This window comes from Prunus avium, chromosome 7 (assembly GCF_965620075.1).
Source record: "Prunus avium chromosome 7, drPruAviu1.hap1.1, whole genome shotgun sequence".
NCBI classification, from domain to species: Eukaryota; Viridiplantae; Streptophyta; class Magnoliopsida; order Rosales; family Rosaceae; genus Prunus; species Prunus avium.
Genome location: NC_142290.1, coordinates 35134903 through 35261704, shown reverse-complemented (window position 1 = coordinate 35261704; position 126802 = coordinate 35134903). Strand labels below are relative to the sequence as shown.

Genomic DNA, 126802 nt, shown 5'->3' with positions numbered 1-126802 from the left:
TCATGTATGAAATGTTCAAAAGCTACCTGGATCATGAGGCCTAGGCCTTAGCACTAGGTGACTAACCTATTTTCTAATTATTCTTGTACCAGCTTAGCTATAAAATTGATGCCATTGACTTGTTACGGGGATAAGGTAAGGTGTTTTTTTTTGTTTTTTTTGTTTTTTGTTTTTCAATAAAAAAAAATGATACCGATAGTCTAAATTACTTTAAATTAATCAAATTTACAGGTATAAGGGTCCTAAGATAGTTGATATTCATGCTTCATTTTCATTCACCAACTGGAAATAGCTCATGTATCAAATCTTCAAGAGCTAGATCATGAGGCCTTAGCACTAGGACTTCAATTACAAGGGATTAGGCAAGATTAGCTCCTCAGTATTGGTTATCGGATGCACAAACATTCACCACCCTCGAAGAGGGGACCAACACATTTCGGGAGCCCTCCGCCCATCCCCTTGATCATAATTTTATTAACAAGAAACATAAAGAAATACAAGAACAACAGGGGGACCAAACCAAAACATTGCAAAAAAGAAAGGCACAACAACTTGCTGACCTAAGAGACCAAAACTTTGAAAGAGTAAACAAAAAGAGACTAAGTAAAACGGTGATTAGGCATGCCCAACCAGTCTCGATGACAGAAAGACAAAATAAAAGAAGGTGCAGTGTGCCACCATGTAAAATCAAAGCCTAAAGCATCGTGATTTGCCAAAGCGTCAGCTGAATGATTACCCTCATGAAAGATATGAGAAATCTTAAAGGACATGCATTGGAGACGATGCAAACAATTCTGCCAAGGGACCAAATGAGGAGAGTGAAAGAATTGAGTAACTACAACAAATCAGTTTCAATCCAAATATTATGCCAAGCAGCCAAGCAAGCTCAGTGACCTTAATTACAGCTAAAACTTTAGCATGAGCTGCACTATGGGCATCTAAATTGGAGCAAAATGCCCCAAGAACACGGCGTTGATAATCTCGAAACACACCACCACTACCTGCTTTACTAGAGTCACTTTTGCGAGCACCATCATTATTAATTTTGACATAACCAAAAGAAGGAAATGTCACATAATCTCAATAATTTTGGGAATGGGGCTGGGGGGTGACAGCGCACCCCAAAGGAACGAATAGTACACAAATCATGCACCTTATTTGATCACCAGAGAAGTAGGCACGCACATGATTAATAATGGTAGACAAGAAACTGTAGCACCAGGACTTCATTGTCTCTTTCCATAATTGGTCATATGTGTGGGGCATTTGGCGAGTTTTTCAATCACTCACTCATCTCCCCCAATAATCTATCATGATCTTTGGTTGTCTGTTTGATTTGCTGGGACATCAGCTGTGGTGGTTTTACCTCTGTGCGAGTACCATCAATTGTCTTTCGGCTGCCTGTTCATTTTCTGGATACCTAATTGATATGTGGCAACATATGATAAAGTTTGATCACAAAATCTAAGCATTGGTAATGATTTATATTATAGAATAAATCATGTTGTGTTGATCCGACACTGTATAGTTATTGTCAACACACACACCTTACATGTCGATATTTTTCATAATTTAGTCACCTAGAATTCCAAAAGATCACCACATTAGGTTGCATTGCATGGTTCTCTTTCCTTTTTTTTTTTTTTTTTTTTTTTTTTGAAACGAAACGATTATATTGATTGGGTAAATGACTTAGTACAGAGAATCTTCCACCAAAGCATCAGTAATGATCACAGGAGGTTCCCATGACCACGTGGAAGCTGAGGTCAGTGTTAAAGATAGTTGTGCTAGTCTAAAGGCCACTTTGTTGGCCATTCTAGAGATATGCGTAAAGGAACTGTTAGGCAAAAGCGCAAGGATCGCTTTGCAGTCCTCCACCAAAGCACCAATTGAGGAAGTATCCGCCGTTGTGCGACTCAACGATTGGACAAACTCCAGAGCATCACACTCCATCTGCAAGTGATTAAAGTTCCTATCACTAGCAAATTGTAAAGCCTCCCTAAAGGCAAGGGCCTCAGCATGTGCCGGTGATGAAACCCAGGGGAAAAAACAAGCTTTTGCAGCAACAAAAACTCCATCCTCATTCCTCGCCACTAAGCCACCACCACCAGACCCATTATGGGCTCTAAAGGTACCTTTCACGTTGATCTTGATGACCCCAACAGGAGGTTTTTGCCACTTTGCATGAATCCCAAATGAAACTTTGGTAGGGGGTTGGTGCAGCCTCTGAAAGTCATCGAGTAGCCGCATAGTCCCTTCCACCAGCTCACCCTGGCTTCTCCGCTTACCCTGCCAAACCACGTTATTCCTTTCATTCCAGACAGCCCAAGCCAACATCAAGGCCATTGCCGTTACTTGTGGCTTCCAGCTCAGAAGGATATGCTCAACCCAACCCTTGAGATCGGTCATTGGGGTAAGCTGGAAGTCCAGCTGGAGAGGGCAGTTCTTCCACATCACTGAAGAATAAGAGCAGTTAAACAGGATGTGGCTTAAGGATTCCACCTGAGCCCCACACAAAGGGCAGCCACCGAGGTCCACCATGATTCCTTTCTGGTTCAACCGTTCCCGCGTTGGAAGGGCATTTAGGATAACACGCCATATGAAAACCCTCACTTTAGGAGGCACATTCACCCGCCACAGCTTGTTCCAAGCCCTGCTTGACACCCCATAAAAGGATCCACCACTTGAAGACCCTTCACCCCCATTACTGCATAACAATTGGCGGGCAACCTCATAGCCACTACGGACATTAAAAACCCCTTTCTTGTCGTAGTGCCAGATTAACCTGTCAGGAGGAGAACGGGAACTTAGGGGTATACGGGTTATACAGTCAACCTCAAGTTGCGAAAACCAACTATGAAGAGAGTCAATCTTCCACTGAGCAGATACCGGGTCAATAAGGTCCCTCACTCTGGTAAGTTCCCTCCATTCCGCAATAGGGGAAAATACCTTAAAAGTCAGTGGGAGTGGAAGCCACCGGTCCCCCCACACCTTAACGGTTGCCCCATTACCAATCTGCCACCTGGAGCCCCGTTCAATGATGACACGGGCGTCACAAAGACTTTTCCAGACAAAGGAAGGAGAGTGCCCCACCTTAGCATCCATGAGGGAGGAATTCTTGTGATAGCGAGCTTTGAAAATCTTGGCCATAAGAGAGTCAGGGTGATGTAAGATTCTCCAGACTTGCTTGGCCAGGAGGGCTTGATTAAAAGCGTATAGGCTGCGGAACCCCATGCCTCCTTCACGCTTGGGCCTGCATAAGCGGTCCCAACTAGTCCAATGAATCTTTCTTTTATCTCCCTGAACGTTCCACCAATAACGGGCCATTATCTGTTGAATTTCAACGCAGAGAGTTTTGGGGATCTGGAAACAGCTCATTGTGTAGATGGGCACAGCTTGAGCGATCACCTTTAACAAAACTTCTCTGCCCGCGAAGCTGAGTGATTTATCCTTCCATCCCTGGATTTTTTTCCAAATCCGATCCTTAATAGTGCTGAAGCAAATAGTTCGAGATCTTCCTACAGAGGTAGGTAGACCCAAGTAATTGTGGTGCTTCTCAACCCACTGCACACCAAGGACACGAGCCAGCTCATGTTGGGTGCCCAAGTCAACATTGGCACTAAAAGAGACAGCACTTTTTTCCAGATTAATGATTTGTCCAGAGGCCTTCTCATAAGCCTGAAAGATGGCTCGAAGCTGCAGACACTCATGGTGGGTGGCCCTCGTAAATAAGAAACTGTCATCTGCAAAGAAAAGGTGGCTAACAGATGGGGCCCCCCTACATATGGCCACCCCATGAAGCAGATTCATCTGCTCAGCTTTCAGCAGTAAACCTGAGAAAACCTCAGCACAAAGCAAAAATAAGTATGGGGATAGGGGGTCACCTTGGCGAAGGCCACGCTGAGGCACAACAAAACCCATGGGATTGCCATTAATCATGAAAGAATATGAAACAGTGGTCACACACTTCATAATCAGAAGAACCCACCGAGGGTCAAAGCCCATTCGAAGCATAACGTCCCGCAGGAAACCCCACTCCACCCTGTCATACGCTTTACTCATGTCCAGTTTCAAAGCTTGGGTCCCGAGCTTTCCCGTGTGCTTTCTTTTCATGAAGTGAAGGGTCTCAAAGGCCACAATTGAATTATCAGAAATTGTTCTGCCTGGGACAAAGGCACTCTGATTACTCCCAATTACCTCGTTCAGGATTGGCTTAAGGCGATTGGCCAACACTTTTGCACAGATCTTGTAAAGAACATTACATAAGCTAATTGGGCGAAGCTGTGTCATATTCTTTGGCTCCTTAACCTTGGGAATTAGGGCCACATGAGTAAAATTAAAATTATCCACCAGCCTGCTAGATCTTAGAAACTCCAAAACCGAGCTCACGACATCAGCACGAACAACGTCCCAATACTTTTGATAGAAAAAGGCTGACATCCCATCGGGTCCGGGGGCTTTAGAGGGGTGCATCTGAAATACAGCAGATTTTATTTCCTCCGCTGTAAACTCCTTGAGGAGAGTCTGATTCATGTCAGAGGTTACGCGTTCTGCCACCACGTCAATAATCGCAACATAATCCTTGTTCCCAGAAGATGTGAACAGATTTTTGAAGTAATTAACCGCCGTGCCTGCTATCCCCTTCTCCGATGTCTGCCATCTGCCGTCAGAATCAAAAATCCCATGGATGCGGTTTTTCCGCTTGCGATGTGACGCATGCTGGTGGAAGAACTTAGAGTTACTGTCCCCGTCCCTCAACCAGATAGCCCGAGAGCGCTGTCTCCAATAAGTCTCATTTTGGGCTAACAGGGTATCAAGTTGAGAGGTAAGTTGCACCCTTTCACTGACCACTTGCCTTGAGGGCGGAGCATCCAAAAGAGTGTCTAACTGGGCACGGGTCTTTTGGATTTCAAAAGGAATCTGACCAAAAAGGCGGCCACTCCACTTGAGAAGATTCACCCGTGTCGCTTTAATTTTCTCCATAGTTGAGTTCGGCGTCAACCTCCCTCGCACAGAGTCCCAACTTCTTTTAATGACTTCAGCACACCCTTCGTGAAGGGCCCAGGCTTCCTCAAACCTAAACCGCTTCTTCCGTTTTGTGTATCTAATCCAGTTTTCACGAACCATGAGGCGAATAGGAAGGTGGTCAGATTTGGAAGGATTTAAATGAATCACTTGAGAGCCCTGAAAGCGCTCGCACCAATCACCGGTGGCCAGCGCCCTGTCCAGCCTAACTTTAATTTCCTCAGGATTGTTACGCCACCAAGTGTACTTAGGTCCGCTAAAGCCCAAGTCTCTAAGGCCGCAGGTGTCGACAGCATTCCTGAAATTCCTCATCTGCCATTCATTCCTCGTCGCGCCACCAGATTTTTCATGGGCTGCCAAAATTTCATTGAAGTCTCCTATGCACACCCAAGGGAGAGGATTAGAGGAGCTTAACAAGCTCAGAAGCTCCCAGGACTTGTATCTTTCAGAGGTGACTGGGTGACCATAAAAGCCAGTCAACCGCCACTTGCCATGAACACCAATAACTGTCACAGAAACATCAATGTGGTGGGGGCTGAAAGAGTTAGCGGAAATGTCCACTTCTTCAGTCCACATCAAACATAACCCACCCGAAGCACCCACACTACTAACCACAATGCTTTGTCTGAATCCCAAATTAGATCGGACCTTTTCCATTATACAAAAATCCATGACCGCTTAAAAATCCAATCCAATATGAGATTTACATGTATGGCTGTTGGGCACTCAATGAGCCTGTTTTTTTGCTTGCATGAGGTTAAGGTTTTGTTTGCTTAGAGCATCCACAGTGGGGGGTGTATATTAAATATACACCCCGAGTCACCGGAATGGTCTCCAATGGTGAGATGTAAATGGATGTAAATATACATCACCACCATGGGGATGTAAAATAAAATGTATATTTACATCCATTTTTACATCTCTTGCAGGTGGGACCCACCCGAGAAAAGAGAAGAAAAATGAAGAAAAGTCAACATAAAAGGCTGGGACCCACGGCTACACCCTCGAATTTACACCTCCCACTGGAGCAAAAAACATATTTACACCCCCCGGAGGTGTAAAAGGGATGTAAAAGTGACTTTACACCCCCGAATTTACACCCCCACTGTGGATGCTCTTACATGAACCCTTTATTTATTTATTTTTGGATCAAATTTTGCACGAGATTATTGTGTGAATAAAAAACAAAGGGACGGTGATGTAGGGACCACACAGCACATAAAGGTCTTGGGAGGATAATATATATATTTTTTAATACTGATGATGATCTCTTCAATTACTCGAATCATTCGTGTCTCACCAAATCAAACAAAAAAGGTTAAGAAATATCATAACCCACTTAGCTCCTTCAACTATAAATTACCTGCAATATCAGTCAACACTGCACTTCTCAACCTTCACACAATGGAGGCTTCTTCTTCTTTGGCTGTTTTAGCCCTTGCATTGCTAGCCGCTCTGGCCCTTCTCTCCAAAATTCTATTAGCCAAACGCCCAAAACTTCCACCAGGTCCAAAACCATGGCCTATAATTGGCAACCTCAATCTCCTTGGTCCTCTGCCTCATCAATCCCTTCACAAATTGTCCCAAACTTACGGACCAGTAATGCAGCTTAAGTTTGGCTCCTACCCAGTTGTTGTTGCCTCATCTCCAGAAATGACAAAACAATTTTTAAAGACACATGATCACATCTTTGCCTCTAGGCCTCAAACTGCTGCAGGCAAGTACCTCACTTATGACTACCACAATGTCACCTGGGCACCTTATGGTCCATATTGGCGTCAAGGCCGCAAAATTTTTCTCACGGAGCTGTTTAGCTCCAAAAGACTAGAGTCTTTTCAATACATTCGGGTTGAGGAAAATCGCGCTTTTGCTTCGCGACTCTATGCCTTGTCGGGGAAGGCAGTTGTGCTCAAAGAGCATGTGTCACGCCTAAATCTTAGCATTATGAGCAGAATTGTGTTGGGGAAGGAGTATTTTAGCTCAACCGAATTCGAGAGTTCGATAATGTCACTCAAAGAATTTCAGGACATGTTAGATGAGTTGTTCTTGCTTCAAGGGGTATCCAATATAGGGGATTGGATACCATGGCTTGATTTTTTGGACTTGCAAGGTTATGCAAAGCGAATGAAGGCCGTAGAGAAAAAAATGGACCGGTTTTATGAGTTTGTGCTCCATGAACACAAGGCCAGGAAGGAAGGAGTGAAGGAGTTTGTGGCAAAGGACATGGTGGATTTACTATTGCAGCTGGTTGATGATCCTAATGATCTTGAAGTTAAGCTCACCTATGACAGTATCAAGGCATTCACTCAGGTATATGCTTCCAAAATCATGTTCACTTATTAAATTTCGTAAGATTACTGCAATGTTCTCTTGCCATACTGTCAATTTGGTCCGCACGTTATGCAGTATGGCAAGAGAACATTTCTATATAAAACTTATGTAGATCTAAAAACACATCATAAAGCTTTACACAAAATTGTTCATGTGGCTTATTAATTTTGTTCATCCAAATTAAAATCAGGACTTGATAGCTGGAGGCACTGATACCTCTGCTTCCCTTTTGGAATGGGCAATGTCTGAGCTCATAAAACAACCAAACCTGATCGAAAAGGCAACAGAAGAGCTTGACAGAGTGATTGGGAAGGAGAGGTGGGTAGAAGAGAAAGACCTCGAAAACCTTCCTTATATAGATGCAATTATGAAAGAGACCATGAGGAAGCACCCTGTGGTTGTAATGCTAGCACCACATCTAGCTCTTGAAGATTGCAATGTGGCAGGTTATGATGTTTGTAAAGGGACTCTAGTGTTTGTGAACACATGGAGCATGGGAAGAGACCCCACACTGTGGGATGCACCAGATGAGTTTAGGCCTGAGAGGTTCTTAGGGAAGGCAATTGATGTGAAGGGACAGAGTTTTGAGATCTTGCCATTTGGTTCAGGAAGGAGGATGTGCCCTGGTTATAGTCTTGGACTGAAAATGATAGGGTCTTGTTTGGCTAACATGTTACATGGGTTTAACTGGAAACTGCCTGAAAATGTGAAAGTTGAAGATTTGGGCATGGAGGAGGTTTATGGATTGGTCACACCTCGGAAGTTCCCACTTGTTGCGGTCACAGAACCTCGGCTGCCAATCAATCTTTATTAACTATATTTGAATCTGCAGGTTGCACCCAAGGTCCTATGTTCAAATCCCTCCTATGTTCAAATCCCTCCTCATCAACATATCGCCAGTATCAACAATAGAAAATAAAAAATAAAAAAACTCTGTAAATCGTGCCAGCTTTAAATTTCCTTTTAGTTCCATCTATGTAGTCTGCCAATATATATTTTGATCAAGTAGGGAGGCTTAGTTTTCACAAAAAAATAACTTCTACTCAATAAGTTGTAATTCGTTTTTATCAAAGAGGGACTGAAATCTGAATTGGGACGTAAGTGTGGCACATGTGACAAGTTCCATGATCTCTTCCACCCACCCATCTACCCAATCATCCTGTGGAGCTCCATAATGTGCTGTGGTTTATTTCATTTGTTCAGCCATTCTTCTGTGCTCATTGCTCCACTCACTGTTAACTTAAGTCTCCATGGCTCCGGCTATGTGGCGTAAATCGTGAATCATCTGAAAATATGCAGCATTGACATCTAGGGCAAATTTGCAACATGAAACAACCTTGATCCTCTCTGTTGTTGGAGAGCCAGACAGACATTCAGGTGGAACAAAAACTCATCAAAATGCATCAAAAATCACTGATGTCGACTTGTTATTGTTGGAATTGAGGAGGTGTGTGATGTGTGTTGCTCTGATACCATGTTAGTTTGAGGGGGTGTGATGTGTGTGTTACGATACCACTTGTTGGTTTGTAGGGGAAACAAAGTGATTTTATTAGATTGGAGGAGAATAGTAAATAGGTGAGTGTAGGCTAATCGGCCTTCTTCTTAGCTTATTTTGGCTTATTGGCCACCACACTTGATTTAGAATAGTTTGGGCTATTTGGCCCTACACTTAGATTGGTGAGCTTATTGGCTCTCAACATAGCTTCCTTTGGGTAGCTCTTGGCTCCCTTATAGTTTGGGAGTTTGCTTCTTTACTCCCACATGGATTGGGAGTTGATTGGTTCACTCCACATTTCATTGTGGTTGCATGCCTATTTATAGGCATTCTTTGCCTACATCACCAAGTATGTAGCTTTTACTAGAAACTTCTATATTTTACAATATTTATTTTTGTGGCTATTGTTTAGCCATGATGCAACACGATGTTCTTCTTCTAGAAAGTTCTTCAAACTTCAATTGCTTTTTGTTCCACCTCCTTATTCTTTTCTCCACAACTCTAGATTCTTCCACCAACTTGATCTCTTTACTCCATAAATGTGTGGCTTTCTCTAGATAATTCTCCAATAGTTTAGGCTTATCTCAAAGCTTCTAGATTTTTCCACACATTTCTTTAGCACAAATGTGCATTAATTTCAACAGTTATAAGGTAAGGGTCTAAAAATAATTGATATTCATGCTTTCTCTTCTTCATTCCCCAAATGGAAATATCTCAAGCAAAGCAGCCAACCATCCCACCATGAATTCAAGAGCTAGAGACCATAATGGCAGCATGTGTGGTATGGGGCATCTGTCGGAGTAACTTTAAGTGTGATTGACAAGACAATGCTGCATTTCTATGCCTATTCTCAGAACTGAAACGAGATTAATGTTAGAATGTGTTGGAATTTATAGGAGGTGAAGGGTTTAGGACAATAGACAATAGTTGAAACAAAATGATTTTACTCCAGCCACAGTGTGTGGCTTTCTCTAGATAATTCTCCAAGGTTCACATTGGTTTTGCCGACATGTAAGCTTCTCCAATAGTTTAGGCTCTTCCACCAAGTTAGTCATATTAATGATTCTTCTAGAACCTTTTGGATCTTTTTGTCACAAATGGGCATTAGTATTTTCAACAGAGTAAAACACAAATGAATGGTGATTGATGATGATATTCACTAACTTAACTCAAGTCATTCCTGTATCACTAAATCAAATTTAAAACAAAGGTTAAGAAATATCATAGCCCACATACCTACTTGAACTATAAATTACCTGCAATATCAGTGAAGGCCGCACTTCTCAACCTATACACAATGGAGGCTTCTTCTATGAATAATTGCAACATGCGTGGGGTGGGGCATCTGTACATAGGTACTAATTAACTTCCCTACTTTTCACACTTTGAGTAAAGATAGAAATATCATAGCCGACCCGACGACATACCTAGCTACTTCTTCAACTATAAATTACCTGCAATATCCTTAACCTTCATACACAACAATGTCAATGGAGGAGGCTTCTTCTTTTTCTTTGGCTGTTTTAAGTTTTTTGAACCCTTGCACTGCTTGTTGCTCTGGCCCTTCTCTCCAAAATTCTCTTTCCCCTACCCCAGAAGCTAAAACTTCCACCAGGTCCCAAACCATGGCCTATAATAGGCAACCTGAACCTCGTTGGTCCTCTGCCTCATCAATCCGCTCACAAGTTGTCCCAAACTTATGGACCAATAATGCAGGTTAAGCTTGGCTCCTGCCCAGTTGTAGTTGCCTCATCTCCAGAAATGGCAAAGCAATTTTTAAAGACGCATGATCGCATCTTTGCCTCTAGGCCTCAAACTGCAGCAGGCAAGTACCTCAATTATGGCCACCTCAATGTCACTTATGCACCTTATGGTCCATATTGGCGTCAAGGCCGCAAAATTTTCATCTCTGAGCTCTTTAGCTCAAAAAGTCTAGAGTCTTTTCGATACATCCGGGTTGAGGAAAATCTCGCTTTTATTTCGCGACTCTATGCCATGTCAGGGAAGGCAGTTGTGCTCAAACAGCATCTGTCACGCCTAACTCTTAGCGTTATGTGCAGAATTGTGTTGGGTAAGGACCATTTTAGCTTGACCAAATCCAAGAGTTCGATAATATCACTCAAAGAATTTCAGGACATGATAGATGAGTTGCTCTTGCTTGATGCGGTAGCCAATATAGGGGATTGGATACCGTGGCTAGATGTTTTTGACTTGCAAGGCTATGTAAAGCGAATGAAGGCCTTACAGAAAAAGTTGGACCGGTTTTATGAGTTTGTGCTCAATGAACACAAGGCCAGGAAGGAAGGAGTGGAGGAGTTTGTGGCAAAGGACACGGTGGATTTACTATTGCAGCTGGTTGATGATCCTAACGATCTTGAAGTTAAGCTCACCTATGACACTGTCAAGGCATTCACTCAGGACTTGATAATTGGAGGCTCTGATAGCTCTGCTACCACTTTGGAATGGGCAATGTCTGAACTCATAAAACAACCAAACCTCATCGAAAAGGCCACTGAAGAGCTCGATAGAGTGATTGGAAGAGAGAGATGGGTAGAAGAGGAAGACCTCGAAAACCTTCCTTATATAGATGCTATTATGAAAGAGGCAATGAGGAAGCACCCTGTGGTTGTATTGCTACCACATTTAGCTCTTGAGGATTGCAATGTGGCAGGTTATGATGTTTGTAAAGGAACTCTAGTGCTTGTGAACACATGGAGCATGGGGAGAGATCCTACGCTGTGGGATGCACCAGATGAGTTTAGGCCTGAGAGATTCTTAGGGAATAATGCAATTGATGTGAAAGGACAGAGTTTTGAACTGCTTCCATTTGGTTCAGGAAGGAGGATGTGCCCTGGTTATGGTCATGCACTGAAAATGGTAAGGTCTTGTTTGGCTAACATGTTACATGGGTTCACCTGGAAACTGCCTGGAAATGTGAAAACAGAAGATTTGGGCATGGAGGAATCTTATGGATTGGTCACACATCGGAAGTTCCCACTTGTTGTAGTCACAGAACCTCGGCTGCCAATTCGTCTTTACTAATTATATGTGAACTTGATAATGTGCCAGCTTTAAGTTTCTTTTTTGTTCCATCAAGTAGGGAGGCTTAGTTTTAACAAAAAGAATAGAACTAGGCCTTCTCAATAAGATTGTAATTCGTTTTTATCAGTAAGAGCATCCGCAATGGACTCCTTAAACCACCTCCTTAGACAAATTTTAGGGAGGAATTGTAAAAATGCAACTCCAACCATGCTCCCTATCCACCTCCTAAAATAGAGAGTCCTCTAAGAGCTCCTAAATCTGAGGAGAGAGAAATGACTCTTAGTGGCTCTCTATAATTTAATGCTGCCTTATTTAATGAGTATTTCAAACCTTTATTTAATGCTAACTATTTTTTTTATTTTTTAATAGAGATGGACCAATCAAAAAAGAGTTATAGCATTTATTACTCTCCAAATTAGGGAGTATGGTTGGAGTTGAAATTTTTTAGAGAACTCCTAAAATAGCTTTCTTATATTTTTAGCTAAATTTTAGCTAAGAAATAGAGAGCATCATTGCGGATGCTCTAAGGGACTGAGATATAAAGAAATTGAAGGGGAAAACAAATGTAACATGGAACAGAGGTTGCATTACTTGTGAGCTTTGTAAGCTTCAATAGCATCGAATCATCCGATTCACCATTTAACCAATTTGCATAAATTGGCACTAGCATTATGGGTACTAGCAGTTATGTCCTTGTCCATTTTCATCATTGTAACATTGTGTAGGGCTCCATAATGAGCTGTGGTTTGTTTAATTTGTTCAGGCATCGTACTCTTACTGTCAAGTCTCCATGACTCCACTCCAGCTATGTGGATTTAATCGTGATGTAGAACGAGCATTAATGGCCGGAAGCTGGTTGATTAGTCCAACAGCCCACATACACCACACATGTCAATAAGTCTCCCTAATCTCGAAACATATAGTTCATATTTCCGGATGAGATTAATCTAACTCACTCTAGGAGAAGAGGCATAATGCAGAGTGCAGAGACAGGGCAATCAACAAAGCACTGCAACTTACCATCACAAACATTCATACACAGTTTTATTGAGTAGGTAGGACTAGTCCTATTTTTATAGAGAAGGTTCATAATACATATCCGGGCACTCACTAAATAGATGAAAAAGGGAAAGAAAAAAAAAAAGCAAGCAGGGAAACCATCAGATTCAATATCACTAGTAAAGATGGATTTGTAGCCGAGGTTCAACTACGGCAACAAGTGGGAACTTCCGAGGTGTTAACAATCCATAAACTTCCTCCATGCCCAAATCTTCTTTTCTCACATTCTCAGACAATTTCCAATTGAACCCAAGCAACATGTTGGCCAAGCAAGACCTTATCACTTTCAGTCCAAGACTATAACCAGGGCACATCCTCCTTCCTGAGCCAAATGGAAAGAACTCAAAACTCTGTCCCTTCACATCAATTGCCTTCCCTAAGAACCTCTCAGGCCTAAGCTCATCTGGTGCATCCCACAGTGTGGGGTCTCTCCCCATGCCATTGACAAATTAAGTTGAGTAAAAATAATGCTGTATTGTAGTGTGCATGATTAGAAAGTGCCCGCCAAATGTATTTGCTCTGAGGAGGTAAACAACTGCTCGAGCTCCCTGATGAAGGCCTGTAATTAGATAGAAGCTTGTTTGAAAAATGGGTTATTCGCAGCAATGGTCCCTCAACTATACCCGTAGTTACACTTTGGTCCATCAATTCAATTATTAGTTGCCGGGGTCACTCAACTCTGTGTTTCGTTGCACCAGCAGTCCTTCCGTCAAGTCTGGTAAATTTTCTGTCAAAAGTGAGGGTAAATTCGGAAATTCATCCACAAGAATCAAATAATAAATAACCAAAAACTACCCACCTTATAATCATTTATCAAATACTATCTATAAATACTGTCTTATTGCCTAATGAACACTTTTTATCACTTTTTTCTTTTCTCTCTCAACTCTCTCTTCGCTCTCTCTCTCAGCTCCCTCTTCGCTCTCTCTCTCTCAGCTCTCAAAGTTTCTTTTCTCTTTTGTTTCTTGCAAATCAATCTCAAGCACTCAATCAAAAAGGTTTGTTTACCCTTTCTTGGAATGAACTTGGTTAATTGATGATTGTTTCATGCCTCGTAATTGATGATTCTCTATGTCTGGTTTTGGGTCTTTTGATTTCCACCTAAATTCCCATTTCAATCCCTTCATTTCTTTTTTATTTTGGGCCTTTCTTTTGTGATTTGTTCTTCTGTTGGGACTATAAGAAGCGGAAGAGCAAGAGCTCTTCTTGGGTCTTTTCTGCAGAACCTGGTGGCTTGGCTATTAAGATTGCATCTGGAGGTCGACAATGAAGTTGAGCTTTGTGGGTTTCGCCATTGTTCTACACCAATGGGTTTGGATCTGTGCTTGTTGAGATGGAATCTGACGGTGGAGAATTTGTCAGGTGTCGGGAGTGAAACAAACCCCCAAATTGAAAACTGCAGAATGAGCACAACACGAAAACTGCAGACTAGCCCTTGAACGACTGAGCTGGGTCTGAAGGCTTGGAGGCGGCTAAGGTGGGGGAGATTGGAGGTTACAATGGCAGGGTTGGAGGCTGCTAAGGTGAAGAAGGCTAACTGAAAAGTCAGATTTGCCCCTCACGAATCTATGAGATTCTCACATATGCTTGCCACGTCATCATTTTAAACGGAAAAAACTAACAGACTTGACGGAAGGACTACTGGTGCAACGGAACACAGAGTTGAGTGACCCCCGCAACTAATAATTGAATTGATGGACCAAAGTGTAACTACGGGTATAGTTGAGGGACCATTGCTGCGAATAACCCTTGAAAAATAAATAAAAAGGCATCTAAAAGCAGATACATGTTGCTATTTGAATTTTGCTAATATATTTGTTTCTGGTTTATTTGCCTTCCTGCTTTGAATGTTTTATTTGAGTTAAATAAAATATATATATTTAAATAGTATAGCCGGGAGGCTATACGTCTTAAAAAATATATATTTAAAGCCTATAGCCGATCGGCTATACTCCTTAAATTAAAAAATATATTTAAAGCTTAGAGCCGCGCAGCTATACGCCTGAAATTAAAAAATAGGATTATTCGCAGCAATGGTCCCTCAACTATACCTCAAGTTACACTTCGATCACTCAACTCAAATATTAGTTGCAGAGGTCACTCAATTAGGTGTTTTGTTGCACCGTTAGTCCTACCGTCAAGTATCTCTAACAATAGAGACTAATGGTGCAACACAACACTTAATTGAGGGACCAAAATATAACTCTGAGTATAGTTGAGAGATCATTGCTACAAATAATCTTAACTGAAAAGTCATGTTCGCACCACTTCGCAAAACCCAAGGGAGGTGTCGTATAGCAGTGTAGCTCGGAAGTCCGAGTGTCGTATCCACAGAGAGCAGTGTAAAGAAAATAACAGAGATGAAAAAGAACAAGTGTGATTGAGAGGTTGATTTATGCAAGATTTGATTTAGAGAAAATTTAATTGATTAAAACACTAAGGCATTGGGTTTCCACTTTTAACATAAGCATGCAACTCTTAATAATTTGATCCACAAAATATTTTCCTTTGTAGTTGTTCAAAATAATTAAAGCCCTTTTTAATTTCCTTTAGAAGTATTCTAAACATAACTTGTACCATTGGCAACAAACTATCAAAAAATAATCTTCATCAAAATTCTATTAATCTTTAGTAATTCTCTTCTCTTTTAAAAGCATGAAAGTTTTTACTACACAATGGGAAAAACATGATTGAACCCATGAAATAGATTATCAAACATTCATCAATTAATTAAAAAGAAAACTACAAATTCCATTTGAACAAAAACTACAAATTCACATTAAAGCTTAAGTTTGGATCAAACTAATAAAAATTACACACTTATATTAAAAGCTTTCCCCCTAGCCTTAGCTAGGGAGTTAGTTCCCCATAAAATAAAACTAAAAACAGAAATTAAAACTTAGAAAGATGGAGGGAAGAGAGAAAGCTCAAGAGTTGTGGAGCTTGGTGTGGTTTGAAGGCTTGTAGAGCTTCCTATTTATAGCCTTAAATCTCAACAACTAGGGAAATATTAAAATCTAAAATTCTCATCTCATTCAATGCACAACCGTAACCCTCATCTTAATATTTCTTCTTTTCTTCAATTGTTGCTCCACTTCTACTTGCTTTTGTTATTCAATCCTTTCTTTTGGTTAAGTGTTGCACCTCTTATCATCATCCTTCATTTCATTTGCTTAACTCACAATTTTAATAGTTCATGATTCCACATCTTCAAGCCACCATCTTGTTTGTTGCTTCATCCACTCCATGCATGAATTGAATATGTCTTCCACTTGCCATCAAACCAATTGCCAATTTGCTTCCTTTATTTATTTCATAGTGTTGATGACTCCATTCTCCAAATTTTTCATCTTTTTGTTTCATTGGTTGTTGCATCTATTTGCCTACTAGCATCCAATGATCTTCTTCAACCTTAAGATGAAATCATCATCAATTATGTAATGGGTATGTAAGCAAGTGTAAAAGTGAAAAACAAACCTAATTAACTAAAATTGTAAGAAAATCAATTACTAACAAATATATTTAGGTATAATAAATGTGATAGTTTATGTGCTCATCAAGTCACATTTGCCCATCAATAATCTAAGAGATGCTTGCCACGTCATCATTTTAAACAGAAAAAGTAACAGACTTGACAATAGGACTAACGGTGCAATAAAACACATAATTGAGTGACCTCTGCAACTAATATTTGAGTTGAGTGACCAAAGTGTAACTTGGGGTATAATTGATGGATCATTGCTGCGAATAACCCTAAAAAATATATATTTAAACCGTAGAGCCGTTCAGCTGCACTCCTTAAATAAAAATATATATTGAAAGCGAATAGCCGCACGGCCATACTTCTTAAATAAAAAAATATATTGAAGAAGTATAGCCGAGCGGCCGTACCCCTTAAATAAAAATATGTATTGAAAGAGTATAGCCGCTCGGTCGTACGCTTTAAATTGAAGAATATATTTAAGGAGTATAGCCGCGCGGCTATACTCCTTAACCAAAAAAATATACTTGAAAAGTATATCCGCTCGGCTATACGCTGTATATGTAGCCAATTCTTAAGTTAAATACTTATTGGAGCCCTCCTCTGTTACTGCTCAACAGCCTCAATTCCTTTGGTAACTACTAATTGCAATCAAATTTCTCTCTTTTTGCCTTGTTTTGGTATGGTTTTGAATTTTTGATCGTGTTGTTGACTAAGTGTTTGATTAATTGTATACTTGCAGTCTATATACCACCAGCACCAATGAATTTGTTGAAGAGGTGGTTGTATCACAAACTGCTACACGAGAGAGAAGGGCTTCTATTCTATAGAGCATGCAGAGAATTGGATAGGGATATCAAGATTTAAAAGAAGATGTTTGTGTTGCAAGTGGATTAGGAATTGCTAGGAGCAGCTATCAAGGAAAATTGGAGATTGTAGTACAAACTGCTCAGGGTCATCTTTGTTCTTTAAATTTTTGGAATCCTGTACTTAAAAAGTGAGATTAGATGGGTTGAAAAGGGTGTGTTTTTATGGGTTCTGGGAGGAAAATCACAAACTGCTTCATGACTGGTGACATCAATGAATTGGGCCTCAACTCAACTGCTGGGGATAGATCAGATCCTACTGCTTATGCGGAACTATGATAAACATGTTTTATTATATTCACTCGTTCACCAAAACTGAAAAGATTCACTCTCCCTTCTTATGTTAATGGGCTGTCCTTTCTACTTTAGGTACATTCACATGTTGATATCTACAATTTCAGTGATAATACATGGGGAGGAAGATTTCATATGCCAAAAGAAATGGCACATTCACATCTAGGAATGGTTTTAACTCAAAACAAATCGTATAATTTTTCTTCTGTAGTTCAAGGGTAGATTGAATGGTTTTAACTCAGTAATTTTCAGGTTCGCACCAGCAACTCAACTTTGGAGAGGTAGACTTCATGGAATGGGTGGTAGCAAGGAGAATCAATATACACCTGGAGTAGATCATTGGCGTCTTGCTGTGAAAGATGGAAAAGCATTAGAAAAGGAATGGAGGACTGAAATGCCTATTCCCACGGGTGGACCTCATAGGTGTCTGTCCACTGTCTTATTCTTGCTGTGTTTATGGAACTATACGGACAGAGTATCATAAATTTTCTTTTGGCTATCTAACTGATATGTGACAACCTGCATGATTTCCACACTTTGACATATATGATAAAAATTATCACACCAGATCTATCATTGGCAATCATCTTAGACTGTAAAACGAGCATTGAAGGCCGGAAGCTGGTTGATTAGTCCAACAGCGCACAGACACCACACATGTCAATAAGTCTCCCTAATCTCGAAACATATAGTTCATATTTCCGGATGAGATTAATCTAACTCATTCTAGGAGAAGAGGCATAATGCAGAGTGCAGAGACAGGGCAATCAACAAAGCACTGCAACTTACCATCACAAACATTTCTACACAGTTTTATTGAGTAGGTAGGACTAGTCCTATTTTCATAGAGAAGGTTCATAATACATATCCGGACACTCACTAAATAGATGAAAAAAATAATAATAATAAAGCAGGGACACCAGCAGATTCAAATATAATTAGTAAAGGTGGATTGGTAGCCGAGGTTCGACTATTGCAAGAAGTGGGAACTTCCGAGGTGTTAGCAATCCATAAACCTCCTCCATGTCCAAATCTTCTGTTTTCATATTCTCAGGCAATTTCCAATTGAACCCATGTAACATGTTGGCCAAGCAAGACCTTATCACTTTCAGTCCAAGACTATAACCAGGGCACATCCTCCTTCCTGAGCCAAATGGCAAGAACTCAAAACTCTGTCCCTTCAGATCAATTGCCTTCCCTAAGAACCTCTCAGGCCTAAACTCATTTGGTGCATCCCACAGTGTAGGGTCTCTCCCCATGCTCCACGTGTTCACAAACACTAGAGTTCCTTTGCAAATATCATAGCCTGCCACATTGCAATCTTCAAGAGCTAGATGTGGTGGTAGCATTGCCACTACAGGGTGCTTCCTCATGGTCTCTTTCATAATTGCATCTATATAAGGAAGGTTTTTGAGGTCTTTCTCTTCTACCCATCTCTCTCTCCCAATCACTGTGTCAAGCTCCTGTGTTGCCTTTTCGATGAGGTTTGGTTGTTTTACGAGTTCAGACATTGCCCACTCCAAAGTGGTTGCAGAAGTATCAGTGCCTCCTGCTACTGAGTCCTGGTTTTAATTTGAATGAACAAAGTGAATCATTTATGTTTATATCTTTAAATTGTGGCTTTTTACAGAAGTTCTCATATATCTAAGGATGCAAATGTTATAATGCTAATGTTTGCCCAAAGAGCATTACCCTGATGTTTGGAAATTAAATAAGAAATAATTTAAGAAGCTACCTGAGTGATTGCCTTGACACAGTCATAAGTGAGCTTAACTTCAAGATCATTAGGGTCATCAACCAGCCGCAACAGTAAATCCACCATGTCCTCTGACGCAAATTCCTCCACTCCTTCCTTCTTTGTCTTGTGTTCATCGAGCACGAACTCATAAAACCGGTCCAATTTTTTCGTTAAGGCCTTCATTCGCTTTACATACCCTTGCAAGTCTAAAAAATTAAGCCATGGTATCCAATCCCCTATGTTGAATACCCCGCTAAGCAAGAACAACTCATCCAATGTGTCCTGAAATTCTTTGAGTGACATTACCGAACTCTCAAATTTGGACACGCCAAAATACTCCTTACCAAACACAATTCTGCTCATAATACTAAGAGTTAGGCGTGACAGATGCTCTTTAAGCATGATTTGCTTGCCTGACAAGCCATAGAGTCGAGACACAAAAGCGTGACTTTCCTCAACCCGAATGTACTCGAAAGACTCCAGTCTTCTTGGGCTAAATAGCTCAGAGAGGAAGATTTTGCGGGCTTGACGCCAATATGGACCATAAGGTGCCCAAGTGACATTGAGGTGATCATAAGTGAGGTACTTGCCTGCTGTAGTTTGGGGTCTAGAGGCAAATATGTGATCATGTATCTTTAAAAACAGTTTTGCCATTTCTGGAGATGAGGCAATTACAACTGGGTAGGAGCCAAAATTGAGCTGCATTATTGGTCCATAAGTTTGGGACAATTTGTGAAAGGATTGATGAGGCAGAGGACCAATGAGGTTGAGGTTGCCAATTATAGGCCATGGTTTAGGACCTGGTGGATATTTCAGTTTGTGGAGTTGGGGGAAGAAATTTTTTGAGACAAGGGCTAGAGCAGCCAGGCATGCCAGGGTTAAAACAGCCCAAGAGAAAGCCTCCATTAATATGTGATTTGTGGCTGTAGTGGTGAAAAGTTGACTGACCTGCAGGTAATTTATAGTCCAATTAAGTAAGTGGTTTGATATTTCTTAATCATTTTTTCCAGTCTTAATAATATCATTATGTTGTTTAATTAGTGTCTACAGTGGAACCACTTGGGTTAAATTAGTGGAGATCAACATCAGCTTTGAAAAATCCCTACTCTTAGATCCTCCCAAAATCTTTGCAGGCATTCTTGTTCCTCTTATGTGCTGACACTTCACCATCCATTTCTACTTTTGGGTTCTGGTGAAATCATATGCATATGTATTTTATGCACGCATTAATCTCGTTATAAATGGGTTTTCCATGGCTTAACTTTAATGTGAACAATAATATTTAGATAATCTTTGGACCAAAAAAATATTGGATAATGAAGCCTTTTTGGCCTTGGGGTAGCTGTTTATTTGTTTAATAGTAGGTTAAGGGCCAGGATTAAACAAAATTAAACCTTCAATGCTAACAAGAAAAGAAAAATAAAATTATGTTTGTGGAATTTCAATTTGTTTAGGGTTAAAATGTTTGGAAAAATAAATCACAAAGTTATAAAATAAAAAAAATTATGTCAAGACAAAATTAACCACACAAAAGAAAAATCATTAATTCTTGAACAATTTAAGAAAGTTGCGGCAATACATGAGCAGTTGTATTTTGAATGGGGGAAATTTGGGTGTCGCCCTACTAAGTCACTAATCCATTTTCTATTTTGATTATTCTTTCTAAATGATAGGGAAGTATACAGAGAGTGTACAGAGAATGGCTGCCTAACTGATAGGGAAGTATACAGAGAGTGTCATAAATTTTCTTTTGGCTACCTAACTGATATGTGACAACCTGCCTAACTGATAAAAATTGTCACACCAGATCTGGCATTGCCAATCATCTTAGACTCAAAAACGTACATTGTAGGGCGGAAGCTAGTTGATCACGCACCCATGCACACCACATATGTCGATACCACTCCTTAATCTCGGTACATAAAGTTCATAATTCTGGATGAAATTAATCTAGCTCATTCTAAGGGAAGAGGCATAATGCAGAGTGCAGAGACTACACAATCAACAAAGCAGTCCAACTTACCATAACAAACATTCGTACAGAGTTTTATTCAGTATGACTAGTTCTATTTTACTGAGAATTGGATCATAATATATATTGGGAGACACTAAATAGATGAAAAAAAAAGAAAAAAAAAATTTAAGCAGGGACACCAGCAGATTCAAATATAATTAGTAAAGATGGATTGGTAGCCGAGGTTCGACTATTGCAAGAAGTGGGAACTTCCGAGGTGTTAGCAATCCATAAACCTCATCCATGTCCAAATCTTCTGTTTTCATATTCTCAGGCAATTTCCAATTGAACCCATGTAACATGTTGGCCAAGCAAGACCTTATCACTTTCAGTCCAAGACTATAACCAGGGCACATCCTCCTTCCTGAGCCAAATGGCAAGAACTCAAAACTCTGTCCCCTCACATCAATTGCCTTCCCTAAGAACCTCTCAGGCCTAAACTCATCCGGTGCATCCCACAGCGTGGGATCTCTCCCCATGCTCCATGTGTTCACAAACACTATAGTTCCTTTGCAAATATCATAGCCTGCCACATTGCAATCTTCAAGAGCTAGACGTGGTGGTAGCATTGCCACTATAGGGTGCTTCCTCATGGTCTCTTTCATAATTGCATCTATATAAGGAAGGTTTTCGAGGTCTTTCTCTTCCACCCATCTCTCCTTCCCAATCACTCTGTCAAGCTCTTCTGTTGCCTTTTTTATGAGGTTTGGTTGTTTTACGAGTTCAGACATTGTCCACTCCAAAGTGTGTGCAGACGTATCAGCGCCTCCAGTTATCAAGTCCTGGTTTTAATTTGAATGAACAAAATGAATCAATTATGTTTATATCTTTATGCTGTGTCTTTTACATATCTTATTAGGAGAAAATTGTTGTTTTAACGGACTACTGTGTGGTCCATTTGTATATATTCACAGTCCGACAACAAAAGTTTAGCCAAAGAACATTACCCTAATCGTCGGAAATTTAATAAGAAATAAGAAAATAAATAATTAATAAATTTAAGAAGCACATACCTGAGTGAGAGCCTTGAAACTGTCATAAGTGAGCTTAACTTCAAGATCATTAGGGTCATCAGCCAGCCGCAACAGTAAATCCACCACGTCCTCTGCCACAAATTTCTCCACTCCTTCCTTCCTTGCCTTGTGTTCATCGAGCACAAACTCATAAAAGCGGTCCAATTTTTTCGTTAAGGCCTTCATTCGCTTTACATACCCTTGCAAGTCCAAAAAATTAAGCCAGGGTATCCAATCCCCTATGTTGAATACCCCGCTAAGCAAGAACAACTCATCTGATGTGTCCTGAAATTCTTTGAGTGACATTATCGAACTCTCAAATTTGAACATGCCAAAATACTCCTTCCCGAACACAATTCTGCTCATAATGCTAAGAGTAAGGCGTGACAGATGCTCTTTGAGCACAACTGCCTTCCCTGACAAGGCATAGAGTCGCGAAATAAAAGCACGATTTTCCTCAACCCGAATGTATTGAAAAGACTCTAGTTTTTTCGAGCTAAACAGCTCCATCAGAAAAAATTTGCGGGCTTGACGCCAATATGGACCATAAGGTGCCCAAGTGACATTGAGGTAGCCATAAGTGAGGTACTTGCCTACTGCAGTTTGAGGCCTAGAGGCAAAGATGTGATCATGTGTCTTTAAAAATTGTTTTGCCATTTCTGGAGATGAGGCAATTACAACTGGGTAGGAGCCAAATTTGAGCTGCATTATTGGTTGGTCCATAAGTTTGGGACAATTTGTGAAAGGATTGTTGAGGCAGAGGACCAATGAGGTTGAGGTTGCCAATTATAGGCCATGGTTTGGGGCCTGGTGGAAGGTTTGGGCGTTTGGGAAAGAGAATTTTGGAGAGAAGGGCCAGAGCAGCGAACAGTGCAAGGGTTAAAACAGTCCAAGAAAAAGCCTCCATTAATATGTGAGTTGTGGCTATAATGGTGACTGATCTTGCAGGTAATTTATAGTTGAAGCTAGCAAGTAGGTTGTTTGATATTTCTTAATTATTTTCCAGTCTTAATGATATCAATATGTTGTTGAATTAGTGTCTACAGAAGAATCTCGTTATAAATGGGTTCTGGCGAAACCATATGCATGTGTATTTACACATTAATCTCGTTATAAATGTTTTTCTTTATAAAAGGAAATGCCCCAACAGTGAGAAACTGTTGCTTTACTCACCGATTAGGAAGGTTAAAATTGGCTCAAATTTGAAAAATCATACGAAAATCTCGAAAAACTATTGTATGCTATTACTTATATGTTGTTATCCTTTATGAAATAGCTCGTCTATGTCTATTTGGTCATTAAATCTTGTGAAATTCAACATGAAGCTAGTGTAATCTAAGCTTGAATCCTCAATATCTGATTCCAATTCAATTTTTTTTTCCAGAGTTTTCAGATTTTGGAACTTTCAGATGTCGGAATTGATTTGGACTCTACAAAACTGTAAATTTTCGAATCAAATCAAAATTTCCAATCCAACTTGTATCCTTATCACCGATACACCAAATCCCGAACGCCACTACTTAAAAAAGGAAGCTTCCGAACGAATAAAAGTGCCCAACATGCGTCCACACCAAAAAAAAGGGCCTGACGAATAAAAGGGCTTGTTCATATCATCTGTACAATAATACTTAGATAATCTTTGGACCCCAAAAAAAAAAAGGATGATCAAGGCTTTTGGGCCTTTGGTTAGCTGTTTATTTGTTTAGTAGTAGGTTAAGGGCCGTTTATACAAGCCCTTTGTCCGCAAAATACGGGCTGACTTGTAAGAGAGTTTTTATTCTTGATCAAAACCAAAGACCGATAGGGATAGGGTTCGAACTTGATACATATTTTAACATTGAGAAGAAAAATACTACTGAATCAAGAGTTAATTGGTTAAATTCTTTGAATTTTTTTATATAAATAATGTAGTCGTCGAAAATTATTGTTTTATTTTCCGAGTTTTTGCTTAGTGATTGCCGAATTAATTTAATATATGAGGTCAACATAGGTGAGTATAGATTTATGTGCCAACCCAGATTCAACAACCCTATCAGATGTTAATATACTAATGCACTCTGATATTGCCTATTGTTGACTTCAAAAATCTGAGTAAAAAAAAACAGATGCAACATCGAAGAGAGGTTGCAACTTGCATCACTAGTGTTTCCTAAAGCTTCAATAGCATCAAAATTCAATCAATCTGCATTGGCAATAACAAAATAACGCTAATTTCAACAATAGTAGCATGTGCTAATCTCCATCTTAATGTTAATTTCTCCATAAAACTATTTCAACTTTTCTTTGTTCACTCCAATACTTAAATCATTAAGCTCTTAAGTTTTATTATTGTGTAAAATGACAAAAAAGGTCATCCAACTTAATACTTAACCTTAGTACATCTATACACACACCCGACCACTTGGAAGAAGTCAAATTCAATTTGAGTTTCCTAGGCGGCTAGTATGACAGTTATCCTCACACCCATAGATTGAATCTAACTCTTATATTTCCCTTCCCTTGAAAAAAATAAAAAAGTCAATTTGAGTTACTTCTATGAATTGGCTTAGATATCTTGAAGAGTATGTGAAAGACTAAAGTCAAGATGACCACATGCAAAAGGGTGATTGCTGATACAAAATTAAAAGCTTTGGTGACTATGAAGTGTGATTGCTGAAAATAAAACCAAAACCTCTTTCGAATTTTAATAATAAATAAAATAAAACCAAAACATCTAATACAACTTAATAATAAAAATAAAATAATGATGTTACACATTTGACAACAGTGTTTTTATCTCTACTAGGTGTGGGGTGTGGGGTGTGGGGTGTGAGGTGTGGGGTTGATGAGTTTTTTTTTTGTTTTTCTGCTAGGTGTGTATTTAAAGGTAGTTTGGGAAGATAGTGGGGTTTTCGTAGAAATTGTGAAAATTTGAATTAGAAGTTGGGTGAACAAAGAGAAGTATGAGGTTTAAATAGAAAAATTCAACGGAAATGCCCCAACAATTAGAAATTGTTGCTTCACTCACTAATTAGGGTTGATTTTCGGACGGATCAGATTGGAATTAGGGTAATCCAATTCCATTCCAAAAAATTTGGAATGAAAATTCTTTTCCAATTCCATTCCAAAAAAATTCGGAATTTCAACATCCATTCCAATTCGAAAAACTCAGAATTTTCAGAAACTTTTGGAAATTACATATTTTGGAATATTTTTGGAAATTTTCGGAAAATCATTGAAATTTTTAAACATGTCTAAAGATTTGAAAGGTTAAAATTGGCTCAAATTTGAAAAATCATACGAAAATCTCGAAAAACTATTGTATGCTATCACTTATATGTTGTTATCCTTTATGAAATAGCTCATCTATGTCTATTTGGTCATTAAGTCATATGAAATTCAACATGAAACTAGTGTAATTTAAGCTTGAATCCTCAATATATTTCGGAATCTTGAAATACATTCCAATTCCAATTCAGTTTTTTTTCGGAATTTTCAGATTTTGGAACTTTTGAATATTGGAATTGATTTGGACTCGCCAAAATCGTTAATTTTCGGATCAAAATCAAAATTTCCAATCCAACTTGTACCCTTATCACCGATACACCAAATCTCGAACGCCACTACTTAAAAAAGGTGTATTTTAAGCTTCCGAACGAATAAAAGTGCCTAACAAGCGTCCACACCACAGTTCATATCATCTGTACAATAATATTTAGATAATCTTTGGACAAAAAAAAAAAAGAGGATAATCAAGGCTTTTGGGCCTTTGGTTAGCTGTTTATTTGTTTAGCAATGGGTTAAGGGCCATTTTGTACAAGCCCTTTGTCCGCAAAACACGGGCTGACTTGTAAGGGAGTTTTTGTTCTTAATCAAAACCGAAGACCGATAGGGATAGGGTTCGAAACTTGATACATATTTTAACATTGAGAAGAAAAATACTACTTAATCAAGAGTTAATTGGTTAAATTCTTTGAATTTTAGGGCTCATTTGGGAGCGCTTATGGAAGGGTTAAAAGCACTTTTTGACAACCGAAAGTGCTTCTAATGACGTTTGACATAAAAGTTTAGAAGTGCTTGTGGACCATAGAAGCGCTTTCTGGGGAAGCACCTGCCATGTGCTTCTTTAAAAAGCACTCCTAAGTACTTTTCCAGGAAGCACTTTGATTTTTTATGAAATTTTCAACAACTTTGTAATAAAAACGCTTTTGTTAGAAGTGCTTATGAGCAGAAGTGCTTCCTAAAGAAGCAGTCCCAGACGAGCCCTTATTTTTATAAATAATGTAGTCGTCGAATATTATTGTTCTGTTTTTCGAGTTTTTGCTTAGTGATTGCCGAATTAACTTAATATATGAGGTCAACATAAGTGAGTATAGATTCAAGAGCGGACCTAAGCTTAGGCTGGAGTGGCACTCCAGCCTAGGGGAAGATTTATAAAGTATTGAACATTGTTTAAATTTTATAAGCTTTATTCCTACTCTAATAAATATTAGCCCACTCCTAAAGCATATAGGAAATAATAACATCAATCCAAACCTATATAAATTTGATTTAAAAGAAGAATTCACGCTATGACTACCAACTTGAGCTATTCTAATCGTACTGATATTGGGCTACACTAACAGAGAGTAAACATCAAAAATTTTCTTCTAGCCACCAAAAACGCCATAATTGAACCTTGAGAGCCTAGAGGAAATAGCTCTCCCCTCTAAAAAATTGTACCAACCTATCTTCAGTGGGTTCTTCAATTTTGGTAAGTATTCATTTATATATATATATATATATATATATATTCAATTTCCAATTTTAATTGTTGTTGTTAAGTTTTTATGATTTAGGGTTAGGGTGAAAACTTTTGGAGACTGTTGATATATATTTTATTTTTGCAACTTGAATTATTAATTAGCATATATGATTTTTGAAGTTGGACAATGTGTTTGATTTGGTATTTATTTATATTTTGTACTTCTTTATGTTATATTTGCTTGTAATGTGGCCATGTTTGATTTATAAAATTTTATTTACATTTTTGTTTTCAAAAGAAAAAAAAAGGCTTATAATATATCTTCTCTATAAAAAATAAAAATAAAAAGGGTAATGCTAGAGAGACCATCTCTTTTGTACCACAATTGTATACCATCTGATGTGGAAGATGATGTGGCATGCCAAATCATTTAATATAGTTACAATATATTTTAATATTTATTCTCCCCTAATTACAACACAATTACTGATAGGAGTCTTTCTATCTTCACTCTCTCTTCTTCCTTCTCCCTACACTGTCTTCTCCACAACAATTTTATGATTGCCGGATTTTTCATGGGTGTTAAACACAGTATCAACCCCTTTCCTTATGTTGGCTGCCATTTTTTGTTCTTTGTCTCTTATGGCCTGCAACTAGTGGTCAATTTCGCAGCAAAAAAAAAAAAAAAATAGTCACTAAAATGTGGTGGAAAAAGCAACTAATATGATAAAAACTTTATATCTTCATGGACTCCCTCAAAAATCTAACTATATTGTTCTTGTAAATCTGAAATAATATAATATTTAGAATCAAAACCCAACTACCTTTCCTTGTTGAAGTCTTTAAAAAAAGGGATCATGATGGGTTTTCAAAGTTATTAACCTATCCAAACAAGAAAAACATGGCGGGGAATTTTTCGGGAAGGTGAGTTGTTGTGGGCACTGGCAGACCTATTAAAACGTAAGGAGGTGCAGCTGCACTTAAGTTTATATAATCCATTTACTTAAAATGTCTGTGTCCTTTTACTTTTATTTATTTTTATATTACTCCATTTACTTAAGTTTACAATGTAAATGAGGAAGTACCCCCCATTTGGATTCAAATAAAAATACTAGAAAATCAAATTCCCACCAAATCAAAATATGAAAAATCGGTTTTAGTGCAAAATACGATTTAGGCTAAAAATAATGGCTCATTAAGTCAATATATACTTCATAATAAAATTCCATAAAATCAAGTTTTCTTATTTGATGTGTAAGGAATAAAAGCCGCCAAAAATTATCTTGAGAAAATGATTATTTCGAAAAACCATTTTTCATACTTAGTCAATATTTTTACATAAAACAATTTTTCATGTATGATGTGAATGAATAAAGGGACCTAAGGTCAATCTAGGTAAAAAGCTTTAGATGTTCAACCTAGGTAAAAAGCTTTAGATGTTCAATCCACAAAGAGTTTTTAGCCTTTCAAAATTGCACCTCTGCCAAAAAATTCATGGATCCGCAGGTGGTTGTGGGTTATCTTTTTCCATCTCATTTTTAGACTTATGGGATCGGTGCATTAATTAGGGGAGAATGAAAATTTAAAATATATGTAATTGTATTAAATGATTTAGCCTACCTCTATAAAAATTCTTGGTCCGTCATTATTAGGGGTGGGCATCTAAAAACGAAATACCGAAACCGTACCATACCGATTTCATACCGTTTCATTCGGTACCGATCAATATTCGGTACCGTACCGTACCGTACCAATAGAGTATGGTATGGTAGCGGTATCAAGTATTTGGTACCGATCAATACCGTACCGTACCGTACCGAATACTATTCAGATATATAATTTTCTATTGAATATGTTGATGGATATTGCATATGTTGATTAGGATTTGGTTGATTTGGATATTGAATATGTTGATTAGGATTTGGTTGATTTGGATATTGAATATGTTGATGGATATTGAATATGTTGATTAGGATTTGGATATTGATAATTGAATATGTTGAATCTTTGAATTTGTAACTTAGGCATCACTTATTTTGGTAAATGAATATGTTGAATATTGAATTGGTTCATTTTTTAGTTGTCATTTTTGTACCGAAATGGTACCGATACCGACACGGTACGGTATGGTACGGTACCAATTTTGACAAACGATAATCTCATACCGTACCATACCGATTTAAATTTCCGGTATCGGTAGCGGTACGGGCTCAATACCGTACCGTGCCCACCCCTAGTCATTATATAGATTTATGTGCCAACCCGGATTCAACAACCCTATCAGATGTTAATATACTAATGCACTCTGATATTGCCTATTGTTGACATCAAAAATCTAAGTAAAGAAAAACAGATGCAACATCGAAGAGAGATTGCAACTTGCATCACTAGTGTTTCCTAAAGCTTCAATAGCATCAAAATTCAATCAATCTGCATTGGCAATAACGAAATAACGCTAATTTCAACAATAGGCATGTGCTAATCTCCATCTTAATGTCAATTTCTCCATAAAACTATTTCAACTTTGCTTAAATGGATGCATGGGATGGGATGTTTATAAAATTGCATGCATGTTCCACGGGTACCCAACTTTTCAGAATAAAATACACATATCCAGATTGGGTCAAGAAGTTTTTTTTTATTGTACAGAGAAAGCAAAAAAGAAAAGAAAAAAAAAACTCTAGCAAGAACATTGCAGATTCACATCTGATATGATCAATAGAGATGGATTGGGAGCCGAGGCTCCATAACTGCAACAAGAGGGTACTTCCTTGGTGTTGACAATCCAGCAACTTCCTCCATGCTCAAATCTTCTGGTTTCATATTCTCAGGCAATTTCCAATTAAACCCATGTAACATGTTAGCCAAGCTGCACCTAATCATTTTGAGTCCAAGGCCATAACCAGGGCACATCCTCCTTCCTGAGCCAAATGGCAGCAGCTCAAAACTCTGACCCTTCACATCAATTGCCTTCCCTAAGAACCTCTCGGGGTTGAACTCTTCTGGTGCATCCCATAGTGAAGGGTCTCTCCCTATGCTCCATGTGTTTATGAACACTCTAGCTCCTTTACAAATATCATAACCTTCCACTTTGCAATCTTCAAGAGCTAGATGTGGTGCAAGCATTGCAACCACAGGGTGCTTCCTCATTGTCTCTTTCATAATTGCATCTATATAAGGAAGGTTTTCGAGGTCTTTCTCTTCCACCCATCTCTCTCTCCCAATTACTCTGTCAAGCTCTTCGGTTGCCTTTTCGATGAGGTGTGGTTGTCTTATGAGTTCACACATTGCCCACTCCAAATTGGTAGCAGAGGTATCTGTGCCCCCTGCTATTAAATCCTGTTTTTCAATCAAGAAAATGGGACAAAATGTGTTTCATATGATCATGTTTCTTTTACCACAAGCTATTTTCCTCACGCAAAAAGATAAGTAAAGCAAATAAACTGAATTTTTTTGGATAATACCTGAGTGAATCCCTTGACACTGTCACGGTTGAGCTTAACTTCAAGATCAGGATCATCAACCAGCTGCAACAGTAAGTCCACCATGTCTTTTGGCACAAAATTTGTCTCTTCTTTCCTCCTTGCCTTGTGTTCATCCAATATATAATCATGGAAGAGATCAAATTTTTTATTTAAGGCCTTCATTTGCTTTACGTATCCTTGTAAGTCGAAAAATTTAAGCCATGGTATCCAATCCCCAATATTTAACACCCCACTGAGACACACCAACTCATCTAACATGTCCTGAAATTCTCTAAGTGTCATTGTGGAAGTCACAAACTGAGACTCACTAAAATACTCCTTACCTAACACAATCCTGCTCACAGTGCTTAGAGTTAGCCTTGAGATATGCTCTTTAAGCGTGACTGGCTTACCTGACAAGGCATAGAATCGCGATGTAAAAGCTCGAATTTCCTCGACACGAATGTACTCAAAAGACTCTAGTCTTTTTGAGCTAAATAGCTCGGACATGAAAATTTTTCTCCCTTGACGCCAATATGGACCAAAAGGTGCCCAAGTGATGTTTCTGTAGTTGTAAGTGAGGTACTTTCCTGCTGCAGTTTGAGGTCTAGAGGCAAAGACATGATCATGCGTCTTCAGAAACTGTTTTGCCATTTCTGCTGATGAGGCAATTACCACTGGATAGGAGCCAAACTTAAGCTGCATTAAGGGTCCATAAGTTTGGGATAATTTGTGAAGGCATTGATGTGGGAGAGGTCCCATGAGGTTAAGGTTGCCAAGTATAGGCCATGGTTTTGGACCTGGTGGAGCTTTTGGTTTGTGGCTTTGGGAAAATATAATTTTTGATAGGAAGGCCAGAGTAGCGAGACATGCCAGGGTTAAAACAACCAAAGAAGAAGCAGCCTCCATTGATGTGGGTTGTGTAATGGTGAGAATTTGAGGTGATCTTGCATGTATTTATAATGCATGTATGTACATGATGATATACTTGCTGACCATTTTTAGTCTTGATATTATTCTCGTGGGAATTTTATATATCTCAACTTTAACTCACTATAAATGAAGTACACCTTAAGTTAAAGGGGTGAGCAAAACTATTTCCATATAAATGAGGTGGAGTTTAAGTGAGCATGTAGCTATGAGCAAATTGTAGGTATGGTATATGCATAGAATTTCACTATTATTTTATTTAGGGAGATAATACCCAATATATTGTCCATAGTTTTTCCCAAAAAAGAATATATTACCAATTTACCAAATATCGACAAAATAACAACTAAATTAATATAAATTCAGTATTTAATTAAAAGGACATGTTAGAAAGACCACATTTTATATAGAGATATTTAGTCAAATACCCATTCTTAGCACTAAAACTATAAATAAACCCTACACCATTTAATTTCTATAAACAAACCCAAAAAAAACCCAAAAAATGACAATTGGCCCTATTGAATTTAATTTTGATTATTAAATTACTATGATGTCCTATTGAGTATTTTGGGCTTGTTTATATGTTTTGGGGTTGGGTTTGTTTTGAGAAATCAATGGCAGTTTTGTAATTTAAAAGAAGTTAAAAGTCTTTTTGTTATGTTATAAATGGGTTTTGGGTGTGTTTTTAAAGTCCATTTCATATAGGGTATTTTTATAATTTGAGCTCCTATATTTGGTATATTAGTGAATCTCCCTTTTATATACCACATTGTGTATCACCTCTGTAATAGAGGTGGAACGCACCAATACAATGGGTCTCACCTCTATTAAAGCGTTGTGCACAAGATTGATCTCATTTTTCTTAATTAAATACTATGTGGAAGGTGAGTCTAATTAAATACTACGTGGAAGGTGTGGCAGCAAACCCAATCTCGAGGTAATCAAATGGTGGTTTTAAAAATAGAAAATCACGTTCTAATAAATAGGTTCCTTCGCTGTGCGTGCAGACTCACAGGTATATGATCCAAAGTAGTGTAGTGCTTTAGTTAGGACAAAAAAAAGTGCAGTGGTTATTAGCATAGATTTATGGGCCATCCAAAATATTTGGCTGCAAATCATGTTATTATGTTAAGGAGGGTCCTCCCTTTCGGGTGACACAATCCATTTCTAATTTGTTTTTCATATGTTAATTATCTCCTGCTGCTAATTAAACATGTGTTTCAAAAACAAGTCATGTTCTTAAACTGGGAATTTGTATGATAACACATCCTTGTACAGAAGCAAACTGGGGACCACTACTAGTACGAGAAATCCTTTTCGTTGTTTTTGTTTGCTTTCTCTGTTTAGGAAGAGTGTCCTGATTAATTAGCTTTAAAATAAGAATGTAGTGGTTAACAATCATATTCATGCTTTTTTTTTCTTTTTATCAAGAAGAAGATTCGAATCGTAGAACTCTTCTATTATTGGGAATAGAAATACCACTTAGACTAATAGCTAGATGGTTAGCATATCATTCTATTAGGGAATCCCCTACATCAAAGGAGATCGCTTCATCAACAACACAATCTGCTCCATCAACCACACAATCGGCTCCTCCGTATGAAAGTCAACTATGATATATGCTAAGCTGTCTTTACTGTTCTATTTGATTAGGATTGATTTAGTCATTCAAGTCTTATTGTATTTACCTTATTAGGATTGTATTCAAACTGTATATAATCATAGACATGTACCTGTAAACAAATCAACGAAATATACCAATTAATCTCAGCTCTTATACACGCTACTCTAGCAACAAAGATTTGTAAGAAATAAAAAGAAAATGCCAACATAGAACACAAGTTGCAGAGCATTAGACTAGTGGTTGCCAATATCATTCACGTTTTACCGACTTTCTTTTTCTTAACAAACAAAAGCTAGCACACAAGCACAACAATGCAGATCACACACACAAACAAAAGCACAGAGAGAGAGAGAGAGAGAGAGAGAAAGAGAGAGAGAGAGAGGAAACGTGATGGCAGCGAAAGTGCAAAACCATCTGGGTTTTCATGGGCTCCGCATCAATAATTTGACAGTGGTTGGAGGAACAGGTTAACTTGGCAGACGGAGACGCTAGTCAGATGATCAGAGCCAAGTGCTTTTTTGGGTTTTGGCATCTTTAATTTGGAGTATCATAGAACATAGATAATAATTAAGATAGAAAATGGGCAAATGGATTCAAAATATTATATAGAACACTAGTTGTAGAGCAGTAGAGTAGTGGAAGTGGTTGCCAATATCATTCACGTTTTACCAACTTTCTTTTTCTTAACAAACAAAAGCTAGCACACAGCAGAATACAGATCACACAAAAACAAAAGATTAAGGCTTGAAAGAGACAATATGTAACTATTTCTGATATTAAGAATCTCCCTTGGATGAAGTCAAAAAGATTGTTTCAATCACAAAGTACAAATATGGATAATATTACAGATTCACATACTTAGCAAAGACGTCTCCCAAGTCTTGAAAGGACATTATACATGGTGTTATTTCTTAAGGTTTTGAAAGAGACAACATCACAAATTCACATATAATTAATAAAGATGGGTTGGGAGCCGAGGCTCCATGACTGCAACAAGCGGAAACTTTCGAGGTGTTGTCAATCCAAAAACTTCCTCCATGCTCAAATCTTCAGTTTTCATATTCTCAGGCAATTTCCAGTTAAACCCTTGTAACAAGTTAGCCAAGCTAGACGTTATCATTTTAAGTCCAAGGCTATAACCAGGGCACATCCTCCTTCCTGAGCCAAATGGAAGCAGTTCAAAACTCTGCCCCTTCACATCAATGGCCTTCCCTAAGAACCTCTCAGGACTAAACTCATCTGGTGCATCCCATAGTGAAGGGTCTCTCCCATGCTCCATGTGTTTATGAACACTCTAGTTCCTTTGCAAAATATCATAACCTCCCACATTGCAATCTTCAAGAGCTAGATGTGGAGCTAGCTTACAGCAACTGGGTGCTTCCTCATTGTCTCTTTCATAATTGCATCTACATAAGGAAGTTGTTCAAGGTCTCTCTCTTCTGATAGAAATCTGGAAAATATAGAGAGAACAAGTGGAAAATAGGGAGAATGAGAACTTCCCGTAGGTTTTTCTTCGTTTTGCTTTGTATTACTTACAACACATTTATAATTACAAACTAAGAGACAAGCATCCCTAAAACAATCCCTAAAACATGGAGACAAGGTTTCCCTAAAACAAGGAGACAAAAACTTGTGTTTCACAAGATGACAAATAGCTAGTCACAAGCTAAACATGGAAAACATGTTTCATGGAACAAGAAAACATAGCTTTACAGCTAACATCTTCTACCTATCTGTTTCTCCCAATTACTCTGTCAAGCTCTTCGGTTGCCTTTTCGATGAGGTGTGGTTGCTTTAAGAGCTCAGACATTGCCCATTCCAGTGGTAGCAGAGGTATCAGTGCCTCCAGCTATTAAATTCTGATTTGAAAAATGGAATAGTTTAGATTATAAGGGTATGAAACAATATGTGAAGAAGAAAAAAATTTCGTAAACAAATTTGATGATTGTAGGGGCGCTCTGTTACATGTGCTATACGTACCTGGGTGAATCCCTTGACACTGTCACAATCAAGCTTAACTTCAATTTCAGAATCTCCAGACAGCTGCAACAGTAAGTCCACCATGACCTTTGGAACAAAACCCTTCACTCCCTCCTTCTTTGCCTTGTGCTCATCAGGCACATGATCATGAAACTGGTCGAATTTTTTCATTAAGGCCTTCATTCGCTTTACATACCCTAGCAAGTCCAAAAACTGAACCCATGGGATCCAAGCCCCTGTGTTAAAAACGCCATTTAGCAGGAACAACTCATCTAACATCTCCTGAAATTCTTCTAGTGTCACTATCGAACTCTCAAATTCGGACACTCTAAAATATTTTTTACCCAACACAACTCTACTTATAATGCTAAGAGTTAGGCGTGACAGACTCTTTGAGCATAGTTGGCTTGCCTGAAAAGGCACAGAGCCGTGAGAGAAAGGTGCGACTTTCCTTAACGCAAATGTACTCATAAGAGTCTAGCATCTTTGGGCTGAACAGATGGGAGAGGCAAATTTTGCGGCCTTGGCGCCAATATGGACAATGAGGTGCCCAAATGAGATTGCTGTAGTTATAAGCGGTGTATTTACCAGCTGCAGTTGGGGGTCTAGATGCAAAGATGTAATCATGTGTCCTTGAAAATTGCTTTGCCTTTTCTGCAGATGAGGCAATCACAACTGGATAGGAGCCAAACTTAAGCTGCATTATTGGTCCATAAATTTGGGACAACTTATGAAGGGATTGATGAGGCATAGGTCCAATGAGGTTGCGGTTGCCAATTATAGGCCATGGTTTGGGACCTGGTGGAAGTTTTAGTTTATTGCTTTGCAGAAAGAAAAGTTTTGAGACAAGGGCAAGCGTAACTAGCCATGCCAGCATTGAAACAGCCCAAGAATAAGCCTCCATTGATCTGTGGATTGTGGCTGTAATAGTGAGATTTTGAGGTTGTCTTGCTGCTTTTTGTAGTTGAAACTTGAAAGCAGATTTAGTTCTCTGATAACCATTTATTCTTAATAATCCTCTTCTTTATCTTGGTAGCCACAGGTCCATCGGTTGTGTCCAATTTTTGTGCGGTTCTCATAACTCTTGTTAAGGAATGTAGGGTTTCTGGTCTAGGCCAATACCTGATAGCTGGTCTTGTTGTTTTGTTAGACATGTGGTTCTTCTTAAATGCCTTCAAACTTGAGCAGGGATCATTGCACATGGCAGTCACCTCAAGCAAAGGAAGTTTTCGTAAGTGTGGATCCAGAGCTAATAATTAATATCTTGCTGCAGTTGATAATTTATCATGTTCTTCAGCTCATCAAACTCCTAATTTCAAAAGGTTTTTTTAATGCACCTCATGAGATTGTTCATGATCCCAACTTCTGTGAATGTTAATTGCATGCAGATTGGGCTCAAGAATTTGTCTTTTTGTATTCTGAAAACAATGGCACTCAAAAGTAAAACCATACTCATGAAAGAACACAAGACTTGAAACAGACATTAAGAATCTGACTTGGATGAAGAAAAGAAGATATTGTTTCATTCACAAAGTGTAAAATCAGAAAGGGATTATTGATTACATTGAGGCACATTATTATTTAATGGCCGACAGTCTAAGGCTTGCAAGGACATTACAGATTCACATGTAATTAATAAAGATGGGCAGGGAGCCGAGGCTCCACAACTGCAACAAGTGGGAACTTCCGAGGTGTAGCCAATCCGAAAACTTCCTCCATGGTCAAATCTTCTGGTTTCATATTGCCTGGTAATTTCCAATTAAATCCATGTAACAAGTTAGCCAAACTAGACCTTATCATTTTCAGTCCAAGGCTATAACCAGGGCACATCCTCCTTCCTGAGCCAAATGGCAGGAGCTCAAAGTTTTGTCCCTTCACATCAATTGACTTCCCTAAGAACCTATCAGGGTTGAACTCATCTGGTGCATTCCATTGTGAATGATCTCTCCCCATGCTCCATGTGTTTATGAACACTGTAGTTCCTTTGCAAATATCATAACCTCCCACATTGCAATCTTCAAGAGCTAGATGTGGAGCTAGCATTACAGCAACTGGGTGCTTCCTCATTGTCTCTTTCATAATTGCATCTATGTAAGGAAGTTGTGGGATGTCTTTCTCTTCTACCCACCTCCCTCTCCCGATCACTCTGTCGAGCTCTTCGGTTGCCTTTTCGATGAGGTGTGGTTGTTTCATGAGCTCAGACATTGCCCACTCCACAGTGGTTGCAGAGGTATCAGTTCCTCCTGCTATTAAATCCTGATACAAATGGAACAGTTCACATTGAGGTTTAGAGTGGGACCAAATTTAAATAAGATTTTAAATATATAAAAAATCATCACGTCATGTGATGAATAAAATTTGGTAAATAAATTTGGTGATTGTACATATAAAACATACATACCTGAGTGAATCCCTTGACACTGTCATAATTGAGCTTAACTTCAATATCAGGATCTTCAGCTAGCTGCAACAGTAAGTCCACCATGTCCTTTGGCACAAAATCTTTAACGCCTTCCTTCTTTGCCCTGTGTTCATCAAACACATGATCATGAAACCGGTCGAATTTTTTCTTTAAGGCCTTCATTCGTTTTACAAACCCTTGCAAGTCAAAAAACTGAACCCATGGGATCCAATCCCCTACGTTCAAAACCCCATTAAGCAAGAACAACTCATCTAACATCTCTTGAAATTCTTCTAGTGTCACTATTGAACTCTCAGATTCGGACACGCTAAAATACTTCTTACCCAACACAATTCTACTTATAATGGTAAGAGTTAGGCGTGACAGATGCTCTTTGAGCAGGGTTGGCTTGCCTGACATGGCACAGAGCCGCGAGAGAAAGGCGCGAGTTTCCTCAACACGAATGTATTCGACAGAGTCTAGTATCTTTGAGCTAAACAGATGGGAGAGGTAAATTTTGCGGCCTTGGCGCCAGTATGGACCATAAGGTGCCCAAGTGAGATTGCTGTAGTTATAAGTTGTGTACTTACCAGCTGCAGTTTGGGGTCTAGAGGCAAAGATGTGATCATGTGTCCTCAAAAATTGTCTTGCCATTTCTGCAGATGAGGCAATCACAACTGGATAGGAGCCAAACTTGAGCTGCATTATTGGTCCATAAATTTGGGACAATTTGTGAAGGGATTGATGAGGCAGAGGACCAATGAGGTTGAGGTTGCCAATTATAGGCCATGGTTTGGGGCCTGGTGGAAATTTTAGCTTCTGGGATTGGGGGAAGAAATTTTTTGAGACAAGGGCCAGAGTAGCTACCAACGCCAGGGTCAAAATAGCATAAGAAATAGCCTCCATTATGGGGATTGTTGTTGTGGTTTATTGGTGAGGAATTTAGATGGGACTTGGAGGTATTTATAGTACTTGAAGACTTGAAGCATGTAGATGCTAATGATATTTCTTAACCATTTTAAATTAATTTTAATATTCCCATTTTGTTTTGTGTGTAGATGGATCACTTGGATTAGATTAGAGATTTAACAACAAAAAAATGTAATCTTTGAGAATCTAACTACACAGATTGCAGATTGCATGTGCCCAACTGTGCACTTCATCTTCCACTCATGTTTTTTTTATTCATGTATTGATCTCCGTGTCTGTCAAGATTGGAATAATAATAAAACTCATTAGTCGATAAAAAATGTGTTTAGCACTAATCTTGTGTTTGTTTAGCACTAAGCTTAGGGCTTTTTCAGTTGCTTGCCCAACAATATTTCAGGAGGTTATTAAAATAAAAAAAAACCCTTTAGAAATCCGAGTCAAATTTTTTTCAATGGGAATTGATTTATCATCTTTTCAAACAATAATACACGTCACATGTTCATCACTTTTACCATTTCCTTTTATGTCTGCCTATCAATTTCAACATAGCTACCTACATGTTCCCTACACGTTTTATATTTACCCATAAAACGTGCACTAACACTGGTCAATGATCTCTAAGACGACGAAAAATATATGACTTGGCCATCCTGTCAATCTTATCAACTGTTTGGTCAACGATCACGTGTGAAACTACCCTATTTTATTACTCGGCATTCAATGGACCTTTCTTTTCTCTTTTTACATAGGTGCTAGATTAATGTCATCTAAATCATTTTTTCTCTCTTTATGCCCAAAAGGTTAAGGTATTCTTTAAGATCGTTCGTCATTTTTTTTGGGAACTTTTCTAGGAGGATAATATACTAAATTTACACACACTGTACAAATGCTAGGACTCGAATTCAAGACCTTGCTTAAGAGAACAATTGCTCCAAACTACTACATTAGTGGGACCTTTGCAAAATCTTTCGTCTTTGTTGTTCATATGACATTCGTTAATTTATGTGTCAGAGATTTGGCTTTCATGTAAACACAAAATGGGCCGATTGAATGCTACATCAAAGAAACAAAGGTTAACTTGGCAGAGTCATTCTATAATGAGGGCCTTATATATGGCTCTTAGGCGAGGTCCTATATCTTAATTGTTGGATCAAGTTAATCAATTTTATCCAACGGTTAACCAATTTGATTCAACGATTAAGAGATAGAATCTCGCCTAAGGACCATATATAAGGCTCTCATTATAGAATTCTTGTAACTTGGCATTTAGACGGACAAAGTTACCAATAGTGTAATAATTTGTAAATTTTTAAGGATATGCATGGTCTGAAAATGCTATTTCTTGAAAGCCCATGTATCCCAAGGACTGAAGAGCTTAGTGTGAAACGCTGGTGACTTCGTGGAAGCAGAGCCCATGTCCATTATATACACAGTACAAGACCAAAAGTGTCCAACCATGCAAGCCCAATACAGAAGCAAATTAAAACTCTCCTCCTCGGCCATGCAATTTTGCGTTCTTGGATTAGCCGAAGCCAGGCAGAACTCACGCGCTTCTTAATTTCCTAGAAGCTGCTAGGATTTTGCTCAGAAACCACCTAAATGTTATATAAACTCATAGCTTTTAAACTCACACGACAACACAAATGGAAACTCATAGCTTTTCAACTCATCCTTCTTCATTCCTCAAACATTCAGAGAATAAAAAACGCTCTCCTTCCTCTCTTTTGTATATTTTTTACCAAATCTTTCAAAATTTGAAGTTTTGGGTTTCTTTTTCTTTTAAGACTAATTTGTTTTCATTAATATTGAGATATTATTAGTAGTTTTGTGGGGGGAGGGGGGGAGGAAATGACGAGGGACAAAAGCATAGACATAGCCATGAAGCCACATAAACGTCAACGACGGAGACGCAAGGAAAAGGAAGGTAGTGATGGTGGCCGTCGCCGCGGCAAAGGCAACGGCTGCTACCGTCTTATGATTGGCTTTCTTAATCACTTCCTTGTTGTCCTCTTGTTGCTGTTTCTTCTTTACGTTTGGCAGCTGATTTTTGGCGATCAGTAACAGTAACAATTCATCACGAGGTAGGTGAATAATCGACGCTGACACTCCATGCGAAGGATATATTATGCACCTTATTAGCCGTTTGATGAGATTAGTAAGCAAGCAAATGTTTTGTTTATCAACGGCTGAGATTTCGAAATCAATTGGCGTAGTGGGCGGATGGAGCTCCACGCAATTGATTTTTATAGCAATGTTTCGTTAATTTTAGCATAAAATATTGTGTATTTTTGTTCTTTCTTTCATTTTTGGGATCTTTGTTTATCATAGGAAAAGAAAATTGTATATGTTTGATCAAAATTAGCAACTTTTGTTTTGGTGAGTCAAACAAATTATAACACCAAAGACAAAGTTGAATTCAGTCTGAATGCGTCCGGCATGAGACTTGTAATTGAAAGCATCATTTCAAATTCGTATACAGTAGTCAATGCAATTGAACTGGTCTAAGTCACACTTGAATATGACTTGTAGACTTAAGTATTTGGTCATGTGACCATCGTGCATGAAAAATCATTTGCATCATAATTGGTATAATCTCTCATCTTGTAAAAGTAACATTTATATATGGAGAAAAAGTTCCTCATATTTGAAATGGCAGATTGACAATATCTCAAACTAAGCACGTACGTATTGTAATATGAAAAAATTCAAATACATAATGGTGTGTGATTGATTTATGATGCCGGCATTAACAGACATCTCAGGTAGAGAAAAGTTGTTCTCTCTTTCTTTCTTTTTTTGGGGTTATGGAAGTGATAGAAAGATGAAGATTCCTTTTGCTTTCAGCAAGTTTGTTTTGGGCTACAATAACACAATATTTGGGCTATAACATATGAATACCACTAGGCCTGGAGTGTTCTTGCAACCTGAAGAGTAACCCAGCTTACCATGGGCTACAAACGACAGGACCCAAAACCCCATTGCTTTTAGCCTGACCCACTTCCCACTTTCCCTTTTTTCCATAGCAAAGCAGCTTCAGACTATTCTATTTTATTTTAATTAATAACACAAACCAAGAGAGTCTAGCCTAATAAAAAAGGGTCATGATTTGCTGACAAGTAGTCTCAAATTCAAACCCCCTTTCACCTTGGTAGTGTGTAGTAACTATCGTATCGTTTGTATTAAAAAGTAAACACACAATGAACTCTCAATCGTATCAAAAACTAAACGTCACTAAAACGAACGAGTGTCTTCCCTTTTGATGCGGAAAACTTTGGTTAAAGTATAACAGGCAATATAAACAAAGTAACATCACTTGTAACCAAATGCTATTCACAATCGCTCAAAAGCGATTGTCAAAGGACTTGCTATACACGTGTACACGTTCTCATGCCTTCCCAAAAAAAAATGATTTTTTCTCTTTCTTCTCTCGGTTGCCTCCCTCTCTCTCTCCCTTTCTGTTTTTAATTAGTTTTTCTCTCTCTCTCTCTCCCTCTTTTTTCTCTCCGCTTGTCTCCATCTCTTTTTCCATCGCTCTCCCTCTTCTTCTCTCTGTTGCCTCCCTCCTCCTGCTTCTTCTATTCTCTCTCTCCCTCTCTTCTTCTCTCCGCCTGTCTCCATCTCCCTTCTTTCTTTTTTTTCCATCGCTCTCCCTCTCTTCTCTCCTCCTCCTGCTTCTTCTACTTCTTATTTTCTTTTTCCCCTCCGTCTTCTTCTCCGTGTCTGTCTCCATCGATGGGTTGTAAAAACCCAAACTTTTTGTAACACAAAAACAAAAACCCCAAGCTTTAAAAACCCAAACTTCTTCCTCTCTGTGTCTGTCTTCCCCCAAATCACAGTTCTCTCCCTCAGATTTCTTAACTTTCTTCTCCTTTTTTGTGTTCATTTGATGGGTAATGATTAAATCAACAGGAGAGAAACGCAGCAATTGTGGGAATCAGAAACACAAAAACTCAAGGAGAGAAACCCAGAAATTTGCAGCGTCATAGAGAAAAGGAGAGAAACACAGAAATTTTTTTGGAGAAACGAAGGGAAAAAACAAGACTAATAGGAAGAAGGAGAGAGAAAAGGAAGACTATAATTTTTTTGTGTTTAGTTGTTGTCTGGGCTTAGCCCCCGTTTGTTAAGAAGTAGAAGAAGCAGGAGGAGGGAGGCAACAGAGAGAAGAAGAGGGAGAGCGATGGAAAAAGAGATGGAGACAGGCGGAGAGAAAAAAGAGGGAGAGAGAGAGAGAAAAACTAATTAAAAACATAAAGGGAGAGAGAGAGAGGGAGGCAACCGAGAGAAGAAAGAGAAAAAATCTTTTTTTTTTTGGGAAGGCATGAGAACGTGTACACGCGTATAGCAAGTCCTTTGAAAATCGCTTTTGAGCGATTGTGAATAGCATTCCTCAAATGTGAAACTTCTTACCTTAAAGTCCCTAGATTATTCAGAATAAAGAAAAAAAACTCTGTTCCCTTCCCCAACAAATATCAACAGGGATTTTCTTAGGAGCTCAGATACAAAAATATTGTATAAATCAGCTGAAAAGCATATCAGAATTTCAGAAATACTTTGACAGCAGCTTTCAACAACCAATGCTGTTGTTGCAAGTAACTTATATGGATTGGAGATAGAAGAGCAGAAGAAACAGAGCATCTCTGCATGTGCAAACTCTCACAAGCTGCCAAGAAGAAACAGGAAGGGAACTTTCTGATTTCTACACACACTTTTATACAAGGCAGGCACACCTCATTGGTTCACACACCCTTTAAGAAGGCACACCTACAGAGGGATATGATTATGCTTCTTCTTCTTTTTTAATGATAATGAACCCCATGAACTTCTTAGTGAGAATCTTTCTTTTTCATCACCCAGTCTCAGTTATTTGTTGCACCAAAATTAGGGCAAGGGAACTTCAAAAAATTTGTTCAAGCATGAGATTGGAAATTATTATAAAAGTTGAGCTTCAGATTTTGCAATCTAAACTGCATTTGGAATTTTCCATCATGCACACTTCTAGTAGTGGAACTGGACCTCATTGTGCTAGCTAGGTGGTTGAACTATTTTGTCACTTAATAAAACTTCCACAGGCTTGTAGACTGGGGCAACATCTATGCGCTTTAGCTATTTTGTCACTTAATAAAACTTCCACGGGCTTGTAGACTGGGGCAACATCTAAATGATTCGCGCAATGAGTTTGAAGTAGCTAAGTAGTTAAGAGTATTTATCCATGCACTCTAAATCTTAAATTTAATTCCCTTCTCTCGAGATCGCTTGTTTAAAAAAGAAATATGTTTGCATTTTTCATTCATATAATGGCAGCCTTTGTTCCCTACTTTAGATATTTAAAGTTCCACTTTAAATTAAAAACATGTTGGGTTGGGACCTTTTAATTGTTGTCCTGGCACTAGGCATGGTAGACCCTCTTCCAAAAAAAACCCATAAATTCAGGTACCAAAAGAAGCACTATAAAGAAGTGGGGAAAAGTTCTAGCTCCACACAAAAGTGTGATGGGATGAACCTCTGTTATCCAATGTTGCTCTCTGCCACAGAGCAATTAGAGAGCAAAACAGAGTGACAGTAGAGCTGTGGGGGCAACTTCTCCCCACTGAAAAATGAAAACTACATTGGCCTAACAAGCATGCGACTTGCCCTATTTAGTGGCTCAAGTTTGTGTGTGTGCTGATGTGAGAAACCAACCAGAATTAGAAAGGTTGAGAGTAGAGAGAGGCCCACAGGCAGCTAGCTGCACATCATGGATCACAAGCCCTTATGATCTGTTTCCCATATTTTGACAATTAAATGGATATATCAAAGAAAGTGGCTTTGTGGCTCCATCCCCTTCGAATTATACCAGCTTCCAATTGTTGCAGAATGTAAAAAGTCTCACATTAGAACCTTGCTAATTGCTTAATTCCCCTTATTAATAGCACCGAGGTGTTTTATGATATAAATTCCACATTTACTGAGCTTTGTAGGATCGTTGTTCCATCTCTCTGAAACCTTAACACCTTGAATTGCTATTGAAGCACCACAAGGCTAGGCCATAGCTTCAGCTAGTCCCAATGTAGCTTGATGGCTTTAGATCCCGCTTGCACACAGTATCCAATTTGGTCTCTTGCAATGAGGCCAAACGCATCTTATCTTGTCCAACTCTGTAACTCTGTTCACTTTGATCCAGTTTAGACCATTTACTTGGCTTTCGCAGCATTCAACATTTGCTGCAATGGATATGAATTTCAGGTTATCTTGTGCTTTTCAAGGAGATAATATGGTTGGTGGTATGCTTTTGTAAATTCTGGGGTACTTGATTATTCAACTCAACTATAAGTGTCACCCCAATTATTATGGACCTCACCTAAGAATAATGCCAATGCCCACTACTCATCATGTCTCCCTCTTTACGTGTTTCTTCTTTAACTTAGAGTTAAGTTTCGAGGCTCATAGCCGAAAGAGATAAAATTATGGCATTCATTCCTTAGAATTATCAAAAGGGTCGCATAAATTAGGTGGGGTAAGTAAACTAGGCACATGCATATGATAGTGAAGTAAAATAAGAGGTGATGTTGAAGTTGTTTTCTTGGACTCAAAGGAGCCGAAAAGAGGAAAATGAAATGAAAAGAGAATGAGAGAGATGAATGGCGTAAAGCCCGTGGATAATATGGTAATTGGAAATGCAAAGAAAGAGTGCAAAGCGTGCATAATTTTGTGCACTTTTTTCATCACACACAGAGAGAGAAAGCGTTGGCTCGATTAGCGCCACCATCTGCGGTTTTCTTTGGTGGGGCGCCCACATTTCAGATCGTGTGTACACTCTCATGTGCTAAAGAATAATTGAGCTCTGCATTTTGGCCTTTTCTTTTTTCTTTATTTACAGGTGGATTTTAATTTCCCTATTTCACCTATTTATTTATACATGAATTTGTAAAGAAATTGAAGTTTATTAGCTCATTGGGTAAAAAAACTAACTTTTATTGGAGACATTAATCATACTTAGAAGTGGATTATTGAACAACTTTAATCAAGTGTTAATCATACTTGTAGCCTAAAACTACATCTTATTAACAAAAGAAAAAACCAACTTAATCTATCATTATCAAACTACATTAATATTAAATAAAATCGTATTTTCTTACCATGCGATGTGATGCGGCAATTGATATGTCTACTCATAATTCAGTTTCTTTTTCTTTTTGACAAAATGCTCCTCATTCTTAAGCATAGGATAAATGGGTAATAATGGAGCTCATTATATTATCCAACTGAGAAACATAAACGGTTACTTGCATATGAGGTTTTGTGTTTGAAATTCTCATTGTTCAATATCCGGTTATAAATAAAATTAAAGTAAAATGAAGTGATCCCACTGGCCATGATTTGCGCGTGAGGGAAGGGGAAGCTTGCCTTTGAATGAAGTACACGCACGCTACCTGCCACGTTTTAGAAAGAGAGGGGTTTTTATTTTTATTTTTTTCCGGGGGGTCGTAGAAGTAAACAAATATTTATAATTAATAAAAAGAAAGAAAGAGAGATCCAGGCACTTTTGCAGTTATGTAAACAATCCAATTGGATATTGGAAAGTGGAAATGGCAGGAATGCCATTCCCTTCCCGGTCAAAAGAAGAGCTCAGAAAAGTTGGACTTGACCGTAAAAAATAGCCGTTATATGACCGTACGTTACCAATCCAATTCCCCAGTTTAAAAAAAGACAAAATTATACCGCGTAATTTGCATGACCCAAAAATTAAAAACAATTAAAAATAAATAAATTTGCATGCCATAAAGAAATATTTCGTTTTTTTCTTCTCCATCTCAAGTTTAACAAACAAATAAATGCCCTTTGTCTTGTGGTTTGTTTACGGATTGGCCACCGCAACGAAAATGAGTTATGACTCATCCATGGGTTTACTCCATATTAAGCAACCTATGGAGAAAACAAAAATCTGTTTTGTTTTAATCGATCATGTTGAAAAATCTTGCTCAATCCCAACATCATTTAAATAAAAATATCATATCATGACTCGATTGTTGTAATTTTTTTGTTTTGTGGAAATTTATTGTTTTGGAATTTGGATCCAAATAACATTTTCCTATTAGATAATTCGTATAACCTTAATGTATACTAAAAATTAACTAACAAACATGGATAATAAAAGTAAGGGGTTTGTAGCTCTTATGCATCCAAGGTCTTGTGTTCGATTCCTCCTCTTCAATATCGTCTGTATAAAAAAAAATGTATAATACAAAAATTTAAATAAGACTCCTACTTTTCATTGCATGAAAGTTTTGGATTTTATAAGTAAATTCGTATACATATGTTTTGCATGTGAATTTTTTCATTTGTGATTTTGTGGAAACTTATCTTGCACTCCAAGACGTTTAGATCTTCATGTAATCTTAAGATTCTTGTGTATCTAGTAGTATATGAAAAAATCTATATATTTTCAATACCGTTGATTACTTGAGATGTGCTCATAAATTGCACTGGGTATCACCCTATGTACCCAACATTATGTATGACATGTTGATTTAGAATAGATCACATAGTTGTAATTGGGAATACAATTATAAACATTACAAACATTTTTTTGCACTAATTTACTAACCTTCTCGACATTCATAAGATGAAGAGAAGACAAAGGTATCACCACCAAAGTTGTTTAGGATGGGAAGGACACAAATTAAAATTGAACTTAATTTGGCGGTGCTTGAGTGCTGGCCCCTTCGAGACGTGCCTCCAGCTGTGTAGTGTCTCGACTCCATGTGTTTGATGAAGACAAATTAACCCTACTGCCTGCAAATCAAACCTACTCCAACAAAAACAATTTGTTGCATTCACGAAAAGAGGTTAAACTATATATGCCCGTGACTGCTCAAAGAATACAGAGAATAAAATCTCTCCAGTCTTATTCTCGATTTACGGCAGATTACGTGATAAGTCATCATACTAGTCGAATTATGTCGAACAAATGCATCAAAAATTATAATGTAGATTAATTAAGTGGAAAACATAATAATTAATCAGTCAAGACGTTCTCGTTACAAAATACACCGTCTTCCCGTCTTTCTTTTTCTTATTAGAAACACACGTAAATCAAGTAAATATCTAATTGTTAATCGAATACTATAAAGAAGTTGCATATGCATGCAGATGGATTTCAAACTGGAAACACTGTATTTCAACGCAAAATTAATAAACAATAATCATGGAGTCTCCAGCTTTCTTCCACGATACTAATCCTAATTAATTATTAAACTAAAAATATTAAATACAATTACAAGAAAAGAAAAGAAAAAGAAAATTGTAAATACAGGTACAACTGATGAAGAAGAAAGTGGCATTGGGGTAATAAAAGCAAAATAAATGTCGCATTCGATATTTCCACTTGCTTATAAACCCGACATGAGTCTCTTTCTTCTTCTACCTTCTATCCCCCCTTTCTGACAGTCGCAGCTACAGAGCGACTGTACTCTCTCACTCTCTCATCTTCCACATTTGGATATACGCAGCTCCAAAGCTTAGCCATGGCCGCCGAGGCCCAGTTCTGGTTTGCTGCTCTACTTCTTCTTCTGCCATGTCTATCTGCCATGGCCAAGCAGACTTACATTGTGCAGATGAACCACCATTCCAAGCCATCCTCCTACGCCACCCACCATGACTGGTACTCTGCCCACCTCCAATCTCTCTCCTCCACCGAAGATTCTCTTCTCTACACCTACACCACCGCCTACCACGGCTTCGCTGCCTCCTTAGACTCCGAACAAGCCGAGTTGCTCCGCCAATCCGACTCGGTGCTCGGGGTCTACGAAGACACTCTCTACACTCTCCACACCACTCGGACCCCCGAGTTTCTGGGTCTCGAGATGGAATCGGGGCTCTGGGCCGGTCACTCGACCCAGGACCTCAACCAGGCCTCCAATGACGTCATCGTCGGAGTTCTCGACACCGGCGTCTGGCCCGAGTCAAAGAGCTTCGACGACGCAGGAATGCCCGAGATCCCTACCCGGTGGCGCGGCCAGTGCGAATCAGGCTCCGATTTCGCCACGTCCCTCTGCAACAAGAAGCTGATCGGAGCTCGGAGCTTCTCAAAAGGCTTTCACATGGCCTCCGGCGGAAGCTTCATGAGAAAATCGAAGGAAGCCGAGTCGCCTCGAGATCGAGACGGCCATGGGACCCACACCAGCAGCACCGCCGCCGGGTCCCACGTGGCCAACGCCAGCCTCCTCGGCTATGCGACCGGGACGGCGCGTGGGATGGCGCCTCACGCGAGGGTCGCCGCGTACAAGGTCTGCTGGAGCACCGGATGTTTCGGGTCGGACATTCTGGCGGGCATGGATCGGGCCATCGTGGACGGCGTCGACGTGTTGTCGCTCTCTTTGGGCGGTGGGTCCTCTCCGTACTACCGCGACACGATCGCGATTGGCGCGTTCACGGCTATGGAGAGGGGCATTTTTGTCTCTTGTTCTGCCGGGAACAGTGGGCCCAGTAAGGCCTCGTTGGCGAACACTGCCCCGTGGATCATGACCGTTGGAGCCGGGACCTTGGACCGGGATTTCCCGGCTTACGCTTTGCTCGGTAACAAAAAACGTTTCACTGGCGTGTCGCTGTACAGCGGGACCGGGATGGGAAATAAACCGGTTCAGTTGGTGTACAACAAGGGGTCCAACAGCTCAAGTAACTTGTGCTTGCCCGGTTCGCTGGAACCGGAGCACGTACGTGGGAAAGTGGTGGTGTGCGATCGCGGCATCAACGCACGTGTGGAGAAAGGTGGTGTTGTACGTGCCGCGGGTGGGATTGGGATGATACTCGCCAACACGGCCGCCAGCGGTGAGGAATTGGTGGCTGACAGTCACTTGTTACCGGCTGTGGCCGTCGGGATGAGAGTCGGTGATCTAATTAGGGAATACGTCCAGCACGATTCGAATCCAACGGCTCTGATTAGCTTTGGCGGGACCGTGTTGAATGTACGGCCGTCTCCGGTAGTGGCGGCGTTTAGTTCAAGGGGCCCCAATCTGGTGACTCCCCAGATCTTGAAGCCGGATGTGATTGGTCCAGGTGTCAACATCTTGGCGGGATGGTCAGAGTCGATCGGGCCCACTGGGCTTGAAGAGGACACTCGGAAGAGCCAGTTCAACATCATGTCAGGTAACGGCTAGTTTGTAAACCTTGATTAATGCAAATCGTTGATGATGTTGACTACTGGGACGTTGACCTCAAGCTGTGTGATTTGTTTGTAGGTACATCAATGTCATGTCCACACATTAGTGGGCTTGCAGCATTGCTCAAAGCAGCCCATCCGGATTGGAGCCCAAGTGCAATCAAATCTGCACTGATGACCACAGCCTATACCCAAGACAACACCAAGTCCCCTCTCAAGGACGCCGCGGATGGTTCACTTTCGAACCCGTGGGCTCACGGCTCCGGCCATGTCGAACCTCAGAAGGCACTGTCGCCGGGTCTCGTATACGACATATCCACCGACGACTACGTTGCGTTTTTGTGCTCCTTGGAATACACTCTTGAACATGTGCAAGCCATTGTCAAGAAGCCAAACGTTACATGCTCTAGAAAATATTCAGACCCTGGCCAACTCAACTACCCTTCATTTTCGGTGGTGTTCGGGAACAAACGGGTTGTGAGATACAGCCGTGAGTTGACTAATGTAGGGGCTGCCGGGTCCATATACAGAGTGGCTGTGACTGGACCTCCAATGGTGAGGATTGCGGTGAAGCCCACAAGGCTTGTGTTCAAGAATGTAGGAGAGAAGCAGAAGTACACAGTCACGTTTGTGGCTAATAAAGGTGCAGACAAGACAGCAAGGTCAGAATTTGGTTCAATTGTGTGGCAAAACCCACAGCACCAAGTGAAGAGCCCAATCGCCTTTGCATGGACGCAGTTGATAGATTGAGTATGGCTTTGTTTTTCTGGGCTTTCTGTTGTTAGGCCTTGAGCAAGTTGGGCCCGAAAGAAGCACAGGTGAAAATTGAAGATCAACCAAGAGTTGGGAGTGTTTGTGTTTATTTGGTTATTGCCTTTGAGGAAGGCAGTTCAAAGGGCAACAGCAAATTCGTTTGGCTAGAAAAAACTAATGTAATAGAGTGAATGACATACCAATGTTTATAGGTATGCCCTTTTTTTTTATGACATACCCACATGTTAATTGCATAGTGGAGTTTGCTTACAATTGGATTGCCCATTTTATATTTTCTTTTTCGAAAATAGTTATTAGCACTCCAAAACAGTCATCATCGTGCTAAAAACAGGAAACAAAAGCTCCCATGAATCCATCTTAACCATTTCGACTGGATCAGAGGAATGGCTCGAGTCACCGAGAAGTGTTTTGTCAAGACCAATTGAATGAACCCAATTCTTTTGATCTTATATTATGAAAATTGTATGTGATGCATTGTATATTATGTCAACTTTAGCTTGTTGAAAGTTTGCCTTCTAAAATCGTTACAGGTATTTAAGGGGTTGCAGATGATAAACCACCAACCCATTCCCAACATGAAACTTACTCATATAAAAAGAACACTTATTCAACAGGGAACCAAGAATGCAGAGGCCAATACTATAAAACTTACTTCATAGCTCACATAATTTTTTTTAGAGCCCTCACTATCGGCAAAATTAAGACTAGTTCAATTGAAAAACCATGTTGAGGAACAAAGCTTCCATAAACGTCAAGCATCAATACTACAAACATATACTGCAGGGGTTACAACAACAGGATATTCTACAACAGCAGCAAGGCCGTAACTTTGGACATTTAGGACAAGAGCATTTCCATTTGAAACAATTGCTACAAGAGCAATCAGGACATGAACACGACGGAAAAATGCAACAATTTTTGCTGCAGGAAATATTTTTGCAGCAGCTGGACCGGGGACATGAGCAGCTGGACCGGAGACATGAGCAGCCAGACTGGGGACATGAGCAGCCACACCGCCACTTTGGAAGTGGACAGCAGCAGGCACACGGATTACAGTTACACTGACCGCAGTCACAGCAGCGTGGCATTTCTAGGTGAAGAGAGCACCGATTGCAGCAGCAACAGCAAATCCATGAACAGCTAAAACAGGGCATTCGGCTGTAAGACAAAACATACTTATGTCATATTCAGAAGTTTATGCATTTTAACTAACTGGTTAGAAAAAGCCTGATTTCTTTTGAGTTCATGCTTCTGAACAAATTAATCTTTTCACCAGTGCTAGTTGAATATGAAGGTAGATTAATGTTTATATAGTAGCAAAACAAAAAACTAAATGTATGTGTCCCCCCGTTCACTGTTAATTCTATCAATCACAAGAAGGTTAGGGTCTGATGGACTCTGGATCTCAAATGTTAGAAGTCTTTCCAATACTAAAGGAAAAATGTTCAGTGCACCGCATTCTTATGATTTCCAAACCAACAGGAGTTAATTCACTAGTGATTTGTAACCACAACCAATTTGACAGTTTCTAGGAAATAAATGTTCTTAATTTCAATGTTTCTATAATGTTTCCACTGTTTTTCTTATTGCAGTATCTGTCAAGTATAAATTTAATTTTTCTCAGTAAGGAGGAGAGAACAAAATTACAGCATGAAAAACTCACAAACTAAAATAATTCTACGAAAAGAAAAAGAAAAAGAAAATGGTACCAAAGCCATTTCCAGAAGCGACATGACCGGCGTTTCTTTCGGTTCCTGCTTGAAAGAGAAAGAAAATCAAATGACCATAATGCTTATAAGACACTCTAAACCAAAAATTTGGTGACATTGTTCTTACGTAGGTATTAATGGATCTGGGTTTGCAGCCACAAAATCAGCAACCCTGTAAAATGATCATATTCAATCTATTACCAGTTCACATATACTTAAACTCCTGGGAACCACAAAAAGAAATAGAAAAACTAACATACTCTTTGCAGCATCTTGAAGAAGGTTGAAGGCGTTCAACAGATTTAAGTTCCTCCTGCACAGAAAAGGATAAAATTATTGAAATTATTACCCAAAGACCATACCTACCTAACCTATCCGTCAAAAAACTTTCTTGTTTCCATTATTTGACATGTTAAAGACAAACGGGGCATCGAATGAAGTCAATGGAAAACCTGCCAAACAGCTTTTGAGAGTACAAATTGACAGAAGTACAGAATAGCCACCTATGATGAAACCAGAACACAATAATGTGCTTGCCTATATTCTAATAATTCAATATCACTAATTCAAGTTGATCAACTGGTCTCTGCATTAGAAGATTATGCAGAACCGGTAGGAATAGTTCACCGAGTTGATCCCCCACGCCGGCTTGCGGCGAGACAGTGGGGTTTCCGGTGCTGAACAAAGTTAACTACAGTCAAAACAAACCTGTAATCTAAAACTAACTGAAACTATCCAACCACGGAGACAGAGGAGTACCATTCATTGGATCAACCTATAAGATTCCTAGCAAGACACCATCAAGTCATTGAGAGGGTCTAAAACTTCCCAGTTAATTCATTCATAAAACGGAACAAGATTGAAATGGTTTATAGTAAATCAGGATCACTCTCCACCAAGATAATTTTAAAAAATAAAATTATATCTTTAACTTTAAGCTAAGTGTTAAACCAACATATTGTCTAGCTTTATGAACACACGCTTTAGGGGAGATTTTCTTAGTCCTGGTTATAGTTCGCAGAAATGAAAGTACTTTTTCACTTTTCACATAATTAAGCTAATGAAATTAATAAAAAAGTTAACCTTTCCAGTTCCAGCTTCAGAAAAAGAAACCCTTTTAAATCCAAGCAAGATTTTTTTTTATATCTATACTGGACAAGCCATATACAGCATGAACTTCTTTAGCTTGTTTTCACATCAGTACAAATTTGGTTAGTTGTCAAGAAACCATAGAAAAGACAGAAAAGACTTGAAATCTTAGAATTACCATCTTTACCCAAATGATAATGACATTCCAAATTTGAATGTTTCAACTCAAAGAACTCACATCAATTAACTAACAAGTAGTAAATCTAGCGCATTTACCCAAAAAAAAAAGGAAAAAAAGAAAAAAGGGTGCAACTATACAAGCCAAGTAAAATTTAAACTCACCTCAAGAAAACCAATCTCCCTCTCAAGCATCTGAACCCTGGCTGTTTCTCTGCGCTTCCCATACAAATCTGGATACTGTGGAGGCGACTTTGGGCACGGTGGTGGCAGTGAAGGCACTGATGCAGAACAACCAGAGGGAGCTGCCATTGCTAACCAAAACCCAGTTGTTGGATCACAAGAACTCGGCCCACAAATGAAGAAAAGACAGAGGAGATTTCAGAGTTTAGCAGCAGTAGAAATGCTGCTAGCTACTATTACTGCAAAAGCTAGTAATTACAAAGGGAGGTCACAAGCACACACACACACAGCAAAGCTTTAATGGTAAGTGAAAGAGAAAAACAAGAAGCGGCAAACAAATGATGGTAGGTGTGAAAAAATGGTATACAAAAAAGTATGGGGTAGAAGCAGTAATTAGGGTCTCTGACAAGGATAATTACGACCCAGAACCACAAAAGATAAAAAGAGAAGTTGTACAGTGCATAAATGCTCTGAATGGTGTTGAGCTTTTGCTCTGCAAAAGGGGATTAATGGGAAAGGTTTAAACTTTAAAAGGGTAATTAATTAACAACAAAAGGGGTTATAATGAGGCTAAAAAGAGAGCCATTATTGAAAGTTTCACAGCTCACAAGGCCATGAATGAATGAATGTTTTCATAAAGGGGCTAAAAAAGAAAGATGATTCTTGTTCTCGAGGCACATCTTTGTGTTTGCATGGTTGGTAATAATAGCTGGTTCCAATAATATTAATAATGGTAATAGTAAAGACGGCTGTGAAAAAAGCCTGCAACTGCAAGTGTCTGTACGAACCCATTTGGCAAAGTTGAGGGATTTTGATCGGATTTGAGTGAGTTTTTTGGAGTTTGGTTTATGGAAAAACAAGTAAAGAAAGCCCTGTTGACACTGTTCTGCTAAAAACTAAAGCTTTATGTTTTTATATAGTGAAAGTTCCTTTCTTTCTCTGTTTTTTTCTCAATTTTTTTTAATTTCTCTGATGGGGTGTTGCAGATTTGCAGAGAAGAAGCGAAAAGCACGATGGCTAAGTACCTCAGACCGCACGTGACCGCTGCGTAGGAAAGAGAAAAGGGGGAAAAGGTCGTTGTGTGTTTGGGCAAAACAGAGACTTGGACAAATCAGCCCTGATTTTGAGAATAACTACCATCTGGGTAAAATTTCTTGTCAATTTACCCTTTAACCTTGTACCATAACAATTCCTTCCTGCCATCATTCACTCACAATTCTATCTTCAATCAGCACAAGCCTGAATGGAGTAAAAATGGGTTCTTGTTTAATTTTTGAATTGTGGGGGCCATCCTTTTACTGTAGCTTGGACAAATGACAATGGTAATTTTTTTTCCACCCCCAACTACTTTTACTGTAGAGTACATTTCGATATTGAAAATATTCTTTTGCACCAAGAACTTTCCCATAATTTTATTTTCTACCCCCAAAGTATGATCTTCTTCTGCATTGTCAGGTGCAGTCAGAGAAATTTAAGCTGAATTTAACCACATGACCTAAACCCTGCAGGCAGAGCTTAAACTTGGGCTTGAATTTTCCCATTCCAGCTACATTCTCAGTTAAAATGGTCCATGAACTCACACGCAGCTGGCTCATTAATGGCAACTTCAAGCTCTAAACATGAAATACAGAGTCCGAAGCTTTAGTTTCAATACCTTTCTCACATAAATAGGTACCAAAGCTCCACTTTCTGGGTTCTAAATGCGCAACTCACTGTTCTTCTTGGAACTTATTGAGTACAATGAAGTATGGCCCAATCCAATTCCAATCAACTCACACACATGTCAATATGAGCTTGAATTTTAATCATTCATTCAGTTGAATCTTACATGAGTGTGAGTTTAGATTCACAAATTTATAAGATAAGGATAATACTAATAAGAGACATTGTCATATAGAGCAGTTTTAAGGTGCACGGAAACTTGAGTTGATTTTGACCGTTGATGTATGTGTAGCCTACAAAATACTTAAAATTAAGATCAAGCGGATGACCAATTTAACAGTCTAATAACAAAAGTATGATGAGATTGAGAAGACTACTCATCTTAATTAACCACAAATACAAATGTTAAATGAAAAATGTTATATTTGGATTTGTTGATTTTAGGTGATGATTTAACACTTGGTAAGTAAATAAGGTCATATGATTAATAAAGCTTTAATAGAAACTATATAATGATTGGTTCAAATATTATAAAATATTATAACATGTTTACTTAACATGAACGAGGAAAGTCATAAACTGGCGAACTTGATATGAGAATTACGGAATTGAAATCGGATCACTACGCAGGTGATTCCATTCATAATTTTGAGGCTTTTTTATTATGACATTAAACTTGTTGCCTTCAAATGAATATATGTCTTGACTACTCGATTGAAATAAAATTTTCCATCAATTCTTATCATTTCATGTATGCTTCACAATTTAACATATAAATAGGGATGATTAGATATGCTCTCTTTAGAAACAGAAAAACTTGTGTGAAACAGAAATAACACTATTTTGCTATCTCTAATCAATTACAAATTGCCACATAAAAAAGTTATCAAGTAAAATATAATGTGATTGATAAAAAATAGCAAAATAATACTATTCATGTTTCGCATAAGTATTTCTCCTTACCCATGTTTAAGAGGCATTTCTGTAGGGGTCTCAACTCGTTTTTGAAACCCACGCGCCATCGGTGGATGTGAGCACGTTTCTGGAGGAGTGGGCCCTAGTGTGTATTGATCTCATTCATGGATGGGGCCAGGCGGGGGGTTGTGGGGCCCGCGGTGAAGCGACATATCATGCAGGAGGCGATGAATTTCTGCTCTTTCCCAAAGTACCACGGCAAAAGAGCGGTCGCTGATAACGTGTTCAGTGGGCCGGGCCCCAGTTGGGCTGCAAGCCCAAGATACCCAACCCTCCTCTACTGTCTTCTTCCTCCTCCCTCCCCCCCCCCCTCCGTGATCGTGCTAACGTGAGCCGGTGGTGAATCGTATTCGTATCATTGTGTCTTTATTGCTTGCTATAGTTGCCCGTGCAACACTCGACACGTGCGCACGTTTCAGTCACCTTGTTATAATGCCTCACACGACTGCTCTTCCTCTTGGCCCAAAACACACACCTTTTTGTTCTATTCACGTTCATTACAAATTACAAACAATTATCAGAAAACATTAAAAAAAAACAGGGAAGCCCAAAAAAGAAAACTGAGGTTAGAAGAAACGTTCAGTTTTTGTGGTATTGGACCCAAAGGGTTATGGTGGGTTGGCTCATGAAGTTGGTTGTTTGGGAGAAGTTAGTCGTTCACATGCGAGTGGGTAATTTCTAACCGTCCACATGTGCTTACGGTTGGAAATAATTCACACAAGTATGGATGATTGATTTAAGTTGGGACGATTTCCAACAGCTCGCATTTATCAACTATTGGTAATTTTCCATGTTCATGTTCGGCTCTCTTTAGCAAAACGCTTGGGACAATTTCCAACTACCTGACATGTATTGATAGTCACTGATCTTATCAAAGGAGGGCACCGGTTTGGATGAGAGAAAATAACTTGAAATTTAGCTAAAAGTTGAGAGTTTAAGAGGAGAAATTGACAATTCCATTGTTTGGCAACTTAAGCGCAGAATTTATTAAATGACACGCATAAAAAATCGTGGAAATTGGAGCATCAAATTCTCGAGTTTAATTTCCACCAAAATATGAGTAATTTGACAATTTCCATAGTGCCATTTACAAAATTCTACATATATAAATCCAAACATTGAAATCTTCAATTGCCAGAAATTGAAATGATTAAAATCTAAATTCCGTCATTTTAGAATTCTATATAATTGTAAATTCCTTCATCCAAATAGAGAGGAACTTGCCCTGGCCAGAGCTTTAACAGCTTTGAACAAACTTAACTTTTTTTTTTCTCTTCTAAAAATTACACATTTCGTACTGACAAAATTTATTCATACGATGTATGACCATTAGTCCTTCAATGATACGTGTGGGAATTGGCTTTCCCCGAAAAAAAAACAAAAAATCAGACACCGGTCCGCGGGATTGAAGTTGAGCATGTCAATCTAGAAATGGGCTGCTAATAACACAAGTCAGAAAGATGGAAAACGACCCTTGTGTTTTTCTTTTTCTTCTTGTTCAGAAATGACCGTAAAACACAATCCAAAACCACGTTTTTTAAAGAAAAACTAAAGTCTATAAAGTTAATCACATGGAGTCGAATCCTTTGGTTAACTGCAACTTTGAAAGGTGACAAGCATCTCTTGCCCAATAATTCAAAAGGCCAAAGACTCATTTCCATGAATCTTTCGAACTGCAGTAAAATTCAACTCCTACAAGATGCTTAACAGAAATAACTTAAAGAACGTGGTGCCAAATTCCCTCTTTCAAAAAGAATGAAACACACTGGAAATATTCTCTTTTTAGACTTTGAGCTGCCAAATTCAAAGAAGCTCTCAAAACCCCTTTGGGATTTCTTCACTGGTTTACTCAAATCAGGAAACTTGGTATACCTCTTTAGAGATTAAACCAAAAGCCAAGTACCCTCAGCAGATTACATTTTCTTCCACGCCAAAACTTGCCCCCTTTCATTGGCTAACAATCATCCTCTTCAACAAGCAACTTGGTCTATGCCAAAGCATATATATTCTTCCATCTTATACGCATTGTATTGTATATATTATTACACACAGAGTCAAACTTGCCAAACCTTTGAATGTAGAACCCACTAGATCCTTAGGCAACAAGCTTATCTACTTTTCTTACTCTTATCTCTAACTTTGTGTATAAAAAGACCCTCTATAGCAATGATTTCAAACTTGAACTAGGTCATTGGTACGAAGAAAATAAAGAGATGGCAGCAAAACCGAGTGTGATTAAGCCTATCATTAGCAAGATTTATTGTTCTTCTTCTCAGGCTGTGCTTGTGGTAAGGAGGAGGCCACACGTAATAAATGGAGGTGGTTTTGTGGTCACAGATTGTAGTCAGAAGGTTGCTTTCAGGGTTGATGGATGTGGAATTCTGGGCACGAAAGATGAGATGATTCTGAGGGATGGTGATGGAGACGCTTTGCTTCTCATTCGTCGAAAGGTATATATGTACAAGTTCAATCATGCATACATCTATAAGAAAAGACATCTTCTGTTTTGGTTGTGCATATGCTCATGGAGAGATGTTGGGGATGCTTAATTAATTTCCATAATGCACTGTTAATTCTTATGATAATGTACCAGGGAGCAATGGTTGAGGCACTAAGCATTTACAGGAAATGGAAGGGCTACACTTTAGACTATGAAGGATCACAAGATCAGTTGGTTTTCTGTTTGAAAGAGCCAAACTCCTGTTTGGCAAGAACTCATGCAATCAGAATCTCCACCAAGGCTAGGCAAAACAAAGACTGGGACTTTGAGATCAAGGGATATTTTCCTGATAAAGATTGTAGCATTGTTGACTCAAGAGGCAACACAATGGCACAGGTAATAATTCCTATTCATGAAAGAATATGTAAAAAGTTTCATTGTTTGTGAGTTTCTATTGAAATTCTGAATGTTTGGATTTGTTTATTGATCACAATGAAACATAGATAGGGGTGAAGAAGGAGTTGATGGCAAGCAAGGATCTCTACCATGTTGTGGTGACACCAGGCATGGATCACGCTTTTGTTATTGGGGTCATTACCATTCTTGATTACATATATGGTGAATCCACTAGGTGCTAGTAATTCAGATATTCAAGAGAAGCTTTCCTTGATGTCGCATCAAAACATGACATCTTCACAGTTCAATTTTCTGCAATTTGGATGCTGCTAATGCTCTGTTTTGATATCTCTCTCTCTCTCTCTCTCTCTCTCTCATTTTTCATTTTTCCTTTTTTCCCGGATTGTGTTATTGGATGGTGTTTTAGTTGTGTCCTCCCAACCTGTACTAACTGGGAACTCATTTGTTAGGAGGTATCTTTGCAACTCTTTGATTTGTAATTAGTGATATATACAAGTTTGTGTAAACGAGACCACATTTTACTTTTTTCCCCAAGGATGCATTTCACCTTTATGATTAAGCAATGGAAATGAAAACCAATTTCACAATGTAAAGGAAAAGCAAACAAGATATGTTAGGGACAATGGAATCACTTACGAATGAATCATGTTTTCAGAAAAACTAATGAGACTTAAGATTGGTTTTTGTTTTCACTCATAGCATTGAAAACTTGCCATTCCAGAGGAAGCCACAGTCAAATCTAAATGTTCTCTTGCTGTCTGACCGAATAAGATTCCAAGAGACTGATAAGCACACAGATTTGTAAAAAGAATGATAATTATGCAGAAACTTAACAACTTTGATGCAATTTGCTATCCTACCCAAGTACTGGTTAAGATTTCTGTCCACAGTTCTTCAGACATCTCAGCTTCATGTTTCTACCATCTTCACAGGAATTGGCATGTGCGAGGAAATCTAAACATGAGCCTAGTTGCCTGCTTCACTCAACCTATTCATAGTAGTCAATGGAACAGCAGCTGCAATGTCCCGGCAGCAGGTGGTCAACTATAATCTAAATATTACACAGATTAAGGATGAATTAAGATTCAGGTCCACTAATCAGAAAATTCATCGGTTGAGTAGTCAAAGAATCTTAAAAAAGTAAAGTGGAAAGGGAGCTTGGTCCCCTTATACCTTGTTTGACCTAAAAAAGACATAGAGCCTCTTCCCTGACAAACATGAAAAAGACCAAAAGAAGAACATGAACAGGAAATTTCAAACGCATATGCTTTTGGTCATGAAAAGAACTAACTCCTGGTTAGAAGCCACCTAGATGGGTAATCTAATCTAAGGAAATTCAGAATTTAAAGATAGGTAGGGGAAATGTCAAAAGAGTATGCAAGCATTCTTCAGACATCAAATGTAACAAACCAATACAATACAATTCAATTAGTACAGCAATGTTCTATTACAGAATAGAGGTGTAAAACACGAATAATGACGAGGTTATACAAGTTGGCCAAATTGAATTTGTGGCAACAAAATCTCTTTTTCATATTAACATGGAATCTGTAAAACATTTTTCAGGAGAATAATTCAACATCAGTTAACATAGCTGACATACAGCAGCTTATGGCATCAACACTGCCATTCCAACTGATACTCTGTACAAGATACAACTTTGCTATTACCAATCCAAGATTTATTCCTCAAACATTTACAAGTGACAGCATTCCCATTGATGTGCCTAGCCTAAGGGAGAGAAATATCAAATAAATTGCTATAAGGCCGAGTCCTAAGATCTTGTTAGGGTGCATTCCATTCCTAGGTAGCACAACAAGTGACCAAAGAAGCCCTAATACTAGAAATCCCATAGTATAAAACAAGCTACTATCTTTGGGAATTATGAACGGCTCCGGTCTCTTGTTCCAGGCTGCAAGCAGCATTGAGATCCCCAAACCAGCAAGTGTGTTAAACATAGGCCCGGCATAACATCCTGACATTGCAATCTGTACACCGTCTCCACCATTCATTGCCAGTGCTACATTCGACATTAAATCACCCATCGAGTTGCCCCATGCTAATACAGTCAATCCAAGGATTGACGGATTAATTCCAAAGATTACGCCCAATGTCACCAGCAATGCAACAAGCTCGTTCGCAACAATGTAGAACCAGATAATACTCATAAAGAATCCTCCCAAAACCCATGGAAATAAAAATTTGCGAGGGGGTTGGTCAACTCGAGTGTGTAGATATGCAAGAACGCCAAAGACACCACTAGAGACAAAACCTATGAAGTACGCAACCTTTTTACTCAGAGATCCCACATCATCTTGGGTGTTCCATAAGAATACAAGAAGAATGGGAGCTAACACGGCACTGGAAACAGCATAACCTTTGGACCACCTATCCTCCTCAACAATTGGGATTGTCAAGCGTCTTGGCAGCGTCAATGGAATCTCCAACAGTGATAAAAATTTAAAAGAGGACGAGTGTTCCTCCATTGTTTCCTCATCGTTCCAACCCCACAATGACCTTGGGCTGTCTGAACTAGCCTTCAGATTCTGATTTGAATAAATTGCCACATTTGAAGCCCACATCCACTGTGGCAACTTACTTTGAAGCTGGGGTACCTCACTGTCAGATTCAGATTCAAGAAGTGAAGCATATACCGATGATTCATCCTCGTCACTTGCCTGAGAAAATATACTTCCTCTAACCGGTAGCAACGGAGTTACAGCATCCAACCTTAATTTCCGAACATGTTTCCTCAGAATCTCGTTTGCAGCGACCACAAATGCATAAACCACATAAATCAAGACAAATGCTATAGCACCCCCAACAGTAACCTCACCAACCATCAACATGAAGGCAAGTGACATTACAGTAAAGAGGAAAAAACATATATCTCTGATAAAGCATTTCTTATCAATCTGAAACCCCCTATCAGCCACACAGAGAGATATAGTCCCAACAACAATACAAGTAACAAAGACGGCTCCACCCAACACACTATTAAGGCCCACTTCGCCTGCATCCTTCCCCACAAAAGCAGCAATGCTGGCAAACACATCAGGAGCACCATTCCCAAGTGGAAGCAGAGACACACCAGCCACAGTTGCTGGTAGCTTCAAGAGACTAGAAAGCTTCTCCAGAGAACAACAAAAGTAATCTGCGGCAGTGTTACCCAATAGATAGAACAAAGCAGCCAACCATATTGCCAACACTACATACCCCAAAATACTAACTTTTTCACAGTCACAATAGAAGAAATGAATGTAATTCAAATACCCACCGGAACTGCACTCCGGATGGGTAATTAAGAACTCACATTTGCTCTGATAACCTTCGTGTTTTAACAAGCCGGTACAGAATTGGGGATGAGTCGCTGATAAGAAATTGGCATCCGACCCATTAACACTTACACTATAATTCGACGAAGAAACATTAACTTCAGCAATTCTCCTGCGAATAATATCAACCCGATCACCAAGGCCTTTAACTTTGGAACTCCAACGAGGAGGAAGAACCGAATGCGAACTGCCCAGAAACTGGTTTCTGAGAAAACTGTCCTGGTTGTAGAATAAGAAGAACAAAACCAAAGTACAAATTCCATTGAAAACCCCGCGAAATTGGGAATTTTTTGCCCCGAAAAAACACTTGGGTTCTATCATGATTTCTCTACCTGCCCCCTCCTATCCAACCCTAAATTTCTGAATTTCAGACTCGATTAGACGAAGATCGATAAACCCAGAGTCGGAGAATGGAAACAAGTCTAGGGTTTCAAATGGGTTTGGCCAAAGCAATGGCCTAATTGGTAAAAAGACATCGAATTCAGAAAAGGGGTTGAGAATTGTAAGAGATACAATGATATTTTGAAATTATACAAGCCAAAATGTAAGGTATTTGAGGAAGATGTCAGGAGGAGGTACCTTCCGGTAGAGAGAGAGAGGTTTAGCACTCTTTCTGGGTAGAGAGAGAAACAGAAAGAGTGCTAAGAAGAACAAATAAACGCAGCTTCTTCGTAGTTTCTCCGGTCTGCCAATTGAGGAAGGAGGAGAGAGCAGAAGCCGTGTCTTACTGGCGCGTACCAACAACAATTGGATTCTGATTTTTGGTCCCAACATCCAAATAGTTGGTGGGAAACTTTACTGGTCTAGCTCAGAAGTTAGCTTTCTTAATGGCTAACCTAGCCCACCTTATAAAAGGCCGGGTAGGAATGGCCCATAGTCTACTTGCGGGCCTTACCTTCATGACTAAAATTGTAATTAGGACAATATGAATAACATTTGAATGAAAAATTAAGATTAGCGTTGAAATGTCCCACTACAGAAACCTTTCCGTACAACTCTTGCCTAGTCTAAATCCTAACACACCATCCCACTCATTTCATCACTTTTGCTTAATCTCAAGACTTGACCTTTCCACTATTCTATCGTTTTTGGACCACAGAAAAGAAAAAGGCTTAACCTTTCAGCCTTCTACGAGTATGGTAAGCTTAAAACTTTTGGCTTGCTACAAGCTGGGCTCAGGGACTGCAGTCAGCCGCTTCCCCTGCAGCCGTCAGCAAACAGAGATATATAGCCCCTCCTATTGATTGAGAACTTCCCATGCTTGCTTGCTACCAATATTTGGTCATCTTTGTATGGGCTCTCTGTGTGATAAGTGACATGTGATATGGTAACTCAGTCAGCTAGCATGTGAGCTGGGGCCTGGTTAGCTTAACTAACAGGTGCATTCATGTCCGTATAAAACTCATATGGCCATTGTGGATTTGGTCAAATCTTTGATTTTCATATACATCCACCGGTGAACTCATGTTTGTATACTCAGCATGTGATGATCACGCAACCCAATTTACGTTTGTGCTTGACAAGTGTCGATATTTTGGAAGATAATGATTATATATAAATGTGGCGTGACGCTACAGCACTCTCCACTTTATATACAAACAAACCCAGCAGCAAATTAGCCACTCTACTCACTGATTTCAATCATTTTATCCATCGCTTCTCATAAGCTATCCAGTCATCATTGTCTGGTCTCCGGTAATTGATTTTCAACCTCTGATCATCTCATGTATTGATGTGCTCTTCTCGATCTTCTTCTTCTTCGTTTATTTCTTGTTTTGTTTTGATGTAATGAATCCTAATACACAGAGATAATGAATATGCAGAGATGGGATTTGCCAAGAAAGAGTATGAGTTTCTAAGCGAGATCGGTCTGGGTCCTGAGAATCCTGGTGGCTTCATCAATGGCAAGTGGAAGGCAAGTGGCCCAGTTATCTCTACTGTTAACCCTTCTAACAATCAGGTTTGTAACTTATTTTTAATCTCCATTTTCTTCATCGATGATTGATTTTTTCTTTTCTGTTATATAAAGATATAATTTTGATAAGAAGAACTTGAAGATTTGAGTTCAATCACACAAACCCAGAATTTCAATGTTTCTAATATTCTTTTTGTGCATTTGGATGTTAGCAAATTGCTAAAGTCACGGAAGTGTCTATAGAAGATTATGAGGAGGGCTTGCGTGCCTGCAATGAAGCAGCCAAGACATGGAAGAGTGTCAGTTCTTGTTATTTTCACTACTTTTGATACATTACAAGTTACAACTCAGAATTACCGTGTGAAATTTGTATGCTTTAAACATGTCTTTATTTTACAAAGTTAATATATTTTTGGTGCAGCTCCCAGCACCAAAAAGAGGTGAGATTGTTAGGCAAATAGGAGACGCATTAAGAGAGAAATTGCAGCATCTGGGTAGGCTTGTGTCCCTCGAGATGGGAAAAATACTTGCTGAAGGAATTGGGGAAGTTCAGGTATGACAAAATGATACCTTAGTTAAAATTTCTTATCTTATTCATCTGTTGAGTTGTGAATGAGCTTTTGAAGAAGTTCGCTGTTGTTGCCCTTAAGTGTTAAGATGGAATTTTCAGTTACCCTTCTTGTAGGCATAATCTTTTTTAAAATTTTGAAGTCCTGGGCACTACTTTTTGCAGGAAGTTATTGATATGTGTGATTATGCTGTTGGACTGAGCCGACAACTGAATGGATCTATCATACCTTCCGAACGTAAGCTCAAAATTTGTATTTCTTGCTAATTTTTATTTTATCCTCCTCTTTTGAATTGCGTCATGAAATTTTAGAAGCTCCACAATGAATATCTGGTTGCTAAGTCAACATAATAGGCCCTTTTCTGCGTTTCGTTTGCAGGTCCAAATCATACGATGTTCGAGGTGCCTTACTAGATCTTACCTTGAACCTTGATCAATTTGTATAATACTATTAGAACTTTGACCATTTTCTTTTACGTGATTCAGATTGATTTTGGTGCATTTAACATGTGCATTTTTATACACCACAGGTCTGGAATCCATTGGGCGTAGTTGGTGTCATCACTGCTTTCAATTTCCCATGTGCTGTTCTTGGTGGGTTCTTGTTCTGTTTTGCCTTCACAGGGCTGAAACATAAGTTAAACAGCTCCTTTGTTATTGTGTACAACTATCATGATGCTGGATCTATTGTGCATTAAAGCATCCAAGAAATTGAGGATTTAGTGTCAGCATCGATCTTGCTTTTTTTATTTACTGTGAAATTTTAGAACTTAGAAGCATCCACTATCATATATTCTACCCTAAGCAAATATGCCTTAGCTATCTGTCAACAATGATCTTGGCATTTCATAGCTGCAATGATCTTCACTGAATGTTGTTTCGTTCACTTGTTTATCAGTGCAGTAATCCTCTGTGCGCCATGGAAACCTTGTCATTGTCACTGTATAACATATAATTATAATACATAATTAAGGAGCAGAAGGATATATTGAAAAGTAATTTGTTTATTAAAGATGTGCTTTATTTGTCACTGTAATTCACTGAATGCGTTATAAATTTTAAACTGCAAGATTTCCAACCACACTTCTTTCTTTATTTGGTGATTTAGGATGGAATGCCTGCATTGCGTTAGTCTGCGGTAACTGTGTTGTATGGTAAGTTTATATGTGCTCCTGATTTCAGAATTGGAGTTTTGATCAATTTTTCAATTAAGTGTACTCACAATATCTTGGCTGTTTCACTTTTATACTACGAGATATCTTAAGTAAGTTAATATGACACATTTTCTAAATCTATTGAGTTTTATTATATTATTTCGTTAAAAAGATATACAGGTTTTATAATAGAGTGGTTGCTGGTGATGTTTATGCATTGTAGGAAGGGTGCACCAACAACTCCATTGGTAACTATTGCTGTGACAAAGCTAGTCGCTGAAGTTCTTGAGATAAATAACTTGCCAGGTGCTATATTCACCTCTTTCTGTGGGGGAGCTGAAATTGGTGAAGCAATAGCAAAAGACACACGGATACCCCTGGTTTCATTCACTGGAAGCTCAAAGGTACACTGGTCATGTACATGTGCCTTTTTAAATTTTTGCTTTTCCCCCCATCACCACGACGCCAAGCTTATCTTTCACATTACCAAATACAGGTAGGTTCGAAGGTGCAAAAAATTGTCAATGAGAGGTTTGGTAAATGCTTACTTGAATTAAGTGGAAACAATGCCTTAATTGTTATGGATGATGCCAACATTGGGCTGGCAGTGCGTTCTATCTTGTTTGCTGCTGTTGGTACTGCTGGTCAGCGCTGCACAACGTGCCGCAGATTGGTAACTATTTATCCTTTAAAATTCCATTTTTGTGATTTGATGTGGTTATAGAAGTAAACTTTCTTTCACCATGGTTTTTCTTTGCTTTGCCTTTTGCTATTCTTTTCTTGCTTGAAAAAAAAATGTACAAATTTGTGTTCATATGGCTTCACTGGAGTGCAGTATCTTCACGAAAGTATATATCAAAGTGTATTGGATCAACTAGTGGGACTTTACAAGCAAGTCAAAATTGGGGATCCTTTGGAAAAGGGAACTCTAGTCGGGCCAGTACATACTCAGGCTTCGAGGGAGAACTTTGAGAAGGGGATTTCAACCATAAAATCTCAGGCATGTTCTATGTCTCTTGGAGAAGCACACACACACACACACACACTCAACCCCAGAGCAAAAAAAGATTCTTATGTCTTACACGTTGTAATTTACTTATTCAGGGGGGAAAGATCCTTACAGGTGGATCGGTTATAGAGTCAGATGGAAATTTTGTACAACCGACAATTGTCGAGATTTCTTCAGATGCCTCTGTGGTGAAAGAAGAATTGTTTGGCCCAGTTCTCTATGTTATGAAAATTAAGGTAGTCTTAACTTATTAAAGGTTTCTCTTGCATTATTGTTTATTATACCTTTCTTCTCAGATAAAATGTTGCAACTTTTTGTTTCAAAATATGCAGACTCTTGAAGAAGCAATTGAACTGAACAATTCGGTACCACAAGGATTGAGTAGTTCAGTCTTCACAAGCAAGCTAGAAACTATTTTTAAATGGATTGGGTGAGTTTCTAACGACCCTAGAAAGTGACACTTTAATGACAAATGAACTTTTCAAACTACAGTGTTTAATTATTTTCATTCAAATATGATGCAGGCCACATGGTAGTGATTGTGGTATAGTGAATGTAAATATACCTACTAATGGAGCTGAGATTGGTGGTGCCTTTGGCGGAGAAAAGGCAACCGGCGGTGGTCGTGAAGCAGGAAGTGACTCCTGGAAGCAATACATGAGACGTTCGACATGGTAATCTTTCGTTACACTTTCTGATTTGCTCGAATCCTGTCTTGCATATCTGCATTGATTGTTGGACTGTGTACAATTTCATCAATAACTTGAATACTTTCTATCTTTTACAGTACGATCAATTATGGGAGTGAACTACCACTTGCTCAGGGTATAAATTTTGGTTAAGTGAACCAGGCTTCCCGGCAAGGCTCGGTATGATTTCGAGTTCATGACAGGTCAAGGAAGGTACATTCAGCAGAATCTGCCGTCAAGATTACGAGTAGCCTGCCAGCTTGAATGTGCCAAAGGAAACCTGAACAGATGTTTATGACGTTTATGATGCTGATGCCAGATTTCTAATCTTGATAAATAAATTGGAACTTTCTTCATCTTTGTTGAGAAATAAAAGCAGTCAATTTCTGAATGGTTTGGCGTGTTGGTTTGCGGCGCTTGTGTTTTTGCTTCTCGGCTCATATCCAAGAAATGGGCCCAACAGATGTTTTATAGTGCAAGTTGATAACCCTGTTGGGTTCCAACAAACTTAGATAAGATAGCTACGAATGACAACCTTAAACTTCGAAGTGTCTGACACTCTTGACCCTTTACTAACTCAATCCATTTAAAACTAGTTTCTGGCTTGCTCATCTTATTATGCTACTAAGATTGACAGGGCAAGCACTGAAATGCCTTCGTGCCTTGGCCAAGATATCTCTAATGATCCTTTGGGCATTGGTCGTATACAACCGGTGATAGGTAGGAAAAACTATGCTTGTTGATGTTAACAGATAATTTGTACCACTATGAAAATTGTCGACCACTAGTCGTATACAACTGGTGATAGGTAAGAAAGGAAAAAAAAAAACCAGTTAATGCGAATGGATAAGCTGGGTGACCATGAAAATTGGTCGAGGAGGATAGCTTCCTCGCAAATTGCTCAAGCAGAAGTGCAGAGCATTTCGTTTTTGAGCAAGGAAGGCCCTTTGTCGATCGAGCCATCTTCTTCTTTCGGTCAAATGCTATAGATGGTAATGAAAATGTGTATTGACTGTTTTACCACTTGGAAGGAATACTTTGAAAGTATTACATGCATATGTGCATTATATGATATTATAATGTGACAGTTGCACCGTCACATGGTGTTACTAGTCAATGTAACGCTGATACTAAATGCTAGCATCAATGGCTAAACTGTTTCTATATATATTGTTGACCCCTTTGTTGTCAAATGCGGGGCCACCGAACTTCCATAATATCTTATGTCAAATCGTGGACGGTTTAATAGATTATGAACTGCCATAATCCATTCTAATGCAGTGGCATGGTAGAGTGAAGAACATTAGGGCCATGATTAATTTAGCACATAAAAAAAAGAGGCCATAGTTTTATAATAGGTTAGGTAAACTAGTTTAAAGAAATTGCCCAACCGAAACTTCTTCTGTGATTGATGCCAAGTCTTTTTGAAATCAAACAGATGCCTAGTGACATTAAGAATGAAGCAGTATCAGAGAAACTAAACTAATAGCTAGTTGATAATATTATTAATTTCAAATAACCGAATACATTCATTGGGATGCATTCACTCGGGTTGTTTTAACTTTTAACACAAAAATCAGAAGAAGAAAAAAAACCTTGAACCTGACCCGAGTGAATGCATTCGGTGACAATCAGGCTGTCCCACAGATAATGTGTTTTTTTCTTGTCAGATGCGATATATTCTAAAAGTGTTCAGACCTGGAAGAAATCTCTTAGCTAGAAATATCCACAAACTTCCTTCCAGGAAGACAGTATAGTAGCACTACACATGGTAGAAGTGGAAAGTGGTGTTGTCTTTATATTGGCTGACTGAATATCTACACATAATGTGTTCATAACTTTGCCGCATTGAGGGAGAGGGGATTTGAACAGAAGTTTGCAAGAGTGAACTTGGTGGTTTTGGATCAAATAACATAACAATTGCTTTCCTTATTTCTTTCTGGGAAATTTCTCAGAAATTTCATTCTGTGTTTCTGAATTCTCTCTTACCTTTTCTTTTCTTTTCTTTTTTTTTCTTTTTTTTCTTTTTTGTTTGTTTTCAAATAAGCCATTTTACACAACTGGGCATGACTGAAACAGGAAAGAAACCAGCTAATTAGTAATTACACCAGAATAAAAGGGAAAATGCAGTGGCATCACTTTCATGAATTTGTATGCAGGAACCAAACCCTATATACAATCAGTTAATGGTCCTAGATTTATTTCCATTAATTTGCCAACCCCTTTGAACAATTCATGTACCTTGACCTTGATCACACAATCATGTCATTCATATTCCTTCAAACAACAAAACAATGTACAAACTCTAGAGAAACAAAATAATTAAAAAGAAAAGAAATAATGTATTTGAAGCAAATTAAATTATGGAATATATACATTGAAAAAGTCTAGAGAAACAAACAATCTTAAATCAGTCATATTAGTTTTCTCAGCAATTATCTTAAAAATCCATTAAGATCAATCCATTAGAGCAAAAAAAGGAGAAGAAAAAAAGCAGCCCAAATTACCCAATTTGTTATCATATCTAAGAAAAAAAACAGAGTTCCTCTGTTTCATATGTACCTGCAAAGTTTGCTCTAACCATTCACCTAGACAGAGAAGAGAAGCAACTTCCTGAACGAACAAGCGCTGGGCCGCCAACCCTTTCGACACCACCAAGAGAAGAGCTAGAATTTGACCGGAGAGCTCTTGGAGTATCCAAGCTCCGCCTAAAAACCCGACCCATGGCAAGGATGGGGTGCTCTGTTTCTTTATGCAGAGGACTTGATGATCTGAACTTCCTGCAAAAATTTATGTGGCGGTTCAGGGCTTCTTCGGTGGAAATGAGCCTATCTGATCTCAAGACTTCATCTTTCACGGCCTCAACGCAGAGCCCACATATCCAACGGCCCTGGTAACGTTCCCGGACTCGTGAGATGTATGCAGGGGTGCAATCCTCCGTGAACCCACAAGAGTCGCATTTCACACACTCGACTTCGATTGGTGGAGGAGTTGGGGTTGGTTTTGCAGAGGTTGGATGAGACTCTGAACTTGTTGTAAGAGCCATGGAATGAAGCAGAACATTGAACTCTCTCAGACTCTCTCTCTCTCTCTCTCTCTCTGTTTTTATGCGTGTTTCTTTGTGTTATGGGAGGAGAAGGGAAGAGAGAGTAGAAGTCTAAGTTATGTGGATTTCTTGTAATCAAAATGTTGCTATAAAAAAGGGGTTTGTGTCATGGATTTTCTTACTATTTAGCATTTAGCCAGGGGCCAAAAATGGGTTTGCATCATTTTGTATCAATAGGTGGACACTGGGTCAAGGGAAATTTATGAGACTCAAGCTCATTATTTTGGTAACTACCTCTTTTTGTTTTTGCCAGTATTTGGTAAATAAATACATTAATATATCCCAATCATTGAACTTTTGGGCCTATTTATTAGGGCATGTTTGGCATGGGAAACAAAACTCTATCAAGACTTCATTTAAAAAAATATATGTATTTAATATATTGGATTAAAGGAGAGTTTAAACCCATTAGAAAGAAAGAATATTCTAATTAGAAGAAGCTAAATTTTATCAAATTCAGTTTCCCTATCATCTTTGAATTCTTCTTCCAGCAATTTGAGATTGTTAGATTTCCCCAAAACTCTCTCAATCGTATGATGTTCCCATGAAGATGTTGCGGTCGATTTGACAATTTGACATAAGCATGACCACTAAATAGATAAACCTTATCCTAAACACATTTGAAACATGAGAGAGTAATGTTTGGCAAATAATAAGTTTCAGTGAGAAACTCAATAATTCACTGAGTCACTCACTGGCTTCTCTATCTTCCTGACAGCTGCAATTTTCAGCCACAACTTATCTCAGACAACAATGTGAATGTTTCACAATATTGGCAATATTCTCATCAAGATTAATCTTCTTCCGGCAAAAGCAAACACGCCTCACTGCAGAAAACTGGTCCCATGGCTCTCAAGCATTTGCTAACCTCATTTGTTCTGGCATGTTTGCTTGCATTCACTCTTCAAATCTACTTCTCCTCCCCAATATCCCCAGTCTCACTTCACCTGCCTCCACCATCTTCTGCTTCCCATCTTCCTAAAAACAACATATTGCAGGTGAAGCTTCAAGTTTGTGTTAATTAAGATTTAACTTTGTGATTAGCTTTATGTTTGTCTGTTAAATTACTCTGCTTGTTATGTTTTTCTTTCTCCTTTTTGGGTTTCTGTAGAAAGTGACTAAACTTGGAGATGGGCTACTTCTGAAACCAGAAGATATTGATGTGGACAAAGAAGGGACAATATATACAGCTACAAGAGATGGTTGGATCAAAAGGCTTCACAAAAATGGTAACTGGGAGAACTGGAAAAGGGTGAACAGTGATACGGTACTTGGGATCACAATCACCAAGGAAGGTGATCTTGTTGCATGTGATACTGAAGAGGTAAGAGCACCACCTCTTAACCCCTTGGATATGCCTGTGGCCTGGTTAAAGCAGAGTACTCTAGTCTTATTTTTTAGAAAGACTTTCATGCAACTAGTCTTATTTTTTAGAAAGACTTTCATGCAACGGGATAATAATTTTTACTATCAATGACATGTGAGATAATTTTTTTCATGCATCATTGTGTTATTAACCGGGCAGTTATAAGTAAGTTTTTCTGCATGGTTACTGTGATTTGTGCAGGGTTTGCTTAAAATTACTGAAAATGGTGTCAAGCTTCTCACTTCACATGTTAATGGGTCCAAAATAAGGTATGAGTAAGACCAATGTGCTATAACATGTTTCTGAATGCATGTGTAGTCAGATAATTTTTCATTCTTGAAATGTGCAAAAAGCTGCAAAATCAAGTGCCTTGCGATTGATTTACCCTTCAGATAAAAACAACATGAACACAAGTTGGCTGTAATTTCATCCAACTGTGGAAAATGGCTGGAGAAATCAATGCGTTCACTTGAAAAAGAGCCATGTGCAAGCCATGCCAAATATTTTCTGAAGTGACACAGAACAGAACAATCCAATAGGTCATCTTCTATTGTGAGGTGTGGCAGTTTCCTCACGAAATTGGGATTTGTACTATTTAGCGATGGTACTGTGAGGAATCTTTTTTCTTATTTTGGTTTTACCTTGGGACCGATTTCGTCCAAAAAAAAATATTGGGACCGATTGCTACATGTCATGCACATCATGGTCTGTTGGTATTCGATATGAATGCTGTTGCAATCAAAGTTTGGTACTTTTTCTTATGGGCTTTGTTTGGACGTTCAATCTGAGATTTTTTTTCTTTGATAGTAGCCTGTGTTTTTGTCTGATGCATTAACTCTCTTCTGCTAAAGCATATCCAATAGAAATGCAAAAACATGGTTCAATAAGACCATGTTGGTACGAACCCCACAAATATTCCACCTGTGTTTTTCATGGAGGTACACGTGGACCCAAAGGGCTCCTGGGTCCACAACTCTCTGACCCACTATCAAAGGATATAGTGCTTCTTTTCAAAAAATAAGCCCAATAAACGTTGGCAACAGTTGACAATAAATGCATGGCCCCATAAATGAATAGATGTTTTTTTAACACAAGTGATAGTCTATCTACAAAAGAACGAGAGTTTCTCGTACACACTCTACCAAGATGCCAATGGAGGATTCAAACCCAAGACCACTTCTCTGCAAATTAAGACCGTTTTTCATTGGCTAGACCCGTCAACATAAATGAATAGATTGAATGTAGTATTATGGATGTGAAAAATTATTTGTGATAAGTTTGATATCTAAGTGCGGCCAGCCTTATTATATTCATGTTGAAATCAGATTTGCAGATGATGTGATTGAGGCATCAGATGGCAGTCTATATTTTAGTGTTGCAAGCACCAAATTTGGACTCCATGATTGGTTTCTAGATGTGCTAGAGGCAAAACCACATGGGCAGCTGCTCAAGTACGATCCATCGTCAGGGGAGACTTCAATCCTACTTGATAATTTGGGTTTTGCTAATGGAGTTGCAGTGTCCAAAGAGCAAGATTATCTGGTGGTCTGTGAAACATGGAAGTAAGCTTGATGATGTGACTAACACTTCTTGCTCATTCATCAGTTAGGAAAAACTTAAACCAAATTACCATGTTAATAATATTGTGTTTATGGTTCAGATTTAGGTGCCAAAGGCATTGGCTGAAGGGAGAGAACAAGGGGAAGACAGAGATCTTCATTGAGAACCTTCCTGGTGGACCTGACAACATCAATCTTGCCCCAGATGGATCTTTCTGGATCGCTCTACTTCAGGTAATACAACCTTAATTAAGTGAACCACGAGAAATTCTTCGGTGTGACCGTTATAATGTCACGTGGTGGTTATACATATAGTATAAAACAATGTGACAGTGCCACCTATTTCCCAAGAATTTTTCGTAGAGCATATGCCAACTAGAATGACATGTTTGGATGCATGACACAGTTGACTACAGAGGGGCTGGAGTTTGTCCACACCTCCAAAGCAGCCAAACACTTGATAGCATCATCTCGGAAATTGACTGAACTAGTCAGTGGCTTGCGCACAAAAGCCATGGTGGTGAATGTGGTAGCTGATGGTAAGATTGTGAAGAAGCTTGAGGATCCAGATGGAAGCGTGATGTCGTTTGTGACAAATGCTTTGGAATTTGAGGATCATCTTTACTTGGGAAGCCTGCACACCAATTTCATTGGCAAGTTGCCACTCAAAGATGCATAAATTACCTAATTGCCAGCATCACTAGCATGAACCAAAATACATAAGAGGCAATAGGACGAATGGATTGTTTCACAAACCAAGCTTATTTTTTAATGCTCTTTTCTGTAATAAGCTTTAGTTATATCTCAGCCAACCTTTCGTATCAGTTTCCCAAAGGAAGAAGGTTAATGAGATGAATCCCCTGAATTCATAGACAAGAAAGAAATACTTAAATTCTTTGCCATCACGGTGTAAAATGGTAAATCGAATTTGTGATTTTTTGTGATCGAATCTAAATAACCATAACCAGATATACATGCCTCTTCCACATGTTAGATTTTATAGCTGGGTTTTGAACACTACAAGGAAATAACTGCTGAAGATCAGCTATTGACAATGAGAAGAAATTGCGAAGTATCTGTATGCCTAGTTTCCTCAAAAAAATTATAAAATAAAAGAACCAATATATTCAACCTACTGCAACCTCATTCTTTTCTCTAGGTTCTTCTGAACTCCATTTGGTGATTTCTTTTCTGATGCACTTGATCTGTTGTCTTTTGTCTTTTTGGTGTTGATAAACTGTGAGAAGGACGGAATTGGTGGCAGCCTTGTACTTGGGGAAGCAATTTCCGTTAGTGACACAGCTACAGAAGTTTCTGATCTAACACTATCATGGAAATCACTGCTGGTAATTTCTGTTGGTCCCTCCACCAAAGGTGATGGTGCTGCAGGAGGTTCTGTTTCAGGCGGAGCATTGTCTGATAGGGAACTGTTAATGGTGCCAAGGCGATTAGTTAAGCCAGTATAATCTGCAGATGATAGCCACCTCACTGTACTTGCCACTTGAGAATAATAAAAAGATTTCCCAGTTTTCCCATATTTGTTGTAACACTCATTTTCGAGAAAAGAGGCTGATTTTTCCACTTCAATCCTGCATAGAAGATTTTCAACTTAGAGAACCTCCAGATTACTCACAAAAGAAGGATAGTTCCATTGTTGAGAGAAAAAGTTAATATCTCAAGTGGTTAACTGGTTTGTTGCAATGAGCTTACTTTAAGTTACCAAGCCGCTGCTGAGCCTGCTTTAGAGCATTTTGTAATCTTTGCTTGCTTGCTTCCCTCAGCGTATCAGATGTAGCATTCTTCTCTGGTTTATTTATCTGTGGTCAAATTAGGCAATAATAGTTGTTCAGGGGTAAAGGTCTAAGTGGAGATTATTTTAGATCTACCATTCTAAATCATATATATGAACAGTGAATGTATGGCAGTTTTTAAGCAAGTTAGCTAACATGTGAATTGCCCCTTGGATGGCAATCAGACTATCAAGTGGTGGATCCAGCAACTAATGGTTCTTAAAGCACATAAAGAATATTAGGGCACATATGCAATTCTAAAACTTCTAATTGCAAGACCATTCAGTATGTCAGAAAGAACCTGCTTATCAGAAGATTTATCCGGGTAATATCTTTCTTCTAAACGCTGCAAGCACTCAATTTTTCCACTGATTCCCAACTTTTTTGGCAACTTTGACCTGGCAAGGTTCTTGACTGCAAGACCATCTGGCATTTGACAAAGAGAGTGAATGAGATACACGAATTACCATACCTCCTGCACACCCCCCCCCCCAAAAAAAAAAAAAAATGGAATTTTACCATCAGAATCAGATATGTCGTCCTCAGAACAACTTTCTTCATCATCACGATTCCAGAATTCAGAGGTTCGATCTTCATTAATCGTATCTGAGGAGCTGAAAGTCAGACATTAATGAATAAGCATGCGCCTGGTTACATTGACATGAAAGAATTTAAATAACACTGCAAATATCAGCACTAAATAAAAATAGACCACCTGCTCATAAAAATTCGAGATGAACCAAACTTTTGCCGGACGATACAAGTATTTGCAAGCTCCTCCAAATACTTGGCCACTAAGTTTGGATGTTTGCAGGCATCACATGTTTTTCCACATAGTGATGCAGGTACCTGTTTCGAATTATGTCAGTAATTAGCTTTTCTGGAGCATGATGTTGCACTCTAGAAACATATGAAGCAAAAGTTTCAGTAGGTTATACTACCTTTTCACCAAAAGTCTCAAGAATTTTTCTCCTGCGGCATCCAGAACCCTCACAATACTCAACCATCTACATGTGTTTCAATTCAGATTCCAATAAACATCAATTATGTAGAATTCATTCAAACATTATACAAGTTATTGGTGTCACCTGCTGGAAGTCGGTCAGGGTTTTTTTTGACAACTCTTCCTGTGAGTTTGAGGCCTTCGACTTCTTGTTATCAGCATTGCTTAGAATAAATTTCTACAATATAATCAATTGAAAGAAACTAAAGTGAACAATGGAACTAAGCGTATACAGGCATCAAAGTAAGCAGTGTTATTAAACCAACCATTCTTTTGCAATCATCAATTCCATAGTATAACAGGCTTCTGGAGAGTAGTTGATCACGACCAGCTCTACCCGACTCTTGGTAGAAGGCTTCCATTGACTTGGGAATATTAAAATGGCAAACAATTCTGACATCTTTTCTATCTATACCCTTTAAATTAACCAGAGCCACATTACATTATGCCAAACATTATCTCCAACAGGAGAGTTGAACAAAAAAAAAAATTGTAAGATTTCTTTTAAACAAACAGTAATTCAGTTTCATACCATCCTGAAGGGACACCAATAGCTCAATTACTGTGCATGCACCACAACAAGCTCCAAGCACAAATATAGAAAGAAAAGAGGCAAGGACATCACAATCCCAATCATAAGCTGGGGGCAATAAGATAAATTTTTTTCGCAAAAGGAAAGAAGAAAAATGTTTAAGTTATATACACAATCATACCCAAAAGCCACCGTTGCCACAACAACTTGTATCTTAGAAGAAATCCAATTATCTAAGACAGAGCTCCGTAGTTTATCATTCAACCCTGCATGATAAGCTGAAAATAGCAAAAGAAAGCCATTTTTTTAATTAAAACAAAAGTGAATTTACTAATCAATAACTAGTGGCCCATTTATTAACATTTTATTAACTAAGGAAACAAAATGGAAGAGAGAAGAGAAATGTGTGTGTGTGTGTGTGAGAGAGAGAGAGAGAGAGAGAGGTGAGGATGAGAGGAGGAAGAATAGAAAAAATCAAAACTAAAAACTGAAAACCATTTAAAATTGTTTATTTCAAAAACTGTTGTATTTTTCTTCCTCTCTCATCTACATCTCCCATCTCTTTATATTTATTTTAAATGAAATAAAGTATTAACATTACCGAATGGGCCATAAAGTGTCGATGAAAAACAGTGATTTACCAGCACATGAAATTCCATTTTTTGATAGATGAGCAGACAAGTCATCACACATTGTACGTTCAAGGCAGTAAACAATTGCACAGACATCTCCGCTAGATTTTAGCACATCAGACAAATCAGCGTAGAAATCATCTAAAAGATCTTTGTATCGAACTGCATTATAGAGAAACCTGGTCAGATTTCTCCATATGTACATGATGTGAGGTAATGGCAAAGGTTACATTTAACAACTACTCCTATCCTTCCCCGAGCTTTGTATAATACTAGCCAAGAGACGTCACAAACAGGACATGAATCAAGTCAAGGAAGCAGGGTGCACCTTCATAATGTATATTAGGACGATTGAAAGAAGATTTTAGGATTAACGGGTGCTGAAGGCATAAGGACTCTATCACTTCCTTCTGAACTCTGCAGAACAAAACAATATGATGATTAAAGAAAATACAATATTTAGCGCCTCTCACTTTAAAAGAAAAAATGATGCTCAATAATTTTAAATCTACAAACCAATGCATCTTTTGCAAAGAACCAAAATGAAAGATAAAAAAAGTCAGAGGCATTGCAAATTATGAGCTAAGTTTCTCTGCAGAGTGTAGCAAAAGACTCACTTAGGAACGGCTGTAGCTGTTAAAGCCAATATTGGTACACCTGGGAGGTGGCTCCTTAAAGTTGACAGCTTTCGGTAGCTAGGCCTGTTTCAGTACCACAATTAAGGAGACAGAGAACCAAAAGAAAGAACCTGATTGTCAGAGTTTAAATATTATATATAGATCAATACTACCACCACTCCATTTCTCACTTTATACAAATAATAATGATATGGAAGTTGAGGCAAATAGGTCAAAAAATCTAGCAGTACATATCTCAAAGGAATTGAAAAGAAGAAACTATAGAATCAATAGCACACAGGATGGAGGGATTAGGATTATGCTGCCATCTGACTTTTACTACCAAATATTAAGGTTCTTAGAAAGTTTTGGTTTTATTATCACATTCACTTAGAGTTTCTGATCATTTAGAAGCCCCCAATTGTCTGGGTCAAAATAATAAATATAAATGCGAAACACACCAATTGTTGCTAAAATATATGTGTATCACAAACCTGAAATCGTGGCCCCATGAAGAGATGCAATGTGCCTGAAATTTCAAAAGAGAGATGAACTTATGCACAAAATCTCAAACTTCTAGAGAAAACTCAAATGTTCACATATACTAGCTATGGGTACACATACAATTTAGCTTCACACCTCATCTATGGCAACGAGATTTAGCAACCCTCTCGTGTGAATCTTTCTCAGCTTTGTCATAAATCCGGGTGTTGCAATCAGTTCTGGAGTCACATAAAGTAGCCTCAGAGATGGTTTTCCAGAATCAAGGTCTTCATGGATCTAAAATGCAAAGGAGAGACATCAATATTCTCATCAGGGGTCATTGCTTTTACGCTTGCATGCTGCAGGAAGTCTCTATAAAAGTGAACTAATACAAAGTAAGGTGATCACCAAACAACAACTTCCTGCTTCTTCATAAGGCTCAGCAAAGCTGTATAAACTACTATATAAATAAACCCAAGGGTTTTCATCACAGTGAAAATCATTTTAATGCAAAGCAAGAGATTTTATTGTGAATCCAACTTCAACCTTATTTTTGGTTTGGGTTGCCTGAGTCGAGGAGAGATACTCAGCAGCAATTCCTTTCTCCTTCAATGCCATCACCTGGTTTTCCTGGTCAAATAAAAAATGCGAAAATCCCACACCTCAATTCTCAGAGTACAAAAATTACCACAAGTCCAGGAGAGCAAATTGTAGGCCTACCTACCATCAAAGCTGCACACAGAATGCATAAGAAACTTAGAGCCAAGTCCAAGCATTTACACAAAGTATTTCATTTGTTAAAACATGTAAAACATAAAAAATTATCAGTGTTCGAAAAATCGGTAGGCAGTATAGTGATTTGACAAAATTTTAATACTAAAATAACCAGTACATTCATCTCAATCCATCTCAGATAATTAAGAGAGTTTCTTTTGGTTCTTGGCCACCTTCCACTCTGTGATATCAGCATCAATCTTTGCATTCACACTTTTGTAAAACCCTGGATAAGGTTCATAGCCAAAGGCTAAGTGAAGAAGCTCAAGCAGCACAAAGTAAGGCCCCATCAGAAGCCCTTCAGCAAAGTTTTCTGAAGGACCTAGCGCCTAGAGGAGTAATCAGGGCCTAGGCGGGCGCCTAGGCGTTTCTTTTCTTTTTAATTATTTTGTATTATAAATTATAAATTTATACCAAAATCATGCAAAATAAAAGGATATATATATTATAAATTACCATAATTGATATAAAACATGAGAAAAAAGTTAAGCATAAAGCATATAATAGTACTACAAAGAAAAATACTTTAAATGAAAGGCTAGGCCTCTAAAGTCTAACTCTTCCTCCACTCCATATCCCTCTCTCTCGGTATCGGACTCAAACTCTCTCGGGAGGGAGAGAGAGAGAGAGAGAGAAGTAGGCAACGGCTCAGAGGAGAGAGAGGCAACGTGAGGTTTAAAGTCAGGAAAAAAAAAATTATATAAAAAAACCAACCCGCCTAGGCCGCCTAGGCCGATTTTTCGAACACTAAATGTATTTATACATCTAATTCACCTATTAAAGGACAAACAACAAGCACAATTCCAGTTTTCTTGGCGAGGGCCGGTATCTGATAACACATTGACTTCCCGCCACCAGTTGGCATCAGACAAAAGCAATCTCTTCCTGCAACCCAGAAAACGCAAAAAAAAGAAATGGGGTTTTGCCAAGGTCAGTTGTTTACATTTTCCCACGCTTTCTGAGCAACCAAACAGGCAAAAACAATGAGATTGTCCAGGCATGAAGAAAATGTAGGTACAATATACCTGATAAGACAGCTTCAATGGCGTCCAATTGCTTGCCTCTAAATTCAGGATGCCCAAAATGCCACCTCAATAGCTTCACCAAAGCTTCCTTTCCCAGACTCTGATTCTTACTACCGCCACATGCATTTTGCAACGGCAATGCTGATTTCTTCATTTTTCCACTTACCCTTGTAACCAAACACCACCCAATTTGCAAGCCAAGTATTTGTCCTCAAAACGAAAAAGCTAATTGCTTGGACTTGGATACTTTGTATTAGAAGAATTCTTCTTCGTTTTTCACTGAAGACACAACCTGGTCGTCATTCGTGAAACAAAATTTTTGTGAGAGGAGAGAGACTGATGGGGGAAAAAACGGAGAGGTTAATATTTGATATGGGCCAAAATGCTGGGCCGTTACGATGTCGTTGCATTGCTAGTTAGGAGTAGCTACTATAATGTATAATCCATTAACCCTTCAATGTGATCCAAATTCTCACTCATGTCATGTAACATAACGAAAATGATGAAGTATTTATCAACTAGTAGTGAGTCTAATTATTAAACTTTTTTTTTTAATGAAAAAAAATTTAGGGGGAGATTGGCTACTCTCACCACCAGCGTCAGGGTAGACTCACAATCTCTAGCCTGAAAGACTTATACGTGGCACCCAGTTACATGCATTACAGGAACCTTACCAACTAAACACTGGTGGGGTGGGGCCACACAGAATGGTGGGGCTCTAATTATTATACTTTTCCTATTCTTAATATTGGAAGAATTCACAAGCTCGAATCACATTTTCTCACCGAGAATGATTTTTTTTTTTTTTAAATAAAAAAGCGGAGGAATGCAAAATTTGTTACAATTTTAGTCAACAAATGCAACGAAAATGTAATCACTTCGGCCATTAATCTGTTACGCTTCATCCCCAAAAAACTTGTTATTGACTCTACAAACATCCCAGGCCATAAGCCCGTACATATTGTTTAGGGTACATACACACAACATTCACATTCATGGATAAAGGTCCGAAAAAAACCGCATAAATTTGCCTTTAAATCTTCAACAGCTACTTTTCTAATTTATTATTAACTTTGTACTTATTACATCGACCAATAATACCATAAAATGGCCGGCTTACATTTTGGGAAAAAAGTCATTACTTGGGGTAAAAGACTGATTCTCCCAATTATTTGACATATATAGCGCAAAGCTCTCTTCATATTAAGTTACACAGCAATAAACCAGTGGTGTATGTTTCATCCAATCCCAGAAGCATCTGCTATGCACCGGACTGCAAGGCTGCCTTCTGAACAAAACCCTTTATGTCGAAAGCATCGGTGCCCTTTTTTGTTATGACACCCTGCTTAACAAAAGGTCATAAGATTCAAACACAACAGGTTCTAATTGATCATTCCTCATAGAGAGTGAGAGTGGATACCTTCTCTGTTATGATGCCGGCAATCAGATTAGCAGGGGTAACATCAAACGCTGGGTTCCAGACGGAGATTCCAGATGCAGCAACTTGTTCCCCGAGTCCCCCCTGTGAGTGCAACAATTCCTTTGGAGATCTTTCCTCTATTATTATCTCTTGTCCAGAAGAAAGAGATAAGTCGACGGAAGTGAGTGGTGCAGCGACAAAAAATGGAATGTTATGGTACTTTGCGCTTACGGCAAGACTGTAGGTCCCAATCTTGTTCGCAGTGTCACCTGAAGTGAGTGAAGAGGAAATCAGCTACACAAAACCTTTGTAAATAAGAACGCTAAAGCAATGAGTTGTTGATTCATTTCAAATACCATTTGCTGCAACACGATCTGCTCCAACAATTACAGCATTCACACGTCCATCTTTCATTAATGCAGCTGCAGCCGAATCTGCTACAAGAGTGGCAGGTATGTTATCATGCACCAACTCAAATGCTGTAAGTCTGGATCCCTGCATTTAGTTGAGAATCATAATAATATATATCAATTTTTCTCAAAAAGTTTAATAATATTCAGTAGAGCAGTTTGAATGCTTAAACTAAGTGAGAGGATAAATACAACCATTTCAATGACCTAACAATTACACCAAACACAATACAAATAACACCAAGGCAGGCTTCCCATCAAGATGCAATAGTAAGTCCCAAGGATACTTTCACCTGACCTCAAACAACAGCATGCAACTCCTCTCAAGATCACTTCGTTTAACTAATTTCCTCATTTTATATATATGAATACCATGGAGAATTCTTTAGTGGATGCTAACAGAAAACTATGAACAACTAAAGAGTAGATGCTCACTTGGTTGAATGGGCGTGTCTCTGTACAATAGGCCCTTTCTAACACTCCTTCAGTATGAAGTGAACGTATAACACCAAGGGCAGTACCATAACCAGCTGTTGCAAGACTGGAAATACAAAACATAACACAGCCAGAAAAGACCTATAAGCAAAATTCAGTAAATATACATAAAACCTGCACAATGTATTGTAGGGATTTCATGACCAACCTTTATTTGTGGAGCACATGCTCAACCTACACAAAACCCATACGGGCAACCACAAAATGCAAAAACCAAATCATAAAGGATGCGTCCCAAGAAAATACCTGCCAGTGTTGCAATGGGTCAACATAGAAATGCTCTTAGAGTTTTCCAGTAGGTGCTGAATGAAACTTGCTCCATAAGTCCCAATAGCCTTGTTTGAAGCAACATCGTCCTCGAGCATAATTTCAGAAGCTTCTATAAAAGCCTATAAAATAAACAAACAAAGCAAGTATAATGGAATATTAGCAACAGAAATGAAGCATGTACCAGCAAGTACAATGTCACTAACCTAAAACAATAGAATTATAGAAGTAATTAGTTAATACCTCAAACACATTCTTCGCATCCGAAGTTGCAGCAGCTACCGTGGATGCAATTTGTTTTAGTTTAGCTGCAGCATCTGAAAGATTGACAGCAGTTGGTCGGCTGAGGAACCATCAAAGAAAAAACAACACAATCAGAATGCCATCTTCTAAACTATACAATTTAAACACCTGAATATTATTATATATAACATGTTCAAACCTGGAGACCAGATATTCCAATTTCATTACAATGAAAGAAAACGCTTCATCGGGTGTTCCATTGAAATCCTCCAAGTTAAACACTTCTACAGCCAAAGACAGAGCTGCGGCAATGGCAATGGCAGGCGCACCGCGCACCACCATATCTTTGATCGCATGCCTGAAACACAACAAACCCAATTCGTGAATTTGACAAATTAACAGTTAAAAAGCAAATGGGAAAGAGCGAGCTTTTTTGGTCCTTACCATCCATCTGTGGAGTCTCGGATATCCAAGTATGTAGTTTGCAGAGGTAGCTTCCTCTGTTCAAAACCCACAAACCTAACAGTTAATTGGAAGCTAATTCTATACTTACAGAGCTAAATTACCCAAAAACAAGAAATAAAAACGAAATTAATTGGATTATTATTATTATTATTATATATATATATATATATATATATAGAGAGAGAGAGAGAGAGAGAGAGAGAGAGAGAGAGAGAGACCTGATCGAGTAGCTGAAGCGAGCCACGCTTGTAGCAGATAGACTGGAGAGAGTTGGCCGCTTCGGCGCCGTCTGTGAACTCCGAGTTAGGGGCCATTCCAGCAGAGCCTAGTACGACGACGTTCCGACAATGGAGAGTTAGGGATTAAAGTGGGAGAAGAAAGAGGAGGCGAACCGAAGTTTACCTGAAGGTGATGTAAAGAGGGCAGCTTTTGTGTCTTCTGCTGCTTCAGTCAGCTGAACTCCTCTCTTTCTTCTTCCTCTTCTCCTTTGTTTGTCGTGGAGAGTGACGCGAGCAGTGAGGCGTGGAGTGAACCGTTCCTAAAGGGACCGTGTCGTAAAAGCGCACAAACCTGACAGCAGAGGCCCAATTCTTTGTGAAAGCACAAGACCATAAAATGTTAGGGCCCATTTGATATATGATTCAGAAAACCGTACCGTTTTGCATGTGATACCTAAACTTTATTCAAAATTTGAGTTTAAACGATTAGAAAAGTTTTTATTTTCCTTAAAAATGTAATATTTTAAATTATTCTAATATGCAAACATTGGGTTCAAGGGGTGTACAAGATTCAATTCAATCTGATCAAACCGATCGATCTATTCCAATCCAATTTTAATCAATTTCGATGATTTGGCGGATTGAATTGGATTCTTAATTTCCAAAACCGACATGATTGGATCGGATGACATATTTGCTTGTGAGGATCCAATCAAATCCAAGCTAATTAGTTTCATACTTATTTTGCTCATTAAATAATTTTCATTAAGAAAGTTATAAACATTTTAAGTAATTTGATGGAGTTATGTTTAATATATTATAAAATCAAAATAATTTTATGTAGCATTTCATTATTTCTATTAGAATGTGATGTTTCATATTTTTTATTATTGTTATTTATTATGAAAACCGATCATCCAATCCGATCCGATCCGATCCAATGACGATAAAGCTTCAATGTGATCGGATTGGATTGGAAAAGTCATAATCCAATTTATATTGGATCATATGCAGATTGAAGAAATTATTTGGTTTCAAACCATTACAAAAGGGTAGCCACACTACCTTAAACGACTTATCTAACTCATATTTGTGATCAATGAAATTATTATAACTAGCTATTTTTATATTCTGCTTGTACACCAACGCTAGATAAAAGATTGGTTAACCTTGAAATTTAATTTATTTCCATAAAGTGAAACCCAAAAATAAAAAACTTTAACTTCAAAAAGTTATATATTGTAAAGATTGACTAGTTTTATTTTCTCTTTCTTGGTTAGTCACATTTGGCTAACCTCACAAAATTACATTTCGGCTCGTGAATGACTAGTTAGCCCTCATCAGTGGCGGATCTATGAATTTTTCAGGGAAGGGGCAATGTTAAAAGGCTAAAACATCATAAAAAATAATAATAATAACCAAATAACCTTACAATTTAAACAATACTAATATTATTCATAATTAAAATAAATAAGAGTTTTACGTCTAAGCCAAATCGACTATAGTCTATTTTCTATATAAATTAAATGCACAAAATTCATGTTACACAATTATTTACCAAAATTAATATCAAATATGAACAAAATGCATGTCAATTACACAATTAGTCTATCAAAATTCATATGAAATCATCCATTAATCTAACCAAAATCAATACCAATTAATCTAACCCAAAGTACATGTGATTTGGAGGTTACAAGATAAAAGTAGATGTGATTATGAGTTTGGGGTATTTTTCGGTGAATTTTTTGGAGCACATATGAATTTTTAATGAATTTCTAAATTTGGTCTAATTAAAATTTGACACATGGCGCCCTGATAGTGGACCACATTAAAAAGGAATACAAGTTGAGAAGCACAGGATTCTAACTACAAACAAGAGTCATCTTCTTCTTCGACTGGTTGTGTCTGCAACTTAAGTGAAAAATTTTCAAAATATTCTAAAATCTTCTAAAATCTATAACTTTGGTTGTGGAGGTCCAATTGACGAACCGTTTTCTCCTACGTGATCGTGAGATCGAGCTCAACAATCTAAGGTAAATATTCAGGGTCTCACACAGCAGCAATAAAACAGCCTCTTTGAGGCTTTTAATCGAACACTTGGTGGGCACAAACAAAGGGGCAAATTCCTGCATCTCCAACGCATTTTCCGGCGAGAGGAGGTGCACCTGCACCTCCTTGCCCCTCTGTGGGGGCTGCCACTGGCCCTCATGTGATGCTTTCAAAATATATACGTTTGGCAGATGGTTCTTTTGAAATGAGTTTTTCAATGAAATTCTAATCGCAAAAAGTTAGTTTCAATTTTTTTTTTTTCGAAATCTTGGATTCAAAATTCTTTACGCATGGGACTTCAAATTCTAAATTTTGAATCTCATATTCTCTTGAGCTCAAACTCAATATTTTATTAGGATACTTAGGACTCCAAACTCGACATCCTAACATGGAGGACTTGAGACCTCAACCAAAATCCACACTTCCAAACATCAACCCTTTATCCAAATTCTAACTCACATACTAATGCCGATAATATTTTCATTATTTTGAAAACAGTTTCATAATTAGCACTAAATGTGTTTTCAAATATTAGAATTTCAAAGATTACAATCCATAAATCTTTTTATTTGATTGTGGAAGGGACCTATCATTCTAGTAAGATGAATATAAAAGGGAGATTCACTATTATACCCAATATAGAGGCCCAAATTATAAAAATACCCTATATGAAATGGACTTTAGAAACACATCAAAAACCCATTTATAACATAACAAATAGGCTTTTAACTTCTTATAAATTACAAAACTGCCATCAATTTCTTAAAACAAGTCCAACCCCAAACCTCATAAAAAACACCCAAAATACTCAATAGGGTATCAAAGTAATTCAATAATCAAACTTAAATTCAATAGGGCCAGCTATCATTTTTGGGGGTTTTTTTGGTTTGTTTATAGAAATTCAATGGTATAGGGTTTATCTATATTATTAGTGCTAAAAATGGGTATATGACTAAATATCTCAATATAAAATGAATACTACTTGCCTCTTTACTCGTAAGAATATACTTTTTTTTTCTTGTGAATCACAGTTTGACATATATGCAAAAATAATTCATCAAAAACACAAAAAGAAAATAATCAGTTAACCATGGTTTTTTTTCCCTCGCATATACATTAGTTTTATGTCAATAACAATATGACATGTGTGGATAAGTTTTTGTTTTTTTTATTTTTTTATGAATTATTTTTGTATATGTGTTAAACTATAATTGGCACGAAGGAGAAGTATTTTTTACAGGTAAAAAGACGAGTAGTATTTTTGACAAATAAAAAAAGAGGAGGCAAGTAGCATCCTTAATCATGATGCTTCTCTCTAACCTCTCGGCAAAAACTCTGTCCATTTCGCATAACATTTGGAGTTATGACCATTTGTTTTTATATTAAAAAAAAACATACAAAATTTATAAAGAGAAGAGAACATAAAGAAAAAGACGAATATATATAGAGTCAAGTCATTTGACGCGTTAACCAAGAAAGTTGACATGAAAACAAATTTTCATCGTGACACGCACTCATTTTTCATGTGCCAATCACACTAATTTATGGTAATTAATTAGTTGATTTTTCCTAAAATGATTAATAAAATAAAACAATATTATGTTTTTGTCAAAATTTTGAAATTCATTAATTTTCCGTGATACTCGTCAGTCGTCGTCAATGTTTGAATCTCCGTACGCTTGCTGTCTACAACTGTGTGTGTGTACGCCTAAACGTCTTCAAGGCGTTGTGATGTGCGTCCAAACCCATTATTTATTTATTTATTTATTTTGCTGATTATATTTTTTTCATAATTTTTAAATTCCAGTTCTCTCGCTGTCTTCATTACACCTTGTTATGCCAAACAAATTTCTCCACGGCTCCATTTCTTTATAAAATTTCATCAACCTCCCAATTTGGTCAGATATTCTATGCTATTTCTGCAACTATTTGTTGCTGTTTTGATTTCTCGGGAGATTGCTGACGTTTTTGGGCTGTTTTCCTCTCAGGTATTCTTCTTCTCAGATTCAGCTAAAATCTAATCTCCAATTTATTCCATTTCAGATCCATTTTATTTTCTTCTATTTTGCTTTTAGCTCGTGCCATATTGGTTTTCTGTATTGGGAAATATGTACTTGATCTGCTTTTGCATGTTACTGAGAAAATGAAAGGTAGGTTTTAAATGGAGTTCGGAGAATGCTATTTTTTCAGCTTATAATCCGAAATTTTGTTGGAAGTTTGAACAACCCATGATTGCTTAACCTTTGTGTGCTAGGATTTTGCATCCACAATGGAATTGTTTCTCTCATTTGGGTTTTTGTTTCTGCAATCAATTTGTTTGAAGTGGGGCAACTTGTTAAATTACTATATATGAATTTCAATACCCAGAAATTATGTGTCATTGCTTAGGTTTAAGTTCTAACATTCTTATTTGATCTCTTATTGTGCATATAGAATGAAAGGAAGCTTTTATGGATTGAAGGGTAAACATCTCTCTCTTATTACCATTGTTCTCATGTGTATCACCATTCTTATATGGGGATGGGAGAAGACCCCACTTCTTACTAACTTGGTACCGCCCCAAACCCTTTTAGAGTTGGATCCAGGTTTGTCTCCAATAGTACATTCCTTTTCCTTTAGACAAAATCTATTGACTTTCTGTCAATAGCTTACAATTGGGTTGCACTGAATAATAATTCGTAGATTTACTCACAGTTCGTATTTTCCTTTTCATGTATGGTGCAGAGACATATGATGATTCTGTAGATAACTCTGTAGAATTTGTACCATCAGAGCCAGAAATACATTTGGACAAAGGTGTAGCAACGTTTGCACAAAGGGACACTGTAAAAGAAGAATCACATTTCGCAGCTCAACTAGGTTCTGAGCAAAGCTCTCAAAAAAGCAATGAGATTAGTAGTGATCTAGTAACAACCCATGTTAAGGAGAGTGGTACGATATTGTTTCTTTTATTAATTTATATTTTGTTGTTGTTGTGTGTTCTTGGGGTTAGATACCATATGAAGAGTTTGTATTGGTCCGTGTTTTTGATTTATATGTTGCTGTTCTGATTGTATATCTCTACTTGTTGTGCTCATAAGAGCAGCATGAGTAGTGTTGCCAAATCATATTTTTTCTGTTGAAATTATCTTATTATGATGTTACTGACTTGTGTTTCTCTACAATTTAACATGTTCAAATTTCCACGTTCATGGTTCCTTAAATCTGTTTTGCTTTTAACATTACATCCAAAGTCATCTATATGCTTTAAACATCATGAAATGATATGGATTTAAATTTTGTATATTATCATGGTGCAGGGATTTTCTTAAATGGAGCAAAAGATAAGCAAGTTCAGGAAGCAGAAAAAGATGGCAATGCAGAATGCTCTACCTGCTCAACAGAGGCCGATGGAAAGGACGTAAAAATAGTTGAAGAAAAAGGTTCAAATCAAGAAGAACAAACAGCAGTTGATACAAGACACAAAGAAAAAGCAGAGGAAAAGAATTCTGACCTACAGAACCAAAATGTGGACCTAGTGACACCAATAGGTTCTACATATACAAATACCTCAGTTGACAAATTGACAACTCCCATGCAAACTCCAGGTAACTCTTGAAGTTATGTTATAAATTAGGCTTTTGTTTTTGAAAAATGGTCTTGCAGTATTTTGTTTTTGAAAAATTGTCTTGCAGGGTATTTTGTTTCTAAACTTATGGAAAGATCGATCAAGAGAATCTATCTAGACCATTGTGTTTTTCTGTTTTGTGATTATATTACTGATTACTCATTCTTATTTATCTGACCACAGCACCAGTCTGTAATTATGCGAAAGGAAAATGGGTTGTAGACAATAAGAAGCCTTTGTATTCTGGGCATGGTTGCAAGCAATGGCTGTCAGGGATGTGGGCTTGCCGGTTGACACAGCGGACAGATTTTGCCTATGAAAAACTTTCATGGCAGCCAAAAGATTGTCAAATGGAAGAATTTGAAGGCTCTAAGTTCTTGAAAAGGTATTACAATGTTAAAATTTAAAATTAAAAGTCATACGGAAGGTTTCATTCTATAAATTTTTTATTTTTCCAAATTTTGGACTTGGTCTGATGTGGCTGTGGTATCCCATGTCCATAAATCCTATCTATAATAATTGGTATTTTTGCACTTTACCTTAGTTGCTAGGCCTTGCAGGGCTGTCCAAATAATGGTCACCTCATATGCTACCTTGCATCCCATTTTCTCTAGTCCTCGCAACTGTTTGAAATTTTTGGTATTTAACCTCTTTGGACGATTGACAATGTGAGTATTGTGTTGTTGCTTTCAGGATGCAAGACAAAACTCTAGCTTTTGTTGGAGATTCATTGGGCCGACAGCAGTTCCAGTCTTTAATGTGTATGATCACAGGTGGTAAGGAGAGACATGATGTCATGGATGTGGGGATGGAATATGGGATAGCCCAGGCACGTGGTGATGTCCGCCCTAGTGGTTGGGCATACCGGTTCCCAAGCACCAACACTACCATCCTCTATTACTGGTCATCGACCCTCTGCGATGTGGAGCCTATTAATGTTACAAACCCAGCCACTCATTATGCCATGCACCTTGATCGGCCACCAGCGTTCTTGCGCCATTATATTCACAAATTTGATGTCCTAGTCCTCAATACAGGGCACCACTGGAATCGTGGAAAGCTTAAGGCTAACCGCTGGGTAATGCATGTTGGGGGTGTGCCAAACACTGACAAGAAGATAGCAATGATTTGGAGGGCCAAGAATGTGACAGTCCACAGTGTTGTTAATTGGGTGAACTCACAGCTCCCAAAGTATCCAGGTCTCAAAGCATTCTACCGGACCCTCTCGCCCAGGCATTTTGTTGGTGGGGACTGGAACACAGGAGGAAGCTGTGACAACACCACTCCTATGTCAATAGGAAAGGAAGTATTGCAAGATGTGTCTAATGACTCAGACGCTGCAGGCGCAGTGCGGGGAACAAGGGTTAAGCTCTTGGACATAACAGCTCTATCCCAGGTTCGAGATGAGGGTCATATATCTCGGTTCAGCATTACAGCCAAATCAGGCGTGCAAGATTGTCTGCATTGGTGTTTACCTGGTGTTCCAGATACATGGAATGAAATTCTTTTTGCACAAATCTAGTCCAATGAATTAAGACGCTGATGTCAAATGCCTCGGAAGGGTTCTAAGAGTCAGGTAAAGCGCTAAAGGCCTCAATGCTGCTATCTGAATGCCATAATCTCTTATAAATGATGCGATCTCAAAGAAGGGGAGATGTCAGCAGTGGAGCTCTGCATAGATGTTAGGTGCCGAGTTTGATCAGGGGCAGAAAATGGCAACCAGATGGCTCACAGGCGATAACATACTGTGGACAAAATGAATCCCTACCTTCTCTTCAGTTTTGGTTATTTCGCTTCATCCTAACTCGGTGGTTGTCGGAGAAAGCACCACTACAGCTGAGAAGGGCATTCTCGAAGTGAGGTTCAAATATTCTGCATTTAGTGCCAAGACTGATCTAGTAATGGATATGATGTGGAGTTCTGTCTGATAATTTATTCCTGTACATTTTATATCTAATTACAAATAGTCTATAGATAGAGCTTCATTCCCCTTATATATATGGTATATAAGCATTATTTTCAGAAGAGAGGAACATATTTTTTTGCTCATGTATATCAACTTCAAATGCATTGGTTGACCTTTCATCGGAATTAATTACGTATGATGACTTTTTTAGAGTGCCGATGGCAAATTCTAGAAAGAGGTGGGAAAAAAAAAAGTGACTATTGATCAATGATTCCAATTTTGTTAAGTTCGTTTCAATGTGGTGTTGGCTCCGGCCTAGATTTTATTCCCTCTCATAAACTATCCATACTGGAAAAAATGAAAAAAGGAATAATTTGACTCTCAAGTCATGGCTCTCGTCTTGTCTGATCCTTTTCTTTTTTTATAAAAAAATTATTATTTAAGTAAGTTCCATTCGTGTCCACAAAATCTACTCCATGTAATATTTTTAGTGACACAAACAGATATACGACAGCAATGCCACGTGGACCTCATATCCAAGCGACAGCTCATACGGTGTCAATTCAACGTTCCACGAGAGTCCATTTTGTTAATCTCTCGTTTAGTAAAAAAAGGTCCATGTCCTAATCAATCGCACTCCCTAATTATCCACTTAATCATCCACGCAATCAACCATTAAAGTTAGATTACGCGCTTCGATTCGCCGACGTACTTTTCAATCGCTCCACCCACCCAATCTTCGCCACCCAGCACACTGAACACGCAACGCTGCGTCCTCCGCAAAGCACATGATCCCAATTTCCCGCAGGAACCCCACCTGTTGATCGTCCATTCGTCCGAAAGCCAGCTGGTCTCTCAAACTGGAGCCCATCTAAAAAGCAGCCTAAATATTCAAAAAAAGCAAAACCCCATTCCCAACGGTCACACGCATCTCTCTCTCACTGTCATCTCTCTCGCTCGCTAATTTGCAATTTCCGTTGAATATCAATCCGATATAACATTCTCGTCTCTCACAAACCCTAATCTCGGATCCCAATCCCTGATCGTCCGAAATGGCCGAGGAGTTCTCCAAAGCCGTGGATGACGGTCTCAAGCTCTCCAAACGACTATACTTTGGGAAGGATCAAGCGGTGTCGCCGCCCAAGCCGCCGCTGTCGATGGACAAAACGACATCGGGCGCCTTCCTACCGACGGCACCGATGGTTTACGCGGTCATTTTTGACCCGGCCATCGTCGACAACCCGGACATCCCCAGCTACCAGCCTCACGTGCACGGCAGGTGCGACCCCGCCGCGCTCATTCCTCTCCCGATGAACCGGGTCGAGCTTGAGGTCGATTGTTATATGGACACCGCCTTTATTCGGGTCACCGGGTCGTGGAGGGTCCATTGCGTCAAGGGTAACAAGAGCTGCGGTTGCCGCGTTGCCATTCCTATGGGTGAACAGGTACGTGAATCGAGAAAAGTTTGAATCTTTTAAGTGTTCGTCTGTGAATTCGATCTCTTTTGAGTCTCTGGTGTCAAACAAGCTGTTGGGCTTGTGAAGTTAGATACCGATGTTATTTTTCAGAAATGGAACTTTGAAGTTGATTGAATTTGTGTCTGTTGATTTTGATCCTCTTGTTAAGCAATATATATTTTGGCTAACAGGGTTCAATTCTAGGTGTTGAGGTCGACGTAAATGGTAAATCGTACCATACTCAACTAAGCCAATTGGAAGATGAAAAGGAGATAGAGAAGATGGCCCAAGCAGAGGGAGGCTTTCTCAAACTCAAACCTCATATATTTACATTAACAACACCTCAGGTAATTACTTATGAAGAACAGACATACTTTTTGTTTGTACACTTTGAGATTTTTATTATTAATCAGAATCCTTTATCTTTAATTTATTTATTTTTTCTCTAATATGCATTGTTCTTGTTTTTTCAAGGTCAATGGGGGAGCCAATCTCTCAATCACAATGAGTTGGTCTCAGAAAATACTGTATGCAAATGGCGATTTCTCTTTGAATATTCCATTCACTTTTCCTGAGTTTGTGGTTCCCGCGGGAAAGAAATACCTTAAAAAGGAAAAGATCCACTTAAACGTGAACTCTGGTATTGGAACTGAAGTTCTATCCAAGAGAATTAGTCATCCTTTGAAGGTTCAACTTTGATCATAACTCAGAGGGCTTACTTTCTTATTATTTTCATAAGCAAGGTGGCCAATATTTTAAAACTTTTTCTTCACTTTCCAGGAATTACGGGGAGGCCAAGCAGGAAAATTGGGTTTTGTATATGGGGCAGATGTTCTCACTTGGTCAAACACTGACTTTAGTTTCTCATATGCGGTAAGGCTCGTGAGCATTTTTTGTCTGTGTATTGATTATCATGAATATACTTACAAAAGAGGGTTTCGTGGAGTGCAAAAACACATGATATTTGATTGCAGAATAGATGCATGGCCTTATTCAAGAAATTTTCTAAGCTCCTGTGCGCAGATTCTACAAATTCTTTGTAAGTCTAACACATTTGTGCATTTCTAGGTCTCTTCAAGTCATATACATGGTGCTGTTCTCATGCAGTCACCGCCCATGCATGATGTTGATCAAAGAGAGATTTTCTCTGTCTATCTTCTACCAGGAAACCAGAAGAACAGAAAGGTTGGTATTGTATTAAATAGAACTTCTACAGTTCTTTCTTAGTATGTGTCTTACTCTTCTTCTTTTTATCCCTCTTAATTGGTCGTCCAGGTTTTCAGAAAGGATGTAGCTTTTGTTGTTGATATAAGCAGAAGTATGCAGGGAAAGCCTCTTGATGATACTAAGAGTGTACTATCTGCAGCCCTCTCTAAGCTTGATCCAGAAGATTCATTCTGCATTATAGCTTTTAATGGACAGACTTTTGTGTCATCTACATCAATGAAATCAGCTACCAAGGAGGCTGTTGAAAAGGCCATTGAGTGGATTGGCATAAATCTTATTGCTGGTGGTGATACAGATATTTTGCCTCCACTTAACCAGGTATTATCTCATGCTCCTTTGCCTCTTTGTGAATTCTGCAGTTGGAGTTCATCATTATGGTTTTGTTTCTGGTTCTTTCATGCATAAACACAAGCATGTGTTAAGGCACAGTATACCAGTCAAAAATGTAATTTCAATGAGTATCCGTTCTTCATCTTTTTGTATTCTTTGGTTCACCTTCTATATTTTTACCCCTATCATATATGTTCTGCATTAAAATGACATCATTATGGACGTATTCATTTTATTTTGTTTGTTCCTTTGTTTTAGGCAATAGAGATGCTATCCAATACTCGGGATTCAATTCCTATCATCTTCCTTGTTACCGATGGGGCTGTTGAAGATGAGAGACACATTTGTGATGTAATGAAAAAGCGCCTTACAGATGCAGGTTCTATAGCTCCACGCATTTGCACTTTTGGAATAGGTGAGGGTTTAGCTATTTTGTGCCACTAGAGATCAGGCTAGTGGCAGATTATTATATTCCTCAAAAACTGATTTGAATTGTGACATTATAAACTCTTTCGGACGATTAATAATCACTTGACAGAATTTTCAGGCTAGTGGCAGATTATTATATTCCTCAAAAACTGATTTGAATTGTGACATTATAAACTCTTTTGGACGATTAATAATCACTTGACAGAATTTTCAGGCTAGTGGCAGATTATTATGTTCCTCAAAAACTGATTTGAATTGTGACATTATAAACTCTTTCGGACGATTAATAATCACTTGACAGAATTTTCTTCTCTTCTAGTTTAGAGTCCCATCTTTTTTATCATCAAGCCCGCATTTTATTAAGTCCACTGGCATTTAAAGGAGATAATATCAACTCTATTGTATGCGCTACCTTCTGGCTAACTTTAATCTGAAATATTCCAGGTTCATTCTGCAACCATTATTTCCTGCGGATGCTTGCAATGATTGGCAGGGGTCATTATGATGCTGCGTATGATGTAGGTGAGTTCACTATTTTCTTTTGGGAAAGAATCATGTATCCCGAAGACTGTGTTTTGTACTTCAGGTTGTATGAAATTTTCGAAATTTTGTATAAAAAACATATGAATCATTGGACCTTAGAGCTTGTATGAATCTTGTTCTGTTTTGTCATCTTAAAAGCTGTTATAACCCCTACACTTGTAGAAACTCGACCTTCAAATCATACAAATTGTATGACTTACCTCCATCTGTTGTCATATATTTTTTTTTTTGGACGAAGTCTGTTGTCATATGTGGGCCCTGAACATATATCATGAATTTGACAAAACCATATATTACACAAAAAAAAAACAGCTGAATCCTTCCATTCACTGCATCAATCCTTCTATATGAAGATATACAAGAAATTTTATGCTAACTTCTTGTAGATGTTAAACTTAATTAAACCCTTAACTTTTTTTTTTCAATGTTCAGATTTTGTCGAGTCTCGGATGCAGAACTTATTTATCAGAGCTTCATCTCTGATTCTTACAAATATAACCCTTGAGACATTGGATGATCTTGACGAAGTTGAGGTATTCTCATTCTGATTTAAAATTTATGGACCTTTTGCATTTACAATGCTACGCAACCTTACACATTGAATTACTGGCTATTTCATTTGGACAACTTATCCAACTTGCATCAAATTAGCAATTTATCTTGACTTATCATGACATATTTGCAATTTATGCGGTAGGTGTTCCCTTCCCATATTCCAGACCTCTCATCTGAGAGTCCATTAACTGTATCTGGCAGATTCCGAGGAAGTTTTCCCAACACGCTTAAAGCTAAAGGCCTCTCACCTGATATGTCTAGTATTGTGATCGATTTGAAGTTACAAGATGCAAAGGACATACCTCTTGACAGGGTAAGGCTGCTACTAAGGCACTGATTTGTGAGCTTAACTCCAGTTTGACTTCTGCTCCTTAATCTTGTTAGAAAGAAAAAAATTCTGAGTAAATATGTATATGGGCTAGATGTATCTGTTTCTGATAATTTTGTTTTTGAGTTGGCTTTGCCAGCTCTGTATTTCCATGAACTGAATGATGGTGTTCCTTACCTTACCTCCTACTGGATTGTGCAGTTCTTTCCATGCTTACATGGTTCCAAATCATGTTCCACTTAGTCTTTGCCTAAGCTGTAGGTGCTTAGTCACACAAAATATCTGCCTCGTAACTTATGCATGATTACATTAATGACCCATTTTGGTATATGTTAGGGTTCTGTACGTTCTGATTCCAGTTAAAAAAACTTCCTCTTGTCATAGGAGTTCCACATGTAGCAATCTCTGTGGTTGTTCCTTATGTCCTGTTTCTTGACAACTTCCCCCTTTTCTGTAACAGGTATGTGCAAAAGGGCAGATTGAGTTGCTGACTGCTCAGGCATGGTTGGCAGATAACAAACAGCTTGAGGACAAGGTTTGTTGCTTGTTTTATTGTATTCTCCACCACCATGAAAAATAAAATGTCGAAAGGTTTCATAGAACTGGATCATCTACAATGATAAATAGCTTTGATTTATAAGTCTATCGGTTTTCCCAGCCTGGTGTGCTGACACAAAGTTGTTCATGTGTACGAATTAATTTTATAAATGATTATATTCCTGTCATCAATTTCTACTTCATAGTAATTATGAGTATCTCTGATTCTATATCCTTCTATTGGCAGGTAGCTAAATTGAGCATACAGTCCCATGTTGTGAGTGAGTATACGCGCATGATCATACTTGGCAAAGAACAATCTGGACCACAAGAGGTAACCATTTATTAAGAAGAACTAAAATACTGCTGTCACCAAGTCCATAACTTTATCAATTCATGTAAAATTAGTGTTACTTTCTTGATTTATTCTTCATTTTTGAACATTTTTCATTTCCAAGATGATTGCAAGTATAGGTGAAAGCCGGTAATTTCATATGATTGATAAAATGTAAAACCATTATTTTCTGACTGGTTCTTCAACGAACATCATAACAGGCACCAAAGAAAGGCCGCATCAAGATGAAAGATTCTGAAAGCCAGAGACCGATATTGCTACCAAGTCTGTCCATTGGCTTTGGCAACTTAGTGGCAACTTCCGAGAACGTTCCTCCAGGATCCGAAGAACCAAAACAGCCGGAAGCTGCTGAGATTTTTGCCAGGGCAGCATCAAATTGCTGTGGCTCTATGTGCACTCACTGCTGTTGCATGGGCTGCATCCAGTGTTTCTCCAGGATAAGTCCTCAATGTGCAAATATATTTGCCCAGCTCTGCACTGGTCTAGCATGTGCCGGCTGCCTCAACTGCTGCTGCTCCTTTTGCTGCCGTGGATGCGGAGATGGTGGATCATAAATCTTGGCCATACAAACTCTCCTCTCTTGTAGAATAGTGTATAGGATTTTGCTCTTTCTCTTGGACTGGCGTCAAATACGCACGGCTAGACAGCTAGTTCTATACTCCGTCTTATGATTAGACAAACAATTCATACTGTTATAATGTTACTGTTTGGGCTTTTATGACAGTCTGGGTGAACCCTGTACATTTCACCAGGAATGATATATATGGTTAAAATTAATTATATGTTAGCTTCTTTTTGAAAAAAAATAATTTATTTTCTATATTTGAAGAAGATTGTAGGCTTGAACTATTCTAAGCGGGGGGGCTACCCTTAACTTATTCTCCCTTATGGTCTGATTGCATAAAGATTGTCATAGATTGTCACTCTCCAGGCAAAACATTCCAGTCTGCAATTGGTTTCTCTTACTTAAATCATTATTTGCAACACAAGATTAATGTAAGTGTACATTTTCCTTCAATTCAAGCAGAAAGAGTACTGTGTTTTCTTAAGGATCCATATGAGTTTCTCTGGTAAGATTCATTTCAACTTGTTCATCAACTTCTTGGTCTCCTGATTCTGAGCCCTCTGTTCTTTGGTGGAATGTCTCATGGATCTTTGTCACACCCTTTTCCACACCCTTTTCCACAGGCCCTATTGCTTGATTTATGGTCAAGACAACATCCTTGACCACCTGTTTAAAATGTGAAAATTGAATATAAATCAAATAATCTACGAAATATGTATTATATCCGATCCTCGTTGATACGGAAAGAACTTACACTCTGACCACCGTCAACAACAATGTCCTGAACGCTCTCGGTGACACTTGTTCCGGGAGCTTTGACCTGAGTTTCTTTTCTTTCGAACACAGCCGGGGTGTCACTTTCCTCCAACTTCAGTTTAGTCTTGGTTGTTTCTGTGGTGACCTTCCCATACTCATAAGCCGAAATGTAATGGTATGGTGCTGTTGAAAACACAAAAATATGTGCAACAGCTGCAATTGCCATCTGCCAAGCCACATGACATAAACCTACATTATCGTGGCTATAGGAGTAAACAGAATTATAATGAAGCTTTGTGGCCATCAAAGCTCAACACTTCAACCGAAACATTTAGAGAAGATTCTTTTCCTAGTTCAAGCAATGTTTTAATATTTAACAGAACAAAGTTGTCCTGCAGAAACAGAGTTACCACAGCAAAAGAAGCGACATACTTCGATACATATCAAGAAATCCTGCAAGCCTGTTTGTAGTCTCTCCTCCTTGGGAAGAACACCAAACGCGCACAATAGCGCGATGCCCACACCTTGCCACCAAGTGGCAAAAACAATAGCCTTAAAGCTGATGAACTTTGCAAGTGGTCTTATTGGTTGAAGCCTTTCATGAGTTACATTATAGAACTGCACAAGGCAATACAATGCCCACATCTGGCTGAAGTTCAATACTACAGCCATGTATGGATAACTGCAAGAGAAGAAAGGCGATAGTACTAAGCATCCATGAAGAATATCGGAGAAATATAATTCAATGACATTAGCAGTGTGTTATAATTAATTACTCATATTTACATGAATTACATACCCATAATACCACTTGAATTTCCCATCTCCATAAACGCCAAAGATCTCCAACACCAATGCTAAGAATGCACAAACTGTCTTCAGAATCATCTGGACTATCCGGCAGATATTAGAGCCAAAAAAAATTATAGTGGATTTACAGAAGGGAAAAACATAGTGACTTACATATTGTACAAGACCAAATTTTTCTATATTGAGCAAATGTTTCCCAAGAATACATGGTCGTAAGAAGAAATTACGAAGAGACCAATGTGGTTCGGTGCGATTCTCATCTGTTCCTTCTATCAATGGTTTGTTGAGCAGTTTTCCCGATTGATTTTCAAGTAGCTCTACAACTCTTCTTTCACCTCCTACATAATAGCCATTCAAGAATAATTAAACAAGTTATAACATCACTAATTATAGTAATGATTAAGAAACACACTTCATAGAGAATATTTTAAGGTTATGGGATCGGCAAAGGGAGCACCATTGTGTAACCTACATCAGTTGCCTTGCTTGTCTTCCTACTGAGATAAATGCTTGATCTCAACTGTACAGGAAATTTCTAGCAGTTTGTGAATATTCCAAGTTTCAAGATATTGAGCCCTCTAGAAAACATGGTCATGTTTGATTAATAGGACCCCAAAGATTATATTTGTAGGTACAACTAAGACAGTAAAACTGGCATGGTTGCATCAAAGCAGATATAAATAATAACATTTCTGAAATCAATGCAGAAACAAATGACTTACCCAGACAAGCAACCAAGTAGCTTCCAAAAGAATACAGGGCAAATGCTTCATAACAATTTCTTAGAATGTCACATGCAAGAGAAAATTTTGGATTCCACAAGGATAAAATCTGGAGAAGTCAAAACCAGAAAATCAATGCCAATACTGCATGACCAGAGTAATTAAAAACGAAATGACAGAAAATGAATCTGCTAATGAAGGTTACAGATTTAGTCAACAGAAGAAACCTATAATATCATGTTTCCTTCTCTTAGAATAAATTCATGCTCTAAAACGTTTGACATGCATAAGAAAGCTTCACTATTAATTTCTGTTTTTTCTTGTGAACAGAGAAATCTAAATTCAAAGGTCGACGAAAGAAGAATGCAATCTAGTCGCATAGACATGGATATCCTTTTTAGAGAGAGAGAGGGAACCATACTTACTGACTCAGTAGCATAGACGGGTACCATGAAAACTACAGCAACCACCCATTTTTGTTCCTGGAAAAGAGATTAATTAGGGAATTGAATGCAGTCTAGCCCAAATTACAAACAAACAAGCATGTTCCTATTTCTTCAAATTGCAAACGAAAAGATCACGAAGCATCATTTAAGAAAAATCTAACACAACAAACAAACATCATAAAGTGTCACATAGCTCAAGATAGCTTCATAATGAACACAATTCAGCAAAGTACATAACATAAACTGCATTGATTCCTACAGTTATTTCAGAGTAAAACGGATTTTATGCATCGACAAAAAAGGAGACCAAAGAGTTATGGTGAATTATATGGGAGAAGAACTAACAGTGGGTTCGGTGTATAATCTGAGATGTTGAAAGATGAGAAAAATGGAGAGGAACAGCGCCACAGCTGCAAAGCAGGCTCCAATGATAACAGCTGGTTGGTAGAGATCTCTGTATATGCTTTCATGGGCTGAGGCATAATGTGATGCCATTACTCAAACATGTCCCACTTCCCAGAGAAAACTTTAATTATCAAGTTTAGCTCAATGTGAATATCAACTAAACCTGAACAAAACAGTAAATGATAATCAAAGCCCATGATTAGAGAGGCTTAAACAATGGTTTCAAATAATCATAAAGCCATTAGGGTTAGGGTACCCAGAAAAGGTGACTTTAGATAAAAACAAGTGACACAAAAAAACTTCACTGCATTAAATCCAAGCACCAACCCAACTCAGAAAAGGAAATGGAAAGGAACAAAACCATGTTGACGACAGCAATGAATTCGTTCACTTTTGCCTACCTGTGCAAAAACACAGTGATATCCATTGTCCAGAACACAACCATATCAATTTTTCAGAAGAAAATGTGAAATGCCATGCAAATGGGCGCCAGAAGAAATAAACCAAACCAACCTCTTATAAAACGAGAGAATTTTCACCCATGTGAACAGAGTTTGCCATTGCTGATGCAGAAAATCTATCCCCTCAAAATCCCTACTGATAAGTTCAAAGAGAAGAACGGCAGTTACCATCCATTAAGCATTGTATATTATAACTTGTGTTGTCAGCTCGACACGTGTCCTAGTATTGCAACATTTTTCGTCAAACCAACGACACGTACTACAACCTTAACTGTTGGCGTAACAAAGAGAAGAGAACAACCCAGGTGGAGAGGAAACCAAACCAAATTGCTTTTGGGGCCTTCTAAATTACCAACACCATATTTGATTGTCGCATATATTGTTACAAACTTTTTTTGGGCTGATCATATGTTATAAATGTAAAGCTTTGATGTATGTGTTTGTTGTTGTAATATGACACATATTCCATTTTAGGGAAGTCTTGGACTGCTTGCAGAGGGTTTCTAAATATAGTATGGACAACCCTTCCGCTCTGCAAGACTTCACCTGGTGGTGGATGCAACTGGACTCTATAAATATAAGATTAACGCACTTGATTCAAAGCCATTGCATCGCATGGCCTATTTTAAACATATCGAACCCTTATATAAATCAGTTTTGCAAGATTGTTAGAGAAATATATAATGTCGTTGGTTTCATATTATAAAATTTCATGTCGATTCAATTATGAATGCATCTAAATTGGCAATGCGATTATATAATGTTTTGAGTCTCTCCACTTTCAACGAATCAGTTGAATTGGATGTTGTAATTTTATTAAGATCACATTAATCGCAATGCAATGGCTGTTCAAATGGTGAATTTGGGAGTCATAGTTCACTGAAAATAGTGCTGATCATGATTAATATTATTTACTGAAAGCTCATATAGAGAAGAGATGAGTGAACTCCTTCCAATGGGAGTGGGAGAAAGAGATGGCAAAGGAGCTAGAGACAGTTTGCATGGAGAGGCTACTAGACAAATTAAAGTTGCTTCACTTTTTTTATTTTTTTATTATTACTTTGTGTAATACTAGAGATAGTTAACGAGCAATGGGAAATACCCTTTGAGACACGTGTTGGTCAGATACAGTCCGATGACCAGTCATCACCATGCCGTCATTCGACACTTGGCAAATCTCCTTACCAGCTGCCTTGACCGGTCTGGTCAAGGGCGGCCCGGTAAACAATTCAACCTTTTTTGGGTTTGGATTTAGCATTGGACTGGACATGTTCACGTGGCTGGGTGGTCTTGAAACCCCCATGAACAGCATGTTGGCCCGCCATAGATCTCATCTCATGTGAGGCACGATTTTATTTGATTTTTTGGAATATATAATTTATCACAAACTGTAAAAAAATAAAATTTTATTTTCTTTATCTTATGATGTAAAAGTAGCAATTCTTGCTTGCCGCACATTATCCTTTTTCTCAATCTCATCATCACTCTCATTCTCATCCTCAATTTCCTCTATATTATAGCACAAAAAATGAAAACTAAAAATTAAAATTGAAATGGTTAAATCTGGAAACCGAAAAAAAAAAGAAAAAAAAGAAGAGAGATAAAATTAAGGTGATATACTAAGATATGAAAGATAGAAAAAAAAGGGATTAGTCAATTTCCTCTATATTATAGCATTTCGTGGCCAGCCGTTTACCTTCATTGGGAGAGCTCCCGCAACGAAATGGATTAGACACTGCTGTCAGCGGTGGATACCCTTAGGTCTCACCTAAAAAAAAAGATAGAAAAAAAAGGCGGGAAAAGTGAGTGTTTGGGAACTTGAACCAGTGGCAAGATTACCAGCTTGCTTGGCTATGGAACTTCTCACCTCACAACTCTATATAAAGGCTTTTGCAGCTAAGCTCTCACTGGCTTATGGGATTCTGTGTACACAAACACCTGATTTCTATAAGCCCACTTCATCCATTTCCTCTTCTTGTAACAAACAAATGAAGGTAACAAAAGAAACTTGTGCTTGGGTGATTGTGTATAAGTTTATCTGTATGCTTCAATTTAGAAGGTTTTTTTGACTTGTTTGATTTGATTGCAGATATTTGATTGGATGAAAAGTAAGCTTACTGGAAAAACCCTGATTAAGAAGCCAAGCTCAAAAGTGTTTGATGGTGATTATATATAGATGAAAATATGACATGTTCAATTACACAATTAAATGTTCTTTTCTTTTAATGTGTACTTTGTTTTTGTAGATGACAAGGTGCAAAAACCTCCCAAAGAAGAAGTGAATGAGTGGCCTCATGGATTGCTGACAATTGGGACATTAGGAAATAGTGACTTGAAAGAAGATCAACAGAGCAACCCACCACCTTCCCCTAAAGACCATCTCCATGGATTTACACCAGAGGAAGTAAGAAACATTCAGAATGAGTTGAACTCCTACTTGAATGAAGAAGCTGATCATCAATCAAATTCAGGCGCAGAGCTTGAAAAAGTTCCAAACTTTCTTCCACTGGACAAGTTTCTAAACAGACAGTCAAGCTTGAAAGCTGAGAGAAATGGTATCAGTGCAGATTGTGATGAGGCTAAAGAAAATGGCGGTCGCTTCCAACGGAGTGGCAGTGCTGTTCTCAGCCCAGGGAAAGATGTTTGTTTGGAGAACACAAACACTGCCATTGGCAAGAAGTCGTTGTCTTTTCTCCTCAAGAAAGTGTTTGTCTGTAGAAGTGGGTTTGTACCAGCTGCTGCTCCTGGTCTAAGAGATCCAATCCTTGAGTCAAGAATGGAGAAGGTACATCATACACGTTCTCTTGTTAAACTTATGCTGTCAGACTGTTAATCTAGCTAGACCACACGTTCAAGCAACAATCAATGCAATAGTTAATTTAATCAATGGTTCCGATTCACGGAGTATCGTTGATGTGACATACCGCCTAGCTCAAATCTAAACATTAAGATTCATGCACATAACTAATTTTCCACTAGAGAGGGATTTGTGACATTTGTAGTTATTTTTCCTTTCTTGATTTGTTGACAGATACTGAAGGCAATACTTCATAAGAAGATATACCCCCAAAGTTCAAGTGCTTCAACAATGTCCATGAAAAAGTACTTGGAGAACAGACACAATATTGCCAAGTCTGCTAATGATGAAGAAATAAATATTGATAAGGAAGATGAGGGAAGCAAATGGGTCAAGACTGATTCTGAATGTAAGCACTCACTTAATTTTGTCATTTGATTAAAGCATGGACATGCTTTGCAAAGTTGTTGACACCATTTTTCTTTTTCTGGTTGCAGATATTGTTCTAGAGATATAGAGACTACTAGGAAGAATTCATGCAGGGTAAGTTTTTGATGTAGCTTGATTGTCTCTCCCCCAAACATTAATCTTTTACTTCAAATTTTTACTGATCTTATGCTAAAATTAACTTTGATCTGCAGATTTCTGCCAATGTGGTGGTGTTGTCCTCTTTTGCATGCCTAATTTGTTGTCTAACAAAATGTTTGAGCTCCATACTTGGCTTTGTGCTGTGCAACAAGAGTGGCATTTTGTATGAATGAATTGTCTCCTACAGCTTGGCCTATGCTCCATTTCAGCAGAATCAGCAAACACAAAAAAAATAACAAAATATATCGACTGTATCTTTCATCATCAAAAGAAGAAAGGGCTAAAAAAAGAAGAAGACTATTTATCTTTCTTTTTCTATTTTGTTATTTTTTTCCCTTTGTACATAAGATATTGTGAAAGTACTTTTTACCTTTTACCACGATAATAAACGCTATACAATAAACCAATAAAAAAATAACGTGAAATCTACGTAACTTATTTGTGTCCCATCAAACTTTTTTTGAATGAATCATGTAACTATTGCAAATAACGATTGTGATATTACAATAAAACTGGTAGATAAAACTTTTTCAGCTCCATGATTAGAAGTGTTACACATGCATTGTTTCTGATATATGCCAAAAAGAAAATATGCATTGTTTAAATAAGAAGAAAATTTAACTCCCCCCTTTTATGTTTGAATTGAATAAGAAAAAGGTTTAAACCTTATTCTGAAAAAACAATAGTTATCATTTCGAGTGATGGGAATTGTATAATTAAAAAAGGTTTAACCTTATTCCTGCTTTCACACAAAAAAATATATAAAAAAAAAATCCTAATAATTGCTTCATGTATGATGAAAAGATTACGTATGAGGAAACGTATAATTAATTAGATCGTGTATATCTAATTTCGGCGCCAATCTCGATGGTACTTAATCTAATCCAACGCTCCATTAAGGAGACCTTATAATTAATTAAGCAAGATATTAAGCAAGATATTAAGCCCAAATCCACTGTATCCTACTGTAAAAAGCTAATAATAATAATAACGAAACACAAGAGCAATATTGTGTGAGAGAGAGAAGACCAATGAAAAGATGTCATCTTTTTGCCCAAGCCGGTGACTTTAATGGTCCAAACCCAACTTACACACTTAGTTGTTGATGGGTATTGTTGGAAATTGCTTGCAATTAGGGTTGGTGGTTGTGATGATCTAGTGGAGAAGTGTGTGACTGAAAGTTTTGGGCTTTGAGGCTTTTCGGGATTTTTTTCTTTTTAATTTTGGAGGTGATTGTTTGGTGGGAAGCCAATGCCATTGGAGAAGGCTCTGTGTTCCTGTTGATTGGTTTTTCGAGTTCCCGATTCTCAGTAGAAGAGAAGTCTACTTCATGTCGTGGGCTGGCGCAGAAGACACTTTCCTTTCCACTTCTCTTGCAAGCTATCTTGACAGTATACTCTCTCTCTCTCTCTCTCTCTCTCTCTCTCTCTCTGTTTAGATCTAGTTTGAAGTAATTGAATCTAGTTTGAAGTAATTGAATCTAGTTTAAAGTAATTGAAGATGGGTTTTATGGATTTTTGGCTGTTTTGTATGTTTTAGCTGTTAATTGCCTTATAGAGCTCTTGTCTAGTCTTTTTCTTGCACATTTGTTTCATGGAATGGTTTCAGGGCTGCATTACTGTTTGATTTGTAGATTTCTTATTGCATGCTCTGTTTGATTGCGTTTTTCAACTGTATATGAGATACCAGGAACATAAACGAGTAAAGCTTCAAATTTGGATCTCTGCACTAAGTAATTGTTATGATGTTGAATTTCTAGTGCTGAATTGTGGATTTGGGGTACAAGAGTGGTTCCCAATTTCTTAGAATGGAAGACATATCTTTGCTGGATAAACAAAATTAGAAATGAGACAAATATTTTCTTAAAGAAATCAAGATTCAGACCATTATTAAATGTGAGCCAGATGCTGAAGATGCACTCATTAAATTAAAGCTTCATAATTAGTGGTTTAATGTCACTGCAGAATGTTTTGTTTCTAGTGCTTTTGTAGCTCTTCCTTGAAGCACTGGATTTTTTTTTTTTGGGGGTTGGGGGGGCGGGTTCGGGGAGGAGGTGTTAAACTGGCATGAGATGCCTACATTTTGGTTCCATGTGATTGCATGGATTCGTTTTATGTGAGGTATATCGGCAGACTGATTGACATGAGAGATTGATTCATTACAAAGCACTTGGCTTATTAGGATTTTTGATTTGTTTTTCAGAAAAGCTTCTTGTCTTATTGCGAGATGGCCGAAAGCTCTTGGGATTACTACGGTCTTTTGATCAGTTTGGTATGTCACTTCACGTCCCATACTAAGTTCTAATTAGCTTATTATTCTTTAGAAACCTTTATTGATAATGGTGATTTTCTTCCCTGTGCCCAGCTAATGTTGTTCTTGAAGGTGCATGTGAACGAGTTATTGTCGGTGATCTTTACTGTGACATCCCATTAGGTCTGTATGTAATCCGTGGGGAGAATGTCGTCTTAATTGGAGAGCTGGTATATTTGCATTCTCTTTCAGTTCTTGGAGACTTGACCACTTTTAATACTTTTGACTATGTTATCAGTTTTTTTATTAAATTCTTGCTATGCATCTTTTATTTTAGGAATTGGGTAAGGAGGAGCTTCCTCCACATATGACTCTAGTACCAGAAGCAGAGATAAAAAGGGTAAGTCTTTAGATGTATGTTAGTTAATGCTTAATTTGAAAATTCCAATCTGAATGTTTAGGGTTCTAGCATTTGGTCATATTAAACCATGTTGACAAATGGATGAAGAGAACTTTGATTTTGTGAATGCCTATGCAGCATAGATAGCTTCTTAGCACTGTCCTAATTTGTCCTGCCAGTGTTAATATAGGAGCTTCTTTATGCCCTTTTGAGTGGGAATATAAGTTTACTCTGGTTTTTCTAAAGTAATTAACCTCTTGCATCAGCTTGATGTTGGAACCTTTCAATTAAATCCTTTCCTTTTAAGATTCGTGTATCTTATTATTTTGATTCAGGTATCTGGGTTGGATTGTTCCTTCCTATTCTTGTCTTTTGCACTTCACTGTAATTTGAGTACATGTTTCTCTTCTATTCAGGCTCAGAAAGCAGAGAGGGATGCTACAGATTTAAAAGGCTCCATGAGAAAAAGAATGGAGTTCCTCGATTTTGATTAACTTGCCCTCCCTTATGTCGTGGGTTTAGGCCATGTCCGCAAATTTTAGTGCGACAGTGACCCAAGATTTTCACCTCAATGGGAGCGCAGAAAAGAAGAAGAAAGAAGAGAAATAGTATAAGTTCTGAGGACCCATTGAACAAAGGGTGAGAAAGGAAAGTTATTTTTATCCGGGTCTAGCAAAGGCGAGGCAATGCTGATGGTTCCTTCTTCCCACGCTTCATTTGGATTTGATTGATACGCAAGAACATGGTTTGGGTTCTACAGAATTTATCAGGGTTTTTAGATTCGCAATTGCTTCTCTGTCAAACATGCCTAGTTTTGATTTTTCATGGCAACCACTGTTATTACATTTGTAAGATGGTAATTCCTGTTGAATCCACATATGTTTACATGCTACAAGTTTCACCATATACTGCACCGCATGCTTATATTAAAAAAGATTGTATTCCTAATCAGGCCAAGCCAGAGTTTCCACCCTCTATGTTTCTCCCCTCCCCCAACAAAATTAGATCGAATGCTGTGGGGGCTAAACATATCAAGATGTACGTGACTTTAAACATATTGAATCACATGCCACAGGATCAAGGGAAATCTTATTCTTTCATTATTTAGTTCCTAATACAAGAACTTTCGCATGGTAGATTGGATCATCAAATGCGAATTCTTAACAAGCCTTTCATATAAGTACATGATCTGAAAAATTCGAATCCATAAACATGTAAAAACTCAGGATGAACGTTGAGCTAACATAACTATATAAGACTACTGCAGCAAAGGCTTATGCTTTCTCAGGGAATGTAAGCAATGATATAAGAGGCTCGAATTTAGGAAAGCGAGAAACAAGCTCCGATCGCTTTGCCAGCTCAAAGTCCTGGAACTGAAAGGCAGGTGCACAAGTGCATCCCACAAGAGAGTAGTGAGTCTCAGCATCCCTTGGAGCAGCTTTGAGCAATGCCCCATCTGGTGAAATGCTATAGTCCTTTGTTGGAAATGAACCAAACCATATATTTGGAGGCACCGTGTACTGGGGTTGCTGATCCTCTCCAATCAAATTGGGTCCAAGGCAGGTGAATTTGAATTGCCCATCTTTGTCATCCAACTCCACTATCTGATAGCAAAGATGAAACAACAAAATAACATAGAGAAATAAATCACTTTGAATACAAATGTACTATAATGTATCACAAAGCCACTTTTAGAAGCTCTCTGTATCTTGAAATGACCATAGAAATGGCATGTCAATGCAGAGTATTTCAATCTTTCAATGTCTGAGCTGTGATCGGGGCGTACCGTAATAGGTTCTCCGAGATAAAAATGCCAGGTTTCAGCCATTGGTATACGATGAAGGCGTGACACATCCCCGGAAGGTAGCAAGAAGTAGATCGAAGAACTCACGGGGCGCTCAACCTTGTCTGCAGATAAGAAGCTACAGCTCTATTAGTAGAACAAACGGTAAGTAAAAACAATACAAAGTAGCAAGAAAATAGTTCAACTAAGCATCATTGAAGGTGGAAACAACAGTTCCCATACATAACAATTAGGCTCATTTTGATGAGCAAAGTGGATCTATTTCCATTTCAATTGAACATATGATTGCAGGAACAAACTAAGTTGCATGAATAAGTAGATTCTCACAAAAATCCAATTTCATCCAACCAAAAAGCAGATATAACACAATCTAGCCAACTTCAATTCCAAATATTTTCCAAAATTCCAAATTCAGGATCCAAATGCAAATAACAATAAAAACCCAATACACAGAGGAAATGAAACATCCAAAGTCAGATCAGATCAGTGTACAAAACATGAGAAATTGTTGAAAAACAAAATGACAAGTACAGAGTTACAAGGACTTACAATCTGGGGGAAGCTGGCACAAGGGCAGGGCAATGGATATGTCTCTGAAAGTTTCAAAATAAAACCCACCTTCTTGGTGGGGATTCAGTTTCAGTTTCTCGACAATCTGTGATGCAGTTGCCATGTCCGTGGGATCCGTTGAAAGCTGAAACCTGTTTTGTCTTCCTCCGACAACACTCTTAGATTCACTTTGTGATTTTTGTGTCTGGTAGGTGAAACCTTAGCCTGTAGAACGTCTTGGGTAATTTGACAAACTGAGCACAAGAGAGCTAACCAAATTTGACATGGCCACTTAATATTATATGGGTTTTTATCAGACGACTCGTCGTTTTTATTGCAAGTGGTGTTCTTTTTCAACTAATTGGTGTTTCTTTTTTATTTTTTCTTTTTGCTTTCTCTGTTTTACTGCTCTTGTTCATTTGGAATCTCAATTATTTCTATCAGGTAAGAAATTTTTGCTCAATGGCAAAAGGAAGCATATGGGGACAGAGATTTTGCCAGCCTCTTGTTGGAAACAATTTTGAAAATCTTGGAAAATGACAAGCCATTAAATAAAATAATGTGATACATGTATGGGTGTATGTCATGTATGTACATGAATGAATGTCTCTCTGTTAGTATTCCTAGAAAAGAAAATTATTATGGTGACCTGAAAGTTCCTCCTATGTACAACTAATTTAAAAAAGAACAAGAAAAAAAGGGTATCACACCCTCATGATCAGGAATTAGATCAGAGAACTAAGAACCAAAACTTCCTCCAGAATAGAAATATGACTTAATTTATTCAGTATTTTTCACTAAATTCCATTTGCTTCCCTTTGTTCCAACCCAACACTCTCTCCTCCTACCCCTTTTTCTTTTCTTCTCACCTATATGGCAAGAGAAAAAAAACCTGCACCTGTATAGAAATTTATCACTTTTAATTATCTAGTATTTTTTTCGCTCAATTCCATTGCTTTGCTTCTGTGGTTGCTTTGATCTCCTCTTGCCCTTTTAATTTCTCACCTTGTTGAAAGAAAGCCCATCTGAACTGAAGTATATAGAGCAAGCATGTGTATATGTATGTATAAGCATGCCTGTATGCCTCTCAAACTTGTACCTCTTCTATCCTCCTAATGGCTTCCCTTATATCAAGCCTTTGCTCAGGATCACTGAGAGTGCAATCAGCTCCAATCTTGAGAAGCTGCACCATCTGATCCACAGAGTCTGCATCACTTGCTATCTCTGGGTCAAGCAGCTCTTCTTCTCTCTGCTCAGCCATTGCTGATTGCACCCATTGCACCACATCAGTTCCTCCTTTGCCATTGCTTAGATATTGGGAAGGGAATTTCCCAGTTAGGATCTCAAGGACTAGAATCCCTAGGCAATAAACATCAGACTTTGGAGATATTTGCTGGGACTCTGTGATCTCTGGGGTCCTAAAAGCAAACATTGTTTGAGCAGCATTGTTGGGGTTGATGAGGGGATGCAAGGCATAGTCATTTAGGACTGGCTCATAGTCATCATTCAACAGAACATTGCTTGACTTGAGGTTTCCATGGGGCAGATCATAGGATGCAAACTCTGTATGGATGAACCCCATTCCACATGCAATTCCTTGGATGATCTTCAGACGGGTAGGCCAGTTCAGCTCCGAATGACAAATGCCACGATCACCTGCAAATTAAACGTTTGCATTAGCCTAGTTTGTCTGGAAACATGTTCTGTAGGCAGACTCTCAATCTAGAGACGACTGATCATATTAGTTAGTGTCACGTTAGTTTTCAATAGAATGATCACATTGTAGGCTACGTCTCTAATATAACAGCATCGTGGAGCCAAAATGCAAAAAACCAAAATGGTTATAATATAGAAGCCTAAAACAAGATTTTTTTAATTAAAGCGAATCTGTGACAAGTTCATACCATGCAAAAGGTACAGCAAGCTGCCCTTAGGAATGTACTCTGAGATCAACAGCTTCTCCTCTCGCCTATAATGGTAAGCCAAAGGAGTCAAGATATTCTTGTGCCTTAATCTTCCAAACCTTCTCATCTCAGCATCAAACCCATCTCTCCCCAACCTATTCATGTCCCTCATCCTCTTCACCACCACAGACATCCCATTGGACATCACAGCCTTGTAAGCCGATCCCAACCCTCCATTCCCTAAAACCTCAGCCGCAGCTTTCATCAAATCAGACAATCCAAACGAACCCTTTTCATCATTCACCATCAAAAGGTCGTTCATGCCATTTTTCCCATGATTTGACCCCTTCTTGGAGTCCCCTTTTTTGCTACTGGTTTGGTGGACCTCCAAGCTATGATTACTGCTGCCCAGACTGCGGTTGTTGTTACTTGGGACATGAACTTCAACCACCTGTTGATGATGATCATCCATTTGTTCTTTCGCAAGCACATCGAAATCATCGTCTCTCTTTCGCCTCTTTGCTACAAACAACACATACAGCAAGAGCAGTATCATGATACCCAAGATGACACTGATGATTATGATGATGGTTGTCGTCCTTTTAGAATCCATGTCTGAGGATGACGAGGATGGCGATGAAGGTGGTGGGGATGGTGATGGGGTTGATGGGGAAGGGGAAGGGGCAGGGGTTGGAGCTGGTGATGGGGATGGAGATGGGGATTTACATGATGACTTGAGTGGCACGCCACAGAGCCCTTCATTTCCTTCAAATGCCTTTGGGTTGTACTTGGACATGCCGTCTGGGATTGGACCTTGTAACTTGTTATTTGACAAGTCAAGTGAGTTCAATCCTTGTTTTAGTTTGGGGATAGGGCCTGTGAATTGGTTTTTCTCCAAGTGAAGTTCTTCTAGCTTGTTCAATTGGCCCAAGGACTCTGGGATTTTGCCTGTGAAATTGTTGTTACCGAGGTATATTTTTTTCAGTGAGGTCATATGGGAAAAGTAGTCTTTTGGTATTTCACCAGAGAATCCATTTCCTGACAGAAGCAAGGATTTCAAGGCACCAAGTGTGTGGAAGTCTGGGATTGAACCTGAGAAATTGTTGTTCATGAAATTAATGGTTCTGAGGGTAGGAATGTCTTTCAAAGCATCAAAATCAATCTTTCCAGAGAGACCCATGTTGGAGATATGGAGACCACTGATGACATTACTGCCCTTGGAGCAAACAATCCCGGTCCATTGGGCTTTGCATGGAGATGAGTTTTGATCAGGGGTCCACTTGTCTAAGGCACCTGCATGGGTGAGTGATTTCTTGAACTTGAGGAGAGCTTCTTGGTCTTGTGGTAAGGAGAGGGAGAGGTAAGGGGAGGAAGAGAAGAAGAGGAGGAGAAAGAGGAGGCGAACAGCGGCCATTGCTGAGCCGGGAAGGGGGACAATGGGTCGTCGTCTCCACCGGATAGAAACGAGCCACTGTTCGGAGAGAAAGATGGGTGGTGGTTCTTCTCTGAGGTTCTCTTGTGTTTGCTTAATTTCGTTTTGTTGATCATGAATTTGGGGTGTATGGGAGGAGGAGGAGTTGGGTGTGTCATGTTGGGTGGTGGGTTGGGGGTGTGTTTGTGGCTTTGAGATAGGTTTGGGGATGGAGATTACCAGATTTTACAAGATAAACTCTAAGAATAGAGATTGGGACAGAGGAAAGAGGGCTGGATTTGCCTCTTGTGGGATTTGGGGAGGAAACAGAGAGAGGTTGTGGAATTTGCATTGACCTTGTCAGCCTCTGGATGCCCTACATTTCAGGACTTTCAATTTCCAAAAATTGCTAAACATTCATTCAGTTGGTTTGGCAGAGGCAGAGGCAGAGCAAAACCATATTTATGTTATTTCAATGTGCTGTGTAATTAACTTCTTCTAAAAAGAAATCATGGAAAACTTAATTAATTCAATCTCAAAAAGGAACTAAAACAAATAAAATTGAGTGAATAACAACCAATTCTAGCCAAGTTTCAAAGCTGGTGCCTGGATCCAAATTACTTTACACTTTGCTCATGACCATGCTTGCTGGATATCACCATGGTCACCCAAGCATCAGTCATTTCACACTCCAGTCATGAACTTTTAACAAAAAAAGAATATTCAAATTACAGAAAGGAAGTCATGAGGCTGTCTTGGCTTCTTTGTATGTACAATTTCTTTGATCTTATAACAGAAGAGATTATCACATAATGCAGAGAATAGAGATATACATGCATGCAGGCTGCTTGGTGTTTCAATTACAAACCTTCCAGGAGTCTTCAAGCCCACAGCATCAATATTGTGAAGTGAAAGCCTGCACAGATGAATTGTTAGTTAAAATTTATCAGCACATCAAAGTGTGTAATACATTTTATGTTTTTGACAATTCAGAGCATGCAATGAAGTGTATACATATATATATAGCGTTACCGAAAATATGTTGCAGTGACCAGGATCTGCAATATGAGCCATCAAATTCTCAATGGGATCTTTCCCTGTATAAATGGCTTGGAACAAGAACCCTACAAAAGCCAGCATTGCAAGGCGCCCATTTTTTATCTCCTTTGTTCTCAACACCATCACAGGCTCAGGAGATCCTCTTCCCCACATCATGGGATCAAACCATAGCCCACCAGGGTACCCAACATCTGGTTTTGGGTTCTTTTTGTGAGGAAGCTTAGGCTCAATATCAACACTCCCAGGGTTAATTATGTCAGCCCATCTCCTTCCCTCAACCCACCCCATTAATGCTAACTGCACCACAAACAGGGTTGTGGGGTCTGCAAAGTATTCTCTCTCACCAGCCTCAAACCATGAGAAGTTCTCAATAAACCCTAATCTTTCAAGCCACTCTGGAATTAGAATTCCAGACACTGCCAGCATTGCCCATCTGCCATGCATCAGCTCAGCTTGTGCAAACCATTTTAGTAACTCAGGATCAGACCCTGCAAAAATTCGTCAAATTGGGTTTACATTTCTATGGAAATAAGTTAAACTAAGACCATACACAGAAAGTTTACAAATGGTCTAAAATTAACATGTACATACCTAATCCAAGGGGGTCAAAGCCAAAATCACCAGGAAGGCTATAGTTTTAACCCCAAAAAAACAGTCAGGATGAAAGCGGAGATAGATGTATACTGAAAATATAGGAGGGGTGATGTGAAAACAGTCAAATTGATGAATTTAATTCATAATTATTTCTGACCTGCCATCAAGCCACTCTGGAGGTGAGCTACCAGGAAACCACAATGGCCTATCTGGAGGGAGTGGTTCACACACGCTGGACACTCCTTTTGTTGCATTTAAACTGGTTGTTCTTCTTCCGAGCATGCATGATTTTACTTTTCCGGGGCAAAATTTCCAAGGCACTTCCTTGTACTCAATCAGAAACCTTGTACATGAACAGTAATATTTAAGAAAATTAGTGTTGGAAAGATTGAAATTAAGAATGTGGTTTAGGACAACTTTGTTACCTGCTTGGGATGGTTGAGAGTGCAGAAGTAATAGCCAGGGCCATAGATGGCAAGTCGGTCCAGCCAAACTGAGCAGAGTTTGATAGCTTAATTTGGGTTCCCTGCAAATTGTTTGACAGTTTTTCTACTCACCGGGAAGATGGATGGTTCATGATAGGGTGAATTACAACTTAATTGGCACAAAAAGAAGAAGAAAGAGCCAATGGGAAGTTGGCACGTGTTCTGGATATAAGTTCCTATCCTAGACCTGTAAAAATTTGAGGTATTGATTAGCCAATGAGAACTTTTATTTTATAATTTTTCTGCCTTCTTCAAAATTTAAAAATAATAATAATTCTTTTTCCCACCCGTTCTTTTTAGTAGAGATTAATTAAGAATTGAAATCGGTACCTGGTATACCATTTTTTTGGGTACCTGGTATTATAAATTTGAAAACAAAAAACAAAAACAAAAAGGGTATGTAATTTATCAGAGAGCCCATAATTCATTTTATTTACTTATTTTATATTTCCTTACAATTTAGTCCTTCCCAAATTGCCTGTTTTTTCTTTTTGGTGTCTTTATGGTTCATTTAAGGGACTTGAGCTTCCACCCCAATTTGGGGGACTGAAATAGTAGAAAACTCAACCATATAGAAACTCTATAAAAATCAAAAGCCCATTTTCAAAAAATAAAGAAATGGAACACTACAAACGCCTATAAATTACAACATTGCCACAAATTTTTCATAAGAAAAACCCACAATGAAGCCCAACTCACATTTTATATATATAAAAATATACCCAATTAAGACAACTTGTGGGTTTTTTTTCTCAAAATTTATTCCAGTTGGCAAGATGTGGGATTCTTTCTTTAAATTTAATGGCAGAAGGAAAAAAGAAAAGAAAAGGGAATTTGATATATAAAATATTAACAAATGCATGACATGTGGCTGATTTTAGGTTTTTTATATTCTCGAATCGGGAATTCTCCATGTGTGTTTCATTTAACAAAATCTCCCAACAAATAGTTATCGAATCAAATAACAACAAATATAGTAAAGATCATCATTTAGTTTGCAGCTCATGGTTGAAGTGGGTTAATCCAATAACTTAGTGATCGACTCGGCCTACTTTTGAGTTGAACAAGGCCTCGTCAAGGGTTTGAAACCCCAACCCAGCCAACATGGACGGGTATGGGTAGATACTTTGAAATTTTGACCCAACCCAACTCGACCTAAAAAACGTGACTAAGCTCGATTTGCTAACTCTAGTGTGGCCCGAACCTAAAAATTTAGGATAGTTGCAAAAATACTAAATAGTATAGGAATCTCCAAGAAAATTAGGAAACTTAATTGAAAATTTATAAATAAAGAGCCATAAGAAATTTGAAAAAATAAATTGTTGGAAATTAAAAAACAAATGAAATATTTGGTCGATAGGTATTGGGCCCAATCCAAAAGCCGTGCTAGTGTGATCAAGAATAATTGATCGAACGGCCTAAGCCATATGACCTCAAAGGCCAAGTGACTTAAGGTAAGGTTACTTACAGCGCATCATTCGCCGCACTAACTCCAATCGCGCCGTCTTCTTCGTCTCTTCTCTCTCGTCTTCTCCATCTCCACTGAAAAATCCATATGGCTTCTACACAACAACGAGATCTCCATGTGACTACAGCACGGAGACTGTACGAAATAGAAGCTTGAATATGCCCTGACTGGAATTGTAAAAATGAAGGAAAATCAGTGGAAAGGCTTCAACAATTCCTTGAAGGCGACTCTGAAAATGAACTCTATTAGAGTTTTTCGGGTGGAGGAAGCTCTGGAAACCTATCAGGGAAGCTCTGGAAACCTATCAGGAATCGGATGTTATGGCTATCCTCATACAGTATATGTGCCCTAACAGTTCTGATTCGGTAGCGGCGGCGGAACCTGATTCATCCTCTAATGTGGGGAGAATCCTAATCGATCGGCTCCTGAGCAAATTTTTGGCGACAAAGTGTGGTCTTGGATTCTTGCAAGAGGTGCAACCTTTGAGAATTTTGCTGCTATTGTAGCTGAGCTGTGATTAATGACAATAGTTTCGGAAGCCCACTTTCGGTAAGCCCACTTTCGGTAATTTTTGTCCCTTCCTTTTGTTCTTATTGAATAATTTAATTTTAATTATTGTTATTTATCTTTTAATTTCGTAACCACAATTGTAACATAGAAAGGATTACAACATATTCTGGATACTCTAAAATTGGATGTTTAGTAACTATAATATGGGTAAGTAAGTTTTAGGTTACCTTGATTCTACTGCAGTATCTTGATGAATATATGTAAGCTTTTACTCTAGATTTGATAAGTAAGTTTTAGGATACCTTCATACGGCATATTGGTACATATTAATAGTGTTTACAAAAACATGGAGACAACCTGAATACTGCTCTAGATTTGAAAAATATTAGGATATCAAATTCTAATGTTGTGATTTTCCAGTCTAGGTTCCTTCAGTAAGCATAGGATTTGCCAAATAAACACCGGTCATATGAACTCGATTGGTAAAATTTCCTTTTGTTCATTGAAATGGCATTGATTCACCTATGCTAGATGTATTCTGGAATATATGTTTCCTTTAAAAGATGTGATATTTGTTGATATTGTTTAAAAGTTTCCATTTCCATCAAGTTGCATTCATTTGGAAATTATGGCCTACTCCAACCTACCTTTTTTTTCTCAACAATGTGCAATGCGATTAGTATGATTCTTGCACAAATATGAGCTTAGTCTAGGCAAGGGGGTACACATTCAGACTATATGTTTGTTGTGTAAAGTGTCACTATTGCATTCCTAAAATGACACAAATTAATGTGCAAACAACCAATTAAAAATACCCGCAAGTGCACGAATCTAATGAAGTAAAGATTATGTAAGTACGGGGTCGATCCCACGAAGAACTTGTCGGCTTCCTATAAGTTCTAGTTTGAGTACGTAAAGAACACTAATTTAACACACCACAAATGCACAAATGCAAATTGGAAACTAAAAATGAGTAAAGAAATGTAAAAGAAATGAAACAACACAAGAAACCAAAGAAAAACAGAAACAGCACTTTCTATCACCCTTTTATCACCTATTTATCACCTGTGAACAGTGCTGTGAACAGTGCAGTGAACAGTGACGACCGGTCGTGAACAGTGACGACCGGTCGTTTTTGGGCAGATTCGTTTCTCTGTTTTTCCAGTTTCGACCTCTGTCCAGTGTTTTGCCTATAACTTTCCAACCGTTTATCCAAATTTCACGTTCTTTATACGGTTGGATTCAGCACACAAAAACGAAAAACACAACGCAGACCAAAAGTCCAAAACAGTTACGAAAATAAACAGAATGTAGTAAACAAGACACACAACGTATCAAACACACAACTCACACACACATTGGGGGGGGGGGGTTTGGTTTGGTTCAAGTGACCTATTTCTATTGCATGAAAGTAAATGGACTTTGAATTTAAATGAGAATAGCAGAGATGAATTATCACAATGTGAAATAAAAAATGTAACAAACACTAGGGTTTCGGAATCCACCCTAAACAATTCTACCTATGTTCATGAATACTCAAGTGATGAACTCTAAACGTGTTGTTGAAGATGTTCGCAGTCAAGACCAGTACGAGTGGCTCAAGACGCATTGATTCTCTCTAATGTACGTAAAGTGCAGTACGAGTGCTACAATACTTGTGTCTTCCCTATAATCGAATCTAGGTGTGCTTAGTACTTTGATTCAATTACAAGAAAAACCCATTAAGTTCAAAGAGAATATGAACATCACAAGAATCCTAATAGCATGGTGTTTACATTAGGTATTCAAGAAACCAATTCACATGGATGATTCTTACTTCACCCATTTATTGCTTGGGATAACATGAAGATACACATAATCCCAACAACCTCAAGAAGCATGCTTTCAAATGTGATCAATCAAAAAAGAACATACATCAAGGATAGATTAATTTGGTGAATTGGAATTCATCAACAATATCTAGAAATTCATACACTCAAGCATCAAAACAATAAGGTTTTCATGTTTAGGGCTTCAACCTAAGCCCTAGCTAAATAAGAAGTTACATTGAAACTAAGAAATTACAAGAAACAAATAAAATGAAAGAAACTAAGAACAAAGAGGAGAAAGAGAATGCATCTTCAACCCCTTGGATCCTTGCCTCAAGGCTCCCCAAGGTTCTCTCTAATTGTTATGCCATTCTTCCCTCCCCTTGGTTGCTCCTTGCTCTCCTCCTTCTTGCTCTCTAGCTCTCAAAATCTCTGCAAAGTTTGGAATGATCGAATGCCCAGGTTACCCACGTTCAAAAGCCTCTCATACTTCAGATTGCACTCACCTTTCCCTTGCCCATCAATTTACAGCTCACACTTTGAATATAAAAGTCATTCTTTCCTCCAAAGCCTTCACCCATTGTCCCCTTGCCATGATGAAGCTTTGTCCTTGAAAATATGCTCTTTGCCTCAGAAAATATCTCTTTCACTAAGGTAAATTCTTGTTACCAAGTGTTATGGTAACAAGAAGAATCAAGTGACACATTGGAGGTAAAAGCTGGACTACTTCGGATTTCCAGAGCTGTGGTAACATGCTGGATTGGTTGGATAGGCAATACTTGTCCAATGGAGCTCAAATTTGGATATGTTGTAGTTAACATCCATTGGAATAAGTTTCATGAAGATCTTCACCTCATCCGAGCACCAGAGCATGTTGATCCCAGGCCAAGAAGTTGACCTACGAAAATGAACAAAAACAGAATTTATAACCAATAATGCACTTTTAGCTCATTTTCATTCTAACCAAGTTAAAATCTAAGAAAACACAAAAAGGAAGTAAAAAGCTATAAAATGTCAAGAACTAACTCAAAATAATAGGTGAATAACATGAAAAATCATGTGTAAAAATGAACCGAACAGTCACATGATGACTTTAGGCAAACTTAATAGTTTTAAGTCTTTGTGATATAAAGTTTGCCTAGGAGTTGTAGTTCGATAATAATGAAGCATCAAGCAAATATTTTAATACAGACTAGGAGTGGTCTGAAGTTTGCCTAATGTTGTTTGTGCCTAATAAATCACGGCCATAAATTGGCCGAAAGGACCTTCCTCGGCCTTAGCACCTATTTCATAAACTAAAACGTGGCGTTTCGTCAGATGTTTGGCCTTCCTAAAAAAATAAAGGAAAAGCTGCGAAGGCATAATCATCTCGGCCTCGACAGCGGCATTATGGGCCGAGGCCGAAGGACGAAAGAGTCATGACCGAAGGGATTAGAGTCAAATCGCCACGTGGCAGCCGGGTCCCACGCTTCATTTAATGAAGTAACGCCTCTGACTAGCAAACCCACTAACCACAAAAGGGCATTTAATGCACGAGGGAAGAAGGGAAGTGACTAAAGTTAGGATTTGGTGACAGAGATCAGAGTGGTTAGGCGCAAACATACTTACAAATATTCTTACAACATAAGGTCAGATCACCAACCACCAGACTAGGGCATTTAATGCGTCCCCACGGCCAGAAGCGCAAAACCCGCGATCAAGGCGGCGGCAGAGATTTACTAGGATTCATGGGGTCACACCACCATGCTTTACGATCCCAAATGTCGATTAGACTACCCACTTGCTCTGATCAGGCTCCACCATGCAGATTTTCAGCCTCGATTACTCCTCCAAGAGCTCTCCCTATAAATACCAAGTTCAAGCTACATTCAAAGGGTTCAAACACCAAACCAAAAGCCTCCCACGGAGCAAATTATATTTTCCTGTAATGCACTTTCAATATCTTTACTTGCTTTCCTAGGAGTAGTGTTAGATTGTAAGGAAAATCCGTTCATCAATATATCATACGACCCTTGATTTTCAAGGCGCCGGAGCACCATTTCTATTACTCTTTCATTCATCCCATATATCATACGACTGTCTCTCCCTGAGCAACGCGCCGGAGCTACGCCCAAAATCCACCATCAACGCCACCATTAAACGGCCTTGTAGCTCAGGCCGTGAACTTGACGGCCGAGATCAGTTCCTCTCTAGGCCACAATCGTTTGATTAGGAGTCGTACTCAAACAGGCGCACCACTTAACCACTTCACACATATCACCATCTCGACGCACGGTAGACCGTGCTGGCACGCCCGCGCACAACCGCACCGCATCCAAAAGAAGGAAGCAACGTGTTAACGCATATCCCCTCGGCCCGGAGCTCCAGGCCGTGAGATTTGCTCAGCCAACAAATGTACAAACTAGGAGCCAGCCGAACCATCTGTATGGTGCACTTGTAGAAATACAAACAATCTTACGAGTGTTAGTTATACTGTCAAATTCCATGTTGTACCACTTTTTAACATAGGTCTAAAAGAGTTTGTTTGTTAGGAGCTATAGAACTTCTCCTCTAAGAGGATTGAGCTATAATCCAAACCTCCTTATATGATATTTAAAGCAAAACAAGTTCTGAAAAATAAAATCTAACACAATGCAATTTCAATGAACAAAATCGGGAATTCTCCATGTGTGATTCATTTAACAAAATCTCCCAACAAATAGTTATCGAATCAAATAACAACAAATATAGTAAAGATCATCATTTAGTTTGCAACTCGTGGTTGATGTGGGTTAATCCAATAACTTAGTGATCGACTCGGCCTACTTTTGAGTTGAACAGAGCATCGTTAAGGGTTTGAAACCCCAATCGAGCCAACATGGACGGGGATGGGTAGATACTTTGAAATTTTGGCCCCACCCAACTCAACCTAAAAAACGTGACTAAGCTCAATTTGCTAACCTTAGTGTGGCCCAAACCTAAAAATTTAGGGTAGTTGCAAAAATACTAAATAGTATAAGAATCTCCGAGAAAATTAGGAAACTTAATTGAAAATTTATAAATAAAGAGCCATAAGAAATTTGAAAAAACAAGTTGTTGGAAATTAAAAAACAAATGAAATATTAGGTCGATGGGTATTAGGCCCAATCCAAAAGCCGCGCTAGTGTGATCAATAATAATTGATCGAACGGCCTAGGCCATGTGACTTAAGGTAAGGTTACTTGTATTGCATCATTCACCGTGCTAACTCCAATCGCGCCGTGTTCTTCGTCTCTTCTCCCTCGTCTTCTCCATCTCCACTGGAAAATCCATATGGCTTCTATATAGCAACGAGATCTCTATGTGACTACAGCACGGAGACTGTACAAAATGGAAAAATTAATGAAGGAATAAGTGGATCACGTAGTAGATTCTGAGAACAAATAGAAGCTTGAATCTGCCTTGACTGGAATTGTGAAAATGAAGGAAAATCTGTGGAAATGCTTCAACAATTCGTTGAAGGTGACTCTAAAAATGAACTCTATCAGAGCTTTCCGGGTGGAGGACGCTATGGAAACCCATCAGGAATCGGATGTTATGGCTATCCTCATACAATATATGTGCCCTAACAGTTCTGATTTTGCAGCGGCGGCGGAATCTAATTCGGCCTCTAATGTGGGGAGAATCCTAATCAATTGGCTCATGAGCAAAAATTTTGGTACAAAGTGTGGTCATGGATTCTTACGAGAGGTGCAACCTTGGGGAATTTTGCTGTTGTTGTAGCTGTGATTAATGACGATAGTTTCGGAAATTTTTTTTGAAACTACTGTTCCGGACAATAACACAGGCATCGTAAACCCCACAACAGATCACTCGCCTAACCTTAAGCCCACTTTCGGTAATTTTTATCCCTTCCTTTTGCAAGGGGGTGCACATTCAGACTATATGTTTGTTGTGCAAAGGCAAACTTAATAGTTTTAAGTCTTTGTGATATGAAGTTTGCTTAGGAGTTGTAGTTCGATAATAATGAAGCATCAAGCAAATATTTTAGTACAGACTAGGAGTGGTCTGAAGTTTTCCTAATGTACAAACTAGGAGCCAACCGAACCATCTGTATGGTGCATTTGTAGAAATACAAACAATCTTGCAAGTGTTAGTTATACTGTCAAATTCCATGTCGTACCACTTTTTAACATAGGTTTGAAGGAGTTCGTTTGTTAGGAGCTGTAGAACTTATCCTCTAAGAAGATTGAGCTATAATCCAAATCTCCTTATCTAATATTTAAAGCAAACAAGTTCTGAAAAACAAAATCTAACACAATGCCATTTCAATGAACAAAATCGGGAATTCTCCATGTGTGTTTCTTTTAACAAAATCTCCCAACAAATAGTTATCGAATCAAATAACAACAAATATAGTAAAGATCATCATTTAGTTTGCAGCTTTTGGTTGATGTGGGTTAATGCAATAACTTAGTGATCGACTCGGCCTACTTTTGAGTTGAACAGGGCCTCGTCAAGGGTTTGAAACCTCAACCCAGCCAACATGGATGGGAATGGGTAGATACTTTGAAATTTTGACCCCACCCAACTCGGCTTAAAAAATCTGACTAAGCTCGATTTGCTAACCCTAGTGTGGCCCGAACATAAAAATTAACGATAGTTGCAAAAATACTAAATAGTATAGGAATCTCCGAGAAAATTAGGAAACTTAATTGAAATTTTATAAATAAAGAGCCATAAGAAATTTGAGAAAACAAGTTGTTGGAAATTAAAAAACAAATGAAATATTGGGTCAATGGGTATTGGGCCCAATCCAAAAGCGGCCCTAGTGTGATCAAGAATAATTGATTGAACGGCCTAGGCCATATGACCTAAAAGGCCATGTGACTTAAGGTAAGGTCACTTGTAGGGAATCATTCGCCACGCTAACTTCAATCGCGTCGTGTTCTTCGTATGTTTTCCCTCGTCTTCTCCATCTCCACTGAAAAATCCATATGGCTTCTACACAGCAACGAGATATCCAAATGACTACAGCACGGAGACTGTACAAAATGGAAAAATTAATAAAGGAATAAATGGATCACACAGTAGATGCTGAGAACAAAAAGAAGCTTGAATCTGCCCTGATTGGAATTGTGAAAATGAAGGAAAATCTGTGAAAAGGCTTCAACAATTCGTTGAAGGTGACTCTGAAAATGAACTCTATCATAGCTTTCCGGGTGGCGGAAGATCCGGAAGCTCCTCAGGAATCGGATGTTATTTCTATCCTCATACAGTACATGTGCCCTAACAGTTCTAATTTGGTAGCGACGGCGGAATTTGATTTGGCCTCCAATGTGGAGAGAATCCTAATTGATCGGCTCCTAAACAAAATTTTGGCGACAAAGTGTGGTCATGGATTCTTGCGAGAGGTGCAACCTTAGGAAATTTTGCTGCTGTTGTAGCTAAGTTGTGATGAATGACGATAGTTTCGGTAAACTCTATCAAGCTTTCCGGGTGGAGGAAGCTCTGGAAATCCCTCATGAATTGGATGTTATGGCTATCCTCATATAATATATGTGTCACATCCCAATATTAATTAAGGTTGCCTTCGATAAATGTGTTGCCTACGGATTAATGTTGCCTTCGGTTATAATGATGTCTACGGACATCCAGTTGCCTTCGGTTAAAATGGTGTTGACGGACATCATGTTGCCTTCGGTTCAGTCAGCATGCTTGACACTACCCCACGAGTTGTGGGGATGCCGGACCGTGAGGTGCGATCCAATTTCAGGGGAGACTCTGCTGAATTTTCGGCAGAAGTCAAACCCCAGTTTCGGTTGAATTTTGACTAGAAGGGCAGTTAAGTCAATTGTGTCCGACACTTGCCAGGTGTTGGACACGCACAGGGTCCGATTCGGATTTCAAAGTGGAATTTGGATCGGGTCCTGTCAATATGTGCCACAATGGTTCTGATTCTGCAGCGACGACGAAATCTGATTTGGCCTTTAATGTGGGGAGAATCTTAATCGATCGGCTCATGAGCAAAATTCCCCAAGGTTGCACCTCTCGCCAGAATCCATGACCACACTTTGTCGCCAAAATTTTGCTCAGGAGCCGATCGATTTGGATTCTCCCCACATTAGAGGCCAAATCAGATTCCGCCACCACTACCGAATCAGAACTGTTATTGCACATATACTGTATGAGGATAGCCATAACATCCGATTCCTGAGGGGTTTCCAGAGCTTCCTCCACCCGAAAAGCTCTGATAGAGTTCATTTTCAGAGTCACCTTCAACGAATTGTTGAAGCCTTTCCACAGATTTTCCTTCATTTTCACAATTCCAGTCAAGGCAGATTCAAGCTTCTTTTTGTTCTCAGCGTCTACTGTGTGATCCACTTATTCCTTCATTAATTTTTTCATTTCGTACAGTCTCCGTGTTGTAGTCACATGGAGATCTCGTTGCTGTGTAGAAGCCATATGGATTTTTTAGTGGAGATGGAGAAGACGAGGAAGAAAAGACGAAGAAGACGGTGTGATTGGAGTTAGCGCGACGAATGATGCGCTGCAAGTGACCTTACCTTAAGTCACATGGCCTTTTCGGTCATATGGCCTAGGCCGTTCGATCAATTATTCTTGATCACACTGGCGCGGCTTTTGGATTGGGCCCAGTACCCATTGACCCAATATTTCATTTGTTTTTTAATTTCCAACAACTTGTTTTTTCAAATTTCTTATGGCTCTTTATTTATAAATTTTCAATTAAATTTCCTAATTTTCTCGGAGATTCCTATACTATTTAGTATTTTTGCAACTATCCTAAATTTTTCGGTACGGGCCACACTAGGGTTAGCAAATCGAGCTTAGTCACTTTTTGAGGCCGAGTTGGGTGGGGTCAAAATTTCAAAGTATCTACCCATCCCTGTCTATGTTGGTTGGGTTGGGGTTTCAAACCCTTAACGAGGCCCTGTTCAACTCAAAAGTAGGCCAAGTCGATCACTAAATTATTGGATTAACCCACATCAACCATGAGCTGCAAACTAAGTAATGATCTTTACTATATTTGTTGTTATTTGATTCGATAACTATTTGTTGGGAGATTTTGTTAAATGAAACACACATGAAGAATTCCCGATTTTGTTCATTGAAATGTCATTGAGTTTGATTTTGTTTTTCAAAACTTGTTTTGCTTTAAATATCATATAAGGAGATTTGGATTATTGCTCAATCCTCTTAGAGGAGAAGTTCTACAGCTCCTAACAAACGAACTCCTTCAAACCTATGTTAAAAAGTGGTACGATATGGAATTTGACCGTATAACTAACACTCACAAGATTGTTTGTATTTCTACAAGTGCACCATACAGATGGTTCGGCTGGCTCCTAGTTTGTACATTAGACAAACTTCAGACCACTCCTAGTCTGTACTAAAATATTTGTTTGATGCTTCATTATTATCGAACTACAACTCCTAGGCAAACTTCATATCACAAAGACTTAAAACTATTAAGTTTGCCTTTGCACAACAAACATATAGTCTGAATGTGCACCCCCTTGCCTGGACTAAGCTCATATTTGTGCAAGAATCATACTAATCGCATTGCACATTGTTGAGGAAAAAAAAAGTAGGTTGGAGTAGGCCATAATTTCCAAATGAATGCAACTTGATGGAAATGGAAACTTTTAAATGA

The 126802-nt window shown here is 38.5% G+C and overlaps 22 protein-coding genes, 1 long non-coding RNA gene and 4 pseudogenes across 26 annotated transcripts; 12 read left to right on the top strand and 15 right to left on the bottom strand.

Annotated features, from left to right (window-relative positions):
- The first annotated feature begins 6337 nt into the window (after nt 1–6337).
- Nucleotides 6338–8570, top strand: LOC110749125 (trimethyltridecatetraene synthase-like). Its single transcript, XM_021949144.2, has 2 exons — nt 6338–7335; nt 7547–8570. The coding sequence occupies exons 1-2, from the start codon at nt 6430–6432 to the stop codon at nt 8168–8170; spliced, it is 1530 nt and encodes a 509-aa protein (XP_021804836.1). The 5' UTR covers nt 6338–6429; the 3' UTR covers nt 8171–8570.
- Nucleotides 8571–10105: 1535 nt separating this feature from the next.
- Nucleotides 10106–12233, top strand: LOC110749172 (trimethyltridecatetraene synthase pseudogene; annotated as a pseudogene).
- Nucleotides 12234–13068: 835 nt separating this feature from the next.
- LOC110749173 (dimethylnonatriene synthase pseudogene) lies at nt 13069–13389 on the bottom strand (annotated as a pseudogene).
- Nucleotides 13390–16999: 3610 nt separating this feature from the next.
- Nucleotides 17000–18163, top strand: LOC148293383 (uncharacterized). Its single transcript, XR_015837060.1, has 3 exons — nt 17000–17067; nt 17176–17668; nt 17846–18163. It is a non-coding gene; the product is annotated as an uncharacterized LOC148293383 (long non-coding RNA).
- Nucleotides 18164–18299: 136 nt separating this feature from the next.
- LOC110749108 (trimethyltridecatetraene synthase-like) lies at nt 18300–20244 on the bottom strand. Its single transcript, XM_088255928.1, has 2 exons — nt 19329–20244; nt 18300–19155 (listed from the first exon to the last, which is right to left on the bottom strand). The coding sequence occupies exons 1-2, from the start codon at nt 20235–20237 to the stop codon at nt 18532–18534; spliced, it is 1533 nt and encodes a 510-aa protein (XP_088112054.1). The 5' UTR covers nt 20238–20244; the 3' UTR covers nt 18300–18531.
- Nucleotides 20245–21332: 1088 nt separating this feature from the next.
- LOC110749106 (trimethyltridecatetraene synthase-like) lies at nt 21333–23423 on the bottom strand. Its single transcript, XM_088256039.1, has 2 exons — nt 22359–23423; nt 21333–22127 (listed from the first exon to the last, which is right to left on the bottom strand). Exons 1-2 carry the CDS (start codon nt 23079–23081, stop codon nt 21504–21506), a joined length of 1347 nt encoding a protein of 448 aa, XP_088112165.1. The 5' UTR covers nt 23082–23423; the 3' UTR covers nt 21333–21503.
- Nucleotides 23424–29610: 6187 nt separating this feature from the next.
- On the bottom strand, nt 29611–31454 carry LOC110749105 (trimethyltridecatetraene synthase-like). The gene is made up of 2 exons (XM_021949125.2): nt 30546–31454; nt 29611–30420 (listed from the first exon to the last, which is right to left on the bottom strand). Exons 1-2 carry the CDS (start codon nt 31452–31454, stop codon nt 29797–29799), a joined length of 1533 nt encoding a protein of 510 aa, XP_021804817.1. The 3' UTR covers nt 29611–29796.
- A 2358-nt stretch (nt 31455–33812) lies between these two features.
- Nucleotides 33813–35986, bottom strand: LOC110749252 (trimethyltridecatetraene synthase-like; annotated as a pseudogene). The gene is made up of 3 exons (XR_015837109.1): nt 35083–35986; nt 34823–34961; nt 33813–34536 (listed from the first exon to the last, which is right to left on the bottom strand). The product of XR_015837109.1 is annotated as a trimethyltridecatetraene synthase-like (transcript).
- Nucleotides 35987–36583: 597 nt separating this feature from the next.
- Nucleotides 36584–38467, bottom strand: LOC110749245 (trimethyltridecatetraene synthase-like). The gene is made up of 2 exons (XM_021949312.2): nt 37484–38467; nt 36584–37338 (listed from the first exon to the last, which is right to left on the bottom strand). Exons 1-2 carry the CDS (start codon nt 38387–38389, stop codon nt 36715–36717), a joined length of 1530 nt encoding a protein of 509 aa, XP_021805004.1. The 5' UTR covers nt 38390–38467; the 3' UTR covers nt 36584–36714.
- A 9329-nt stretch (nt 38468–47796) lies between these two features.
- LOC110749182 (Subtilase family protein) lies at nt 47797–50576 on the top strand. The gene is made up of 2 exons (XM_021949219.2): nt 47797–49537; nt 49630–50576. The coding sequence occupies exons 1-2, from the start codon at nt 47917–47919 to the stop codon at nt 50298–50300; spliced, it is 2292 nt and encodes a 763-aa protein (XP_021804911.2). The 5' UTR covers nt 47797–47916; the 3' UTR covers nt 50301–50576.
- A 439-nt stretch (nt 50577–51015) lies between these two features.
- Nucleotides 51016–54373, bottom strand: AGG3 (guanine nucleotide-binding protein subunit gamma). Its single transcript, XM_021949294.2, has 5 exons — nt 53465–54373; nt 52294–52346; nt 52161–52205; nt 52034–52078; nt 51016–51482 (listed from the first exon to the last, which is right to left on the bottom strand). The coding sequence occupies exons 1-5, from the start codon at nt 53609–53611 to the stop codon at nt 51089–51091; spliced, it is 684 nt and encodes a 227-aa protein (XP_021804986.2). The 5' UTR covers nt 53612–54373; the 3' UTR covers nt 51016–51088.
- Nucleotides 54374–58149: 3776 nt separating this feature from the next.
- LOC110749142 (LURP-one-like protein (DUF567)) lies at nt 58150–59510 on the top strand. Its single transcript, XM_021949165.2, has 3 exons — nt 58150–58569; nt 58713–58955; nt 59063–59510. Exons 1-3 carry the CDS (start codon nt 58333–58335, stop codon nt 59195–59197), a joined length of 615 nt encoding a protein of 204 aa, XP_021804857.2. The 5' UTR covers nt 58150–58332; the 3' UTR covers nt 59198–59510.
- Nucleotides 59511–60484: 974 nt separating this feature from the next.
- CCX4 (cation calcium exchanger 4) lies at nt 60485–63098 on the bottom strand. Its single transcript, XM_021949282.2, has one exon. The coding sequence runs from the start codon at nt 62630–62632 to the stop codon at nt 60665–60667; it is 1968 nt and encodes a 655-aa protein (XP_021804974.1). The 5' UTR covers nt 62633–63098; the 3' UTR covers nt 60485–60664.
- A 748-nt stretch (nt 63099–63846) lies between these two features.
- ALDH7B4 (aldehyde dehydrogenase 7B4) lies at nt 63847–68037 on the top strand. 3 transcript variants are annotated; one of them, XM_021949177.2, is made up of 15 exons: nt 63847–64006; nt 64135–64271; nt 64439–64525; nt 64648–64779; nt 64960–65032; nt 65174–65196; nt 65325–65388; nt 65903–65948; nt 66172–66352; nt 66445–66621; nt 66784–66948; nt 67053–67193; nt 67290–67387; nt 67482–67631; nt 67745–68037. In XM_021949177.2, exons 2-15 carry the CDS (start codon nt 64137–64139, stop codon nt 67797–67799), a joined length of 1527 nt encoding a protein of 508 aa, XP_021804869.1. In that variant the 5' UTR covers nt 63847–64006; nt 64135–64136; the 3' UTR covers nt 67800–68037. The 3 variants fall into 3 exon arrangements, with proteins under 3 accessions (XP_021804869.1, XP_088112026.1, XP_021804870.1); XM_088255900.1 differs by having other exon boundaries at nt 63919–64006; nt 64118–64271; XM_021949178.2 differs by lacking the exon at nt 63847–64006 and adding an exon at nt 64013–64037.
- Nucleotides 68038–69968: 1931 nt separating this feature from the next.
- Nucleotides 69969–70902, bottom strand: LOC110748150 (DUF1677 family protein (DUF1677)). Its single transcript, XM_021948180.2, has one exon. It carries the CDS (start codon nt 70690–70692, stop codon nt 70231–70233), a length of 462 nt encoding a protein of 153 aa, XP_021803872.1. The 5' UTR covers nt 70693–70902; the 3' UTR covers nt 69969–70230.
- Nucleotides 70903–71393: 491 nt separating this feature from the next.
- On the top strand, nt 71394–75212 carry LOC110749190 (protein STRICTOSIDINE SYNTHASE-LIKE 4-like). The gene is made up of 6 exons (XM_021949232.2): nt 71394–71750; nt 71864–72076; nt 72320–72387; nt 73444–73680; nt 73779–73911; nt 74084–75212. The coding sequence occupies exons 1-6, from the start codon at nt 71598–71600 to the stop codon at nt 74354–74356; spliced, it is 1077 nt and encodes a 358-aa protein (XP_021804924.1). The 5' UTR covers nt 71394–71597; the 3' UTR covers nt 74357–75212.
- RECQL3 (DEAD/DEAH box RNA helicase family protein) lies at nt 74586–80878 on the bottom strand. Its single transcript, XM_021949229.2, has 19 exons — nt 80534–80878; nt 80283–80393; nt 79459–79466; nt 79281–79364; nt 78891–79031; nt 78746–78780; nt 78252–78335; nt 77963–78051; nt 77644–77796; nt 77184–77280; nt 77003–77006; nt 76737–76886; nt 76556–76648; nt 76409–76474; nt 76183–76316; nt 75987–76081; nt 75769–75893; nt 75388–75494; nt 74586–75266 (listed from the first exon to the last, which is right to left on the bottom strand). The coding sequence occupies exons 1-19, from the start codon at nt 80685–80687 to the stop codon at nt 74810–74812; spliced, it is 2187 nt and encodes a 728-aa protein (XP_021804921.1). The 5' UTR covers nt 80688–80878; the 3' UTR covers nt 74586–74809.
- A 681-nt stretch (nt 80879–81559) lies between these two features.
- On the bottom strand, nt 81560–84395 carry LOC110749197 (NagB/RpiA/CoA transferase-like superfamily protein). The gene is made up of 10 exons (XM_021949244.2): nt 84236–84395; nt 84052–84158; nt 83813–83868; nt 83568–83726; nt 83369–83468; nt 83105–83247; nt 82799–82904; nt 82310–82448; nt 81954–82222; nt 81560–81875 (listed from the first exon to the last, which is right to left on the bottom strand). Exons 2-10 carry the CDS (start codon nt 84145–84147, stop codon nt 81795–81797), a joined length of 1149 nt encoding a protein of 382 aa, XP_021804936.1. The 5' UTR covers nt 84148–84158; nt 84236–84395; the 3' UTR covers nt 81560–81794.
- A 3389-nt stretch (nt 84396–87784) lies between these two features.
- On the top strand, nt 87785–91704 carry TBL16 (TRICHOME BIREFRINGENCE-LIKE 16). Its single transcript, XM_021949289.2, has 6 exons — nt 87785–88091; nt 88537–88688; nt 88828–89034; nt 89403–89690; nt 89894–90095; nt 90404–91704. The coding sequence occupies exons 2-6, from the start codon at nt 88538–88540 to the stop codon at nt 91230–91232; spliced, it is 1677 nt and encodes a 558-aa protein (XP_021804981.1). The 5' UTR covers nt 87785–88091; nt 88537; the 3' UTR covers nt 91233–91704.
- A 653-nt stretch (nt 91705–92357) lies between these two features.
- Nucleotides 92358–98164, top strand: LOC110749232 (inter-alpha-trypsin inhibitor heavy chain-like protein). Its single transcript, XM_021949295.2, has 13 exons — nt 92358–93061; nt 93265–93420; nt 93548–93760; nt 93854–93946; nt 94142–94258; nt 94349–94618; nt 94889–95045; nt 95504–95581; nt 96035–96135; nt 96300–96470; nt 96946–97020; nt 97270–97356; nt 97578–98164. The coding sequence occupies exons 1-13, from the start codon at nt 92669–92671 to the stop codon at nt 97929–97931; spliced, it is 2265 nt and encodes a 754-aa protein (XP_021804987.1). The 5' UTR covers nt 92358–92668; the 3' UTR covers nt 97932–98164.
- Nucleotides 98157–101685, bottom strand: LOC110749233 (organic solute transporter ostalpha protein (DUF300)). The gene is made up of 9 exons (XM_021949296.2): nt 101595–101685; nt 101022–101244; nt 100656–100712; nt 100231–100339; nt 99662–99846; nt 99498–99586; nt 99131–99380; nt 98697–98924; nt 98157–98608 (listed from the first exon to the last, which is right to left on the bottom strand). The coding sequence occupies exons 2-9, from the start codon at nt 101169–101171 to the stop codon at nt 98423–98425; spliced, it is 1254 nt and encodes a 417-aa protein (XP_021804988.1). The 5' UTR covers nt 101172–101244; nt 101595–101685; the 3' UTR covers nt 98157–98422.
- Nucleotides 101686–103689: 2004 nt separating this feature from the next.
- Nucleotides 103690–104856, top strand: LOC148293382 (protein DEEPER ROOTING 1). Its single transcript, XM_088256089.1, has 3 exons — nt 103690–104327; nt 104574–104748; nt 104837–104856. The coding sequence occupies exons 1-3, from the start codon at nt 103752–103754 to the stop codon at nt 104854–104856; spliced, it is 771 nt and encodes a 256-aa protein (XP_088112215.1). The 5' UTR covers nt 103690–103751.
- A 1026-nt stretch (nt 104857–105882) lies between these two features.
- LSM1A (Small nuclear ribonucleoprotein family protein) lies at nt 105883–108492 on the top strand. The gene is made up of 5 exons (XM_021949272.2): nt 105883–106318; nt 107130–107198; nt 107292–107407; nt 107515–107577; nt 107994–108492. The coding sequence occupies exons 1-5, from the start codon at nt 106258–106260 to the stop codon at nt 108069–108071; spliced, it is 387 nt and encodes a 128-aa protein (XP_021804964.1). The 5' UTR covers nt 105883–106257; the 3' UTR covers nt 108072–108492.
- Nucleotides 108493–108654: 162 nt separating this feature from the next.
- Nucleotides 108655–110208, bottom strand: LOC110749212 (RmlC-like jelly roll fold protein). The gene is made up of 3 exons (XM_021949271.2): nt 109931–110208; nt 109364–109485; nt 108655–109181 (listed from the first exon to the last, which is right to left on the bottom strand). Exons 1-3 carry the CDS (start codon nt 110052–110054, stop codon nt 108852–108854), a joined length of 576 nt encoding a protein of 191 aa, XP_021804963.1. The 5' UTR covers nt 110055–110208; the 3' UTR covers nt 108655–108851.
- LOC110749265 (pollen receptor-like kinase 3) lies at nt 110038–113711 on the bottom strand. The gene is made up of 2 exons (XM_021949331.2): nt 111835–113711; nt 110038–111586 (listed from the first exon to the last, which is right to left on the bottom strand). Exons 1-2 carry the CDS (start codon nt 113246–113248, stop codon nt 111018–111020), a joined length of 1983 nt encoding a protein of 660 aa, XP_021805023.1. The 5' UTR covers nt 113249–113711; the 3' UTR covers nt 110038–111017.
- Nucleotides 113712–113792: 81 nt separating this feature from the next.
- On the bottom strand, nt 113793–115489 carry LHCA6 (PSI type II chlorophyll a/b-binding protein (Lhca2*1)). The gene is made up of 5 exons (XM_021949141.2): nt 115324–115489; nt 115056–115241; nt 114896–114933; nt 114278–114792; nt 113793–114161 (listed from the first exon to the last, which is right to left on the bottom strand). Exons 1-5 carry the CDS (start codon nt 115365–115367, stop codon nt 114141–114143), a joined length of 804 nt encoding a protein of 267 aa, XP_021804833.1. The 5' UTR covers nt 115368–115489; the 3' UTR covers nt 113793–114140.
- Nucleotides 115490–122460: 6971 nt separating this feature from the next.
- Nucleotides 122461–123099, top strand: LOC148293381 (uncharacterized; annotated as a pseudogene).
- Nucleotides 123100–126802: the final 3703 nt, after the last annotated feature.

Excerpts from the sequence above, each read along its gene's own strand:
- LOC110749125 (XM_021949144.2), top strand. The coding sequence starts at position 6,430 with ATGGAGGCTTCTTCTTCTTTGGCTGTTTTAGCCCTTGCATTGCTAGCC. Across the intron at positions 7,336-7,546 it reads GTATCAAGGCATTCACTCAG|GACTTGATAGCTGGAGGCAC; the intron begins GTATATGCTTCC and ends AATTAAAATCAG.
- LOC110749108 (XM_088255928.1), bottom strand. The coding sequence starts at position 20,237 with ATGGAGGCTTTCTCTTGGGCTGTTTTAACCCTGGCATGCCTGGCTGCT. Across the intron at positions 19,156-19,328 it reads GTGTCAAGGCAATCACTCAG|GACTCAGTAGCAGGAGGCAC; the intron begins GTAGCTTCTTAA and ends AATTAAAACCAG.
- LOC110749106 (XM_088256039.1), bottom strand. The coding sequence starts at position 23,081 with ATGGACCAACCAATAATGCAGCTCAAATTTGGCTCCTACCCAGTTGTA. Across the intron at positions 22,128-22,358 it reads GTTTCAAGGCTCTCACTCAG|GACTTGATAACTGGAGGCGC; the intron begins GTATGTGCTTCT and ends AATTAAAACCAG.
- LOC110749105 (XM_021949125.2), bottom strand. The coding sequence starts at position 31,454 with ATGGAGGCTGCTTCTTCTTTGGTTGTTTTAACCCTGGCATGTCTCGCT. Across the intron at positions 30,421-30,545 it reads GTGTCAAGGGATTCACTCAG|GATTTAATAGCAGGGGGCAC; the intron begins GTATTATCCAAA and ends ATTGAAAAACAG.
- LOC110749245 (XM_021949312.2), bottom strand. The coding sequence starts at position 38,389 with ATGGAGGCTATTTCTTATGCTATTTTGACCCTGGCGTTGGTAGCTACT. Across the intron at positions 37,339-37,483 it reads GTGTCAAGGGATTCACTCAG|GATTTAATAGCAGGAGGAAC; the intron begins GTATGTATGTTT and ends CATTTGTATCAG.
- LOC110749182 (XM_021949219.2), top strand. The coding sequence starts at position 47,917 with ATGGCCGCCGAGGCCCAGTTCTGGTTTGCTGCTCTACTTCTTCTTCTG. Across the intron at positions 49,538-49,629 it reads CCAGTTCAACATCATGTCAG|GTACATCAATGTCATGTCCA; the intron begins GTAACGGCTAGT and ends ATTTGTTTGTAG.
- AGG3 (XM_021949294.2), bottom strand. The coding sequence starts at position 53,611 with ATGGCAGCTCCCTCTGGTTGTTCTGCATCAGTGCCTTCACTGCCACCA. Across the intron at positions 52,347-53,464 it reads GGGAGATTGGTTTTCTTGAG|GAGGAACTTAAATCTGTTGA; the intron begins GTGAGTTTAAAT and ends TTTTCTGTGCAG. Across the intron at positions 52,206-52,293 it reads TCTTCAAGATGCTGCAAAGA|GGTTGCTGATTTTGTGGCTG; the intron begins GTATGTTAGTTT and ends ATCATTTTACAG.
- LOC110749142 (XM_021949165.2), top strand. The coding sequence starts at position 58,333 with ATGGCAGCAAAACCGAGTGTGATTAAGCCTATCATTAGCAAGATTTAT. Across the intron at positions 58,570-58,712 it reads TGCTTCTCATTCGTCGAAAG|GGAGCAATGGTTGAGGCACT; the intron begins GTATATATGTAC and ends ATAATGTACCAG. Across the intron at positions 58,956-59,062 it reads GAGGCAACACAATGGCACAG|ATAGGGGTGAAGAAGGAGTT; the intron begins GTAATAATTCCT and ends AATGAAACATAG.
- CCX4 (XM_021949282.2), bottom strand. The coding sequence starts at position 62,632 with ATGATAGAACCCAAGTGTTTTTTCGGGGCAAAAAATTCCCAATTTCGC.
- ALDH7B4 (XM_021949177.2), top strand. The coding sequence starts at position 64,137 with ATGGGATTTGCCAAGAAAGAGTATGAGTTTCTAAGCGAGATCGGTCTG. Across the intron at positions 65,033-65,173 it reads ATCTATCATACCTTCCGAAC|GTCCAAATCATACGATGTTC; the intron begins GTAAGCTCAAAA and ends TTTCGTTTGCAG. Across the intron at positions 67,632-67,744 it reads TACATGAGACGTTCGACATG|TACGATCAATTATGGGAGTG; the intron begins GTAATCTTTCGT and ends TATCTTTTACAG.
- LOC110748150 (XM_021948180.2), bottom strand. The coding sequence starts at position 70,692 with ATGGCTCTTACAACAAGTTCAGAGTCTCATCCAACCTCTGCAAAACCA.
- LOC110749190 (XM_021949232.2), top strand. The coding sequence starts at position 71,598 with ATGGCTCTCAAGCATTTGCTAACCTCATTTGTTCTGGCATGTTTGCTT. Across the intron at positions 72,077-72,319 it reads TTGCATGTGATACTGAAGAG|GGTTTGCTTAAAATTACTGA; the intron begins GTAAGAGCACCA and ends TGATTTGTGCAG. Across the intron at positions 73,912-74,083 it reads TCTGGATCGCTCTACTTCAG|TTGACTACAGAGGGGCTGGA; the intron begins GTAATACAACCT and ends TGCATGACACAG.
- RECQL3 (XM_021949229.2), bottom strand. The coding sequence starts at position 80,687 with ATGAAGAAATCAGCATTGCCGTTGCAAAATGCATGTGGCGGTAGTAAG. Across the intron at positions 79,032-79,280 it reads CAACCCAAACCAAAAATAAG|ATCCATGAAGACCTTGATTC; the intron begins GTTGAAGTTGGA and ends TTTGCATTTTAG. Across the intron at positions 75,894-75,986 it reads CGACATATCTGATTCTGATG|ATGGTCTTGCAGTCAAGAAC; the intron begins GTAAAATTCCAT and ends GTCAAATGCCAG.
- LOC110749197 (XM_021949244.2), bottom strand. The coding sequence starts at position 84,147 with ATGGCCCCTAACTCGGAGTTCACAGACGGCGCCGAAGCGGCCAACTCT. Across the intron at positions 83,869-84,051 it reads CGCTTCAGCTACTCGATCAG|AGGAAGCTACCTCTGCAAAC; the intron begins GTCTCTCTCTCT and ends GGTTTTGAACAG. Across the intron at positions 82,905-83,104 it reads ACCCATTGCAACACTGGCAG|TCTTGCAACAGCTGGTTATG; the intron begins GTATTTTCTTGG and ends TTGTATTTCCAG.
- TBL16 (XM_021949289.2), top strand. The coding sequence starts at position 88,538 with ATGAAAGGAAGCTTTTATGGATTGAAGGGTAAACATCTCTCTCTTATT. Across the intron at positions 88,689-88,827 it reads CCTTTTAGAGTTGGATCCAG|AGACATATGATGATTCTGTA; the intron begins GTTTGTCTCCAA and ends TGTATGGTGCAG. Across the intron at positions 89,035-89,402 it reads AACCCATGTTAAGGAGAGTG|GGATTTTCTTAAATGGAGCA; the intron begins GTACGATATTGT and ends ATCATGGTGCAG.
- LOC110749232 (XM_021949295.2), top strand. The coding sequence starts at position 92,669 with ATGGCCGAGGAGTTCTCCAAAGCCGTGGATGACGGTCTCAAGCTCTCC. Across the intron at positions 94,259-94,348 it reads GAAACCAGAAGAACAGAAAG|GTTTTCAGAAAGGATGTAGC; the intron begins GTTGGTATTGTA and ends TTGGTCGTCCAG. Across the intron at positions 95,582-96,034 it reads TGATGCTGCGTATGATGTAG|ATTTTGTCGAGTCTCGGATG; the intron begins GTGAGTTCACTA and ends TTCAATGTTCAG.
- LOC110749233 (XM_021949296.2), bottom strand. The coding sequence starts at position 101,171 with ATGGCATCACATTATGCCTCAGCCCATGAAAGCATATACAGAGATCTC. Across the intron at positions 100,713-101,021 it reads GATTATACACCGAACCCACT|GAACAAAAATGGGTGGTTGC; the intron begins GTTAGTTCTTCT and ends TCTCTTTTCCAG. Across the intron at positions 98,925-99,130 it reads ATTTCTTGATATGTATCGAA|ATGGCAATTGCAGCTGTTGC; the intron begins GTATGTCGCTTC and ends GTGGCTTGGCAG.
- LOC148293382 (XM_088256089.1), top strand. The coding sequence starts at position 103,752 with ATGTTCTTTTCTTTTAATGTGTACTTTGTTTTTGTAGATGACAAGGTG. Across the intron at positions 104,328-104,573 it reads TTGAGTCAAGAATGGAGAAG|ATACTGAAGGCAATACTTCA; the intron begins GTACATCATACA and ends ATTTGTTGACAG. Across the intron at positions 104,749-104,836 it reads GGTCAAGACTGATTCTGAAT|ATATTGTTCTAGAGATATAG; the intron begins GTAAGCACTCAC and ends TTCTGGTTGCAG.
- LSM1A (XM_021949272.2), top strand. The coding sequence starts at position 106,258 with ATGTCGTGGGCTGGCGCAGAAGACACTTTCCTTTCCACTTCTCTTGCA. Across the intron at positions 107,199-107,291 it reads ACGGTCTTTTGATCAGTTTG|CTAATGTTGTTCTTGAAGGT; the intron begins GTATGTCACTTC and ends CCCTGTGCCCAG. Across the intron at positions 107,408-107,514 it reads TCGTCTTAATTGGAGAGCTG|GAATTGGGTAAGGAGGAGCT; the intron begins GTATATTTGCAT and ends CTTTTATTTTAG.
- LOC110749212 (XM_021949271.2), bottom strand. The coding sequence starts at position 110,054 with ATGGCAACTGCATCACAGATTGTCGAGAAACTGAAACTGAATCCCCAC. Across the intron at positions 109,486-109,930 it reads GTGCCAGCTTCCCCCAGATT|ACAAGGTTGAGCGCCCCGTG; the intron begins GTAAGTCCTTGT and ends TCTTATCTGCAG. Across the intron at positions 109,182-109,363 it reads ATCTCGGAGAACCTATTACG|ATAGTGGAGTTGGATGACAA; the intron begins GTACGCCCCGAT and ends CTTTGCTATCAG.
- LOC110749265 (XM_021949331.2), bottom strand. The coding sequence starts at position 113,248 with ATGGCCGCTGTTCGCCTCCTCTTTCTCCTCCTCTTCTTCTCTTCCTCC. Across the intron at positions 111,587-111,834 it reads CTTGCTGTACCTTTTGCATG|GTGATCGTGGCATTTGTCAT; the intron begins GTATGAACTTGT and ends TTTAATTTGCAG.
- LHCA6 (XM_021949141.2), bottom strand. The coding sequence starts at position 115,367 with ATGGCCCTGGCTATTACTTCTGCACTCTCAACCATCCCAAGCAG. Across the intron at positions 115,242-115,323 it reads CTCTCAACCATCCCAAGCAG|GTTTCTGATTGAGTACAAGG; the intron begins GTAACAAAGTTG and ends TTCATGTACAAG. Across the intron at positions 114,934-115,055 it reads CCAGAGTGGCTTGATGGCAG|CCTTCCTGGTGATTTTGGCT; the intron begins GTCAGAAATAAT and ends TTAAAACTATAG.